This window comes from Lonchura striata, chromosome 12 (genome assembly GCF_050655825.1).
Source record: "Lonchura striata isolate lonStrDom1 chromosome 12, ASM5065582v1, whole genome shotgun sequence".
NCBI classification, from domain to species: Eukaryota; Metazoa; Chordata; class Aves; order Passeriformes; family Estrildidae; genus Lonchura; species Lonchura striata.
Genome location: NC_140714.1, coordinates 7,061,287 through 7,189,621, shown reverse-complemented (window position 1 = coordinate 7,189,621; position 128,335 = coordinate 7,061,287). Strand labels below are relative to the sequence as shown.

At 44.1% G+C, this 128,335-nt stretch overlaps 2 protein-coding genes across 3 annotated transcripts; both read left to right on the top strand.

Annotated features, from left to right (window-relative positions):
• The first annotated feature begins 15,255 nt into the window (after positions 1–15,255).
• SYNPR (synaptoporin) lies at positions 15,256–116,755 on the top strand. 2 transcript variants are annotated; one of them, XM_085590340.1, is made up of 8 exons: positions 15,256–15,370; positions 15,459–15,524; positions 64,961–65,034; positions 66,017–75,280; positions 88,997–89,121; positions 105,632–105,830; positions 113,776–113,967; positions 114,973–116,755. In XM_085590340.1, exons 4-8 carry the CDS (start codon positions 75,257–75,259, stop codon positions 115,237–115,239), a joined length of 807 nt encoding a protein of 268 aa, XP_085446466.1. In that variant the 5' UTR covers positions 15,256–15,370; positions 15,459–15,524; positions 64,961–65,034; positions 66,017–75,256; the 3' UTR covers positions 115,240–116,755. The 2 variants fall into 2 exon arrangements, with proteins under 2 accessions (XP_085446466.1, XP_021392924.2); XM_021537249.3 differs by lacking the exons at positions 64,961–65,034; positions 66,017–75,280.
• Positions 116,756–122,058: 5,303 nt separating this feature from the next.
• On the top strand, positions 122,059–125,504 carry SNTN (sentan, cilia apical structure protein). The gene is made up of 4 exons (XM_021537227.3): positions 122,059–122,279; positions 122,872–122,906; positions 123,664–123,803; positions 125,211–125,504. The coding sequence occupies exons 1-4, from the start codon at positions 122,074–122,076 to the stop codon at positions 125,367–125,369; spliced, it is 540 nt and encodes a 179-aa protein (XP_021392902.2). The 5' UTR covers positions 122,059–122,073; the 3' UTR covers positions 125,370–125,504.
• The last annotated feature ends 2,831 nt before the right edge of the window (positions 125,505–128,335 follow it).

Genomic DNA, 128,335 nt, shown 5'->3' with positions numbered 1-128,335 from the left:
TAACTCTTCCTACTGTGAGGTTACGAGATCAGGCTATTCTCTGGTGAACCAGGAGTGAGTTATTCCACCTCAGATTGTTAGCTATGAAAACTTCATTTTTGTAAGAGGCAAATGGAATAAAGAGGTGCAAAAGGACCTTTGAACAGCAGCCTGGGAATGCCTGTAAATGTACTGCACAGCCAAGCCACCTGCTACTGCCTAACACAGGACTGAGGATTCAGGAAACTTTACAGACTTCTTGGAATCACAGCTTTCCTGAACACAGATTGTAGACCAGTAATTACAGTGAAACCCCTAAGGCATCCAACTACCTAAGGGTAGCCAGCAGCGCCTTGGCACTAGGGAGTTTTAGGAAAAGATGCTGATGCATGGCAGCTCTGCTGCCCCTCAGCTGCTAGATCTGTGCACCCTCCCAGTGAAACTGATTTTCAAAAAGCATTTTTTTACTCGTGTACTTGTGTATTTTTATTTGGTGGTAACCACTGTAAATTCTGTAGCATGTGAGATTATCTGTTGGATACCAGTTATTGACTGTGGATATCCATCACTTTTTTTCATTCCTTTATTTCTTATAACAATCTGATACTGGTTTTGATTCTTTTTTACTGTAGTAAAAATGTCTTTGGATTGTGTTTTGAGTGAAGATAAGGAACTGAAGGCTGCAGAAGCTTTTTACCTCCTCTGACGGTTACACCCTGAGAAATATGAAGGATGTGGGTTGCAATTTTCCTCCTTTCTGCCCCACCTCCACATCTCAGAGCCCTTACTGCACCCCCTTAGGAACTCATTCCACCAGTTATCACCTGATTTTTTTTCCTGAAAGGCAAATCCAAACACCCAAACCATAGCTGGGGCTCCACAGCTTCAGATTTGGCAGTCAGATATTTCTGTCCCTCCTACCTCAGGTGAGCTGCTTTTCCTTGTGATGCTCCCGGGTATATTCACATGTACTATCAGTCCTCATTCTCAAATCCAGAGTACTAAAGCATCAGTCTATCTAAAGAATTATTTTTTGTCTGTGCTTGAAAACATGCCCTATAATGAGGAAGCACAAAGCATACACCCATCCAAATGAAGCCAGAGAGCCTGGACTGTGTGAGCTGTCTGGTATTCTGCCTTTTGATACCTCTTGTACGTTATCTGTGGTCATTATAATCACACCATTTATCTTGAACAAGGGATGATTGGGTTGTTGTTCATAGTTCCATGTCATGGCAAGCACGATCATTCCAAAGGAATGTGACTGGTGCAGTCTGACATTTCCATGGTGCAATGTCAGGGATGGAAATCTGCTGCAGCTCCCAGAACCAGCAGCACATTATCACATCAGATGAGATCTCATGCTGCTTCATCTACAAGCACAAGAGACAACATAGGTTGTCTCCTTCAGTGGCAGCTTGAGGATGAAATATCTGGCTTGAAATATGCAGGGAATCAGAGACCCAACCCTGCCCCCAGGAAATTCAGGGGACTCCTATTGCCACCAGCAATTGTTTCTGGAACTGCTCTCCCACTCCTACACCATCCAATACTCCATCTCTGCTGCAAACAGCAGCCACAGCTGCTCAGCTCACTCTGGTATGATGGGTGGGCTTCTGCCCACCCCTCACTCACTGCACAGCCCTGCTCCTGTGCAGAACCAGCTCCTGGAACTGCTCCAAGGTCCTGTGTGCCACGTACCCTGCACCACTGCTAATCCTATCAGTAGCAGTTTCCTCACTCAGGTGTCCAGTAATTGAAAGTACTGGGAATTTTGACTTGCATGCTGTGATATAGAAAAACATTATGGCAAGGCATTAAACTCCTGCTGTGAAATACAACTCATGCTGGAGGAGAGGGTCAGATTCCTGCTCCTTTGCCTATGAGGTAATGCACGATCAGGGTACTGCAAGGCTTGGAGAAACATGGGCAAAAGTTGCCCCTCTCAGGTGGCAAAACAGGTATGAACTTTCAGGGAAAAACTTGTGTCTCTCTGTCCCCAGACATAAACTCCAGCTATAGAGAAGAGCATACTCCTGTTATAAATAACTATGTAATTGTTGGCTTTCTCTATTATATATTGGCTTTTGCAAATTATTATTAATCACAATTATTTTGATATAGTACCATTTGTAATCACTTGTAACTGCTTTTGATATAGTATAATTTGTCAGCTTTTTGTGGCAAATGCCCTGGCCCCTCTGTATTTTATATTCTCAGAACATAATTTATAGATGATATTTTAGTTTGTAAACAGTGTGACAAACATATTATAGCTTTGGCTTTTCCAAAATATTAAAATGGATGCTATGTGTTATGCATTATAATGTTAATCCCTACAGAAGTAGCTGTAGTTGTGAAATAATTACTAGTGCTTTTATTTTTGTAACTAACTGACAATAATGAGAATAACTTAGATGTATTTGTGAAATAGCTAATGTTGATTTAAAGTACTTGTGGAAATAGCTAAAACTGTCTGCATGGTCAGATCAAATTTAAGACATAGATGTGATAAGGGCTTTTGCCATTGAACCTTTGACTATCAATTACTGTCACCTGCTGAAACCATGGGACAGGGGCTGTTGTAAAGAAGTGACACACGACTCTCAAAAAGACAATCCACGTTACTGCAGGTACTCTAAAAAGGTGGATCAGGGGTGAAACCAAGCTAAAGAATTCCCAAAATGTGCAAACGAGTTCAACAAAATGTTTGAATATGTATAATCTTTAGAAATATGTATTTGACCAATGCAATGAAACAAGTATATAAGAAGAGTTATGGTTAACCAGTGTGCCTCTGGCTATGGCTACACACCCAGTGCTGTTACTGTCCCTTTTGTCCCTTATTAAACTTCTAAAATTTTAAAGAGTGAAGCCCGTTTCTCACACTCCTCTGCTCCATTTTTGGAGCAGAGCAGCTCTCTGTTCAAAATTAAACTTGAGCTATGTAATGGAGCACAGATGTCTTCTCCATTTCTCTCTTCCCAAATTAGTCCACCTGCACAAAATAGCTCCAAAGAGAGCTTTTCATGTCACAGCTATCACATGTATTTGGGGAAGCATATGCATAGTGTCATTAAGGAATCTCCACAATGAAAAATTATGTCTGTTTTAGCCACTTGCTATCCTTGGTGTTATTTTGATGTCTTTCTATGCCTGAATCCAAAGCAATAGGAGTTCACTGGAATATGCGGGTGCTTTGCTCTTCTAAGCCTCCAAAAAACAGAGGTCTGGATGCTCTGCTGCAGGTTAGAGTGGGACCAGTGGTGCACAGATGATTTTCAATCTCCAAATCACCTTCTCTCTTTCAATTTCTTCACAATGATGCTCATGACAGGGTCTGACTGCACAGACGTTTGGGAAGAATCTTTTACCTGTACAAATTCAAGGTTTCCTTCACAAGCAAATGTATTCTGGTCTGTACAGAAGTCCTTACAGAACCATTTCTTCTCCTTCAGCAATAACACAATTACCTATGAAGAAAATCAAATTTCAAATCTGGATGGACCTGGTTTTCTTAGCAAAGCTTTCAAACAAAGTGTTTTTTTCTCCATTCCCAGAGATTCCAACACATGACCAAGAGGGTAAGTTACTCTCCAATACTCTACAAACCCTGTCTCTGCTTCACTCTGAGTTAAATGCAATGAACTTTGGAAATCATAAGCTCATCAGAACCAGGAAAAGTTTTTCTTCATTCTGAAAGAAAAGATGAATTGCACAGATAGCAGCTTTGGACAGTATGAAACTGGTTTACTCACATCCTCTGGGAGAAGCAGACACATGCCAGGAAAGAACCTGGGACTTCAGGAGGGTGGTTTGGTGCTGTTGAAGGCTCTGTTCAGTAGGAGAAAATAGTTTATGTGTGGCCATCACCAGAGCAAGGAATGAACAGGGAGATGAAAACCAATGATCATATTTGTTTGAGAGATTAGAAGGAGCTGCTCTGCATGCTCTGGTGATAACAGATATCATTATTTAATCATGAGCCTTGAAATACTTTGGAATATTTTAGATATGTGATCGCTTGAGGAACAGTTATTTTTTATGAAATGAAAGATTTCACCCCTAAGACTGTATAAACTATTGATCCCTGCATATCCTAAATTTGACTGTGATGATTCTAAGCTTTATTTTAGCAAAACGTTCTTTAAAGTGCCAGAACCTATGTTTAGGAACAACGAAAGTGAGCTCCTGAAAAAATAAGGTAGACAAAAAAAAATACATGCTAGCTGGCTCTCCTGGATCCTCATGCTGCAGCTGAGGTGAAGGCAAGAACAGCTTGGAAGGTGCAGAGCGTCCAACCCGCCCCGTGCCGCAGAAAGCGACATCTGGCCTGGGATAATCTGCCTTTCGTGCAGGGCTTTGTGCGAGGGAAGCGCCGCTGATCTCGGAGGACTTGTTCCCGATTTAGCTCCGTGTGGGATCAGAACGAGAGCGGCTGCAGGCTGCCGGCCCCGAAGGGCGGAGCGGCCCCGCGTGGGTGCTGCAGCATCCCCTGCGCCGGGGGGGATGCATCGGTGCTGCATCGGTGCTGCAGCAGTGCGGCGCTGGATGGCTTCGGTGCATCACGCTGTGCTGGAATGGATGCAGCCAGCAAAGGAATTCCTCATCCCCAGGCAGAATCTGGGTTTATCCCAACCTCTTGACATGCATCACAACCCTGCACAAACCGCACCGGGAATGGCCTGCGAGAAGAGGGGCAGGTTACCCGCCAGGAGCCGGGGCTCTTGTTAAAATTGTGGTTTCAAGATCCTTCTCTTCTGAGCTCACATCACTGATTTAATGCTTTTGGGTGAGAGCTTTCTCAGCCCAATCCTTTTATCAGTATCTGGACACTATTTTTGTTGTTTTTTGGTTTTGGAATTTTTAAAATTTGGTCTCTGCTGTCCCAAACCCACAAGAATTTGAAAACCAGAGGTGGATGAAAGCCTTCAGTGTCTCTCCCTTATCTGGTCTCCCTCAGGACAACAGCAGGATTGGGAAGAACAGGATTGGGGAGTAGAACGTGCTGGATGCCACACTCCAGTTTTCTCATGCACATGTTTGGGTTTTGAATTTCCAGGGATCCTGTGCTAAAATCAGGAGGAGAGGAAAGAGACTGTCCCACAGAGACTCACAAGGCTTTTTCTTTATTTATAGAGCATCCAAACCTAGAATATTAAATACTGCTGAGGAACAAGTCTGGGCACAAGAAGACAGATTTTGGGTATGTTCCTCTCCATCACACCAGGAAAAGATGTCAAAACACAACTGAGCTTTCAGTCTAAACAGTACCAGCACTATCAGATCCAGCCTCAAAGAGAAACCATAAAACAGCCTACATTTCAGCAGAGGATCCTAACACTCTCCCAAGGGTCCCTCCCTATCAGGAACCCATTCAGCCAGACTTGGTTTCAGGTTTGAACCAAAATCCCAGCACTAAACTCTCACTGCACAACCACCTTTTCACAAGGCTCTCTCTCACATCAGTGACAGCTGCTGGAGCGTCAGGAGAAAAAGAGCAGAGAAGAACCACATGGCAAGCTCCCTGTCTGAAAGTGCCAACATTTGCCCTTGAAGCCTGGATTTGTCCACTTTTTTTCTATCCTGACAGCTCCCACACCACGGCTCCTATCCAAGAATGTGTAGGGAGGCTTACACAGCCCCTTGGACCAGGGACCAGAGCAGACACGTGGGAATTGCTGCTCCTGGCCAGAGACACTGACCTTGAGACTTTGCCTTTTCATGGCCATATCACACCACTGACTCAAAGCTGTTATCCAACACATGAACAGCCAGCCCTGCCCTTCTAGTCACACTTGCTGAGCTCCATGCTTAAGCCAGAACAGCTGGATTTGGTAATTTGGTCACACATGACCCTTGTATGGCTTACTGTGCTATGGGGAAACACTGCCAGTGAGGTCACTGCTCCTTCTAAGGGCCAGGACTGTCACCACTAAAGTATGGGGTACAAATATACATCTCTCTCTGTGTGTATATATATATATTTATATATTTATATACACTTCCCCATCCCTGGAAGTGTCCAAGGCCACTTTGAGCAGTGTGGTCCAATGGAAGGTGTCCCTGCCCACGACAGGGGTGTCAGAACTGGATGGTTTTTAAGGTCACTTCCAATCCAAACCATTCTGTGATTCTCTGTGCACACATGGATCTCCAGCCTCTCCAGGAAGTTCGGGTATGCAGAGGTCATTGAAATAAACTCTGTGGCCTTCATAAAGATCAGACTGCTCTAGAAGTTGCTCCTGCCAGGGGAGATTTGGAGAAAAGCAGTGCAATATCACTACACTGCCTTTTGTTGACAATAGCCGGTGGGTATGAGAACTTTTTTTATTTCCTTCTCCAGCCTCCCATTCTCCTATAGGCCTAGCAAATGCTCTCAGACAGCCTGGGCTTACCATTTCTCCCAGATAAGTTATTTCACAGACTCAAGCCTGTGTTTGCCATCCCCCAGAATGACTCTGTGAGAGCTGCCATAGCCCCCAGCTCCTTCTGCACCTGAAGAGATGTCCTTGAAGGACTTCAAATATTTATGAAAACTGAAGCAGGAAATGTAGTCAAACGCCAGAGTGTGAGGAAGAGAGACAAGAGGTGATAACGTACAAGCAGGAGAACAGAAAGAAGATGCTGCACAATTCCCTTCTGCTACTACTTTTTTAAGGTCTCAAAACTTAGGATTTTTGCCATTTCTAAGAAAATGAAGGTGATTTCTAAGAAAATTTCTTTCTTCAGCAAGAAAAGAAAAATTTATGTCTCTTAGGAGGCACACAGCTAAAAAGGCAACCAAACAAGGAAACACTCAAGCAATTCTACCCAGACACAGGAGCAGCTCTGTGCACAACCCACTGCTGCCTTACACAAAGATCTATTTACTACTCTTATCTCCCCTCCAAAAAACTGGGAGTACTCCTGCTGGGGGACTACCCATAGCTTTTCCCACCCCTTGCTGATCCACTTCACAGGACCTTGGGAGGAGCAAACTCAATCCCTCTCTCCAGGACAGCGCTCTACCTCTGCTCAATAGCAGCTATTTGGGATTTTTGTGATGGGCTGTGTCTGCTTTCTTTTTAATTACTGTTTTGCTTATATCTCTGAGTTTTAAATTCCTTTTTGTTGTTTTTCCATCCATATTCTTCACATCATATTTCATGCTGCTTCTTCTGTTTGGTAACACCCTCTCACTGTGGGTTTTGTGTTAGTAGTGCCTGCCTACTCTCTGTCCTGCAGGGTCTCCTGATGTTTCTCTTTCCAACAAAGTAGTGGGGTCTGAGTTCTTCAAAACAAAACCAATAGTCACCTTCTCTGTAGCATCAGGGACTGATGGGTGGTTGGACAAAGGGTATTTCTAACCAGTTGGTAAAGCTAATTTCTCCTCATGAAAACTGGATGTTCCTTGGTAAGTAGGAATAATACCATGCCAGGCTCTCTGTGTTTTACAGCTCTTAAAGAATAATTTTAGGTGTATTAACCAAACTCTCTCAAATTGAGAGCAAGATCAATTACCCTTTCACACTGTCCTGGGGCAGAGGAGTGTCTGACCAGGGTCTGACTAATGGTGAGGATCCAGTTTCTGCTCCACCTTTGTGGGCACCTGTGAGGTTGTCGTGAAGTCCTTGGTGGGAAATCAGACTTCAGTGCAGCCCAATTTGGGCCCAGAAGAACTGGTTCTGTGCTGGGTGAGCTGCACCCCTCCCTGTGAGTGCCTTGAAAAGCAAAGCGAACTCAAAAGGTTGTTGGAATGACCAGGAAAAAGGGTGCACTATTTTTACACTTTTTTTGGTTTGGTTTTTTTTTTTTGAAAAAAGCCTTGATTTTTAATTTTTTTTTTTTATTAGTTCAAATTTGGTGAAACACAACTTTAAAAACACACCATCCTGGGAGCAGAGAATGAATTTCATTGTTCTCAACATTGTTACAAATAGTACATGAGAAACCAGCATGACTTGTACAACAGCTTTAGCCAGATTGCAAATCTGAAGATAATATTTAGCATGAGAAAGGGTTGTTATATTAATTTTTATGGAAAGGAAGGTCCCCAGATAATTTTTTAAATTGTTTATCATTCTAAAAAGTTTATTTTATGACATTATTAATCTCCTGTTTTGAGATGTTACCAATAATAACTTCAGCACATGCTGACTAATGGTTAGCAAAATTTCCAATTTGATGCAGAGAACACCTCATTAAAACCTGGAAGTTTACAGCCCTGCTTCTTGGTCAACCCCAGAGCCTGAGAAAGCACTTGGGAAACCTGTAGTCAGTGTGAGGAAAGCAAAGATAATGTGTGAATTGCCTGCAAGGAGGGCAAGAGTGGGGGCTGATGTTCAGGGATGTTATAGGCATTTTTCTGAGGGCTGGAGATTCTTGCTTTCTCATAATTTATACTTGTGTGGTTCATTTTATGTTTCCGATCCCCAAAAGCAGGATGTAGAGAACTGCTCATTTTCTAAAAGTTGTTTGAAATTCTACTGCAGATGACAGTACTGGTGCTGTGCTTGAAGCTCCTCTATCCACCCATCAAGTACTAATTAGGTGCCTTTGACAAGAACATCCAAGCAGGTCACTGTCATTAATGCCTTGCATGCCCAGGCTTTCAGCAGAGGAACCTGCTGAGTGCTTTGATCTGATCTGGAGCATCCCCTTTGCTGCTGTGACCTTGCCTGGGCTGCACACCAGATGATGCTTTGCCTCCCAGCCTGGCCTCATCTGCAGCCCTGTGCTTGGGGCACCCTCTGATATGGATGACATGAACTTGAATTTTTTCTGGTTGGAGAAGAGGCTGAATTTCCCTCTCATGGTTTGTATGAGAGCTCAGACCAGCAAGCAGCAGTTTTAAGGAGAAAGAGCTGTTGTTGTCTGAAGTGATGGAGCTCCTGACTCCAGGCTATGGCTGCACGGGGAGTTGGATGGGTATCCCTGGACAGTGATGGTGTTTGGGGTGTTTTCTGTCCTTTGCATTTTTCTTAGCTGCCTTACACAGCCAGCTGTGAAAAACACCTCCCAAGTTGCAGGACTGTGCTGGTGTGAATTTGGTGTTACTGGAGATTGGCACCTACCATGCTGTCAAAGCTTTAATCCAGACTGAAGGAGGTAAATAAATGCTCCCCTAGCAAGGAAAGGACAATGAGATACCTCCTGGGACACAGAGATGTGCATGCAGTATGCCTACCTCATCCCTCCTTAAGGATATATGTGCTGAATGTGCTTTATACCAGTATTGAGGAGCAAAGTTTGGGTTTGTGGTATTTCTCCTTCAATCCTGGAGCTGGCAAGGTGAGTCTTTCCCTCCACCTGGCTAGTCCTGACCCTCTAATTCCTTATCCTGAAAATAGTTTTTCTCATGCAAACCAGCAGCAAGGTGGGTTAGAGTTTTGTTTTTGCTCTTGTGCCCTAAATGGGGCTGGGACAGCTGAGGGCATCATCTCCATGCAGGGTGTGGTACAAGCCCCTTCCTCTGTGCTTAATCCAAAGCAGCTCTGGTGTCTGCAGCTCTTCCTTGAAGCCAGTGCACTGACATTTTCCCCTCTTCCTTTAAGGAAAAAAAAAATAGCATTTAAACATTTGCTTTGGTAAAGGATGAACTGGAAAAGTAGGTCAGATTTGAAGGATCTCAGCCCTGACAGTGTCCCTTCCAGAGCTCCAGGATTTTGGGGAGAGACTGAACATGATTGCAGCAGTGCTTCTCATGCTCAGTTGTGCTCTTCATGTTCCTGTGTATAAAATCACCCTCAAAATGCCCAGGACAAATTATGGCCAATGAATTTGCCAGTTGCCAGCGATACATTTATGAAATTAAGTCACCCCTGTTCAGCTCCTTTGAAACTTAGCTGGGTTTGACCATGAAGCAAGGTAATTTTTTTTTGCTTTTAAAGAGTCTAAGCTAAATTAGCTGGAACCTAATTACAGAATGCTTTTGATTGAAGCCAGACAATGTGCTCTGGAAGCTAGGATCAAAAATGACAAGACAGGATGGTAGTGAAAGATTAGGAAGGAAAAGAAAAATGACTGATTAGTTTTTAAAATCAAATCAGGATTGCTTTTTGTACATGGAACAAAGGTTGCAGCCAAGTCAGGCAAACCTTTTGGACTAAGGAAAACTTGATTTTCAATAATATAATTTTTAATTTTATTTCACAGGCATATAGCTGAAATAAAAAAAAAAACAACCAAAATATTATTTCTGCATCTATTCTTAGGGATCAGAAGATAAATAGTTGCAAGCCTTGTGTTAGTTCTAGAAACCTTACTAAAATAGTTTGACTTGTAGACATGATACTTTTGGTCAACATCAGCTGTGCAGCCAAACAGCTGGCTGCTCTTGCCTTAATCACTGAACCTTTAGAAAGTGCTCCATAATTATTTTCATGCCATACTCTGAAAATAACCCTGTTTAAAGAAATTGTGCACATTGCTAGAAAAACAAATGCTGATTCAACAAAGCTCCTTTCAAAAATACTTTTGTACCTTTAGCTTAATAATGAGCAATAGCCTCATTGCTCTGCTGATTTGAATCCTGAAGACTTTTTATTGTCTGGCAACACATTGAGATCTGCATTTTTTTTCCAAGCTATTTTGCTCTAAAACAAGCACATGTGGGTTTCTGTATGCAGAATTTATTCAGCTTCTGAGAATGGAATATTCTGCAGTCCTGAGACATTTCAAATTATTTACCTTAGTATACAGTAAGGGGGGATTGATGTCCATGCTTGGCCCAATCATCTGCACACAGGGAAAACTGAGAAATTAGTTTTCCTGAGAAATTAGATTTAATAAGGATTATTTATAGCCAGGGCTGTACACCTAGGATTCAAAAATGCAATGGGGAAGGGAGCTCATGTGTATTAGAAACTGTGTTATAGGACCTGGCTGGGACCTAAGAGTCTGGTCTCTCCCATGGATCACCATATGTGATTCCTGGCCACATGAAAAGCAATTCTTGGCTATCCCAACGCCTCATATTTTGTTGCTCTTCTGTTATTAAATTTCAGAGTGAACATACCAAAAAAAGTGAAGCCAAGCCATGAAATGACTGGCAATTGGCTTTGAGATGGGTGAGTGAACTCTGTGCCAGAAAAAGGTGAAAAGCTCCCTGGTGCAGAATACAATCCTGGGGGAAACTATTGAAACCTAATCAGATAACTGGGAGATTTAAAAACAACGGAAAGATCCAAGAGATGGCATCAAGCTCTCCTTTCTAGGAGATAATGTATTGCAAACAAATTTGATGGAGACCCCGAGAGGATGAAGTGACCCTCGACAGTGTGGATCTCGAGAAGAGTGACAGGTAGAGTGTGAGACTGAGGCCTGGCTGGAGCTGGGAAATCTGGTGTGCTAAGTGCCATATGGTCCTCCTAGCGCGTGTGCGAGACCTCATTTCCACACCCAACTGCTCACAAAAAAATTGCACTGGTGCTATCACCAGTTGCCTTAAATTCACTTCAAACTGGGTGACCCCACCATCTGGCCCTTGCTGCTGCAGTTTGGATGACCCATGGGTTGTAGGCTTTGTGCTCTGCCCCATGCAAGGAGAGATACTTTTCCTATTATTTACCCTTTGTGCACACACCTGTGTGCAGATACACCTGGCTTATATTTAATGTCCAGCCTAGGAGAACAAGAGATTACACTTATCCTTTCCATATCAGCAGGTGGAAGTAAGATTTAAATCAAAGACATCCCAAGGAAAACAAAGCTTCAGTGTCCTTTCCAGTCCCTCGAGGCTGGCATGGCTCTCACTGCTGCAGTCTTGGGCAGGGGCAGGAGCACTACCATCCCTTAAATTAGTCCCCATCCTGCTGTTTCTCCGTTCTCCATTCTCACAGTGAAAATTTGATCCAGAGCTACGTGCTGAGGAGTGGTGCTGGCACAGTCATCTTCCATGGATCTGCTGCTTTCCAGCCCCATGTGTTCTGCAGCCCATGGGTGCAGCAAACACCTGAATTCACTTGGTCTGGTGCTTAGACCACACTGCAGGAAATTATTTATGAGAACACAGGTTCAGGCAGCCTGGGAGAAGCCTATCACACATGTCTTGGCAGAGCCCTTTGAGAAAAACCTTTCCAAGGCAGAAGTGAGGGGTGATATTGATGCTTTTCCTATTGACACATAACATCTAACAGATGCAATTCTCACACTTGCCATTAATCAGGGAAGCTTCCCACCTCCTACCCAAATCAAAAATCAAGGTATGTGCTTCCTAGAAACAGGAAAGAAATTACTGCCTGTAGCAGGACAAAATGCTAATCCTGAAATTTTGACTTTAGCTTTTAAACTTGCCCTATTAGGACTTGGGCCAATTAAATTTATTTTTTTGATGAGTACTAAAGCTCCACCAGTGTCCTGGGGAAAACTTTGGCCCCCAGCAATGATGCAGGGCTGGCATGGCTGCTTCCCCTTAGAGCACTGCTGGGCTCTTTCCAAGGAAAGGAAAGGGCAGGAGCCTCCTGTGTGTGAGATTCTGTGCCTATGAAGTACTCTGAGTCTTTCCAGCCTATTTTTCATTCAGCATGGAGATTCATAACTGCAACCTCTCTGGTTTTTATTGATTCATGCATGTCAAGGCCAGTCACCCAGGTGTGAGAAGAGTGAATATAATGTGGTGTCCTGGGGTACAGCTTCTTGCTCTATCACCAGTAATTGCAGACTTATCATGGCTGCTAACCTGAACGTGCATTTCAGAGTGTGCATTATTATGTGGGACCAAAAAAGTGTGGAGCTTTAATGTAATTTTCAGAGCAGGGTTTGTAGTCAAGGACTGGGATGGAGGTGCTCTTACTTCTGAGCTGAGTGGGATAGTATTTAGAGAGAGCAGCTGTGAAAGCAGAGACACTGCCATATCCAAGACCAAATGCTAACAGCCTCTGGAAGAGTTAATAAGCCAAGAAGAGGCACTGAGGACTGGCTATAAACCCAAATTCCTGCCATGCTTCTGCAAGGATTTCCAGCCCGTGGGGGAGCTGAGGTGGGGATGGCCAAACCCTGAGGAGCACCAAGATGAAACACAGCTGGGATAGTGGAAAGGGAATGAGAAAAAGCTCCCAAAACAGCATGAGAGAGCTCCTGTATCTGCTGAAAACCCAAGTGTGCTGACCTAGAGAACAGTGGAGGAATCATCCCGGTTTGCAACCTGCCAGTAGTAAAGGTTTTAGGAGCATTTACTTTTGTTTTCCTTTCTTTGACAATTTTTGAAAACTGAAGTTCAAGTGCTACTAAAATATCAAGCTTATAATTGGAGGTAATTAATAAAGGATTAGTGAATTAGGCTTCCAGGTTTCTGTGGAAGTCAGGGGGGCAGATTTTTTTCCAGAATACACTACTGATAAAATTAGAGAAAAAAAATATTCTTCACATCTTTCCCAGTCTACTGCCAAGTTATGCCTTTACTAAATGTTTCAGCATTTTTTTTTTTAATCTCTCAGGAGGTTTTTGAACTGCTTCAATACATCCACAGCTGTAAGTCTCTCCATGAAAGAAACCTATTAAAGGAAACAGCACATGAGAGTCACAGTAAACAGCAAGTGATGAAACTTCCCACAGCCCAGGGCTTTGTTGGTGGGAATACCAGACACCAGAGCTGGAAATCGCTGCAGGAGGGAGAATGTTACCCTGCTACTCTTGGGGACCAGACTAATTCACACTCAATGATCCTTGTGGGTCGCTTCCAGCATGGGATATTCCATGATAATTTCTTCTTCAAGCATAAGAACTGAAGGCAGGTGGCTTGCAGTGACCTGGCTCTGCATCTCTGTACCAGTGGGAGAAATTCTGGCTGAAACTCAGATGGATGATTGTGCATCCCTGGCTCCTTGTGCTTCTTGGAGATTTATGGATGCTCTCTCCTTCTGCCTCTGTGAAGGGACTCTGCCTCCCACAGCACTGGGCCACCAGCAGGCAGTTCCTAGAATTGCTGAGAAGTGTTTCAATTTTCCTAGAGGATGTTATATAAATAAATAAATAAAAGCTTATTTGATAATATTTTGTAAGGAAAATTATCCATTTTCCTTTCTTTTTTTCTCTTAGGGGAGAAAGAAAGGAGCACAGAAAATACAAGATTTTTTAATTGAAAAAAAAAAAAGTCATTCTGACCCGAAAGCTGGTTTTTAATATGGTTTTTAAAAAAATATTTAAATTTTTAAAAATCTGGACCCAGTCCCACTGCTGCCAGATTTCAGCTGAGTTTGTTCCAGATCTGTGATTTTGACACAAAATCATCTGCCTCAAGTTCCAGTGAAAACTTCATAGATTCATCTTTTTCCGACTCCTACCCCCCCCATCTTGTTTACGCCAAGAGTGCATTTAGATTATTGTTGGGGTTTTTTTATAATAGAGATGTAGTTTGAGCAAAACTAATTGACTTATTTAACTTTTGCAGATGGCTGATTCCTTACAGGGAGTAAAAGCTCCAGGTATTTTTTAGGCACATCTCTGACCTACTTATGGCCGAAATCCTATTTGAGCACTGGTGTCCTTCTGGTGGCACAACTGGTTATCAGGGTGGCAGTGAAGTTGAATATGCAAATGTTTCCAGACTCGGGGTCTCAATCTAGAGGCTGTTGTGCTCATAAACGGGTTGATGGATTTGTGTCCTGAGCCTTTACTGGGGCAGGAATTTGCTCCATCGCAAAATCCTCCCAGCGCCGTTTAAATGTCACAAGGAGCTGGAGACGCGGTCGGTGAGCGCGGATGGACGCGGGGAACCTCCGCTCCTGCCGGGCTGTGCCACCCGGGATGCGTTCGAATTGTAAAGGCTCTGCTGGGAAACGAGGCCAGGACAGCAGCAAGGCAGAAAACGCTGTTCTGCTGTCAAGGAAATGCTCGAAAAAGCAGGAGGGAGCGAGGGCTGAGAGCACAGAGCTGCAGCCCTGCGGCCGCGGGGGAGCCGAGCGAGTTCGTCCCGGGAGGGGGCGAGGGGACGGAAAGAGCACAGGGCAGCGGGCACCACGCATTGAAATATTAATAGTTTATGTGCGTGCGGCGAGGAGGCAGTTTGTTTTATTTATTTTTATTTTTATTTGTTTTTTATTTTTATTTTTCTCGATGTCCTCCTTCTCCTTCCTGCCAGAAATAAAATTTAAAAAAAAGAAAACAACAACAACAACAACAAAAATAGAAAAGCAAATAAACAACAACAACAAAAAACCCCCACACCACTAATTTCAAGCGGCATAACGCCGCAGCACGGAGCGGCCGGGGCGCCCGGCGGGGGCAGCGGGCGGGGGCCGGGGCGGCTCCGCGGGGCGGCGCGGGGGGCGCGGGCCCCGCCCGGCTGCTCCGCCCGGCCTGCGCGGGGGCAGCGCCGCGCATCCCGGCTGCCGGGCGGGAGGCTCCGCTGGGCTCCGCGCCGCTCGGCTCCGCTCCGCGGGGCTGCGGCGCCATGGTGGCGGTGGACCAGGTACGCGGAGCCCCGCGGGCGGGGGGCGGGCTGTGCGCGGCGCGGAGCGCGGAGCGGGCGCGGTGCTGACCCCTCTCTCTGCCCGCAGCTCGCCTCCGCGGGCACTTTCCGCGTGGTGAAGGAGCCGCTGGCCTTCCTCAGGGTGCTCGAGTGGGTGAGTCCCGGGCTCGGTGGGGTTGCGGGGGGGCTGCCGCCAAAGTGCGCGCCCGGCGGAACAGGTGGGAGCTGGGCAGGGCTGGGGACGGGGACGCGGGGCTGGGGACGGGGACTCGCGTCCTACAGCGCTGTGGCCGGCGGGGCGGGCTGGGTTTGTTGGTGACCCCCCCCCCATTCGTGTGCTGACTGTAAACGAATTAAAAAAAAAAACAACCAACCAACACCGAGGAATATAAAATCCTCGTTATGCATTTAGCAAACTTGTCTCTGGGCCGAGCGGGGAAGGAGGCAGATAATTGGTGTGCGGAGCAATGTCACTGTGTGTCGCGCTGATGCTCATTCGTAGTGAAGTCTGCAGGTCAAATGACATCCATCGCCGGTAGGTCTGCGGGAGCAGAGAGCCTCTCTGAACGGAAAGTTCAGAACATGTCATGGAGGATTAATCACATTCCCCTAACGCCGACTGGCTGGGGAATTATGTAAGGCGTGTATTTTGGGGGGCGCATCCCTGTGCGGGTGTGTTTATCCACATGTTGGCACCTGCAACGTGCACCCTGGACCAGGCTGCCTCTTAGGGGGTGTTTCAGTGTCTGGGGGCAGCTGCTCGCCCCAGACTCTGTCCCTGCTCACCAGAAGCAGCTCCTCTTCCCTGCTGGGCACCTTGAAGCATCAGCTCTTGTGGAGTTGGGTGTTGGTGATGTGGTGGTGCCATGGCCTGGGACAGGGTGGCCCCAGAGCGGGTTCACCTGCACGCGGCAGTGGATGGACAAGGTCACTTGTGTTCTTTACCCAGAGCTCTACAAACCCACCCAACGCTGCTGCTCCTGCCTCAAGGAGAAGTCAGGACACCCAGGGGCTGAGCTCTGGGTGCTGGTCTGAAGGTGCCTCAGCCACTCTGCAGCGCTCACTGTGGGACAGAACAGGGAGCAAAGCTGTTCCCATGGCAAATAGCTGCTGGGAGCGTGGTCTTTTGGCTGTCTGCCTGATGAGGCAATGTCTGATGGAGCTTGGGAAGTGAGCCCTCTGGGAAGGACTCTGGGCTGATGAGCATGGGCTGTGCCACGGAGAAAATTGTTCCCGCCCCAGTCCGTGTGTTGGCATCCTTGGGACAGCGAGTGGGAACTCTTCTCTTGGCACTTTCCTGGGTCTGTAACTTCTTCCAGCAGCCAAATGTAAAAGCTGCCTTTGTCACGGTTGGAAGCCACAAGTAGAGAGTTCTTCTGGCTGCTGCAAGTGCACGTTGCCTGTGTGTGTACACAACATGCACACGCGGCTGTGTGTAAACGGAGCTCTTCTGACACGGCCGAAGTGGGCCAGCCCTTGGCAATAAAGGAGTACAGGAAAGGGGTGCAGAGTGTGTTTACCTTTAAGATGATCTGAGAAATTACTTACTGTCCATTTGACATGTATGTGTAAGTAGAAGGAAGCACAATTTAGTTTCTGATATTTCAGAGTGTGGAAGACATTTTTTTTTTTTATATATACTTGAAAGGCTTTTCGGATTACTCAAATTCCATCTCTATTCAATTAATCTTATTACTCCCATCTTCCTTCTCTTCTCACCATGCCTCCACACTGCTGTCCACCTCTCTCTACCATTTCCAGTCCCAACTAATTGTCCACCTCTCTCTCAGACTCCTTTTGTTGACCTAACCATAATTTTAAACCTTAAAAGAAGACCAAATGCTCCAGTCAATTCTGTGTCCTCTTTCCATGTCCCCCAGCAGCCTCACAGACCTTGTTGCACTTGATCAGAACAGTTAAATACACCCCTTAACACCTCCCACTTGAGTCCTAGATTGCATCTGCAAGGGAATAAAGTTCATAGCCCAGCTGGTGACGCAGTGATTCTGGGCGTTGGGTGGCTCTCGTGCCTGGGGGGAGGCTCTGTGGTGTTGCAGCACAGATGGCAGAGCTGTGGGAGTTCCTCAGAAAGGCTGGTAGGGTGGAGGTGGTGCAGGCTGAAAATGTCCTCAGCTTGTCCGTGCAGTCCAGCCTTGAATTCTCGCTCATTTTTTGGGTGGTTTGGGGTGGCTCATAGTGACTCTGCGGTCAGCACGTCTTCATTCTGAACCTCTGCTGCTGGAATTCTTGTGTTTGTGGGTGCACACATTTGCGGGTCTGGAGGCAACTGAAGTGGCTTTGGGTTTCTCAGATGTGAAACTGTGACTGTTGCAGAATTAATCTTTAGGTGTGTATATTCCAGTTTGCCTGTAGTCTGGCTCAGACGTGGACCTCTGTCTTGAGGAGCAGGAACCTTACCTGACCTTCTCAATTTCCTACTTTGATGATCACCTAACACCCAGAGAGAAGCTGTTGAGATAAGGCTGATTCTTCTCAATATTCATAGCACTGTAATATGTTTTCATTTGTATTTCCCATGTACATTGTAATCTTATTTTCAGACAAGAAATTGCATTTAGAAGCTATTAAGAAACAACATTGGCTCAGGCCTGGGAAAGGTTAAGAGAAAGAAAAGAAAACAAGAAATTGACTTGTAGCAATTTTGCAAGAGTTGCATTTTTTTGAATTCTACCTTGGCAATAAAGAATGTGGATCACAAATTCGAACTTGGAAAAATGCACACAGCTGCACTGGGTGAGGCATGGGTGTTTCCAGCTTTGAGTCAACTCATGGCATGTGCTGGGGGCAGGGAAGAGCTGTTTAAAAGCTGTTATTTGTTCTTGCTCATCTTTGGCCTCTCGGCTGTTACTCCACAGATCTTTGCATGAGAAGATTGTTCTTCTGAAGCTTATTTCTCAGATAATCCACTGTGGCACTACAACCAGTAGCAATGTCACAAACACTCCTACAACTTCATTTGAAAAATAACTCTCTAATACATGCACCTGACAATAATGAATAAGGAAGGAAGAAAGAGAAGAAATATGTTCATTCATCTCCCTGGATTAACTTCAGTCCTGTGACTCCCTGGATGTGTTTAGGCTGCTTTTACTGGGGTCTGCAAAAAGTGAGCAGGACAAGCAAGTTTGTCACTTTTGGTCTATTTGTTTTGCACTTGCTACCTCTCTGGAGCCCTAGAAGAGGAAATTAAGTGAAAAGCAAGGCTCTCCTCATGGAATGTGATGGGTATAGGAGCTACCTGCTGTACTTAGGCTGTTACTGGCAAAACTATTTTTGTAAAAATGGGAAGTTTGTATCCCTAGGCTGTGGGGGGCAGAGGGGGCATGGGTGGTAGTGGAGTGCATTAATTACATTGTGAATTGCAACAAAAAACTTTCCTTCTGCAAACCCAAATTACCTTAAACTTGTCCAGTTTCCTGTAAACTAACAAGAACTGCAGTGCAATCCATAATGTATTTCCCTGTATTCCTCCATAAATAGCAGGGATGCAGAAACTCCACTGTTGTGCCAGTCAGGAGATGCTGTGATTGCATTGATGGTTGTCTATAGGTTGGTGTTTTAAAATACCTTGCAGTGAGCTCCCATCTCCACCAACTTGCAGCTGTGTCTGGGCAGGGGGTATTTTTGGCACAAAGGCCATGCTGTAACTTTGTGTAAGCCAGTGCAGCTTTTATCAGGGCACTTGTGAATAATTTATGTTGCAGGACAAATCTTGTGGACACTATGGCTTTTCTTAATAGGACAACTTGGCAGTGAATGTTAGGATGTCCAGTGAACTCAAATGTGTCCGAGTTGTTTTATTTCTTGCCTTTATGCAAAGAAAAAATACATTGCAGGTCTTGCATGACTGGCTTTCATCACTGCTCATGAGCATCTCCATGGGATGTACCAAAGAGTTCCAAAGCATTGCAGGGCATTTGGACAACAAATCTCTGGGGGAAAGTGGATGAAGATTGTTTGAAAAATCTGTGTGTGGTGCACATGGACTGAGCTAACCTTGCTTTTCTTCCTTGGCTTCACACTGTGATCACTTGACTGGTGAGCCAGGAAAAAGGCCAGGTTGCTGCCTGCCTGGCGAGAGTCAAGCTTGATGCTTTGATGGTATAGATTCTGAAAGGGTTAGCACCTCTTGCCTTGCACACAGATGTGTGTTCAGAAGACTAAGGGAATCTGAATCTTGAAAGACTGATAATAAGTCTTGTCTTTTGTCCTAGTGCTGATTGCTCATCTGGCCGTGGAGCGCTTTAGTTGGATTATATTTGCATGCATATAAATGGACATAAGTAGCTGCGTGCTTTCAAGTGTGCCCTAGAAAAGCCTAGATATCTTGAGATGCTGAAAATAAATGGGAAAGAAATAAGAAGGTAATGCTTCCATGAAGCATGTGTGATTAGTAGTTTGCTCTGTCTAGTATATTATAGGCCTGAGATGTTTTATAGTTGCTTGAGACTCTTCATCACGTTTGCATATATGTGTTTGTTTTTTGCTTAACCAGAAGGCTGCTGACTACTCTGGTATGGGCAGATACTTTGTTGATGGAGAAGGGTTAGCTTGCTGAAGCTTACTGCTCCTCATGGATGCAGGGTGGAAGAGCTGAGTGTTTGATCTTCTTTACCCACATATTGAAAGAAAAGCCAAAAAGAAAAAAAAAAAAGTATTATTTCTTATTGCCTGGTGATTTTGCTTATACAATGCCAGGATTAGATGCTGAATTTAGTGCTGGGCCCATCCATCTTGATGTGTAAGAAGCACATACACATGTTAAAAGTGTATTGTCAAATCTTTTGATGTCTGCCTGGGGATGTAAGTACTTAGCTGTTCTTGTAAACTGAGTCCCAGTTGCTGCCTCAATGGTCTTGTATGTATAGTGTCAGGTCAGTAAAACATGTGTCACTAAATTAAAAAATGTAAATCCATTTCTATGGTATTTTAATATTAGGAAGGTAATTACCGTGTAACTAACCCTTCTCTGTAAGCTGTCATTAATTGGATGATTTCGTATAGGCAGCTTAGCATAATGCATGCAAAATACACTGCAGCTCTGGGCAGGCAAAAATTGCCACGATGAACCAACAAGATGTGAGCATCCAGGAGACCTGAGCCCTGGGAACAGGCTTCACTTGTCTTTGGCTTTGGGCCTGCAACTTCTAAGCACTTAATGGGGCAATCTGCAGGCAGGGAACTCTGTCAGACAAGTTATTTTTATTAGGAAGAACCCAGGAAGTGGATTTTGCTGTTAGACATCAGGCTCTGTGGCGTGCAATAGGGAGGATCTGAAAAGTTTTTGTAGTCTCACTGAAGGCAGGTGTGGAGGCCATTTGTCACTCTGCCAGTGGGACTGGCACAAAGGCAGCAGAAGCACTAGCAGTGCCTGTGTGGTGTTCTACCTTGTGGTCCTAAAGTCTCAACTTCTGTGAGTCTCACAATTCTGAGACCTCTGGCTTTGATAAAAGATACGGTTTTAGATCAAGGTAGCAGAATAAAGCTGGGAGCTCTACAGACTGAAAACCTAGAACACAACTGAAAGAACAGGAAATCTGCCTTGTGGTCACATGTTTTATGCAGTCTGCAGAGAGCTGACTGCTTTGCTGTTCACATCCATGATTATCTGCATGCATATCTGGTTGGAAACTGAGAACTGTGCTTATCAGCAAGTTGCTGTTAAAATGGTACAAATGCTGATACAGGGGAAGAGAAAAGGTCAGCAGTGCCTGACCACATTGCAAATAAATGACATCTTTCATCTGGAAAATGCTTACCATTTTCCATTTTAGGACCATGTTGTGATCATGGAAGAGCTGATTTTAAAATGTCACCTAATAGTTCATTTAAATCCTGATGTTTCTCAAGCAGCCCAGAGTGTGACCTGGTATAAAATAATTATGGTTGAGGGACAGGGCTCCAGGAGCAGGACTTTTTGGAGTTACATGCTGCTGCTGTGGAAGTTCCTGGGAGAAACTGGTAAAATCTCATGGCAAGCCATTTCAATGACTGCTCTTATCCAAGTGTGGCTGTTTGAAGCATCAGGAATAGAAGATGAAAAAAGAGACTCATTAATGCTAAATTTGATTATATATGCAAACCAGGTTTCTATGAAAAGAAGAACAAAAATGATCTGACTTTCAAACTAGCAATAAGATGTGTGGAGATAGAGGGTTCTGCTATTAGACAAACACAGTTAAAGTCTCCTTGACAATTTTTATGAGGGCGATGTTTCAGTCATCACTCCTGTAAATCAGCATCTGCATAATTGGAGCTCCCTGTGTGTTGACATCTCTGGATTCAGATGCTGCAGTTTGGAGAGGACTGGCTTGGAGATGCTTCTGATGAAACCCTTCTTATCATTTGGTTCCTCAGGTCCCTGGCTTAGTCTGTGTTCATGGCACTGTGTGTGGTCCCAAGGGGCAGGACGTGTTGCTTGGTGAAGTTCTCCACTCTGCTCCAGGGGAGAGGACCTTGTCCTGAGCAGGGAAAGAGGAGAGGCAGACAGCAGGTGACACTGGGCTCTGCACAGGGCTGGTGCTGGGAGACAAAGCTGCACCTCTGCAAGCCCAGCTTTCCCCTTGGGCACTGAATAAAAATGCTTCTTAGTATGGGCCTGGAGTGCAGTGTGGAAAACAGCACTTGGCTGGCTGGTTGTCTGTCCAGCACAGCAGCTGCCAGAGGGGTCTTCATGGATTTTACTCTCAGGGAGGTCTACAGAGTGCTGTTAAGAACATTATAGAAAGGAATATACAGTGTGGAGATGCTGTGTTTAAGGTGTTTGTTCAAAGTGGCATATGTGCTGCAAAGTGTGACATTGTTGCTAAGGTGACAGCTTGCTTGCTTTTTGGCAAAAGCAAAAGAATACTGAATATAGGCAAACTGTAAGCTTTTCCTTTAATCTGCACAGTTTTATCTTCTGGCCATGGTAGAGACTTCTCATGTTTGTGTTGGAAAGCATTGTTTTCCCATTCTGAATATTTCACTCAGATAAAAAAGATAATAGTGCTTCCCATTCTTAAGGAAAATCCTAAATCACATAAAGTGATGTGGATTCCAATTATTATAATTGTAGACATTATTTATGTCATTGAAAGGCTTTGATATATAACATTTATTTAAGTAAGGAAGTATTCTCTAGGAATATTTTATATAAACAAAAATATTAGGTGTTGTGTTATTAGCAGCCCATGGATGCAGGCACATCCAGGAGTGCATATTCCTGATTTTTGGATGGGGTGTTTGCACTCATTTGCAAGTGTTCAAATCTAAGCTGGAATGGATGGTGCAGGGAGAACTCCTGTGGGTCAGGCTCAGAGGTTGGTTGTGGTGGGGGGGAGGAGAGCCTTGTGTTGGACAGCTTGGGTTCTGTCATGGTGAAGTATTTTCATAATGCTGCCAGGGGAGAAGGATCAACAGAGGATTAGACTGGTGTGGCCCCTAAGGAGAGAGGGTTTTCCAGATGAGCAGCCATCTGTGGCATGAAGCAAATGTTATGGACCTCAGTGTTGAGAGCAAGAAAGAAAGGTCTCACAAGCTGAATGTCAACTTTGGCCCTTAAAGCAGCAGGGTAGGTGCATGACCCAGGAAAAAGGCTCAGGAAAGGCTGAAGTAATGTGCTCACTGCCCTTTATTTTTTACCTTTGCTTTTTTTTCTCCAATGTTCTAATGGATAGATAATTGAGTTTCTCTGAGCAAGCTGTTCTGTCTGTGCCTTTTCCAGAATGCCTTAGCATCTGGGAGAAGGCTGTTAGAAGCAGAGCCTGTGGGAGCTTCTGAGCAAATTCAGTGGGGAGTATGAAGTGGTGCAGTCTGAGGCTTGGGACAAACATTGTGAGGATCTCTGAGGGCTCCAGGTCCTGGAGAAGTGCTGGTGCAGATGTTCCAGCCCAGTTTGGCAGGGCCATTGCAAGGCAGAAGTTAGTGAGGATGTTTTCAGTGATCAGACTATGACACAGGGGCCTTTTGCTGAATTGGAGAAGCCACTTTGATAAGAAGACTCCATCCTAGTCACTTAAATGTGCAGGAGGGAGAGTGTTAAGGAAGCAGGAGAAAACCTGAAGCAGGAGGATTTCAATGAAGTGTTATACATTTTTAGAGGAGAGGTGTACGGTCTCAGACTTGCTGTCAGAAATAAATCTGATTTGACTCTCTTGCAAACGCCCCAACCTGTCAACTTGATCTTTATTCTATGAGAAATACCAGAGCCTGCTGTGAACAGCCTGACTGAATATTCACTAGGAGTTCTCAAAACTCTGAAGTATTGAATGTGAAATTCTGCCCAGAAAATTTCAAAATGAAATCATTGATACATCAGGAAGTAATAGTAACAACTCTACAGTAGCTCTTTGAAATTCAAAGAAAAGTTTACTGTGTTTGTCCTCAGTCTTCTCTTTTCCTGATGTTAATGCTCTACCCTCCTGTGCAATTTCTCAGGTGATGCAAATCCAAAGTATCTTTGGCTTGAAGTGATAAACCCCAGCTCAAATCCTTTGTCACGAGCATGTTGGGTGCTTGTATTGGGGCTCCATGTTTGACACTGCTTTTGACAATCTTCATATTAGATGAAAAGTCTCTCTGGCATCCCAAATACTGTTAAAGAAGTAGCAAAATCTTCCTTTCTAGGTTTCCAAAATTCAAGGAGACATCTGGCTTCTTGGTTCAGCCTCCCTGAGGTGTGCTGTATGTTCTATAGCTGCATTAAGCATTCATCCCAAAATACCCTAGGAAGCCAGGAAATATCTTACAGTTATTGAACAAGCAAAGTTGAGTATTGCTTGAACTGTTTTCAGAATAATCTTTTCCCTGTCTGTGTGCTGGAGGTATGCTCAAAGCAAAACCAAGCAAGACAAAGCCCCCATCTGCATGCAAGTCTAAAACCACATCAGGGTTTTACACAGGGCTGTGTACCCCTGCTGGTCCCCACACAGAGGTCATGTTGCCCACAAAACACCACTTCTTTGCATCAGTTTTTCACCCCATTTCAAGCAGCCTTTATATGGAGGGAAGGGTGTCTTGAAGTGGTTGAACATGGCAAGGTCACACCTCCCTTCTGGGACTGTAAGGGGGAATGATGCTCTTGGGTGTATCTTGTGCCCAGCCCAAGGGGCTTAGGTTTGATACTGGAAATTGGCTTATCACTGCAGTATATGTATATAGCAGTAATTATCCTTTGAAGCTGAGCAGTTTCTCTTAGGGTTTTTTTAGGGACTGTGCTTGAAAGCCAAAGCAAGAATGGGATTCCCCCACCGCCAAATCCAGCGGCTGATAAATCCAGCAGAGCTCTCCTGATTGCCATCTCCAAGGGCAGTCAGCATGCTGGAATGGAATTAGGACCCAGTTTGAACGAAGATGCCTGCCAAAAAATTAAACAATGGATGCCTTCTTGTTTAATTTTAACATTTTAATTAAATTCTTCACTGCTGTATGCCTTTGATCTTGGTGAGCTGATACACATGGAATGTGCTGTTGTGTCGTAGCAGCATTTTGTTCTAATCTTTCACGTAGATGCAAGGATACATTTGAGGGTGGATAAAAGTGCAAAAGCTGCTCACTGCCAAGTACTGAGTGCATTGCAAGCTGCCTTTTCCAACTGGTGACCCATGGGCATGTGGACAGAGGGATTACTCACAAGTATGGCTCAGCAGAGTTTCTCTCTAAACATATTCACTCCGTTTTAATCTTCTGTGAACGGTGTTACAAGAAGAGTTTCCTTGATGGAATTACTCGTTGAGAAGGCTGAGGCCAAGAGTGAAGATTTTATTGTGAAAGGGATTTAATTTCAAGTGGAATAATTAATAAACTTTGATTTTTCAGTCAGAGAGCAGAAGCAATGCTGTATGTTGTTGATTGGCATATCCATTGATTAATCCCAGCCAAGTGCCCAGTTTGGGAGCATTTGGCAGGCAGCTGGCTTTCCTTGCAGCCAGGCACAGAGCAGCAGAAAAGGTACTAGAAGGAGTTTCCTCATGGATTATAGGCTGGAGCAGGTGATTGAGGATTATGTGGAGTATTTGTCCTTTGTGATTTGGGTTGTACCTAAGATGTCAGGGAAGAAACTGTCATTGCTACATCAAAAGGAGTCATTGGTAGAGCGGCTTTGGGAAAAGAAATTTCATTTACTTGAGGGAAAAATAATTCTTAATCTCAATTTCCTTTGAAAACTGGCACTTTGGTGAGATCATGAATGGAGAAATATTTGTGACAGAAACTACAATATCTCAACACAAAATTTTTCTGTAAAGAGATATTCTCTACAGAAATGGTTGTATTCTTGTCCTCTGCACACCTCGCTGAGATGCCCCAGGCTCAGTCCTTCTGGAGGGGTCAGTGCTGGGACCCTTTTGCCCATTGGGATGGTTCAGTCTGGCTGTGGCAGCTGATTTCCAGAGCAGGCACAGCGTGAGGGGCCAACCCAAACCCACTGAAGGCACAGCAGTGGTCTTCCCAGGCTAGATGTTGCAAGCCCTTAGCACTGGCACTTAGAAAAGTCAAGATTTTTTTGAGAGATGAGAACTCTTTTGGGAAAAGACAAGTGAGTCTGAAATGCAGAAAATTATTTGGTTGAAAATTGTCATCTGACATGTAAGTCCATGAGTGCATGCTGGTGCTGTAGTCTATGCATATATTGTGTGCTTAGCCCTTTTTCTGGCCCACTGTGGCATTTTTCAGAGCTGTGCAGGGGCAGCACAGTCCACTCAGCAAGAATCAGCATTCCTAAGCCCCCGTGCTTTGCTGCCTTGGCTCCGTGGGCTGCTGTGGCAGCCTGTCACTCGTGGCAGGCAGCTCTGCAGGGAGGGCGCCTGTTCCAGCACAAAATCTGTGCCTGTCCAGATTGTGAGGCCCTGGCAGGCAGCAGGAGCTGGCTCCACGGCGGGCTGACATATGCAGGGGATGCTAGCTGTGCCACGGGGTATGAACCTCCTGCCACTGCTGCTTCCCAGGCAGGGATGATGCCATGGAAATTAGCTCCTTGCCCGTGGTCCTCCACAGCCCAGCGGTGGTCCCCAGTGTAGGGACCAAGTGCTGCCACTGCTTTTTTTCCCCCCTTCTCTTTTTTTCATCCTCTCCAAAGCAGAATGAGAGCAACAGGAGATGGAAATGGGGTTCAGGTCTCATGGCAGAACTGATCCAGCACAGCTTGTGTTGCTGAGAAATCAAATAGAAAAGCTCTTTACTGCCAAAGCTCACCATGGCATAGTTCACTCATTTCTAAAAATGGCTTCCCCTCTTCAAATTTATGTGCTCGTTAGTGCTGGCCACCCATGGGTGCAGCATTGTTTGTTCATGCATGCAGCTGGAGAGGCTCTGACAGAGCTCATAAATGTTCATTGTGCAGCTTAGTCCCCCAAAAGTAGTGACTCAGCAGTGATCAGACATCTCTCATGGGACAAACAGTTCCCAGCTATTCCCAAATTGCACTGAAACCCGTGTGTCACCGAGCTACCAAGAGGCAGGGCTTGAGTACCCCACATCTGTATTGCTTCTGCACAGAGAGATTGCTAAGCATGTCCTGGGTGTTAGGACAAGAGTACTCTTGCTTCATTTAAAAGAGAATTATTTTTTTTTCTGGGGATTTTTACACTCCACCCCATGATGCGCTTTGGGATGCATTCAGCTTTCTCTTCTGAATAGGGCTCCAGATGATGGAAATAAATTATCATAAATTAGAATAGATTGCACTCTTCAGCATCTCTACATCTGTCATTATGTTTCTTTAACAGTTCAGTTTAACATTTATACACACTCTGACAGCAGCTACTGGTGTGTATGCTATAAATATTGGCTTGCAGAAGACATTAATGGAGTTTAGGTAAACGTTTGATGCCTCTGAGATTCAGTTCCATATGGTGGTATGCAGAAAAATCAGATTCTACATGCCACATATAGTGGTCACGTATTCCCTATGGACTGGTCTCCTGGCATTGCAGCAGCTCACTAACCCACCAAGAAAGCACAGGTGCCTTCAAAGAGGGAGGTGAGATTCTTGCAGTCTATTCTGATTTTTACCACCTGTATTTGTTTGTGATATTTAAAGCCAATATGTAGCATGTAGAGATGGGAAGTGCTTATGAAAAAGAGACATCTCACAGAACTAGCAGTCAGGCAACAAGATGTGGGAATGCTGTGCGTTGAACACGTCTAAAGAAAACCCATGGGATTTTCTGGCCCAGGTGCCATTTTGGTAGTCAGTAATTGAGTGGCAGGGTGAAAACTTTGTGCATTGGAGTTGCTAAACCTGTAATTTTTGCTCTATCCCTGATCACCAAAACTACATGGGGGGAGCGTGTCATGAGGGTTTGAGGAGTCTGGCTTGCATCCCTCTGACTTGCAGGAGGACAAACAGCTGAGACCATCATGACAAGAGGCAGGAGGAAATATATTCTGGTTCCTCTAGTGTTCCTTCTGCAGTTCAACAGAATTTGGGTGTTTCCCACAGGTTTGGGATTTTTGCTTTGTTGACTTGGTGGTTTGTTATTGTTTTTTTTCTGTTTGGTTTGTTTTTTTGTTTTTTTTTTAATTTCTCTAATTGCAACGCTTTGATTAGTGTAGCCTGCTGATGTGGCTGTGTCCTCTGCAGTTCCTCTGATTTACCCCACTTTCAGACTAGAAGGAAGGCAAGAGGTCTGTGCCAGGCTCAGCACTGCAGAGGGACAGTTGAGGTAAAGCAGCCCAGCCCTGCTCCTGATGTGGGGCCCTGGAAAACATCTGGCTTGTGCTGGCCCTGGGGCACATCTGCTGCAGTGCCTGCTGCATTTGCCCCTGTGTAATGCAATGTAAGTAATGAGGTAACCATAGTGTACAAACTGACTCAAAGCAGGGCAATCTGAGGAGAAAGTGCTCTTCACACTGTAAATTGCTAAAGGTCTTTATGATGCCAGTGAATTAAAAATCTGAGAAGAAAAAACCCTCCAGTGCTGTAAGTTCAAGATGAATCTTTTAAAAGCTGCTGGTGGGGAGGGGAAGAGATAACTTATCTGAATGGAAATTTAAACTCTGTATCTTGTACAGTTTTGTGTTGCTGCTAAGCAAACAGTGTGTTCCCTGTCACTTGGAGAGCTGGAGACATTTTTGTATAGACTGAATAGGTTTCTGTGTTGATGTTACCCCTTTTGATCTTAATCATTAGTCAGGTTTTCAGTCCTTTGCAGGTTATTCCTTTTAAAAGGAGTTGCTTCAGATGTTTTGGTGATTCACTCTTGTTTATTCACACTGGCAGTACAGAGGAGCCTGGTGTGCTCCTGCATCCTGTGGGCATCTGCAGCCACCTTCCCCCTGACTGGGCAGAAACCCTTTTCTTACCTTTTAGTTTCTGGGTTTTATTGTTCTGACTTGCTTGTGTGGTTCTTCTGCCTCAGCTTTCCTCTGCTGTTTTGCTCCTGTGGAGGAAAAAAAAAAAAAGTTTCATGAAACCATTAGCAAAATCTTTCTGCCCAGAGCAAAATCTTGCCTGTGATTTTCCTTTGAACACTTACTTGTGTCTGAGCTCAAGGCTGACATTTAGGTCTCTTGAATGGTGTTTTAAAGGAACTAAACTGTACTTAAAGAAAGGCAGCATTTACATTGGCTGGATGCTAAAGACATTTTAGCCCAGCCAATGAAATTTTATGGTGAGCCTTGGTCCAGCAAGGAGCCCTTCAGCCTTCTCCAAGCTGAAAGAGAAGCTGAACTCTGGGAAGCAGTTTCAAAGCATTGAAACTCTTTTATCATTGCTTGTTGTGTTTGTTTTTTGCATCTTTTGATTCTTTGAGGACTGGACAATTTAGATCTGCACAGTCTGGGTGCAGCTAGGGCAGGCGTGGGTTTCTCCATAATGCCCTAATATAAGCATGCAGAATTTGAGAAGAAATGTGCAGTGAGAGGAAGTTAATGTAAACAATCTGCATTGCATTACTTGTCATGAGGATATCACTTTGAATTATGTATTTAATTAACTGCATTTTTTATAATTTTGCTCTCATCTATACTGTAAAGATACTTTTGGCTGGAGAGGAGAGAAAGGAGCCATTATTCTGGATGAGTTTTTCTGTTTGTTTTCAAATACACATTATGTTCTCATAGGAAAGAAGTCTGTCTACTTCTTTTTCATCAAACCTTTTAGCTTTCACATATGGCTGGCATTCATAAATTCTAAAGCTGTTCCTTTTAAGCTTTCTACCTCCATTATAAACCTGGAGATGATCTGCTCCCAGTTCCTGATGTCACCTGTCCCTGGCTGAAAGGCCCTTTGGGGTAGGACAGGAGAAAACTCACACTTTTTGCATTCCAATCAGTGCTAAATCTCAGAGTTTAAAAATATCACAAGTGAAAAACATGGATGTGAGTCATACAGAAAGCACCCTTCATTTCTCAGGAAGTAAAATATCAGAAAAACACATTCTTCAGATGTTTCCTCCTGTTGAGAGATAGCCACATCTAAGATTTCTGTGTGAAGTGTTGAATCATAAACATTGGTTCCCTGCTGTCACAGTGACCACTGGGGATAGGAGACGCCTATTAAACATTAACAGCTCATACTGTGCCAGAGCTGCATCAGTCACGAGGGTCTGGTGAGCTTTGCATGAAGAGCAAAATGTGGAGAAGGCTGAGATGTCATTTCTTGGGTCAAGATACTCCAGTGCTCAGTCCCTGTCTGCAGTAAATGCCCACTTCTGTGGGGAAAGTTCTGTGCTCACTTTGGACCTAAACACTCATCCACCTCTAACACGTGTGGTGTCATATTCCAGGGCAGCATATCTGCATGCTTCTGGGGGAGGAACGTCTTGATTTTTGGTCATTGTCTTTCCCCCTAAGGGGCTGGGAGACCATGGCTTTGTATCAGCTTGCTTTAGTGGTATTTGTGAAGCAAGCATGCTTTAATATGCATATGCATTTCCCTCTGTTTTTACAATATTAATATTTGAAAGGCTATTTAATACAAAAATGCCTAAAATTGTTTAAATCTGAGACATGCTGGAGAGATCAGAGAACTCTTATCAGCTGTTGAATTAGTAATGTTGAATTAGAAATGAGAAAATCCCTTTCAATTTAAGTGGCTTTTCTCTGAACTTTTTGCATGTTTAATATCTTCATTCATCCTTCTCATAATTGTTCCAATTTCAGCACTCCCTGAGTATCCATGTGGATGTGCACAATGCACACTGTTCAGGCCCTGATCCATTCAGCCAAGCTTTACATCCCTGAAGACCACCAGGAAGCCCCTAAACCTTTTGTCTGATGTTTTCCTCCTGTGGATGCAAAGATTGAGTCCTTCATGGATAATATCATACTTGAATTTGAAAAACCTGCTTGTGCTGCTCTTTGAGAGATTGGAGAGATCATGAGTGCTCTTCAGTGTAGACACTTTACCATTATCTTCCAAGAATCTTAAAAAAAGATTTGAACTGGAAATAACATTTGCGTAATATTTTCTAAGAACACTACCATGAGGCTCTTCAGTGGGAATTACAAGTATTACTTTTTTTTTGTTCTTCATAACTCTTGGAGGGGGTCAGCCTCTCTCCAGTCCCTCTTGATAACAAGCTGCTGTGAGAGCTTAGCAGAGCAATGTGTGTCCTGGTCACACCAGATGGATCTCATTTGTGTTGCTGTTCATAGTCATGAGAGGCAGCAAATGGAGTGCAGCCTGAGGCAGCACTTTGCTGCCTGAAGTTGATGCCTGATGAATTACAGAGATAAATAAGGCAAGAGTCTACCTTTGCTTTTCCCTTTGAGTGTGCACGTAAGTGTTAGGTGGCCCATGTTTGAGAAGACAAAGTGAAATGAGCTTTCAAATATTTCCTTGAAGTTGTCTTAATTATTTCACTATAATGGTAAGGAACAAAGCAGAGGAATCAATACGCCTAATTATTACATCTAAATGCAAGAGAAATTAGTCAGTGAACTCTCCCTTCTCTGGGGAGGATTAATCTTCCTTTGCTCTATTTCAAATGTCTTTCAGAAAAATGAAAGGCTTATCACCTAGGAAACACACGGCCCTAATCGCCCAGGTCTGGCTCTTGGATTTATAGATGGTGAGAGGACTCTTAGTTGATCTTCTGAAGCACAAAATTAGGTTGTTTTGCTTGTATTTAACCGTTGTGGTTGAGTTTTGCAGCTGGGTGGTTTGAATGACCAGTGCAGTTGGGGTATGTGCCTCCTGTCACCCCAGCAGCCCTTGGCTGGCTCTGGGTGAGCTGTAGGGACCAACCCAGCACCAGGCAGGGCCATGTGGAGGGGATGGGCTGGATCCCAGTGTGATGCTGTCAGTGGGGCAGTGCTAATTAGCTCAGGTTCTCAGTAATTAGTGCTGTCCTGATGGATCTCTCATACTTACAGAGCTGTCCCATTGCCTTTTTGATTGCTACGTGAGACTCCAAAACTGGCACGCAGCCACAAGATGATTACAGGTGATCCCAGCAGGACCTGATTCTTCACCCTTGAATTAGTCACTGGATTGAAATGGCAATAATGTTTCCTAAATAAAAGGGTTGTATGGCAATAAATTCTGTTCCTATCTCCTTGCTGTTGTCTTGCACCAAGCCAATAGCATTTTGTGATATTCTTTCTCCTAGGTTGATTATAAGAATTTCAAGCTGTGACACAGATGTAAGATGATTTCAGATGAAGTGTTACATTAATAAATGAATCTTCAGCCTCTGCCCTCCGTGAGATTTGACTTTCTTTAGATTTTGTCATTTGGAGTCATGTGTTGTGGTGGTGAAAATACAAGTCTGGAAGTACTAAGATGTGCTTCCCTAAAATAATCCCGGATTTTTGCATAGGCAGATCATACCCAGGAATAGAAGGCTTGGGTTTATTCCTTGCCTGCAAACCCAACTTAGTGTAAAGAAGACTCAGTAGCAGAAATATGAAGTCTAAACACAAGAAAAAAGGGCCTTTTCTTTGCATAATGCTGGAGAAATCAGCCTTACAGTTCACAAACTGAGATGACAGCTTGCTGTAGGGAAAACTTCAGTCCATCATTATTTTGCCTATTTGGGTTGCTTAACTCATGGCAGTTTATTAATTAGTTTCTATTTTGCACTCTTTCTTAAAAGAAAAAGATTCCAAGTCATTATGTATCACCCTTGTACCTTTCTTTCTTCCCAAATTACTCTGCATCATGGTTGGTTCCCACCTTCCCTGGCTGTTGAGTTGATTAACTGGGTGATGCTGACTGGAGGGCATGGGATGGGCCACTGATGCACCACCTGATTATGTGGTCATGGAAACCCCCGGAGGTAGGACCTCTGTTATCAAAATAAATTGGGATTTTCTGCCAAGTAATGGTCGGCAGAGCTTGCACCAGTGCTAGATTCTGATAGATGATGTGCTATGGAAGCCAATTAGCCTTTGCTGATAAGCTAGACTTTGATTAAGCTCTTCCAGGCTTTCTCATCACAAGAAACATGTACTACTCATTGAACATGCAAATGTATTTGCAGTGTGTAATTACAAAATTGTCTAAAGGAGTGACCTATTTTAAACAGGGCTTTTGTTTCACTCTTATTCCTTCGTTGCACTCACCAACTCAGTCACACAGGCTAATTCAGCAAAAATAATTGACTGGTTTTAGGAGTTAAAATATCCTGCTGTTGAATGTTTTTTGCTTCAAATATCAATTATAATGAATACCTCTGTGGTGGTTACGTAGCTCTGTGCAGCTGCTCTGAAAGACTTGCCCCTTGCAGTGAGCCTTTGGGATGCAGAGGGCTGGCCATGCTTGGATCTGCAGCCCCAGCCAATTTAAAAGTGATCTTGTCCCAGTAATGCTGAGAACAAACTCTTTCTGTAGCCATAGGCTGCTGAATGTGCAGCTCATTGCACTTGTTGGGAATTCAGTTATTGATCCAATTAGTTCCTGACCTGTTTACAGGGTGATTGTTATAATTAAAATTGATTGTAGTTGTGTATCGTGACTTTGATCTTTGGTACTGGGGATTTGAATATTTGGATATTATGGCCTGCCATTATGTAGCTGATAACAGATTGTGAAGAGCATCAAGGAGTTAATGTATCTTCTTCATACTCCTCAGGGATACATTTTCTGTGTTAGATTCTCCTTTGTGGTGCTGTTAACTGAATGACAATATCGCGTTGCTTACCCAAGCATACATATTTTGTTAGCTTTAGTCACTTTGTCTAAGAGATTGGGTGAGCTCCTGTACCTGCCTCTATCCATGCCACGGTGCTTTAGGAAAAAAAACTAGGAAGTTGACATTTCGTTTCCAGGTGTAATTCACAGTTGTAGTTCTGAACTGTACCAAGGGCATTCCTATGGCTATCTGCATTGTACCTCCTAGTTGTGGTGCCTTTAGTTTATTGCATGCCTAAGAGCATGAAAAACAGAGTTGTATTCTGTTGTACACTGATGGATCAAAGTTTGGCATAATTACCATCTTCTAATAGAAATGCTTTCACAAGTTCTCCAACCAGAGCAGGAGAAACACAGAGAAATGGGCAGTGCAATGCCCCATCTGCCCTTTCCCAGCTGTCCATCTCATCTCCTGTGGTGTGGCTGTGCACTCAGAAGGGAGGAGTGGAAGGAACAGAGCGGGTTCCAGATGCACCATCTCCTGTGATTTCTCCTCCAAACTCCCAGTGCTGCCCTGACACCCGAGGTTGGGGTATTGCTCTGTCAGGGCATATCCCTCCTGTCACAGACCCTCTGGGATGTGTGATTTTTGGGATGGAGAAAGCCAAGGATTCAACTGCTGCACAAACCTGTGGTTTGATCCGGAGAGAGTCCGATCCTGCAGGAATAATCTGTATGATGCAGGTTTTTGCTTTTTGCCCCTTTTGCAGACTGTGATTGATGACTTCACTTTATGATGCCTTAGCACTGTTCAAAAAATACTGGATACAAGGAGCATGGTCATTCTTCCCTTGTGAGGCTGTGCTCCCCCAGTCTCTGCCCTCTAGCTAAACCAGCTTCCTCTGCTCCTTACATGGATATTCCCAGGATTTCAGCTCACTCTAAAATCATGTGTCTATCCTCTTCCAAATTAGCATTTTTCAGATCTCCCACTGGACATGTGGCCTAAAATAGTCTGAACACTTCTACTGTTTTATGGTCGTCACCAGCTTTCATGACAGGCTCTGGTGAAGCCACAGTCTGAACACACACCATTGCAGCCTTTATTAAAATTAAATTCCACCTATGGTAGGAGTGTTGCAAGAGAAGGTTTCAGAACTGATGTCTGAGTATAAATATCTGAATTATCAATTAAATTCTGCAGCATTTTGGGTTAAGAATAATTTTTTATGAAATCTTGAGAATTGTCATTCTTTCCCATTCTATCAATAGTAACTGCAAGCTCGAGCATATGCTGCAAAAGGCATTGAGGTGAAGTATTCACTTAGAGAGAGAACACAAGTGCCTTTTTCATCTGAGGCAAATTAGCAGAAAAGGAGACAACTTCCAGCTAACTGTGGCTTCCAATCTACAAGCTGATAAAATCTGCATATTAGTCACAAGTTATTTTTCCAGATTTCTAGTTCATTATGTTTTCTGAATTAAAGATGCTGAAATTCCCTTTCAGTCTTTCAGTCTCTGTTTCATAACTAGTATACTTGGTGGGGAGGGGAGAAAACAAAATCATCACCACCACCATTGTTATAGCTCACATGTGGCAGGTTGTGATGGGTTTTTTTGGGAGTAAATCTAGAGGAGGAATGCAATCTTAATTGTGACCATGTTGTATAAAAATGGGATTTTTCTCAAAGAGAAGGTGTTGCCTTATGATAAAAACACCCCATCTGTTGGATTATTAAATCCAAACCCAGTTATTACAACTAAACCCTTTATTTCATGGGTTCAGCATCCCAGCACATCCGGTATTAGCACACTGGACTTTTTAAAATCTGAGGGGGGTGTGCACATTGTGTGCAAGTGTGAAAGCACAGAGCCATTCTGAATCTTTGCTGTGGTGAATGTGTGTCTGTCCAGGGCTTGCTCCATACAGAATTAATTGCTGTGAGGATTAATGATACTTCACTGATTTCACTTGCCCTCTCAAGGGGTTTAAGTGCCATGAGCTTTTCCCAATTGCAGGAGACATTCCTGGCTGGGAGAAGGGGTACTTCATCTGTTGCCTCATTTTGTAGCAGTGAAATCAAGGGCTTGGGGGAGGAAATGGTTCTGTATCAGAGAAGATGTCCCTTTTTTGAATAGCTGATTCATCAGAGAATCAGCTTTTCTGCCAGAACTAACAACCACTGGCTACAGCATGGGCATTGCTGCTTAGGATAATTTGTAAGAGTCTTTTGCCTGCAAAGCTTGGCTTTTTACAACTTTGTAGCATTACAGTGACTGGGGACATCTCTTGAGCTTCACTTCGGTCACAGAAGGTGTTTTCTGCACTGTTTTGGCATGTGCTAGTTTGTGTAAGAGTTGCTGAGCCTGAGTTTCTGCCACATCATGACCTCTGGAAGCGTATTGCTGTTCTCAGTGTTGCCTGTAGAGCAGCTGGCACAGTCCGAGCAAGTGCCATAAAATGAGTTGTCTTTCATGGTTTTTAATACTCCTCTAGTTTGGTGCCACCTTTGGTTAGTGTATGTAAATTTGTGATTGGCTTTTACTGTGTTTTGTATCCTAAATTTAAATTGTATTCATTTCTGTAGCATGAAAGGATGCACAAGGGGGAGGGTGCATCAAAGGTTATCAAAGAACATACACAGGATTTGCAGGCTTGGAATATTGATCTACAAGCAGAAGACAGCAAAGGGCAGTTTAATATGTACAGCCCATGGTTTCACTTTAATTGTGTTGGTTTGTGGCAGAATACTGTTCCACTCTCTTATGCATTATTTTTCTAGTCAAGAAATCATCTGCAGTTGTGCTTTCCACTGTCTTTTTCCACACGTTTCTTGTCCCATTTTCACTGCCCTCAGCCTGATCAGTGCCTAGAGATGTACATGCATTGGTCCATCACTCATGAGGAGCATTTTTTTGGTTGAAATAAGTCTTCCCAGGAGGGCTAACATAGAATATTTTATTCTTCCAATTCACTCTGATTGTGGTAAGAGTTGAAGTGAATCTGTACATTTAGATACAGCAAAGACTGTTTTTATCTCTGATGAAAAACTAAAATGCCATTAAAGCAGAATGTTTGCAGTAATTTTTCTGTGTATATATGCATAAAGGCCATAAGGAAAAGTGGACCTTATTAATTTGATGGCACTCATTATCCTAGAGCTATTTTTTCGCAGGATCCTTCTACCATAGTTCTACACTATTTTCCTCTTAAAATTTGCTCTGACATGTTTGTGTTTTGGAGGAATTTTCCCTCCACAAGATAAAACACCATCCTGTCATCTAACTTATTTCTTTGGTTTTTTACTTGTGGCAAATTCATGGAAGTTAAATGCTGAATTCATGGTGGGCTTGGGGGAATGCATGCTTGCATTAACCCTTATGCACTGTTGTATACTGAAAATGTCCTCTGTTTATTTTCTGTTCAGGCAAACTTATTGATTAAGCTTTGCAAGACTTTACATCTCCAGTGACATGCCATTAATAAAGATAATGTTTTCTAACATCTATATAGTTGTGGGGTTTTTTTTAATTATTATTATTATTTTCAATATGACCTTTATGTTGGTTCTGTGTGTCATTTGGTGGAGCAAATAACGATGTTCTGCAGGGTTAAAACATTCTCTAACACTGCTGGGGTATAAATTGTGACTGTTGTTGCATAGAGTATAGAGACAATGGGTGATTTCCATGTTTCCAAGATTCTGCTCTTCTGGAAGACCACTATATATGTAAAACATCTTGTGGCTGAAGGAGGATTTCAAGAAACAAACATGTTCTACAGAATCACCTATGCTGGAGGAGCTTGTCTAAACAAACAGGCTTAGCCAACACCTCGGTGTCTGCACCCACAAAATTCAGGTGGAAATCTTGCTGGGCCAGGTACCAGTTCTCTCTGAGTAATTCCTGCTAGGTGGCATCACCATGGTCATGATCCATCTCCCTGACTTTGCAGCAAATCTGCTATTGGCAATGGATAGGAATTTATTTTTCTCACGTTACAGTGGTAAGAGATTTACAGTCGTGGCTCTGGATGCATCCGAGGCAGAGAATGAGGGATGAGTGCGTGTGCCCAGCATGGAGCTGGGCTGGTACCCATCACCTGGGCAGGATCCATGCTGCTTTTTGGAGCAGTTGCAGCTGAGATACTGCTGTGCTGGAGCATTTTGATCTCTGGAAAAGATTTGGTTGCCATTCAGTTGGATTTCCTACAGAAATAACCCCAAAGCATTTTGGATGATGGGAGAAGCTTAAGGCATGGTTCATAGGGAAGCATCTCCTCTGGAACTGAGCAAAGAAGGTGAGACAACCTGATTTGGTGGTGATTTTTGGCATGTGCTTTTCCTCTGCATCTCCTGGAGTCAGGGAGGCTCCTGCTTGGGTGCTGGGATACAGGAAAGCCTGCAGGAAACCTTTCTTGTAAGCTAGGGAATTACTGTGCCCATTTAAAAATTAATCCATATATTCTTAATTTAAATTTATCTTACCTCTCACATGCTTAAAACTTCTCTACCTGAAATGTGCAATGGAGAACCATTCTGCAGGGATCTGTAGGTTAAAAAAATAAAAAGGTATTTCCATGAACACAATAATTTTTATTTTCTAAAATCAGAGACTGTGATTGGACTCTGTGTCCCCCAGGAACTTGTTTAGAACAGATATACTCTCTAAAGATTTAATGACCAGAAGCGTTTTCCTCTTGTTTCACAATTACTTTTTTTTTTTTTTAAAGTGAATACTCATAAAACATGGGCAAAATGTAAAGCTGAAAGGAAGAGAAGCCAGGAATACTAAAAAGAGAGAGAGAGTGCTTGCTTGAAAGTGTTGGCCAAGCAGCTGTTCATGCCTCCTATTTAGCATGAATGGAAGACATAGCCCTGATTAAAAATGGTAGGTAGCAGCTGCACAGCCTGGGCTAAGGATTACCAGATGGTTAACTCTGATTGACTCGTCTCCATGGAGCTCAGTGGGGAGGGAGGAATGGAATATCTGAAATGTGATGAACATGCTAGGTACACAATTTTTTTATAATGAATGTGCCAGATTTGTTTACATGCTTCTTGAATAAAATATGGCTGCTAGTTTGACTTAAGACAGACATCTTTAGTACATGCTATGTTGCAAAACCTTGCTCTTTTGATTGTAGGTGTGATGATTCCCCCTCATCTCTCCCCCCCACACCCCGGTGCTGTGATACAGCATAAAATAATTGGTTGACAGAATGTTGATTCTGCAGCACGGGGAGGATTTGCACAGATGGGAGTCAAAATATGTCTCCTTGCCTTATGCTAATGCCACCACAAAGGTTATGGAGAAGTTCAGAACTGAATGTGGAATCCTTGTGCTGCTTTAGCTGTTGCAAAGTGTTTAAAGTCAGTACCTGGAGGAAGAAGATCTGGATCCAAATGCTCTGTGTGTCTGTTCCCTCAGTTTTACAGCAAAAGGGTACCAGCACTTGCTACATATTCATCATATTATGGTGCCTGTGTGGCTGCTTTCCCTTGACATGTGCCCATGGTGGCCAAAGTGGGATTTCTTTCCTACCCTGGAAAGGAAGTTACAGATACCTCTAAAACTGTGGCAAGAGGATGACGCATCAGCATGAGTCCAAACAGCGTTTTCTTAAGGGGCTTGGTCACATTTCTCACAAATGCCAAACAATTGTCCTTTATTTAAACAACATGTTCTGCAGAGCTGTAGCCATGTGCAAGGTGGTGAATGCCTCATAAAACCTCCTTTTGGGGTGGTGGGAGAAAGTGGGAATTGGTCTGTCGAGGACCAGAATGGCTCACCCACCTCTTCTGGACAGTCCCTGGGGAGTAGCAGCCCCATGACTTGGTTTCCCTTCCTCTCCCTTTGATCTCAGCTCCCTTTGTTTGGGCAGCCACTCTCACATTGTGTTTTTGGAGAAGTCCTGGAGCTGTGGCACCCTCAAGGCCATGGGTTTCATGGGCAAACTCCCTCACAATTGCCCTGACTTGCACAGGAGGTGAAAAATTGCAGGTAACTAACAACAGAGGCCAGTAATTTGGGAAGTAATACTTTGGCATGTATTTAGGAAAAAAAATAGTAATAACAGTGAATAATTTAGAAATGCCAAGATAAATACCATGTTTGAGGGAATGTGTCACCTCCAGCTGTGGGGAGTGGGAGACGTTGATCGTGTGTTTCTTTATCCTCTGTGTTGAGCATTTTTGCTTTGTGTTTGCATTACTTTTTAAAAGCAAAGTACAAATATGTCAAGAAGATGGAGCTGTCAGTTGTGCCAACTCATTTCCTCACATTTGACTATGAATGGAATTGTGATGCCGATTTTTCTTCATAAATGCTTTTTACCTAGAAAACATTACTTCTGAACCTGTGACACTTAGTACTTTATTGTTGGTCTCACCTGAATGTTGTCATTGTATACAAACACAAATAAAATGCTAGTTCAAGCTATTGATATCGATAAGCAAATATGGGTTTTTTTATGTGGTTGATTTTTCTTTTTTTTTTTGGCAACATCAGAGTCTCCCTCCTTCTTCCCAAAATACAAAACCAAACCAAGATGCCATCTGATTTTTTGAAAGTGGCAGAGTCATAAATGCAATGATTTGAAATCTCATTATACTCAAACATTAGTGCCAAAGAGGGGAGGTTGGGCAGGGAATGGTGGCCACAACCTCTGCCTCTTTGTGGGATGAAATGTTCAGCTGTGGGTTTCATGATCCTAGTGTGAGGAGCATCCTGGCTCCAGAGGCACCACAGTATTTCAAGTGCAGAAGGAAAAGCTTATGAGGAAAATAAACTAATTTTTTCCAGGCAGAGCATGAAGACTGTGAAGTTTGTGGCAGGTTTTGTAAGGGCTTTTGGTGTCCCCTTGGGAATTGAGCCATTTGGATGCTGGAATGTGGTGGACACCCACGCCTGGCTCTCTCGAGATAGCAGAGTGGTTGTCAGGTGTCCTTGTATTTCCTTTCTCCTGCATGCTGCTAGAAGGCTGATTTGTGGGGAAAACTCATCTTCAGCATGGTCTGCTTCTCAATATACAACAAACTGGATTAATCTTAAGTGTCATAGGCCAGGTAATAGATGAAGGTGATACATCTGTTAGCAGGACACTGGAAAGGCTGAAATATTCTGCATTTGTGGAGGTTAAACACTATTTATAAAAATACACATTTATAGTTGGGCCACACCTTGCAAAAACAGCAAAAGAGGTGGCCAAGGAGAACTGTCCTGCCTGATGTTGGATTTTAAATTTTCTGATAGCAGGAAAAGGCATGGAAAAGTGCTGGTGTGATGAGAAACTACTGTACAAGAGGGAGACAAAAGAGGTTTTTCAGGTGTAATGGGCACACTTAAAAATAACTCTGCTGTTTAGAGGCATGAAGGGGAGAACAGCTGTTTGAGCTGATGAGCCAACTTGGTGTGGCTGCAGGCACCCTAGAGAGCTGCAGCCCTTGGGAGCACAAAGCTCCTCTGCCAGCATGCAGGGGAGAAGAGAAGCAAAGGAGCTTTGTGAGCAAAGGAAGGAATTGATGAGAGGTGCTGGTGCTGTGCTTCCTCTTGAGTCTTTGGTGACCCTCGTGCTGCTTCCAGCCCTCTGAGAGCCAGGAGGACACATGGGGAGGGAGGGGAGGTGGTCCTGGTGGCCAAAGCTGGCCATTTCCTTGTGTGGCCACCACCATGTTCTCAGGGTGTGGGGCATGGGAGGAGGAAAAAGGGAGGAGAAAAATCTGCCCTCTCCTCACACGTGAGGGTAGTTTCTGCCTCAGTAATGCTTGGCAAAGCCACGTGTGAAACAGCCTTCACGTCTCACTGAAAAAACGCAAGCCTGCCAAAATTTTGTCTGTTTTGAGTCAGGAAGGAATGTTTAAATCTTGAAAGTCTGTTTGCCTTGAAAAAGATACCAACACCCCAAAACTCAGATCTGGTCAACTGAAGTACTTTGATTTTGATGCGTTACGCTGTCTTTCTCATGTGTGTATAAATTTTGTAACACAGTATTTTTCAAGCAAAACTGTTCATTTTGAAAACTCAGAGCAAGGATTTTGACAATGTAATAAATTTCTGTAGAGAACATGTCATCCTTCCTGTCTACAATTATGTGGAACAAATCAAAGCTTTAAGGGAAGAACGCACATGCGCAATAATAGTTCTTTGGGGCTTTCCAGCTGCATCATTTAATACATTATTTCAATTTTAATAGAAAAGGAAAGGGCTAGTGATAGAGCAGGAAAGGGCTAGTAATAGACCAGTGTATTTTGAGAATCAATGGCAGTTCCTCTTGGGGCTCAGTCAGCTGGTCTCTTGGTGGGAGGGGAAAATGGACCTTCTGCTGTCCCAGCAGCATTTGGGGCAATTCTCAGGAGCATCTCCCACCACTAACCCCACTGACAGGAGCCTTCAGAATGGTGTGGCTGATGGCACTACTGTCACAGTCCCAGTGGGACATGTGGCTTTATCTGCTGGAGAGTGAAGAAATGTAGAGGCATTTGAATGCAAAGACAAAACTGAGGAGGCAGCAGCTCTGCAGCCTTGACTCTGTGCAGGTTCCTCATTGCAGTTGGAAAGGCAAGGAAGGGGCACAGGTCAGGCTGGCAGCTCTTGGGAAGAAATAGGGTTCACAAAGTGAACTTGGAAGAAATGCCAGGTCTTGGAGAGTCCAGGTTTGCACAGAGCCTCCTCATGGGTGCTGCTGTTTTCCTCCAGAAGCAGCAGGCACCTGTGTGTCAGCAGAGGGGACAGGAGTGAGAGCACCCTGCCAAAGGTGTGCTCCCAAATGGAATGGAGCCTCTTGTCCCTTGGGGATAACATGCCCACGTGCAGCACTGTGTTCAGTCCTAGTGTTAATGAGAGTATTAATGAGTATTAATGACAGAACATGCCTGGCCATCAGAAGGTGATCAGAGTGTGTGGGGAGGAGGGGCAGAGCTGCAAATGTTTCTGAAGCTGCCCTTGAAGATAAATGTTGGTGGTCATGGGCTTTTGTGTCATTTACTGCTGCATGTTGTAAATACCAATAAATGAGAAGTTTTAAACTGTGTTGGTCTGGCACAGTGTTGTGTTCTGGTGGTATAAGGATGCTTGATGAAGTCTCTGCGATAAAATATTTTAATTTTATCGAGCTGCACATCAATAACGGATTGATGGCAAACAAAAAAATATCTGACTGCTGCTTATGACTCCATGGTAAATGGAACAGATGCAAGTGGGTTTTCATTTTAGTGTTGTGTGCTGAGCTTCAGACTTCAGAAGAAGCAGTGCCATCCAAACCTTTTTGCATTCTGTATTTTGCCATTTACTCTCAGCAAAAACTTGTCGTCTCCATGTCATTCTATCACAGATAACTCATTGCTTGACATTTTCCCAGCAATATTTCTAAGGAAACGTTTTGTCCCCAGTAGCATAAACACTGTGAACTAGGATTTATGTGTTGTAAATCAAGGCCTGGTAATCTCTACTGAGAATATCATTTTGCCTTGAATTAAAGCTTGATGTCCACATATCAGGTGACTACAGCATCCTTCCCTCTGCACCACAGGATTTGTCTTGGAATGAGTGTGATGAATTAACTGTTTGGAACTCAGCTTTTACGTGTGTGGTTGTTTTATGAGTGCTTGGGTGACTCCCTAATACTCATGCAATGTAAATCAAATCTCTATTGCTGACTAAGTGGTACCTTGAATGTAGACAGTAACAGAATTTGTCTTTGTAGAAACTGCCTCGTTTATTAGCATAAACTGACTGTTAAGATGAATTGTTTGCATGGGTATAGAAAAATAGGACAATTGATCAGTTTAAGACAAGTAGACATTGATTTTTTTGTAAATCTAGTCCGTGTTTTGAGATTATAAAGCAATACAGAGTTAGCCAAAAAGAAATTGTGTCTTCAATGATTGTGCTTGCCTTAGCCATATTAAGTTAAAAAGTAAAATCTTGCCATTGCCCTGCTGCAATATAGAATACATCTATAAATAGATCCAGTGGCTGACATCCCTGCCCATGGAAGGGGGTTGGAACTAGAAGGTCTTTAAAGTGCTTTTCAACCCAAGCCCTTTGATGATAGGTTATATAATTTTTACATATATGCAGGGAGAAAATACTCATACACATGCATGCACACATACAGAAATTAAGTAGAGAATGCATGTGTAAGAATTACTTTGAAGTGTCTGGCTTTGAAGTGCCACCTCTGAGTTTGACATCTGAACCAAACCTTAATGTCATAAGATTTCACTCTGCTGCTGGTGTGTGGATGTGCCAGTAGTGGGCTGCATCAGATGAGGCTGCATGAATTCTCATCAGTGCTGTACAGGTCTTGAGCAATATGGGTTGGCCTTGGTTGCCCTCCGTGCCCACTATTCACATTTCCTTTTGCCTGGATGCTTCCTGGCATCCTTAAGAGTAAGCTTTGAATGGGAATCATCAAGACCCTTTGTGACCTGGCTATAGAGTGAGCCCTATCATGCACCATGGACATCTGCAGACATCCCAGCATTGCTGTCATCCATGATGTGTGTGATCCCTAAAGTTCTGTATTTAAATCCTGGGTAGCTCAGGGAAGCTGGGCAGAAGATTTTACGTGCATCTGTGCCTTTCATCCCTGCATTTTGTGAACAAAAGCAGCATTACCTCTGTGAAATGTTTCTGCAGCATGGACTGCAATACTGGTCCTGGGACTATGTGGAGCCACAAAGTATTCAGGGCCATTTGCAAATGTGCAGAGGTGCCTCAGCACCTTGCTCAAGGCCCAAATACATTGTCTCTTCTTGTGGTACAAAAATCTCATCACAGGGGATTAGAGTGTTTGGTTCTTTGTGTGGTTGAACCAGTTAAACTGCACTTGGTTTTTCCACATGCCCAGATATCCTAATGAATTCATCCTGCCCTACATCATGTGCACATTCTGCTGAAAGTTAGATTTATGTTTTTAAATTTCTGGGAAAAAAAATCCAAGTAAACAGAATTGAGCAATTCAGCTGGATTAATGGGACCAACTCTATTAGCCTAATACAACACTAATCTGATTCCAAACTGTTAACATATTAAAGCTGCTTAATTATATGTTTGTTTGACACAATGTGGTAATCCTGTATGATTTAGGGTATATTGTCACAGCTCTTGACTTGCAGTGCCTCACCATTGATAAAAACACAATTAAAACCCTTTAGTGTGAGTCAGGCACTAACTTCACTTCATCCTTTGCTGTATTGAAATGTGGCTTGTTGTAAGGGCTGCCAAGCATCCTCCCTGCTTTATAGAAATGCTCACCACCCCTGTTTCATGCATGAAAACCAGGGGCAGGAAAGGCTGCTGTTTGCTAGTGCAAGGAGTGGGTGTCTGAGCTGGAAATTTAATCCAGGGTTCCTGAGGAGGAGGTCTGGAATGACTTCTAGGTTAAATCAGCAGGTTAAGGGATAAGAGCATATAGCACTTTGATGTATTTGGGCAGTTCTCTGATATTCTGCAATATTTTCTATCTGCTCTGAATGCAGCAATGTTCCAAAAGGTGAAAAGCTGCCTCACATCTGCTCACTGTGAAGAGTGGGATAATGAGATGCAAAATCAAGGCAGAGCACAGCCTGCTTTGCTTGTTTGAGCCAGGCACTGTCAGAGGAGGAGCTCCCAGGAGAAAGGGCCTGATCCTGGGCTCGTGCACAAGCTGCTGCCCTGGTCCATGGTGGGAGCAGGACCAAACCTGGGACATTTCTGCCTCACTCACTTTGCATTTCTGTGGTGTTTTACGTTTTTCATAGCAAAATCCTTGTGCAGAATACAGCATCTCTGGGACTCTGAAGAGAACCAGAGAGAGGGGAGAGATTTGTGACTCCTGTGATAAATAAACTGAACACACCAAGATCTCACTAGAACAGTTCAGCTCATATGCCTGTGCTAAAACCAGAGGTAGCACCTCTGTTTTTCAGACTGTGAAAATCTCTGCTGTCCCAGATTAAAAGTTTTTTTTTGACGTCTTGTACAATACTCTTGAGATTTTTCATCGCTATTAGGCGAGGTTGGTCTGCAAATTTGGCATAACGTCATTGAAATCAATACAGATTGGAGGCATTTTTACTTACAGCTTTCCTTTGAATTGGAAATTCTCAGATTTTTAAATGCAATTGACAATCTTGAAGCATTTCTTGCAGCCTTGGTATGATGATTTTAACTTAAACTTGATACAGGGCTTTGCTGGGCATGCAAAGTGAAAATATTCCTGACACAGATGCCATGTAAAATGATCCCTTGAAAGCAGAGTAAAATATTTCTGGTATTGTGTGTCTCTTGAGTTCAGCATTGCAAGGCCTAATCTGGAAAAAAAAAATCAGATTCCAGGGATTAATTTATATGAAGATAAGGACAACATCCTCTGTGACCCTAATAGATAGTGTGTGCTGTGATGGTGCCTTCACTTAGCATTATAGTGACAATCTGAAATAATATGGTGATATAAGGACCTGCCAGATGGATGCTATGAGTTCTGAGGTGTTTGACAAGGCTCTGGCATTGGGATGGATAATTGGAGGGATAGAGAAAAGGAACAGAAAGTCCTGATTTTCATATGATTCTGAAAGTTTCAAGGCCACTAAATTTTTTCAGTCAGCAGAGCTTTGCTTGCTTCATGGAAGGACCTGGGGCTTATCGACCAGTAAAGAAGGTCTGTTCCCCGTTAGAGACATTTGCAAGCATGGCAGCTCAAATCAGAATAAATAGAGAGTTTTGAGTCCCTCCGGGAGTGTCTTTCATATGCTGAGGCAGTGTCCAGATGCTGCAAGAATATTTCCTCATTGATCATCTTCAAAGTGTGGCAGTGTCTGTAGGCACTGAGTACAGTGGCAGCATTCCCAGTGCTGGTGCTGGGTGCTGGTTTTGTGTGTCCCTGCTCCATGCATGACATTTCCCTGGGAGCCTGGGATAGATTGTCTCCCTTGAGAACACTTTTTTTTTTTTTTTTCCAAAAGTTCTGTAATGGTGCAGAAGTATTAATAACTCATGCTTTCTCTCTTATTCTTATATTGATTGTTAAATGTCATGCATATACATAAAGATATGAGACTGGAAAGATGATATTTCCCATCTGAGTAGGTTTTCTGTCTGTTGTTCCACTTTTTTGGCAGCACCATTTGCTTGGACATCAGGATAAACAATGGTGCTTTTTACGATTGTCACTTACCTTTTTCCACGATACTCTTTAACTTTCATGTCTTATATCTTATTTTACACATCTGGGAACTAACTGCTCTTCAGCAGAAATTGTGGGGTTGACCCAAACCATTTTCCCTCTGGAAATCTAGACCATAACTGCTCAGCGGGTTGTTTTCTGATAGTAAAGCAAATTGTGGAATAGTAGGTTTCGCTATGGGTTGGGGCAGACTTGGGTCTCCTTGCTCAGAGGCAGCACATGGCACCCTCAAGCCCCCACATCCTTCATGGGAACGGCGTTTAAACTTCACGGCTGGGTTGGGTTTTATTTGAGGCGACAGGCTGAGAGAGGGACTGAAAACACAGGGGAGTTGACCGGAGACACCCGAACGGGAACAGAGACCCGCAGCGCGCGGTTTGGAGGGCAAAGTGCCGTTCTTTTCGGGTCCCATGGGTGCTGCGTGTGCCGGGCATCCCGGCGGGTGACGAGCAGGCTGGCAGAAAGTGCCGTTCTTTTCGGGTGCCATGGGTGGTGCGTGTGCCGGGCATCCCGGCGAGTGACGAGCAGGCTGGCAGAAAGTGCCGTTCTTTTCGGGTGCCATGGGTGGTGCGTGTGCCGGGCATCCCGGCGGGTGACGAGCAGGCTGGCAGAAAGTGCCGTTCTTTTCGGGTCCCATGGGTGCTGCGTGTGCCGGGCATCCCGGCGGGTGACGAGCAGGCTGGCGGAAAGTGCCGTTCTTTAAGGGTGCCATGGGTGCTGCGTGTGCCGGGCATCCCGGCGGGTGACGAGCAGGCTGGCGGAAAGTGCCGTTCTTTTCGGGTGCCGTGGGTGGTGCGTGTGCCGGGCATCCCGGCGAGTGACGAGCAGGCTGGCGGAAAGTGCCGTTCTTTTCGGGTGCCGTGGGTGATGCGTGTGCCGGGCATCCCGGCGGGTGACGAGCAGGCTGGCAGAAAGTGCCGTTCTTTAAGGGTCCCATGGGTGGTGCGTGTGCCGGGCATCCCGGCGGGTGACGAGCAGGCTGGCGGAGCTTTGGGGCCGGATCCGCGTTGATCGAGGGGTTGGTGACACCTGGCGGCCAGCGCCGGCCAAACCCGGCTGCGCCGCCCGGCCCGGTCCCGGCTCTGCCCTTTCAATGCGCTGCTGCGGAACTGATGCTGGCAAGGGCAAAAAGTTTCTGTTTTCCGAGGTTTTTGCAGGGATAAAACCCTTTTGAGGTAGTTGCGTGCAGAGGCGGGAGCATCCTGACTCTGCCGTGGTTCAGGCAGGATCGTGTCCCTGACACTATCCATGCCTTTGCCTTGCTGATGGGGTTTAGCAGATCCCCTCGTCTCACATCACCTGGAGTGTGTTGTCTGTAAAGGATGAGAAATGAGCAGACTGTAGCAGAGATCAAGTACAGCTGGCTTCTCATCTGGAGAAAATTTCTACATATCAGAATTCTTAGGTTTTGTATCACTGGTGAGTATGTGGACCATCTTACACAGGGAACCGATTAAAAATAATACAATAGCATGCTTGCATTAATCCATACATGCTGTACTTGCCAGACTCTTAACTTGGAAGAAAACCTTCACCTGGTCAGGGGATTTTTGGAATCACTGACCCTTTTTGTTGTAACCTGCACCCAGATGGAGCCTGGCAGGATTATGGGGCAGTGGTTTGGGGTGTGCAGCCACCACTGGGCAGGATGGTGGTCACCGCTGCAGAGACAAGAGTGACTCAGCCAGGCTGCAGTCAGGATCCTTGTGCATCTCAAAGAGTAAAATGGACAGTCCCAAAACTCTCTAAAATGAAAACCAATTAAAAGATCCTTGAAGATTTCTTGAAAGTGACTTTTTATCCTTTATGGTCTCATCTTCAGAAGTATAGTGGCATTATATCAGAGAAACGACGTGAAAGGGTTCTAAGGAAGGTAATATTACTGCTATTCTTCCCCAGTGATAACTTGATCGGAAGAGATGAGTTATAAAACATGTTTCTTGGACAGCCTAAGATCCCAGTGTTTTAAAATCAGAGAAATGGAGACTTTTCCAAAATCCTGTCAGTTCAGTTGTACTAAGGTGTATTTTCAGACATGGTTTAATATTTTGGAAGACTTACATGCTCAGTTTAATTAGTTTCCTCCAACTGAATTTGGATTTTTCTTGTTGACTAAGTGATTCTTCCCCAAACTGCCTGAGGCATCAAGTTGATCTTGACAGAAATGCTGAAGTAAACATTATTATTTGGTAACTGTGACTGTTCAGAGCTTCACCACTGGTGCCAAACTGTTACTCGCTATGACAGCTCATTATCTCCCTGTTTCCCAATTCTTTACATATCTTTTTTGTTTATTCTGGTGGGCTGAAAATAGATGTGTGTCCATTTTTGTGTGCATTGCTGTTTTCTGTACAGCAGTGAAACCATGTTTATTAAATCCACAACACCTTGTGTAGTTTTAGTGATGCTGAGGCCAATGGGGAGGTATGAGCTTATTTAGTGAAGTCCAGGGTATTATTTATATATCTATATATATATATAAAAGCCATAAAGTATATGTTTTGGGGTTTTTTTTTTACATATATACACATTTATAATAGTGTGTGAACAGCTCAGCCTGTGCACGGATGAAGATGAACACTGGTTCCAGTCAGGGTCAAGTCTGTGTATAACTGCCAGAAAGAGTCAATAGAAAGCATTCCTGATCTAAACACTTAGAGATGTCTTTTTGAGCTCATGTGGCTTCTGGACAATAATATTTTCCACTCTAGTTGACTTTTTTAATAATACAGATACACTGACCAAGTGTATCTGCTGTAATCCACAACATTACATTGTTGGAATTGCTGTAAATTTTTGGGAACTGTTCTGAATATGTATTAGAGATTTCTTTTTAATGCTTCATCTCAATAAAGGTGAAAATACTAAGCACTAAAACTTGTTAGCACTGCAACTTGTTTCTATACAGTATTATTCAGATGGAATATGAAGATCTAAAAGCCCATGTTTAATTGGTGGTTTGTCCCAGTTTTGGTTTGGAAGATGGCCTTTCAGGCACACAGGTCAAGAAGATGGAGCAGAGGGCGAACTGTTATTTCCTTCTCTGGTTTGTGTTTCACTGTGCATTGCTGCAGCTGGGTCACCTTGGCAATTGATCTTATTTTGAATGGGAGTTTCCTGATTTTGCCCAGGTAGTTGTATTCATTTTGGATCCCATAAAATCTTGACAAAAGTAAACTATAAAGTGTTCGTTATTTCTTCTTACATATTTGGGGGAACAGTGATGGGATCATAATTGCAGAGACTTTTCCAGGTCATGTGATTATACCCCGTGGATGGAGGACTCCAAATATGGGATGTATTTTTCATAAAACATCTCTCAGCTTGAACAGCTCATACAGCATCACCAGGTTGATGAAAGTCAGAACTTTAATTAATTTAAAATATTTTTAAGGAAAGATGTTGTATTTTTATCTGTGACTTGGGACAACCTTGATTCTGATTTTTTAACCAAGCAAGTAGCTATTTTTATGTGTAAGCAGAGTCTGTAATCTGCATTACACAGATCAACAGATTATGGCATATTTGGAAAAAGAACCAAAGCAAACAAATTAAAAACCAGATATTTGACCTTATCTGGGCAACAAGCTGCCTTGCCACCCTCATGAGAAATGGGCCAGAGCCCCAGCGTGCTGCAGGTTTTTCCCTGCAGGTGTGGTTTAGAAACCATTTCAGAAAGCCACCGGCTGTGGCAGGTGATGCAAAATGCCACTGCAGGAGAAGGATGTGCTGCTCTCAGGCATCCAAATATCTCTGCCCTGAGCAGACTCCAGCTGCAGCAGGTTGCACTTGTGTACCAAGTTGATTAAAGGGATTCTGCCCCAACAAGGCACTGGGCTGAGCAGCTCCACAAAATCGTGAGCCCTGCCGGTGATGCCTTTTGAAGCAGTAATGTGATTTTATTTAGTCAGATAGGAAACCTTACTTATCTCAAAGCTCCAAGATAACAAATGCACAGCTTGATGTGCTATGGAAGTGTGTGATGGTGAATCAGGGCCTTGGAAAGCTTCCAAACAGTTTCAGTGCTGGTGGGCATGCACTACACGAGCTTGTGACAGAAGCCTGTTTTCCCTGCATGGCTTGATGGAGTGAGAATGGCAGAGAAAGTTTAAGGGGATGTCTGCAGGTTGTTAAGAAACTTATCTGCTGCTCCTTAGTTTATGTTCATTTGCAATAAATTTCACCAGTGAAGGAAACAATAAATAATTTTATGAAAATACTGACAGTCATTCCAGACTAGAATATTCTTTTCCTAAATCTGATTTTCTCAGAAGTGCTGGCTGTTTTCTTCAGTGAGCTGGAGTCATATTCTGTATGTATCCGTTGTCATAAAAATGCTGACAAAAGAATTTGCCAAAATAGCATTTGCTTGCATAAATTTAGCATATAAAAACCTACTTGTGATGAAGTTGAATACAAAGAAAAGCTATTTGCTATGAGGAGCACTGGCCTCCATTTGCAGTGCCATAGTTCTGGTATCAGAGTCAACTGAAGGTATTCCTGTGCATGGATCAGTGTATATCTATGTGTACTGTATGGCAAGAGTTAATGATATTTTAAATAGTGTGGAAGGGACCTGTGTTGCTGCAGTGAGACACTGAGACGCTGAGGAGGAAGGTCTGACTGCTAATCACCTCTCTTCTGGGATCCTGCTCCCTGCTGGGATCAAACTCCTGTGCTTGGCAGGGGCTGTGGAGTCATAAGGATTTTAGAAAGCCAAGATTTTGCATGGTTTTGTCCTGTAGTATCCAAGATAAGGCAAATGGTTCAGTCCCCATTCCTTTGCCTGTTCACTTATTGCCACAGTTTATTTGCCCATCCCCAAAGCACATGCTGTCCATGGTGTAAGAATATGGAAAAGGTAAAAAAAAACCAGCAAAAAACCCCAAACCCAAACTAAACCAACCAAACAAAACAAAAACCAAAAGAGAAATATGGGGAAGTTTAAAGGCACAGCCTTATATTGAACATGCACAGCTCTCAGACTCATTTCAGTCCTCTTGCTCCTGTCACAAGGGGAGCTGTGCATAGGGGATAATTCCATATGAAGAGAGTTTATGTTTATCTGGAGAACTTCAACCATCCTGATAATTAAAGACAGATACAAGGGGATCAATGCAGATGTTCAGAGGTGAGTGAGGAGGCAACCAGATCTTCTTTAGCAGCGAAGACTGATGGAAAACGAGCAACTGTGGGTAAAAAGCAGGATTGTGTCCAGCCATTCCTTAACACTGTGTATATTTGGAGTGATCATGCTCAAAGCCTGGCCCAGAGTGCACTGTCTTTAGGGATGGAGAGTACAGAAAGAAGAAACGTGTCTTTCCCTGATCCAATGCTGTTTTCTCAAAGAAATGGCTGTAACAGACTGAGCTGAGCTGCTGGAATGGCTGCTGCTGCTCGTGATGTAGGGACAGGTTAGAGAAAGTCAAGCTCCTCTGAACTGGCTTTGCCCCAGCGTGGCTCACAGCTTTGAGGGTGCTGATGTCCTGGGCAGAGCACGCAGGCAGTGCCTTTGCCTGAGAGCTGCTCCTCTTGGAACCACCCAAGAAGAACCAGGTGTGCAGGCAGCAGAGATGGAGGCTGGAGGATCACTCAGGAGTGGAAGTGACACAAGCAGTGTTTGCTGAGAGCTCTTTAATGAACTTCACTGACTCTCCTTCATGGGCTCTGCAGTGACTTCAGCTTTGTAACTCACTTAGGAGATTTTCCTTGCTTTTAATATACTTTCTTTCTGTGCTCCTTGGTGTTCCAAGCTATTCTATTACCCAGTTGTCTTCAGTGCTAGGGAAACTGAAAAATCAGCTGCTGTCAAGAGGTGAACACTGACAATTTTTGGGCACAGCAAATTATCCCACACCAAGCTATGTCTGTGTGCCAAAAGCACCTCATGCTGTGCACATTGTGAGAGTCAGAAAAGTCAGAAGTGAGTTAAAGAAGGTACTTCAGAAGCCCCCCTGGAGTCCATCACAAGGAAAGCATCATTCTGGTATTCCTCATTTGGTGCTCCATTTCCCAGCAGGTAAAAGAGGGGTGCAGGCAGGGATGGTACAGCATGCCTGGTCTGGCAGGTAGCATGACACCATATATATCCCAACTGCCTCAGGTTTGCTCTGCAAAACTCTCTGCCACTGTTTCATCTTCCTGGCCTTTTTATGGTAGGTGCCTCTCTGCATTGCCAGCTTTTCATAGCTGGACTGGCAAAGCAGTACCTGGGGAGATGCTCCCTGAAGTCAGACTGGTGCTGCACAAGCCCTGCCTGTAGTCACACACTCACACCTTGGGAAACTTGCCCCTCAATATTCTATATCTATTCAGGTTAAGGAAATTATACTTGAAAATATAATCCTTGTTACCTGTGTTTTGACATTGTTCTGTGTAGTTTCATTTCAGTCTTCACTTACAGTAGAATTTACAGCAAAGCATAAGTTTTCTGTTCCATGTGTGTTTAAACAACTGTGACAAACTCCCTGGCTTTTCAGGTGCATTCCCTTCTTTCCTGGAGTGTATCAAATGAGTTTTCTTCTCACTGCTGATGATCAAAAAACTCCTATTCCTCTCCCAAGTGCTGCAGTCCTTATCTTCCCTGTGAATCCTGCTGGTGCTGTCTGGCACCTGTGGGTTTATGTAGACTGAGGAGGTGTTAAGCTGAGCAGCCACCCCAGAGGTGAGGTGTGGCTTTGTGACACACTTCACTCTTCAATTCATATGCCACCCAGATAGTTACACAAAATAATGTGTGATAACAAATTCTGATTTGTAAAAGTAGAACAAAACTGCAAACTGATAAATGGGCAAAGCAGTACAGCAATTGTAAAGGATTTTTTTGCCCAGCATCACAAGTAACTTCAGTTCTTCCCTTTGGGTCAAGCTGGTACCTCCTTCCCTTAGTTTAAGATGAAGTTTCTTGCTTGTATTTTCTAGAAGTTGCAGCACCTACCTTCTTTTTCCATACAGAGATGGAAATGACCTGGAAAAAAAGCCAAGTCCCGCATCATCTCAGACAAGAGTGCAGCACTTGTACCTATTACAGAGTTTTTCCTGCATTTGTATATTGAACAGTCCTGGCTTCTCACCCTCCTCCCCTTTTCTTAAGTGTCACCTGACACAGCTCATCTCTGAGAGGGAAGAGCTTGGGATCATTCCATCATTGGGATGGAAGCTTGGGCAGACCCCATTTGCCCTGAGGAAGGTGCCCTTTGGTGAGTGCTGAGTGCTATGCCATGATTGTCATATTTCTCTCTGGGTTCCAGCACATTGCTGAGGTAGTGCAGAGCAGCGTGAGGCATGTGTGTGAGATTTATGAGATGAGACAAATTCCTCTTGACCTGGAGTGATACATTTCACAGACGCAGAGGAGTGTTTTCTTGATGAGGTAGATTTAATTTTCTTGTATGGGTTTGCACTGTCAGGGCATTTCTTCCAGCCTTCCTTTGATAGAGAGGATGTGTTCCTGATGCTGGGCTGCCTGTGAGAAATTTCAGTGCTCAGTTCTTGGCTGGGTCACAGACTTTGTGAGATGCTGGCAAGCAGTTCCTTCTTGTGCCTTGGCTGTGAATGAGAAGATCTTTTGTTCTTCTATCAGGAGCTCAAGGCTGTTCCTTTTAATAAAAGCCTTATTTACATCATAGCATCAATGCTATGATGTAAATAAGGCTTTCTTTTGCATATTTCTGTGCAGTAGTTTGATGCCTTAAGGAGCCTATAAATTAAACAACTCACACTTTCAAGATAATATTGGTATAGGAGGTAATACAAAGGTTGGAGGTCTCCAGGAGCAGATATGGAAAATGTCCACAAAAGCCCACCCACACAGGGTGAATACAATTTCTATAAATTTAGCAAATTAGCATAATTGACAAGAATTCCCAATTAGAAGCACAGGTGATGAGGTAATTCCCCCTTTGGGTTCAACCCTTTTCTGGAGCCCCCCTCCCCTTGGTAATGGCTATAGTTTTTTCATGAAAAAGTGTCTCAAAGAACAGTTCTCAGCCTTGGTAGCCAGGGAGAACCAAGATAGGATAGAGGCCCTTGGGATATGTTTTGTCTTTCTGCCTAGGGAAAGAACATGAAAAACTACTGGGAAAACTACCCAGTAATATAATAATAGGCCACAAATATATGTGTAAAGAATACAGAGCATATATAAAATAAAAAGTCAAAAATCAGCACAGCACAAGTTTGATCCATCAATTCTAACTATCTCCAGATTTTTCATTCTCTCTCTTTTTTTTTTTTTTTTTTTTAATGAGTATCATTATCCTGTCACATTTTCATTCTCCTTTGCCTAACAGTGATGAAGAAGAGATAGAGGTGGTGGTGAAGTACTTTCAGAGTGAGCTGGGGTGAAGAGCTTATCTGTTATAAATCTGCTCTCTTGTAATCCTTAAAGGTTAGTTGGAGCACTAAAAGGACTCTTTTGGAATGATATTGGAGGCAGTGTTCGGTTCATAAATATTTGTGTTTCATCACCATATCAATGAAAATCTGGAAGGCTGTTATATCCTGCTGGTTCTGTCCTCACTGACTGTAAAATTTTAATTGGTTTTACTTCTGGTGCTTGTTAACCCAAATGTAATGATGAGTTCTAGGGAAGATGAAATCCCTTCCAAAATTTTGGAAATAATTGTTTAAATAGAGGCATGGTTTTTGTGATTAATTTTTTCAAGACAAACTGTTTTCTGCTCTTTGCAGGGGGAAAGCCTCCCACTGCCTTTATCCATATCCTTAATTTAGCCAATGTGTTTACAAAGATTGAGCTTTAAAATCAAAGCACCATCAGGACTCAGCTGTAACTTTGCCTGCAATGACAAGATTGCTAAATAACTGTTGTGTTATTTGTGCTGTAAGCTCTGTGGAAGTGTCAGCCTTTGCTCTTTTTTTTTTTTTTTTTTTTTTTAATTCCCCCTGCTCTAAAACATGTGCCCCAGCTGACACATCCACCCTGATGTGGGAAGCTCAGGCTGGCTCTATCTCCACAAGCCCCAGACTGGGACCAGAATTAATGGGAAACCTAGGGAGAGCAAGGTGGATCTGCAGAAGAGGCAACTGATGAGCAAAAAAGGCTCTGGAGGAGACTGTAGCTCACTACAGGGTCAGAGTCATCTAATTTTGCAGTGCTGTGGTTATTTCAGAAATCATGTGCTAATGGTCCATTTTCCCCATCACCTCCCAGCACTTTGTGCATGTAAAACTGTGGGCAGCGTCTGACTTCCATTTGATTTCAATGCAATTGGTTTTAGTCATAAATCAGTGTTGATTCCCTGAAAGCTGAGTGGAAGCAATCATTTTGGCACACCTCAGTATCATTGTCTACAGAGCCGTGTTTAAACCTGTGTATGTTTGAAATTATGTACTGCAGAATATTACTCAATTTTGTCACTGATAGTCCCTGTATGGAGAAGCCATAAAACTGCAGTTAGAAACAATGGAAACAATTTTAAATAAAATAGTGTACTAATACTGTGGTTGGCTGAATTAAACATATAAACATGCTTTTTTTTCCTTATTTCTGACTCTTTGCTTCTCTGGGCACTGCAAGTTATTTGCAGTTTGAATTACCCCAGAACATGAGCCGTGGTGTCACCTATTGTGTGTTGATTTACTTTTTAAATTTGAACGTGTTTTGCCCTTAGAGTGTTTTTTCCCAGTCCTCATCTCAACTCATAAGCACTTTGTTGATTCTTTTTCCCTCTCCTCTGCCCAGCTGAGAGTAAGAAATGGTGAGCAAACATTTTTCATGGGTGCCTGGTGTTTGGCCGGTGTCAAACCATGACATACTGGAGGTGACCTGGTTCACAGAAACTTCTCTTACCCTAGCCCAAAATTGTCCAGTATGAGCAACAAGATGTGACCTCTAAACTGGTATTAAAATCACAGTTCAGGTAAGAGCCAGCAGTCTGTTTACAAGTGTAATTATTAGTCTTAACTGAAACTGGCAGGCTGGAAATGTAAAGATCTTTCCTGAATTAAAACCTCTTCAGGCAATGGTAGAACTTTGCAGAGCTCTATAAAACCTATTGTCTCTGATGAAGTCAGTCTCTTTGATCTCAGTTTTAGGTTTCTAGAACATTAAACAAAACTATGCAAATATTTTTAAAAATAATCAATATTTTAGATTACAAATAGAGCAACTTCTTTTTCTTTCATATAGAATGTGCTGTTTATTAAAGCTTGTATTTCTGTACTAAAAATACTTTCACAATAGAAGAAAATAGGTTTGTTAACTATCTGGATTTGCAGACACAAGGTGATTGTCAGCTAAAATGTCAGCTGATGAGAGAATTCTTTAAAAGTACTTGGAAGCCATGTGAGAAGAAGCGAGTTGCAGGTGAAAGGCAGAGGGATGATCAAGGGAGTGACCCAGGGGCACAGGGAGAAAAATCCATTGTCTGCCCAAAAAGATCTGCATCAGAGACCCCAAGCTGGATCCTTTTCCTCCCTACCATGGGAGGCAGCACTGCCTGCATCCACAGGTTCTGGGAGAGCCAGCTTTTATGGGCATGGGAAACATCCCATGAAATGGCACCTGCACGTCTCCCCAGCATCCTCCTGCATGGCCAGCTATGCCAAAATACCACATCAGCTTGTGTGAGTGGGTGGCAGAGGGCTTGGAGCTGGATGATCCTAAAGGTCCCTGCCAACCCAAACCAGTCTGTGATTCATTCTGTGATTCTGTAAATGTCATGTTTAATATGGTAGTATATAGTCAAATGCACATAGAGATTTGTCCTTTAGATTGTTTGAAGACTCTTGTTTACCACTATTGATTTGTGTCAGCCTTGCTCTTATTTTAAATCCATCCAGGCCTTGGTGTTCTTTGATAGCAATTTATGGGTTTCATTTATAATATCATGACAGGCCTTGTGTTCTGCAGTAACAAAAAGGCTGTTTTACACTTAAAATGATTAAATTGTCAGCTTCTGAGCACACATTGAAAAATTATCTATGTCATTTGTCTGTTCATGGTTTTCATGAGAATTTGCATATGCAAATCACTTATTTTGTTGCACAATCACATCTGAGTTGCTGTAAATGCATCCAGGCAGGTTTGGCAGGTATGTTTGGGCTAAAAAATTATGTTAAAAACCTAGAAAGTGGCTGAAACTAGGTTCAGATTTGGTCATTGACATTAAAAGGATGTTGATTTTTTAATGCTGCTTAAACTTTCTTTGGCTTAATTTCATTTTATGCAGGGGTGTTAGTATTTTGTGTTTTACTTGGTAGGGAACTAGTCCTTTTATGTGCTTCATATTGTTTCTGAATTACTACTCATATATATGTACTGTTTATCAGTTTCAATTTTCATAAGCTTTTTTTTTTCTTCATTCTGAGTGATCTGTACTTCAGAGACAGAATCTATGAAAGAATTAAGTATTGTTTTTTTCAGGCTGGTCACGAGACTTTGCAGCAGACCTCGGGGATGAAGTGTAAATTCAGTGAGCCCAGCACAGTGCTCCAACATGAGTGTACATGATGGTCACAGTCACAGTTAGAGAATGATCATGAAGCTTAAGAAAAAAATACCTCTAGTATTAGTATACTACTATAATTTGTTAGTAACTATTTGAAGAATAAGAACAGTGTGCATCTTAGTTCTTTGCCCAACTGTATTTAAAGACAATAACTACATGCTAAATTGTTAAGTGGACAGAGTAAAGATGTTTTATCTGCAAATCTAAATGTTGCTCAGGTTTCCCACAACCCAAGAGTTGCTCTGCACAGCCTCTTGGTGAGGCTAGCCAGTGTCCAGAGGAGGAGCAAGGGGCAGTGATTGATGGGCTGAGGAAGAGCCAGCCATGCCTGGGGTGCACTTGGGTTTGTGAGCATGGGCATAACCACCAAACTCACCATGTCTGAGGTCAGTGCAGGTGAACTGAGGTCAACCCAAGTGAAAATTTAAGAGGCCATCATTAATTACAGCTGCAGAATCACATACAGCCATTGCTTTTAAGGGATGGATGGGGAAGAAGCAGCAGTTTTGACCAAGTGGCTGGTGCAGGTGTGAGCTGGGCAGGTGACGTGCTCAGGTAAGCCAGACCTGCCTGTCCTTGCTGTTGTTTTGTCTACAATTCCTGTGTAGATCTGTGGGGCAGGACTGAAAACATGCACAAGATAAGTCAGTGAGAAAGGGGATCCCAAAGCATCTCTTGGGGAGGAACAGGGACAGTGTCACAAGTCCCTGGAATGGGACTCTGGAGGAAGGGGATTGGTGAGGACAGGGTGCTTCACAGACTAGAAGTAAGTTTTCTGCAAAGTGGCCAGGTTGTGGGGCCACAAGAAACTGGGAGAGCTGAGGGATGGGCAGGTGAGGCAATCTTTCCTGCCTTGCTCTGTGCTGGTTAGACTCTGGGAAACCATCACATTTCGGGCTTCATTCTAAAAGAAAGAGATAGTTGGGAAAACACAGTCAAGAAAGGGATACTAAAAATGAACTGAGAGTAGAGAACTGAGAATGGGGAGAACACTTGTGGGGTTCAGGCTATTTACTGTGGGGGGCAAAAATAGGTAACTGGAAGGAGGTGAGATATTTTTTGAGTTCTCCTGGGCTGCTACAGAGAGGAAGGGAATGGAATGGGCTGTTCTCTTGTCTGTGCTGGTTGGGAGGACAAGACGTGTTATTAAGGGTTATACAATTTTAAGAAGCAGATGGAGAAGCACTGGGGTAGTTTTGCCCCAGGAAGTTGCAGAGTTACAGTCACTGGGAGTCAGAAGTTAGATAAACATCTGCCAGAAAAGATAGAGCTGTCTGGCCTCTGCTCTGAGGGTCCTTTCAACCCTCTTTGCAATGATGACTTTGAAATCAAATTCTGCACAAAAACAAGACAATGCACTGCCTTTCCTCTGCAAAGCAGGAGATTCAGGGTGTGCCCAGGAGGAAGAGATGTGGAATAAAGTGGTTGTGGCAAGGGACAAAATGTGACTGAGACCTGAAACCAGTATTATTTCCTTCCTTCTCTTTAAATATTAATAGACCTCTTTTTCACGCTATTAAGATAGCCAACATTGTTCTGAGCTGTTGGCTAAGCCATTAATGTCTCTGCTCTGAGTTATATTTTGCAGGTATTTTCCTTCCCCTTTTGAGAGATTTTGTTATGGAGTACCCTCATGGGCAGCAGAGCTGGGAAATGATGCAAGGTGGTACTTCATGAACAAGTTCCTTAGACTCTGGAAGGAGCAGTGACTTCTGGGGCAAGACTCCTTTGCTTCCTTACTCAACAGTAAACAGGCCTGCAGGATGACTGATCTTGATAATAATAAAGAAAAGCACACTGTGTGCACTGAGGAAATAATAAGAAAAGGATTTATGAGTAATAAGGAGTGGGGTTCTTGGGGCCATAATCCTCATCCAAGGGAGCTCTCAGTACCAGGGATGCTGTGGAAAAGTCTGTTGAAGTTAGCAAATGCATACCATCCAAAAAACTTAGCATGTAACAGCACAAGAGTGTCAATTTTGAGAATCACAGTCTCTCCCACCACTCCTGAGCCAAGTGTAGTGAGCTGAGGTACAGGAGATGTAGTGGTGGATGCTGGAGGTGCTCTCTGGAATGTGAATCCTGTGGTTCATAGGGTAGATGTGCATTCAAGAACCCCTGCAGGGGTTCTCTCAACCTCTGGTCATCTGCTCAGAACAAAAGCTATAACCTTGAAGGTTTCACCTGCTTGGAAGCACTTTCCATCTGTTGAGATGCTTAGCAGCAAGCCTGGGCAGCAGTGTCAGCGTGGTCCATAATTTCTGGGCTCTGTGATCAAAGCTTCCTGATGAGTAAAGCCTTTTCATCTGCATCGGTGATGGGAAGAGAACAGGCTTTGTTACCCCCCACTGCTGTTGAGGGATCTGTGTTATTTGTATTACCCTGTGCACCCTGGAATGCAGAGAGGCAAGGCAAGCCCAGGGAGAGCTGCTGCTGCCTTGGCAGGAGGCTGTCACACACCTCCAGGTCTTCAGTCTTAGTAAAGACAGAGCAGGGAACTGCAGGCTCTCAGCTGGCTCGTTAATGCCTGTGCTTGTCACTCTGAGGGGAAGTATATTTGGTGGCTTTTGTGTATTAACGGGCTTTTGGTGTTGAACAAGACTGTGGAGAATTCAGAAACTGCCTGAAAGTCGTGGGTTTTTTCCCTTGTCTCATATGCTGAGGGTAAACAGCTCTGCCCTCTAGTGCCATTTGCCAGATCTGGTAAAAGCTGAACACCCAAGAACAGAGTCCTTTGGAGCACACTGCCTTGTGCTGGTCCTGGCTGCTCTGGGCATCCCCACGAGCAGCTGGAACCAGGGCAGGAGGGATTTAGCCCCATGCCAGGCAGGAAAGCATGGCATGTGTTGGCATACCTGCTGCACAGCACCCCCACGTTCATTTCTGTGCTCTCCCTCAAACAACCCCGCTTAGCCTGGTATTTGCTTTCCCATTATGTTTGTTATGCCTTTGGGAGACATGCAGAAGAGCTAAATGATTTCAGCAGCTTTGCTCTTTCAGCCCCATAAATAATGAATTCATCAGGGTGAGAAAACACATGCCCAGACAAACACATGCAGAGCCCTGCAGAGGAAAGGCAATAAAGACAGAAGCTTGAGATCCAAATGCAGAGCCCTGTGGCAGTGAACTGGGAACTGCTTTTTGAAGTGAGAAGGTGTCAGGGGGTGGGTATGGAGTTAATTGCCTCAAGAAGAGGCTAAAAGCTAGCTGAGGTTGGAAGTGATAAGTTGCTACCTGCTTGGCTTTTGGAGAGGGCTATTAGTTTGAAGATGTTTCTTTTGTCATCTGTAAGTCTTGTCTTCAAGCATCAGATGAAATAATTTGGTTGTGGCTGGCACCCTGCAACATGACATGGCGTACAAATTGTGAACCTGCTGGACAGCCTCAGCTTGATGGGGTAGGATAGTGGGGTTTCAAAGAATCTGAATTTCTGGAAGTTTTGTAAAAGTAAATTAAAAAAATAAATGGAACCTCCCAAGTCCCACACTGCCCCTGCTGAGAGTACTTGCAGTGGTAGTATATGTGCAACCAGACACCAGAGAATCCACCCATCCCTCCTCCTCTGCTGGGCCAGAACTTCTGGGCTTTGCAAGGGCTCTTTCCTTGCTGATGCTTTGAGTGCCTTTTCCAGGAGAAATAATGTGCAGCAGGAGGTGTGAGCCTGGCTGGCGTGGAGAGCCCAGCAGCTCAAAAACCAGGTGTCTGCAAATCTGGGCTTCACCAGGAAGGTAAATGAGATGCAAGAGGGAATTCACCTAGGGAATCTCAGCAATGTTCTGCTGGCTGGAAATCTTTGTGTTAACTCTGTTGAATTATTTTCTGGAAAAAAATGGCAAAAAAAAATACATTTGTGTGCAGTTAGTCCTTCAAACTTGAGTGCTTCTGGACAGGCAGGGGAGCACATGGGGAGCTTTTGAGTTTAGCAAATGCTGGGACTTCAATTCTCTGATCCATCTTAGCTTGATTTGCACTGATAAGAACTAGGGCATTTTCATAAAATTTGGTCCTCTGCCTCTAGCCATATCTCAAAAGTTTTATAGGTCAGCTGCCAAGATTAGGTTACCTTTTGTGGAATTGAAAATTTGTTTGGGGAAGTCTGGACAATTCAATTTGGAGGCACTTTACTGCTCAGGAGGTGATGAAGAGGGGAAAAATTTGTACACACAGCCTGAAGATACTGAATTTCTGACCTTAACTGTTATTTGTAGTTCTTACCTTGGTATCAAAACCATAACGACTTGACTATTGCATAAATAGCCTTCCAGTATGTATGCACTGATTTATTTTTTCCCTCAGGCTATTTCTGACAACTCTTAAGACCTTTCTTGATCTGCTGTATTTTTCTCCTTGGTCTCTGAAGCAAGTGACATCCACAAGAATGTGTTGGCTGAGCTCCTTCCTTCTCCCCACGGATTTTGAACGTTATTAACTTGCCTTACCCACTTTGACTGGGGGTGAACACTGTGTTACTGTGGGTTTTGTGAACCCAGCTGGCCGTGCTGAGCAGAGACCTCTTGGTGCCTTCAGAGATTCACCCTGGAGCTGACAAATTAAAGTGGGGGCGAAGGGAGAGGAAGAGGCGTTAGTAATTCCTGAGTTCAGGAGAAGTTCAGCCAAGAGCTTCCCCCAGTAACTGTCAGTTTTCTTCTCATCCCCCTTTATGTATTTAGTTGTAATGATGAAAGTTCAAATATGAATGCAATTACAAGATAATTTTGCAGATCATCATTCCTAGGAGTGCTACAATCATTACAGGCTGAAATAATACAAGTAGAAACATAATAGCAAAGAGAGAGAGAGGAGTGAGCAAAAAAGAAAATAAGTTTTTAGCTGAGTTTTGGAAGAAGACAGAGCTAATGAGTTGGAGCTCACCTAGATGGCAACAGAAGGCATTATTTTTCCTAACAAGAGGTGATGCATGTCTGAAAAATAGAAGTGAATTAAAAAGTTGCCTGATTAGTGATATGGGGGTGGAAAAGGCTAGGAGTAGACTGAAACAACTAAGGTATCATGAGATTTGCATGTACTTCGTTTTATTCTGAGTAACTGATACCAAGCAGTTCATAAAAGCAGGCTGCTATATCTGTGTAATCCCTAGCTGTCTTTATATTAAAATAGTATTTGGGTTGAGTTTTGTTCCTGTTGCTGCTACAGAGTGACCAAGGAAGGAGAACAAAGGTGGCAGCAGAGGGTTTTCTCCAGCCTGGAGACCAGCACCAGGATGTGCCAGGCTTTTGGACCACTGGTGTGCCCACCCTGACCCCATGCCCTTCTGGAAGACAGGTCCACAGCATCAAACCAGAGGCATGTGCATTTTACAGTCTCGTTTATCCTCTACCCCGTCCTACCAAACCCAGAGCACAAAGTCCCTTGGGGTGGCTGCAGCCTTTTGAAGCTCCTTTGCCTTTCTTTTTTTTAATTTTTCCTTTTTTCCTTTTTTTTTTTTTTTTTTCTTTTGAGAATCCTGATGAAGCAGGCTACCAGAGCCAGGGGCTGTGTAATTAAGGGGAGCAGATCCCCCTGTCTGCTTTGGGCAGTTGTTAGCAAGGCTGTTCCAGGCTGAGCTCACCAGGCTGTGCCAGACCGAGCCGTCGGTGGAAACAGGCACAGGTGGGCTGCTTAGTGAGATGGAAAATAATTAGGAGAGCATTAATTTTAGGTTGAAATAAATGGATTGTCCAGCTGTAGCTGCTGTAGAGAGGAAGCTGAATGTTAATTAGATGCCACCAGTAATTATGGTGATTATGTATTTTTTGAGTGGCTGTTGGGAATAGTTCAGTTCACTTCCACAGGGTAAAGTGGACAACATTTCTAATCGGTTTAAGGAAGGGGGAAGGTACTTTTTTTGATTTTATTGGTTTGGGGTTTTTTTAACAATGAAAATTGCAGTAAAACAAAGCTACTGGAGGGTGAAAAAAAATGTAAGTTGTTTGATATAACTGTTAAGAAAAAAATGATTGTTCGTTGAAGGAAGAGAAAATGCTTTGTGTTTGCTGCAAGAAATACATCCTACTTTTCTACAGAGAAGAATTCGGCCCTGGCAGAGACAGGACTTAAACTTGTTTTTCTATCTCATGGTGCATTTTCTTAGCTGTGAGACAAGCAGACCTCTTGAAAATAACTCTGAATTTATTTTGCTGGCTTTCAGGCCTGTTTGATGCTTCTCTCTCCTTTTTGCACAGATAAAGGTGATGCCAGTAAAATTAATTGAAACAGTGATTTTGTAAGAGACTATTACTTATATTACTTGCCAAGGGCCAATTTTAATATTTAGATTAGAAAACTTATTTTACAGGCTTGTCCATGCATGGGGCCTCTCTGAAGCAGTTGCTCCATACATATTTATGTAGGCATTGTGATAAATCAAGTGCCCACATGCGAATCTGTTCAGCAATATCTGTTGTGCTCTATATTCAATTTTTCTTTCAGTTTTTTCTTTCAGTTGTAGATCAAGCCTCTCGCTTATACCCACTAGTTAAGATGTGAACACATTAACATGCCACCCACTGTGTCTGATAACCTAACCAACACCTGTGATCTCAGACAGCCTCAGCCCAAATTCACTCTTAGCATTATTTGTCAAGATTATTTGTAGACTAGATTTGCATAAATTGCCAACAAGCATGTACTGAACACCCAGACTTCTGTGAAATACTTTAATGGAAATTACTGGTCTGAGAGAATATTGTCTTCCATGTAAACCAAGTGCTGCTCCTGGGGGGATTCTCATTTCAAGAAATAATAACAAATACTTGAATTGTACACACACAAAATGTGCAAAAGCCCAAGGACAGTGAGCTGCTTTGCACAGAAAGCCTCTGCTGTTTGGACAAGGACAGTCTTCTGCAATCCACAGGGAAGGTCAACCTGAAGCACTTGTGTGGCTGCCTAACGTGAAGCTTAAAAACTGCACCATTCGCCTTCGTTCACAGGGGAAATAAAGTACCTCAGCCCTGACCTTCCTGCAGCTGGAGTTTGGAAGAGCCTTGCTGATGATGATACTCAGGTAAGACATTGCCTGGTGTTTGCAATGGCTGTTACTTTCTGTTAGGGGTGTGACTGATTTTTCTGAGCATCGGGACAATACAAGATACCCTGATGACATGTCTGAGACAGAACTGGAGATGTCCCCAGCACAGCATCCTACACTTGCACTTTTGGGGACATCAGTTGGAGAGGTGTAACCTTTTCACATGGCCCAACCCTTGCTTTCCTTCAGCTTTGTTCTCCATGTGGAGTTTCTTCAGTGGTCCCTGGCTGTGTTACAAGGGACCACCAACTTCTTTAGGTGTGACAAGAAGTCCATCCACTGCAGGGTGCAAGTGTCCTGCAGCATGAGGTGGGCACACACAGGTGTCTCCTCTCCCCTCTGTGCTGGCACAGGGGCAGCTCTGTGGTGTGGTGTGCCCTTCTCAGAAGAGCTGTGTTTTGTTCCCATAATGGATGCAGTTATGAAGGGGGGAGGGATTTGCACATCCCGTGGAGCTGGAGCAGTGGGTGGGTTGCTTGCTGGAGCAGCAGGGTGCCCCACATCTGGGAACAAGCCTTGGGCTAACAGCTGGCTGAAAGCTTTTGGTGGGTTGGATGCATCTGGGAGCATATGATTTGCTGAGGGGAAGGCTCCTGTCTCCACTGCAAACACAACAACCTGTGCTCTCCTTAATTGCTTCCATCTAGGAAAGCTGATGACTTCTTTGATTCTATGTTTAATGAAAAATAGGTAGCAAGATGAATGCTTTGCTCTTGTATTTAAAATCCACTGATAATTAGAACTTATGGAAGCAGTAATGTACTTCCTTTTCATTTTTCTCTGACCAATGAGTCAATTGAAATACATTTTCATCTTTTTATCCACAGTACTTTAATTTGGGGAACACAGAGACCCTTGCACATGTTTTCTTGCATGCTTGGGTCACTGTGCAAATGGTGAAAATTGGGTTGGCCTTGATTTACCCACTGTTTACTCAGCTTGTGTTCTTCCCTTCCAGATACATCCTGGAGGATCCACTGCTGTTTGATGGGAATTCATCAAAAAACAATGTCACTTCATGAGGACAGCCTGGGACTCTCGTCCCTCTTCTTTGAGGATGAAGAGTTGACAATTTTAAATGGACACACCACAAGCAATATAGTCAAAAGGAGATGGAAGAACACTGGGAGCTTCTAGGTTTAGAATTTTTGAAGAATCAGACTCCAAGGATGTTGATTTTGATATTAAGGCCTGTGTTTATAAGAGTGATTGCTTTGCCATGTTCTCCTTGAGGACCTGGCTGAGCATCCAAAGAGGGGACATACACATTGTCACCTCCACTGAGGCTCATGCCACCAGATCTGTTTTGTTGCTTTGAGCTCCTCTGTGTGCTGTGCCATCACCAACAAGTGTAGGAACAAAAGATTCTGCTGCTCCTGTGCCTGGCAGCCTCAGTCTTCCTTGTTTGTCCTTTACTCTCCTCCTGTACTTGGACACAGGAGTAGTTCTTGGTGACTCTGGTGGGTTTAATTCAGCCCTGGTGTGTTGGTGCTTCCCTCCTCTGTCCTCACCATGCCAGGTACAGCTGAGGCTGTGGGCTTTGTTTGCTGGCAGGGTGGTGGCAGCTCACTGACAGTGCCACCACTAAGGTGACTTTGGCCATAACTTGCTTTCCCTGTGTCTTTGCAGCTTTCTGAGTAGGGAGGTCTGTCAGCCTGAGTGTTCATTTGCACATCACCTTGGGTGAGAAATCTAACACTGTTTAACCATGTTTATTTTAGATCTCAGGGCTGCTGAGAGCTCTGTCAGCCAAGGCAGTCCCCCAGCCCTTGGAAGCACCAGGGCTCTCCAGGCTGGATGTGCTGGGAGCTCTCCTAGTTTGCCTGGGAGCACCGTGGTGCTTCTTGGCAGCCCAAGCAATGGTAAAAATTATTTTTCCATCTTCTTGTCTTAATGTGGAGCAAGTTTAGTGATGGGGGAAGTACACAGTAATGCAGCTCAGGGAAGAGCTCTTTTCCCTGAGGGCTCGCCCAGTGCACACAAAGGATTTTTAATCCTGGAGTCCCTCTGGACTTCTGGTCAGGGTGTCTCAGGCTTGCATGGGAAGCATTAATTCCTGTGTGGCTGCAGAGCGTTGTGCTGGGAATGGTCCATCCCTGCTGTGGGGTGGGAGAAAGGATGAGCAATTTTTTTTTTTTAACACATTTTTTTAACTGGTGCTCTGTTTCTCTCCCTCCTGTGTTGGACACTGCTGTTTGTCCATCCCAAGGATGGCTCCAGGAGCAGGCTGAGTGAAGGTTGGGATGCTTTACCCTCTGTCTCTGGCTGTAGTAGGTGGGGTGGTGGTTCTCCCAGAAGGAAAAACACCTCAGATGAACCAGTCTGCCATGATTCCCACATGGACCTGGTGCAGCAGTGAGTGTGCTGATGTGCTCAGTGCTATTGTCTGTGTGTGTCAGCCCCAGCACAGGGAGGGGCTCTTCCAGGCAGGAGAGATGGCTCTGGAGCTGGTCCAGATGCACACAGAGCCCTGGCACTGGGTACCTCCTGGCATGGGCACCTTCCTCTGGGGCACCACTTTGGGAAATGTGTTTTTCCCATCTTTTCCTTGCCAGCTCTCAGCAGTTTCTGTGCGTGCCCACAAGAGAGCAACCCCAGCACAGGGTTGTTATCTCCAGAGAGACAGACTGTAGGGCTGAGTGTGAGGTCAAATCTGTCTTCCCTCACCCCTTCCAGCCTACCACCTCATCCCAAACCTGAGCTGAACAGTGAGTTTAGGCCCTCTGTGTCCTGGGCAAGAGGGGTATCCCACAGGGAAGGAAGGACATGCTGGAGGAGAGAGCAGGAGACCCTGGCTGTATCTTCTACAGCAAATCCAGTGCCATCTCCAGGAAATGACCATGCCATGAATTAGCAAGGGGCATCAATCCAGGATGTGCAGGAAACAAGGCTTCAGACAGAGCTTAACTATTTGGATGGCTGAAAATCTGGTGCTTTTTGCAGTTTCCTGTAAGTGCATAGACAAATTGTACTCATCTTGGAGAAGCACGGAATCATTTAGTCTGGAAAAGATCTTTAAGATCCTGGAGCCCAACAGACATCTCAGTGGGTATCTCTGATGCTTGAACAGGTAGCTGGGTGTCTTGGTGGGGTTTTTTATGTGAGACTCTGTCCCAGTGTTTGGGGAAGGAGCAAACCTGTGTTTTTCATGTTTCCTCAGGTTTTGTGAGTGTCAGCTCAACCTCAGGGCTGGGAGGAAGTCCCAGGGCAGGCAGTCACAGCTGGGCTTGGAGGTGGGGTTCAACTGTGCAGCATCAAATACCTGAATTGAGTTGCCTGAGTCAGGAGGGAGAGATGGGCAGGATTGGCCTTTCCTGGGATGGAGACAGCACAAGGGACTGAATCTCCTGCTGGAAGGACCTGTTTGTGTTCCTTTGAGTTGTAGGAGCAGCATTCACAGGCCAGAGGTGGCAGCCTGGCAAGTGCAGCCCCAGTGCCTGCAGAAATGGGCTTTGAAGGAAAGCTAAGGGAAGAAACAATCCCTTGCTATTTTTAGCCTTGCACCAGCCCCCAGGGACTTCAATTGACAGGATTAGTTATGAAGCCAATATTATGAGTTTAACTATGAGTGAAATAACACAACTTCTGTGGGAAGCAGAGTAAAAGAGGCAATTATACAGTAGTTTAATAACAGCGCGCTGCTGGCTGGGTAGCTGAAAACTTGCAGTTGACAGTAATTAGATTTTTCCATTCTTTCTGTTAAATAGCTATAAAAATTACAACAGAAAATAATCCGATTCTCTTTTATTTCGTGCTGTTTTTATCATCCAGTTGGTATCCATTTGGCCTTCTGCTTGTTCTTTATATGGTTATAGTATCTGGTATTTAAGACATGCGGAAATGGGAAAATGTTTTAAAAATGCAGAAAGCACTAGGAATTAGGGAAAGGCAGAAGCAATCTTCTGAGCATGAGAAATCCAGGGGATGCTTGAGTGGACAGTGAGGGCTTTCCAAATTGACTAACTCTGAATAACAGTTGGACTTCTAACCACGGGAGTTATTCCAAATCGTTTGCAATTACAGTAAAAAATGAGATGTTGGGAATTAAATCCCCATTTACCTGTCTGTTACTATAATGTGCCAGGTGTAGATAAGCAGGAGGGATAGAGGGAGGTGTTATGGCACATCAGTCTGCATTGGTTGCTCGCTGCCATCATTTCCCTGCTGGGATAGGAGTCCATGCTGTGATGTGATTCTGGGCTTTGCTCCTGCCTTGGGCTCCGTGCTGGGATGGCAGAGTGTGTAGTGGGGGTGTTTGCTGGCTGGCAAAGAGCTGGACTTGGACAAAAACCTGTGAGGTTCTCAGATCTGCAGGGCATCTTCTCTTCCCAGTCTTTGCTGCTCTTCCACAGCCCTGCAGTGCTGGGATTTGTGCCCTGCAGGGCTGGGGCTGTGCAGGCATCTCATGTTCCTGTTGTTCACATCCCAAGTGGTGCTTCCTTGTCTGCTGCCCTCCTTTCAAGCACTGTCCTTTTTTTTTTTTTTTTTCCTCTGTGTCTAGACAGCAGTAAGTTTTCTATTATGGCATAAAAACTTGAATTACTTTAGAAATACACAGTTGTTAAACTTGCAGGGTGAAACTTAATGAGCCAACAAATGTGTAGCATTTTGCTGCTCATGATCATAGCTTGAAAGTGCAGCATAGCACAAAGGGAGGAATTCTCAGGTTTGCTTTCACCACTGAAAGCTCAGGATGGGACATTTGCTTGGAGATTAAAAGTATTCTTCATTTTGCTCTCCTTTACTTTGTCATGTAAAAGATCCAGGTATGATAAATGCTATCCTGCTTGGGATGTTGTGCAGGGAATTTAATGTGAGATGGTGTTTTGCAGCTCTGGTGCCTGCTGGGATCTGTGACACACAATAAATATGTTCTGTGGCAGCACACCCAACCTCACAGCACAGCATGTCTCTGATTTTATTGCTTTTACTCTGTCATGGCAGGAGCATCACAGTTCAACTTCACACATGTGTTTCAGTTTTAAAGCACTGTAGAGGTACCCAGAGCTGATAGCAGGGCAAAGGCCACCTCCAGGTTTGCCTCTACCCCATTTGGCTCTCCTAGCCAAAGAAATGTGCCCTGCTTTTGGCAGATGCAAGTGCTCCAGATGGTACAGGGAAAAGTGCAAATGAAAGATTTGATTTCGGCCCTTCCTCACTTTAATAAAATCCTGTTCATCTCTCCAGTAGGGGCCTTTTTTTTAGGGGCTTTTAAAAATGTATCCCCTCTCTTTTTTTGTTTTCTAACCCTGCCTCTGAGCCTGTGACTTTCAGCTCATCCCTGTGTCACTGGGAGTTGTTCTGCTGGTTGTTGCAGTCTCCATCCAAAGTGGGTACCTTCCAGCATGTTTTTCTGGTGCTAGTCTTTAAAAAGTGGATATAATCCATTAATCAGTGTCTGACTTTCTGTGCTGGGGCCTGTTGCCAGGTTGAGGCAGGTGGACAAGGTCAGGAGTAGTGTGTGGGGTCTTGACACCTGGACATGTGCTGGTGATGTGCAAACTTTTAGTGTGTGCTGAAACAAATATTCCTGTGTGTTCTGGGTTCCTGCTGGCCCTGTGAGGGACAGAGGCAGCTCAAAACAGCTGGTGCTGCTCTTGGACTGTGTCTGCTGCTCCCATAGGCATCATTCTGCAGAGTTCTGGTGGAAGAGCAGGAGGCTGGAAGGAGTCACCTTCTGGGGCTGGTCCAACCCGTGGGCCAGTACCTGGACCTAATTTTGGCTTGGGGGGATGAAGGAGAGGAGAGCTGTCATCTCCCCCCCTCAGTTCCATCTGGAATGGTATTTGTGCTCCCAGGCGTGTACTGTGCTGATGCTCACACAGTGCCCGAGTCACCACCATGTATTAGCTTATTCCAGCACATTTCCTTGCTACAAAATTAGATCCATTTTGCAAATTGCTGCTGCACTAGTAATTGAATTGAAGGGGTATTTTTGTTCATTTTCTTTCTCTTCTCCCACCCTCACCTTTTTTTTTTCCACTGGAGTAAATCAGGAATAAGTCAACAGAATCAAGCCCTCAGTGCTTTCAGAAACATGCTCATTTAAATTGGATGCAAGAGGGTGTCTGTGTTTACATTTGGCCTGCCAAGAATCTCTGTTTCAGAAACTGGCTTACATAATATGTCAAAATTGGTTTACTCATTAGCATTGCAAACTGCGTGAAACAAGGCGCAGATTGATAAACTCGCAGCAATATTTGCATCCGGATCTGAGTGGCACAGGGGGAGGGGAAGTTCATTAGGAAATGTTCCATTTCCACAAGAAAAACAAATGGTTTCCAGTTATAGAGCTCAGACTTTGTTAGTTTTCTGTCTTCCCAAATTTAAATAAAGATTGAGAGGGAAATGTGAAAATCTCTGCTGGCAAACAGGCAGCCTATCTTAATATTCCCTGTGCTGGAGGGTTGTTTACAGCAGCAGCTCCAGGTAGGCTGACTATCCTCTGCCAACCCTCTTGGACACCACTGCTGCCTTGATTGATGCTTTCCCTGCAGCACAGGTGGGATGGACACTTTAATATTATTAATTAACTTTTCCAAATGTGGAGTGGCCACCACAGCAGTAGCATGGTCCAAAGGGCTTTTGGTGGTGCTGCCTGTTCCTGGCTTTACCTGGGCAGGGCAGGAGTGTAATCCAGCCTTGGGCAGAGCTGAGGACCCTGATGTGGAAAAGCTCCAGCTCAGGTGCTCCATGACTAGACTGATGAAACTCCATCTCCACAGTGCAGTGTGTGATTTTAGATGTGTCTGTAAATCTGCACACACACAGAGAGGAGCAGGAATGAAAAGGGATTCTGGGGCAATGTGAACAAGCATGAATAAAGAATAAAGAATAAAGCAGTGGAGCAATGAGAGGGTCTAAGGGTAGTTAGTGCCTTTGGGCTTCTGCTGTGTGGGTGCTGGATACTCCGTGGTGGGTTTGGGGCATGGTAGGAAGAGACAGCAATGAGTGGTCGGGAGCCAGATATCAGGAAAGGCTTATTCACTGAAAGGGTAGCCAAACATTGGAATAGGCTGCCCAGGGAGGTGGTGGAACCTCTGCCCCTGGAAGTGTTAAAACAGTGTGTGTGTGCTGCTTTGGGATGTGGTTTAGTGGTGGACTTGGCAGTGCTGCATTAAGCTGGACTCAGTGATCTCAGGGGTCTTTTCCAACTTTTGTAATTCTCGCCTGTCCTCATGCAGATGCCTCCTGAGTCCTGCTGTATCCAGGGTCAAATCTCTCCCCAGGCTGCTGCCTGTCCTGTTGCTGATGTCACTGCATCCCTTTCAGCAGCACTGGCCATGAACCTTGCACAAAGTTGATGCAAATCTGTTAGATGTATATTGCTTCCCAGTAGTACCTAAAGTAGTTTTGGACTTAAATCCCAGAATGTTTTTTAGTTTGCTTTGAAACTCCCAACTCAAAAATCAGAAGTAAAAAGCTCTGATACAGCACAGAGACATGGCACAGCAGTGCTGGTGTTGGCAGCAGCTCTGCTTGTGATTGGTGATGCTGAGTGCCCCATTCAGTGTTTCAGATGAATTTTTGAAAAGGAATCTAATAAAGCTGGAGAAAGGACCAGGCTGCAGTGCTGCAGGGTCTGCTGCAGCCTGACAAGTGTTTTGCCTTGTCAGCAAACACCTGCACATTCACTTTCAGGAGTGTTAGAACTGATCCACAGCATTCATGATGTGTTACCAGTTAGGGAAAAAAGCAGCCCTTGGTTTCTGTGTCCTGTGGAGTCTGTGTTACAGTGTTGTTTGGAGGAGGTGTGTGACAGGACAGTGACTTGTGTGCTGTAACCCATTGTACTAAATCTGCATCTCTAAATCACACACAGGTGCCCAGGTGCACACATATTTTAGAGGGTTGAGATGTGGCAGCTCTCAGCTCAGCAAAACTCTCTTAATGTATGTTTTTCAAAGTTTTCAGAAGACTTTAGTGAATTTAAGTAAGCAGTTGCTAGCTGTGGGAAGGGAAAATAAGTTTTCTCACTGGAAAAGGAAATGAGAGGTGTTTGCATTTCACTTGCTCTCACACCTTGCAGCAAGAGGCTGCTCACCATGAGATACAGCACATTTGAGTGCCAGCTGGAGAACTGAATGCAGTGAAGAAGGCCAGGAGCAGTCAGCTGCATCAGCTGGGGAGCTGAGGCAAGCTGAGTATCCTCCTGCCATCCCCCACCAGTGTGCACCCACAGGCTGGAGAAGAGCTCCCAGGGCTGAGGGAAAGCCAGCAACACTCTTTGTGCTGATGCAGTGGTAAATTTTGTGTGGTCCTTGGTCACCTTTTGACCACGTGGAGTGTGAATGTGACTGCAGCGTGCAGCTCCTGCCTGCATCTGTAAGGCATCAAAGGGCTGCTCGCAGTGCAGGGAGAGGCAAATGCTGCCCAGCTCTGCAGACCAGAGTCACTGTGGTGTTTAATCTTTGTGTCTGGGACTCAGGCAGTGTGCAGGTAGCTGGTGAATGGTTTTGTGTATGTTAAAATGCAGCACGCAACAGAGCAGTGCTTCAGCCTGAAGAACCCGGTGAGCATCACAGCATCTCCTCATTACAGCATCCAGCAGCATCAGGCTGTGTCTGCTGGAAAGGCAGGGCCACATCGACAGCAGTGACATCTGTCAGCCTGGCTGTGCAGCTCCTGCTTGTGGGAAAGGGGCCTGGAGTGCTATGCTCATAAAGGGCTGTCAGAGCCTCCTCTGTGCCTGGATTGTGCTAGCAGTGCCAGACCCCCACTGATAAACTCTATTATCAGATGAATTCAGCCTCCTTCCTTTTTTGTTTTCAGGGTTTTCCCTGTGAATTCCAGCATTTACTGTAAATCCCAAGCCGCTGGGGAAAAGTAATTGTGCTCCAATTCTGCAGTGCAGAGAACTGCTGTCACCCCACAGATGTATCTGTATACCAGCATGTAACTTCTGTCTCCTAATAAAAGGGAAATCTGCCTTATGTCACACCTGTTTGTAAATGTTTGATGCTGTGGGTAGAAAAGAGAGTAAAACATTGATGTGCTCAGCACTGATCAATAAACAGCACAGTATGGTTTGGTCTTGGTTATACCAGGTGGTGTTGAGGCACTGGTAAGTGCAGAGCCAGCACCTTTCCAAGAGGGATCTGTGGATCCCTTCCTGCTCTTAACGTGCTGATGTCCTGAACACAGAGCAGGGAGATGTGGGACTGGCCTGAAGCTCCTCTTGTGAGGAAGTTTACTGTGACAAGGTGTGGGGTTTGTGTCTGAGTGTAGCTGCTGTGGGGAGCAAATGTGGCACCTTCCCAAAGAAGTGATGTTTGGCTGCCACTGATGCATCCGGCTCACAAACAGGTGCCTGAGCTCATGCCTGATACATCCTCTTGCTCCCAACACATGGGCACAGCAAAGGTTTTGTTTGGGTGTATTAATAGCACAAATTTTTTCCCTCTTGGTGCAAGGCAACCCATAGGTTCCCCTCTGGTTTTCTCTGATACACAAAGTGGGACAAAAGCACAAATTCCAGGAGAATTTGGAGATCTCTTTGGAGACCTGCTCCTGTGCAAGCAGAGGGTGAGCTCAGCACACATGAAGATATGGGAAACTTGAGAAGTCTCCAGTTTTCCCCTTTCTGCATGGGCTCCTTGCTGCAGCTGCAGGGCAGCTGTCTGAGGTGCAGTGAAAGGCATCTCAAAATGGAACAGAGTCCAAACAGCCCCCAAACCCCACAGTGAAGCACTGCTCCAATGACAGTTTGGAGGATCTTCAAGCTTTTTTCAACTTCAGCCCAGAATTGTGGGCTGATTCTTTGCCATGGAGCACACACGAGGGCTGCACTAGCAGTGGGTGGGAAGGGGCTGCATCTCCCAGCCCACCGTGCTGGTACCTGCACCACCACAAAGCCATCAGCCCCTCGCCAAGGGGAAACTGTTCCTCCACTCAGGCTGTGTGTAGTCAGTGTCTAATAATATGAGCATTTTGCCATCCCTCTGCAAACAAGTCTGAGGCTGCTGCCTGATTGGTATATCATCTCACTTTCTCTCAGCATTGATTTTCTTGCTCTCCTTATTTGCTTCATAAAAAGCGAGGCAAGGAGCTGATGCTCGCTTGCTCCCTCTCCCTCCCTCCCTCCCTCCCTCTCTCTCTCTCTCTCCTGTGAGAAGCTTTTGGGAGCCTTTATTTTTAGTATGAGACAAACCTTGCTTTATTTCAGGAGACGCAAGTTGGATTATAAATCCTTTTGTAAATGTGTATGGTGATATTTGCTCCGGTAAGTTATATGCATCTCTATTTATTTGTGTAACTGTACTGGCTGGGGGAGAAGTGGGGTATTTCAGGAATTGTGAAGCCCACAAAATTGTGTTTAGTCTTGGTTTCTTTGTAGTCTCATGCTGAGCCAAACTGTTCTGTGATTTTTAGATACGTTGAAATATTTTCAGTTTGTATTTGGCGTTGCAGAGAGGGATGCCTGCTTTGAAAACTTGTTTTGCACTTCATTTTACTGCAGAAACATGAACAATGATGATTAAAGGGAAAAGGAATTCTCATTTATTGTGTTCCTTCTGGCATTTTAAATCAAAGGTGCTTCCAAAATAATGCTGCAATATTTGATAGGAAAAAAATCAGCAAGAGCTATTTAATATTGATCAAGCTGAAGTATGAAATCTGACTGCCTATTACCTTAGATCAATCTCAAGTATGACAGCTTGGCAACAACATGCTCCTCATCAAAATATGCTAATGAAATAAAGAAAATCTTTAATTAAGAAAATAGCTTGCTTTTCAGAGTGTAACATCATTAGTACAGGTCAATAGACTGTTGCTCTGACTTTCTGCTCCCTGCCTTGGCTTTTACAGCTCAGCAGCCTCATTCCTCAGCCCTCCTGGTTAACTTGGAGACCTCCTTGTTACCTGTGAATAACAACGAGGTGCAGTCATTTCTCTCTTCCCATCACAGCTCCTGGTGAGATTTCCAGGCAGCACAAGTCAGAGACTGTAACAGCAGGCTGAGGAAAACAACATTTATAGCTTTAATAGTTTCAGACTACCTAATACTTGAGTTTGCAGCATTATACTGATTAATTTAATGACACTTTCATTCTCTCATACTTGAATCGTATCCATGGGAATCAATAGCTTTGGTGCTCTAGAAGTATTTAAGAACTCCAGCTGTAGCACAAGTTGGAGCTGCTATGAGAGCATGTTTGAGTATGTATCTGCTCAGAAAATCAACAGATTAAACCTAGAATAGTCTGCTACTCTCATGATACCAGGGTATGCTAATAGATGTATGAAGTGTACTTTAATAAGATGTTAGAAGGCTGTAACTGAGTTTATTAAACCCACAGGAAAAGGTAAGGATGTTGTGCAAGCCCAAGCTAAACTCTTCTAAAATCAGAGAGAAATTTCAGATTGGCAATAACTGCTTAGTCATTTAAAGCTGCTTTTGGACAGCTTTAATTATTCATCCCTCCCCCCACCCCCCACCACCTTTTTTTTTTTTTTTAATGTAATAGTTCATGTGCCTTCTCTGCTTGAAGAGCAGCTGATGGGAATATTTGGTGGTGTTGCCCCCCAGCAGTGGCTCATGGGCTGTGCCCTGGCTGAGCTGATGCTGGTACACAGCATCCCATAGGCAGCCAGGGCATTCCACAGGCGAGCCCGTGTGCTTTGTTCCTGAAAATGTAGTTAACAGACACTCAGTTCAGAGGCTTTCTGGTGTTTTTGTGATTGCTATTTCACAAGGACCATGTATATTTAGAGCAGCTCTATAGCTTGAATGTTTGTGCTTGGCACAGAAAACATGGTACATAAAATGTGCCATGTGCCACCACGTTAGAGAGCAAGGTACATAAAAATACATAATTGTCTTCCTCACAGTCTTTTAGCTCCTCAGGTGTGGAGGGTATGGGTGTCTGAGCAATGCACATCTCACACACTTTCTAAACATAATGCTGCTTGCCTGAGAACAGCATTGGGCATTTCTAACTTTGCTCAGCCCTGGTATCTGGCTCAGTGCAGTCCTTGAGGTGAGCAGGGCGATGGTCAGAGAACATGTTTGAGTGACCCATGAGGGGAGGGGGCTGAAAAGCACAGTTCCTGGTCCTAGCCTGCAAAACTAAAGGCCTGGTTTTTCTGTGCCATATAACTCATCATAGCAGGGGTGCCAGACTGTCCTGAAGCCAGGTTGTGGTTTATTAAGGAAGGCAGTTGATCTCATCCTAATAGGTTTGAAGCAGGAAAAGTGGCTTGAAATGGTTGGTTTGACTGCAGGCAGGGGCAAGTCTCATCCCTGTCCCTGAGGGCAGGTTGCCAGCAGCCCAGGGATTTAAGGCACAAAGTAAAAATGTGGTTAAGTATTTTGCTGCAAGACTTTCTCTTGGCAGAGGAGCTTTTGGCTGAGCAGAAATGATGCCATCAGCCCTACATCTCTACAGGGTATGGCTGACACTAACTCAGGGGGACAGGAGAGCTTGCCCTGCTTATCATGTCATACATACAGAAATCTTCAGTGTCCATGGGGTTTTGTCTCTGTCCTTTTGCCCATCCTCGTGCTGCAATGTGTGGTGATCCTTCATCTCCAGCTAATTGGTGGTAGCAGGTCTGGGGGCAGCTGCTCCCCAGCCCAGTACCACCAACCACCCCTGAGCTCTCAGACCTTGGAGCAGCCTCCATCACCTCCCCAGGAGGGTGATACCCACTCTAAAAGATGACTTCAGGCTGATGTAAAAACTAGGCTTGGTGCAACTGCAGGGACAGGTTCACAGCATGGTGCTTTGCAAGCCTTGGGGCTGAAAATTTGAGGTTTGTGCCAGTGGGATGCAGACATCACTGTCCCCTGCTAGGAGGTGCGTCAGGGTTTGAAACGTTATTTTAGGAGTATTCGGATCCCAGGAGCTTCATTTCCTTTGAGACCTGTCTTCCTGGCTGCTCCTCTAGTAGCTCAAACAATTCCTAGAGAAATTCCATAAAGCCTTTATAAATTGATTTCTTAAATATCTATCTCCTTCTGAATGTCTGGTACTCTTTTCTTAGTTGAGTCCTTGGATATAATGAGTACTTTCCTCACCTCTGTTGATCCTGTTCAGATCAATAGAAACTCTGCAGGGGGAAAGGTATTTGTATTGATATTGGGTGGCAGCTGCTTGTCAGTGCTGGTGATTGCAGGTGGTACTTTATTTTTCATGTTACTCTTGATTAAGAGTTCCTGTAGAATTATATGACCATTTTTTTCCAGAGAATTTTTCTGTGAACACAGGATAGTAGATGACAATCTAACCTGGAGTTTGGTTTTTCCTGATTTTGCTTGTGGGCTCTCTTTCAATTAGCAAGCTGAGAACTAGTAGTTTCAAATATTGTGAATTTGACTTGTTTCTGCAAAGTGGGCTGGAGACTCAGCCCAGCTGCTCTGAGCAGAGCTGAGGTCTCCGAGTCTCTCCTGAGCTTGAGGTACCACTGTGGGATGCCCACATTTGGGGGCTGTGCCATGGATTGGGAGCAGGGAAGGGCCACGTTTCTGCTCAGTGCATCCTTGCTCCTTCACCCAGAGCCGAGCAGGCAGCCTGCTGTGAGCTGAAGAGATGAAGCTGCTGCCTGCCAGCGCTGCAGCCGCGTGTGCCCGCACAGGAGGCAGGATTGCTGGGGAGCCCCGGGGACACGGAGCTCCTCACTGTGCCTCTGGTGGCACAGCGCCAGCCCTGAAGAGCTGGAAGGGCCCATGGCTGTGTCTGGGCTGCAGGTGAGGTTGGGGCTGGGGACACACTCCCCTGCAGAACCGTGGAGCTTGCTCAAACTTTATTTATTTCAGCGTCCAGTGCAGATGGAGGGTCTGGCTCTGCCTGTCCTCAGTTTGCACATATGACCAAAGGTTGCAAATAGCCCTTGCACCTGCAGTGAAACTCTTTGGTAACTGATCTCTGGGGTCAGAGATGTGACAGTACTGTGAAACTCTTCAGCAGTCCTTCCCTGTGATGTGCCATCTCTTATTTTGGAGGGAAAAAAAAATAAAAAAAGGCGAGGAAAGAAAAGAAAACGAGAGAGATGTGCTAAGCTCATCTGTAGAGACAGAGACAGGTGATCAGCATGGGGTATCTGCAGTGCTGTGCCTGCCCTCTCCTCTCTTTTCCAAACTGCTGTGTGTGTGTCAGGGCTGTCTGTCCATCTGTCTGTGCACAGGCTGGGTGGTGGGAGAGCCCTGTGCCACCTGAGGGCTGTGCAGTGCCTCATCTGTCACCGAAACTCCCCAGCGCCGTGGTGAAGCAAATATGCTGCAGCAGGCTGTAAAGCTGTAAACATATGGGCACTAACAGATAAAGTGAGTGATTTAATCTAAGGGGCTTGGTAGATTACCATAAAATGTATCTTAATTAGAAAAGCAATCAAAGTTGCACGGAGTCAATGAGGATGAAACGTCTCTGTTGGCAACAGTGAGCGTTCTGTCCCCCATTCCAGGGGATGTGGATGGCAGTGGATGCAGCTCATGCCCACTTTGGGGGGTTTCCTGGCGTTTTCCCTCTTCAGCTCAGAGTGCAGGCTGTCTTCATGCTGAATTATTTGTTCTTTGACCGATGAGACCATCCTGTGAGCTGCTCAGAATGAGTCTGATGAGACTCAGGTTCCTTTAAAAGCATTTTTTAAACCAGAAACTGCTGAAGGCAAAGGAAGAGAGCATTTGCCCATTTTCCTTAAAACTCTGTACAAGTATCCGAAGATACATCTAAGTGTTTGCAGCGTATAGTACAGCTAGTCTCAGATAAAGGATTGGGGCTTCTAAGTGCTACCATAACACAAATAATTAATAAGTCTATCTCCCTCACTGTGTCCTTATCTTTTCAGTGGGCATGGCCATAATTAGCTTTCACCTGATTCTAAGTTTATAGCATGTTCAATTGCTTTTTCCATTCTGCTTGTGTTTTCTCTGCTTCCTTATTTTAGTAGTCCTGGCTTTATTCCACAGGCCAGTGTCTATAAATTAAAAAAAGCTGGATATTCATCTCCAGCAGTGCAGATATAAAGATTGCAACAGCCAAAAACATATTGATGCATTATTGGTTTTGTGCAAATGTCTGTTTCTTTTCTGGGGTCTGGGAGGATTTGAAGTACATTGGGAAGTGGCACAGAAAATTTACAGCAGCTGCTGGCAGCTGAGAAAAAGGGAAGGATGACTGGTTGTCTCAGAATTAAATATTCTGAGCCATGAAGAAAATGGAGAACATTCAAGCAAGATTTTTGAAAAGTTTTTTCTCTTTGTGTTTGGAAGCAGGTATGGGTACAGATCTCATGGAACATGAATTATGGGGTGGAATAAAAAGGAGACAGGCAAGAGGTGTGAAGCAGCATAGGAACAGGACAACTTAACTTGTTCAGATGAAGTGTTTCAGAGCTAGTGTGATAAGGACAATGTTGTTAACATTTCCTAAATATGTTGTGTTTAGGTGTTGCTTTTTATGATTTAAGTGTGGGAAGGAGAGCAATACCATCTCTGGGGACAGAGTATGAGAGGAGTGGCAGAAAAGAAGAGGAGAGGGAGGTTTTCATTTTAAAAATGTTTCTTGCTCAAAATGTTCCCTGTGAATTCCCAGAGCTCAGAAAAGCAAATGTTCCTTTATAGCCCATCATCTTAATTATTAAAAAATAAATTATTTTTACCATGTGGGCTGATATTTAGCCAGGAGCAAATTCTTATTCCAGCCTTTTGCACAGAGGTGGGTGTTGAGGTCAAAGCCAGCTCCAGTGGATTTTTCCATCCAAAACTGGATTAAGATAAGGCAATGGGCCTCATGTTTGGAGACAGAGCCAGGGCAGGCGTGTAGGACAGCAGGTGACAGGCAGCAGATGACACCAGATAGTTACACCCGAGCCTAGGGAGCTGAGAGGAAGCTACTAATGGCCTCTGATCAGCATGGACGTGATAATAATGAGGTTAATGCCCTTTCATTCACCCAGAAACATCTTCAGGAATGTATAATCCCTGCTAGTCAATGGGCAATCATTAGGTCATAAATAATACAGCGTGATTGAAGGACAAGAGCCTTTCCTGTAATAATCCTTTTCCATCAGTGCTGGCCCGGGGAGGGTTTGCTTGCAGCCCCCTCGCTGTGCCACGCTGGGGACCCAGCTGCCAGAGCATTTCTGCTCAGAGCAGTGCTCCAGCCTCTCAGTTCTGCTGTGTGCATCTGTCACCAGAGCAGGAAAATTCTCCTCAGGAGCCCAGGTCCACGGAGCAGTGCTGGGAAAGGAGCTGAAGCTAATGGGAAGTACAAAGGCACAAATTAGGTGAGGAAGCAGTTCCAGGAGCCATCAGGGAATGCTGCCAAGGGACAGTGGTGCCTGGTGGTGATGCTGGGAGAGCTGGGAATTGGGCTGGGCTCCCTGGCTGGGAGAGGTGCCTTGTCCCAGCCCCAGGGCAGATGTTGTACAGATGTTGTGCACACTGTGTACAACGCTGCCTCTGCAAGCTGGGTCTGTGGTCCCTGCCACCCAGTGCTGCAGTGTGGTGTAGCCTTGGCTGTGGCTGAGTCCCTGTGCCTGTATTGGCCAGCCAGGCTTTAAAGACATTAAGTTCAGGGGCACTTTCCCTTCACAGAGTGCTTCCCATGTGTGCATGTCACTCAGCCATAATGTAAATCCCTGTGGTTATTAGAGAGAGTAAATCCTACTCAGTAATAACTTGGATCATGCTCTGTATGCATTTTATTACATTATGGGCCATTTTAAGCCCAGATGCTTTTGAACCCACCAAGCAAAAGAGGAAATGAGCAGCCATCAACTTTATTTTATAATGTTTACTTGTTACACAATAAATCCCATATAACCAGGCTGTAAAGTCTGCACAAAATCTGTTGTTTTCTGGAGGGAGCAGAAACAGTTATATTTATGCATTAACCTGAGTGTTTGCTGGGTTGTTGCACATTACCTGTTAGTAAAATGAGAATTTACTTGACCTATTAGAAAGCTCTCTTGTACCTCACTGTGGCTTTCCATGGTTTTGCCTGTGGTGATCATATGTGGTTGGTGCCAAAGCAGCTGATGAGACAAGAGGAGGGGGACACAGAGTGGGAGTGGCTTCTCTCTGGGCACTTGGGATGCTCTGGGCACTGTCACAATGTGGATCCTAGTAGAGGCTGCCACGGTTGTTTGTTTTTTATTTTTGCTGGAAGTCTAGGACTAGAAAAGCTCTCAAGCCCAAAAAGGAGCACGTCTCTGCTGCAGTGGCATATGTCACAGCGTGAGTCATTCAGGGATTATATGTACAAATGCAAACATGTCTGTCCAACTTGTGCTCCCGTGTCATTAAATGAAAAGGGCACAAAGGGGAAGCTGTGGAGGCTGCAGAGGAAGAGCCATGACTTCCAGGCTGTTCTACAGCCAGAGGGGAAAAGAGCTGCAGGTATGTCTGTGGTACATCCCAAATGAAGCCATGTACACCCAGTAATTACCCCAGGTACTCCTAAGGCTGTTTGCAGCACCTGTTGGTGTCTTTTGTTCCATGGAAGACATGTCACCAATGTGTCAATGTCCATGTGCTGGAAGCAATTTATACAATAAATTTTAAAAACCCTCAGGACCTAGTTAATGCTTACCTCAAACCTTTGACTAATGGCTAGAGGTGCTTGTGTAGGTTACTTGTGTAAGTACCTCTGTACTTCAAGGCTTTCCACTGAGTCCAAGAAGAGATGTTCTATATATGACTCTTTTCTGCCTGTTAACTCTTCCATGCATGCTGCCAGCCTCAGCATTAGCTTTCAACTTTGTGGCTGACCCATTAAATACTGGATGAAACAGCTTGCATTATATTTTCAATTTAATAAATAGGAAAGGCATTACACAGATTCTGTCTGGCTATCTAGAGGAACAGTGTTCTTTACTCCAACGAATGGCTATCTAATTCTCTCATATACAGTTGGGCTTTATTCTATTAAAATATAATGAGAAAAGACTATCATACCATTATTTGGTGAAGCTAAATGGGATTTTTAGAATACTCAATGGAAGATGAATGAAAAAGATAAAGGTTTTCTTCGAAGCAAAAGATAGAAAATTGTCTCCTTGAGATGAAAGTATTGTATAACCAAGTTATTATAAAATGATCTTTACTCACTAAAAATATCCCAATTTAATTTCCATAAATCTTTCCATTAAGAATCAAATCAAGTTGTTGGGTTTTTTTTAATTAAAAAAATGCTAAGCATTAAATGTGCTTCAAACAGAGGATGCTGTGGGGTTCTTGCCTGCTCTGGCATCAGATCTTTCCATCCAGCTGGTGGCATCAAGGGCTGCTCTTTGTGGGTGCTCTAAAAAAATGCCAGACAGAGGTTTACTCTGTAGATGGCCTCATGAACACCCCACAGCCCTGTGGGGAAGTCATGGAGCACATTGGTCTCCTCCAGGTGGGTAACAGTGACATATGTGGTTCTTCATGCCCAAACTTCAAGCTGCTCCCTCATCTCTGGGGTTTTCACTCCACACAGACCAAGGCTGGGCTGACACCGGAGCTTCTTAGCAGTGCTGCTGTTTATTTATTAGGTGGGGACACAAAAATCCCAGCAATCAGTGAACTGTGGCTTTAGGGTTTGTTTCTCAGCAGGAGCAGAATATATTTCAGCTTTCTTCCTGTGTAGTTGTTGAAGGAAAATGACTCCAGCTAGTTGTCACCCCCCCCCACCAGTACTGCGTTGGCTGCACTGCTATCCACCTCCAATTCATCAGCTAGTCAAGTTGATATAATTAGGAATCCCAAAGTCAATAATCTGATAATCTCCAGTGCACAAAGGCTTGTATGTAGGAGAAGTGATTCCAGGAAGTCTGCAGCTCAGATCCGTGCAGGAAAAATGCCAGATTTTAAAAAAGAAACAGGCAGAGACCCAGAGGAGAGAGTGCTTCCTAATCCTTCACTGGTGACATATTTTGGGCCATCAGTTCTGCAGTAAATGTTTCCCGTACAGTCATTTAGTGCCTTCAAACCTTCCCTTTACAGCCTTAATAATAATGTTCAATGAGTGGTCCTGCCCTATAAATAAATAATCTCAGTTTAACGAGGTGCTCTGCTGGGTGAGCGCCGCCGGCTGCGGGGGGACAATGTGCTCCCTCCTCGCTCCACACACGCTCCTGGCCACAGTGGGAAATGTGAGGCAATGGAACATTTGGCAAAGGTTTTGCAGTCTCTCTCTTATGGTGGTATGGAGAAAGGGAGGTCTCAGATCCAGAAACAATGCCAGAAAAATAGGTCTGCTTTTAAAACACTCCGAACATGTAAAATGACTAATCATAGTGCAGGAGTTTTGAATTATTTCAGGTTGCTCTTTCGAAGTGTCAGGAGTTCCCCTTGGCTTTCCAGTGCTAGGGCAGGAGTAGGGGACTGGGGGGACAACTTTGGGAAAGCATCCAGCAGGTTCATTCCCATTTTCCTTCCTTGGTGCCAAGAGAAGGCATTGGAGACCAAACCACATAGTGAGGTGCATCCCTCACAGCCTGTTTTTGACCACCACAGCTCCAGGCAAGACTAACACTTTCTTTTTAAGATCTTGGCCTCCTGGAGGACCCACCAAGGAGTCCTCAGGCAGAGTGGCTCCTCTCCTTTGCAGCAGGATAGTTTTGGGGTGCATCCCCAGCAGGGCTTCATCCTGTCAGCCAGCAAGTTGCCCCAGGCTTCTGCACAGGGCAGACGTGCTCCTGCAAAAAGCAAGTGGTTTGTATGGAAGTTTCATCAGTTTTAAATGACACTGTTGTCATCCTCTTCCTACTGGGATGTTTCAGCTGTAACATGCACCACGCAAGCCTTTTCACTCACTTTGTCAGGAATTCTTCTGCCTTCTTTTGGTGGGCAGAGTGAGCCTGTTGCTCAGCAGGCATTGAGAGGAATTGTCACAAAGCCAAACAGGGAGAAGGGATAGGAAATCATCCTATTTTTCCTTTCCACGGTGGGGATGAGTGATGTCCAGGGTCACATGCTGAGGCACTACCAACTGTTTCATTCACAGCTGGGACCTGGGCTCCCTCAGGGCATCACACACCCCAAGTTCCTGGCTGCTGGGTTGGGAAACAAAGGAACCAGCCTTGAGCCTGGATAAATGACAGCTCCTGAATCCTGAATTACAGGATTCACTTGCCATTGCATTGAAACCTGGCACTGGAAGAAGAGAGGTGGTCCCATAAATCATATGATGAACCTTTCCCTGCCCTGTGCTGCTATGAGAAGCAGTGTTGTGCTCTGCTGGGTATTACATTGCTATTTTTTCTCAAAGTGCTAAGGAACCAATTGGTCTTTAAAACATGCTTGTCTGATTTGACAGGGAAGGCTGGTTCATTGTTGCATAGTACCATAATAAATACAATTTCTGTTGGTTAATTTATATTGTGGCATTATACTTCTTTACAAAAATATACGTATAGTCCAGGGCAAAGGTGGAGGTCAAAGAGGAAATATCATCATAACAGGCTCGGGGATTGGTGTTAAATCACTTTACAGAAACTCATTGCCTTGTCAGCGTTGTGTCTGAGACAGAAGCATGAGGAAGAAGGATGATCTTCCAGCCAGGCTAGACTGGACATGTGAGATGTGCATTGCTTCAGTCTGTGCTGGGAAGCACAGATAATGGTCCTTCCTCTCCCTCCCTCCTTGTGGCCTCATTGGGTGGGTTGGTAACTGCTTCCACAGCACACACAGAATTCATGGGATGCTTGGTGTGTCATCCCACATGGAATGTGGACCACTGATCCAGGCTGGGGACAGGCATTTTCCATTTCCCTGCAAGGGTCTGGGCACATGTGAAAGCAGCAGCCTCCCCACTGTGTAACATTGGCAGGGCAATAGCTGCAGCTGCAGGAGGGGTGGGAGCACAGGAGAAAGCAAGGTTTGCCCTGCTCCCTCTCCTGTGGGCAGGAGTAGCCTGGCACAGGCAGGGCAGCAAGGATTTGTTGCCTCGCTGGCAGCACGTTTCTCCCATTCCTGCTGCAGGCAAGCACAGGACTGGCTGTCAGGCGTGAGCCTTGGCAGGCAGCAGCCATGGGATAACCACGGGGAGATTTATCTCATGCCAAGGGCAGAAGCAGGATGTGTGCACACTTGCAGATAGGCCTGGTGCTGAGTGTGGATTTATAGGCAAAGAGTAAATAGGAACATGGGGAAACACTTTCCCTTTCTCCATAAACTTTTCAATTTCAGAGAAGCCTGATTCAATAAAATTATCTCACAGATGGAGGTTTTATTGAGTCTGGCCCATAAAGCTCCCATTATGGGGTTTACAACTGCCTTTTACACAAATCCTGCTCTAATAAAATACAGTGGTGTTTACAGTATTCCTGAAATGGCCGCAGAATTACTGTGTGCACAAAAAACCAGCTAATAATTCTTGGCTTATTGCTCTGGGCACTCCTCTGACAACATAAAGCAGCACAACTTGGAGTGGGGGGGAAGGGGAAATGCAGAAGTAGGAGGAGAAGAATTATGCTGCTGCTTGGCCACGATACCCCAGGGAAATACTGTTGATTTACAGCCCTCACTCTGCATTCCCTCGATGGAAACTGTAAATAGGCTTCCTAAAGGTCCTCAGCATGCAGCTGTGGGGACTGGCTGGGCATTACTGGCAGCTGGGTGATCCCAGCCACCATCTGATCAGCCACAGCAGGGAGCCAGGCTTCAGCTGGCTGAGGCATTGCTGGAGTTTGGTAGAGTCTGCAGCATGGTCCTTTTTCTCTTCCCACCTGCCTTGTGGGTGCTGCCTGGTGCTTGGAGCAGAGTTTGTGCTGGGTAAGGCTGGGAGCTGGTGGTTCTGCCTGGAGGGGTTTGCTGGAAAGCTTCTGGTTAAGAGCTGGTTGTGGGGCTAAAGTAAAGGCTGGATGCTCTCAATAGGGGAGAGGAAAAACTGGGAATTCTGAAGGAGATACTTCCTGGGAAGGAATAGCCTGAGCTCTGTTTTTGGGCATGACTCTGTGCCCCGGTGCAAAAACGTGATGACATCCATTATGGTGATTTCTAATTCATGGTTAAGGGAGATGCATTTCAGTTGCACCTCTTTCCTCTGCTTGTCCCCTTGCTGACAGTGTTAGCTGAGAGGTGATGGCTCTTCCTTTATGGCAGGTCTCACACTGCAGGCTTTCAACTTCCCTCTTTATTTACCACTGTTAATCTTTGTGCCTATGTACCTGCAAAACATTTGCATTTGCAACTCTCTTAATCAGGCCAGAAAGCAGGTCAGTGTTCTCTCATGTTCTCCTTAATATATTGTCTTCTCCCTAATATATTTGTTTTCACAAATTGGCCTGAGGTGATTAATGCTGATTATCAGTGCTGTGCTAGATATAAGGGCAGAAACTTCTGGTGTGTACAGAGGAAGTGTCTCATTTAGGATGAATGAGCACTATTTAAGTTGCAATGAAAACATTTCTTTTGTGGCACATATTTAACAAGTCAATTCATAGTGAAGTTGAGCTTTCTTCTTTGCAGTGAGGTCAGCAAGAAGGATTGATCCAATCAAAGTTTTTATTAACTTTTCCTGTCATTAGGTACCTAAATACCTTTGCAAATCTATCCTCCGTGTAGGATATGCCCTGATCACTTTGGAAGTGAGTGGCAGCGTGGAAACTTGCATCAGTCTCCTGTTATTCCCTGTGCTCCATCATGCTCAGCACATCACTGCACCCAGGGAGGTTCTCCCTGCCCCAGTGCCCAGGTGTCACCCTTATAATCTGTCACTCTCTGGGGAGAAGGTGAACATGCAAAGCTGAATTCCAAGGAGGCTGGTGAAACTTGGGGCTTTGTTTATGCTGCAAATTGGGAGAACAAAGATTAATGGCATGTTTTACAAAACCTTGTGCAGCAAGAAAAGATCTAGTTTTTCTATTTATTATATTTTCAGTTTGTTATTTTGCCATTACATCTGCTTGTTGCATAATTTTTCAGTGTCCAAAAACATGGTTTCTTTCCCAGATACGAACACTTCATTTCTTCTGGGTTGCTGATTTTAGCTTATTTAATTGTGGCTGGGATTGGGCATTTGCTTGGCATTTGCCTGATCTGCCCTTCTGTAGATCTGACATAACTCTGTTAAAACTAATGGAGTACTTCAAGGCTATAGTGCTGCAATCAACGAAATCTAACCTGTCCTTTAATTTACATTACAACTGCATAAATAAACTGTCCCCACTTCTACTTAGGATCTTCCAAGGAAGCCTACATCAGCAATGTTTGAAGATACTTATGCCTGCTTCCAATTCCTTTCTTTGAACCCTTGATATAAAAGCTGATGTGTCTCTGCCCTGCATACTCCCTCCTTCATTATTTTTCTCCTGGAAGATTACAATGTGTTATAGGTTTGCATCAGAACCACACAAGCTCTTTTTTCTTTTCCAGTTTGCCTGATTCCAGGCAAAGTCTGGAATTCTTTTCTGCTTTGCAGTCAGTTTACTTCACCTCTATGTCCACTTTAGATTATGGTAGTAATTTAGGAAGAGTAATTGAAACAAACGCTGTGGTTTTTTTCTAAGTCGTACATGAAGTGGGAGAGGGGCAGCTCAAGTCTGTGTTTTGCCACAAAATGTGATGGTGGCTGTGTGAACTGTCTGGGTCTGCTATTGCTACTTCTGGTTGCACCTTTTAAATATTCCTGCCATGTTTGGTTTGGGTTAAAAATGACTCATTATGTTCAGTCAATATCCATCCTTCTCTTCTTGTCCAATCTCACCTGTCAGTGGGGCGGTTTAAATAACTGCTTGGGTTGTGAATCCCAAATAGGGTTCAAGACAGGAGGGGAGATGTGAGATGGACAAATGGGGATGTGTCTGTCTGTCTGTGGCAACAGAGCTTCATGTGTCACGGTTCTTTGCTTTTGGGAAGGGTGCAGGAATAATGTATGACCATGCTTTAAATGCGAGGAGTGATGGATAACCTGACCCGAGGGGGGGCCGGTGCTGCAGCTAGAGCTACATGGATCTGCTCGTGGTGGTCGCTGAAACGAAATAAAATCCAAATCTTGTTTGTTTTTGACAGCTTTTTGCAATCTTTGCATTTGCAACATGCGGCGGGTACTCTGGAGAGCTGCGCCTCAGTGTGGACTGTGCAAACAAGTCCGAGAGTGACCTCAGCATTGACATAGCCTTTGCCTACCCCTTCAGGTGAGCGGCCCGCGCGCGCTTCGTCCCGCGGCTGCCCGGTGCGCCGGGGCCCCTCCACCATTACCTTAACCTGGAAATTCAAGAGGTTTCCCATCCATTGCACTGGCAATCTGAAATAGCTGCTCCAAGGGAACGGGAAGCAAAACGCCAAAATGAGCTGGAATCATAATTTTGAAATGCTTTTGGGAAATTGTATTAATTGCCTGTTTGCATCTCTGGTGATTTAGGAAAATAGTTTTTGTAGGGTTTTTAGATTTTTTAAGTCCATCTGAAAGCTGTAGTGTAGTTATACATATATATATATCATGTTCATGCCATTTATGATCCTGCTTCAAAAGAGCATCCACAGGCTTTTTTTCAGCTATGTCAAGTCCACTGCAGAAACCGTTCACTTTTGTATAAGTGACTTCTTCAAGGAATTGAGATGATTAAGAAAAGAATGCATAATTTAATCTCAAGTCTAGTACACTATGACTCTAAAATAATTTTTCTTCCTTGGGAAATCACATGTTGTTTTGCTTATGATTGCTAAGCACAAACCAGTCTTGAAAGCATCTATTTCTTTAACATGTTCTAAGATACAGCAACTTCTAAACAGTGGGAACTGAATTTGATTCCTTGAAATGTTGTTCTTGCTTGACATATATTTATTACTGTAAAAAGTCACATTTCCTGGTATTACAAATGTTTGGTTTTTGGCTTGAATATGTCCACATTTTCTTTCATTTCTGCTTAGTATGCATAGGAGAGATCCTGAAAATTGACTTATGTGAGTTTGTAATTTGATTCACTTCCAAATAGGTCATTTTTCCAACATTCATTACAAATACACCCTGTAGTGAAGTGCTTTTAGTTTGCATGATTATAAAATAGTATTTTATTTTAGAAGTTAATAAAACAGAGCGAAGTAGCCTTCAAGTGTCTCCTGGTGTTTCACCAGGCACACTGACCATTGTTTCTAAAAGGAAGTGGCTGGATCTCCAACTTCCCACAGTGTTACTTATTAGAAAGATGGAAGTAATTGATGGGTAATGTAACATTCCAGCATGTTGCAGAGATGATGCAAAACAGGTTTTATTTGCAGGAGGGATCCAGCTGAGGCTGTAGCTGGCCCTTGAACTCAGCATGCACAGATGGGATGGATGACACGTACAGTGGGGTGGTTGGCTACGTGGTACAAATACACCTGAAATGTGCAGGTGAGGAGGGAGATGACACTTAGCTGCTGTTTTAGGAGAAGCATGGATATACTCAGATTTAGTGCAATTTGGGATTTTGTTTGCAAACATGAGGCACATGCAAAAAGTGTCCAGAGATATGCTGATTACATGAGGCAGCAGATGTATGCCTGGAAAATCTGCTGCTTTTGAACCTGGTGTCATCTCAGGGTTTTATGTTAATATTCCTGTGACTTTCTCATGTGTTTGCTATATTTTGCTTTTCTCCATTGCTCCTTCCACAGAATGGAGATGGGGTGCTCTAAAAACAGAGGTGAGATTTGTTGGGGAAGGTAACATCTCAGAGCAGTGAATAAGCTTGGAAAAAGCAGCTCAGAAAAGTTCAGTCTCTAATCAAGACTGTGCTCCTCGGGCTGAGGCTGATCTCCCTGCATGGGCTTGTAGGCATTGTTAGGTAGAATGAATTTCCCACTAGTTGTCTTGCATTCAGGTCCATCTTCCCATGGCATTTTCCTTTCAAATGCCTTCACAGTCCTGATTATTGGCTGTCAGCCGGGGGAGGTGTAGGTGGAAGGAGAGAAGCTGCTGAGCATCTGACACCCTGCTGCTGTTGGGGCTGTCAGCAGTGACACTGAAGCAGTCAAAATACCTGAGTGCTGCTTTTTTATGAGCTGCACCTTCCAGCATGACTTGAAACAAAGAGAGTCGTGCTACCAGCTGCTTTCATTTCTGTTGCTGGGAATTTGAGGCTTTATTTTCTTCTCCCAAAAGATGAACTGCTAGACCTTGGCTAGTGGATGACAAGTGTCAAGAGCTTTCAGCTGGTAAACAAAGTGGTAAGGCTGATCAGGACAGCTTGGAAAAGCAGGAAGGCTTGGATGTTTTGGAAATGAGATTGAAGGAACCTGAAAATGTTCCTATTAAAGCAAGATCAGAATGGGGAGAGAGTTTTCCAGACTGAAAGGATGGGCATTGCACTTGTGACCCCATGCTTCTGAGGCCAATCACCTGAGCTAAAGAAAAGGAGGATGCAGGAAAACAAAACCAGTGCTGGTGGGGTGTGGGTGTGATTCCTGTGGCCCCAGACCAGTATTGAATGCACAGAAGCAGCACTGCACTCCACAGCTGGTAGCTCCAGATGGTCCCAAAACAAAGAAGCATCTTCACACCTGCTTATTGAGATTTTTCTCAGCCCCAACCTACAAATTGCAAAAGTCTCCAGCGAGAAATAAAAATGAGCCCAAGAGAAATAATTAGTACAATTAGACGGGAAGTTTTGAAACATGTCTTTAAACTAATGTTAATTCTTTCTTGATTTTTTTAAAAGTTATGGCTACATGGAAGTTATGTTTGGCTCCCGTGTTGCCTTGCTGCTGTTGCAACTCTAGTAGCAGGAACTTGTGGAGCACCAAAAGGAAAATCCAAAGAAATCTTTCTCACAAGGTGGCTGCTTCTCATTTCTGCTGGCATCACTTTCTTCGTTAGTTCTGGACCTGGATTAATTTGTCCTTTGAAAAGGGGGAAGTGAGGAAAAGCATAGAAGTGTACTAATCACTGGCCATTACCAGAGTGATCTGGTGCAGAGGTGCTTTTGCACTGCTGGGAGAAAGCAAAAGCTTTCATGTGCTGGTGCCTGTGCAGGGTGGTTGTGTCAGGAGCAGGAGGAGGCTGAGCCATCCCCATCTGAGCTGCTGCTCTGAGCTTTTCTACTGGGGTGCACTAACCACTAAAGAGTGCCCCCAGTATTGACATAATTGACCCCAAATCTGGCTCCACCATCTCTCCTAGAACAGCAGATGAGATGGATGCTTTTCTATCCACAATTACACTGATTCCTTTAAGCTTCCTGCAGCCCACGTCCATGACTGTGTAGTCACCCTGCAGTGTGGAAATTACCCTGAAGTCTAAACCCTAATGTCCTCCAACAGCATCTCCTGGAGCTCTGCCACACTCTTCTACAGATCTTGCCAGACTCTTCCATGCCTAATCTGATATTTATAAAGATATTTTAAATATTCACCTGAGGTTTTTTTTCTCTCATTTCGGCCTAATTCTAGTTGTATCACAAAACATTTCTTCCTTCCTCGTGTTTTAAAGCACAAATCAGCTGTTCTTCTGGATACCTGTATATGCATTTTGGAAGTTTTTACAAGTTCAAATGGAATCAATTTCTCTGGCCCTACAGTAGCTGTTTTGCTCTAGCATTAGGATCTGTGCTTGACACAAATATGCTTGTTGCATATTTGGCACACATTGGGATGTTCATTAGCTTGACCCTCACCCAGGCAATGATTCTTTGAGGGGTGGAAAAAAATTCAGCATCTTGGGATTATTTGTTGCTCTCACAGTCCATCACCCTTTCAGAATGGATTTGTCACTTATCCAAGTGCCCTGAAGCAATATGTTTTGTCTGTAATAAGAGTCCTAGTGAAGGTCCTATTTGTTTATTATTTTCTGTGATCCCAGAAACATTTTTATCATGTACTTGGTTTTTCCTTGGGCTTACTTTGATAATAAGTGATTGAATAGTACACCTACTGGATATATATTCCTTACTGGTATTCACTATTTTAAGATACTTTTTCACCAGTCCTCCTAAAAGGAAGTATTTTTGTTTGCTTAACTTAAATCTGTACTGAAGCTTTTTTGCTAGTTCATTATTCATATCACAGACTTGATGTTTTACTTGCAGCTGGCATAGTTGCACTGAAACATTTGGGCTTCTTCAACTGGTGATTTAAATGAACCTTTGCATCTCAGGCGTGCTCTTATGAAGGTGTGCTAGGAGAGGTACCCTGAGCTGAGGCCATCACCTGCTCTCTGTGGTTCTGCCCTGGCCAAGGGAGGAATGCTGTGCCAGAGCCTGGCTGGGGGTGATGCTGTGGGGTCTGTGGCTCATGGGGGTCCCAGGAGCAGAGCTCTTCTGCTGGATGGGCCTGCAGGGCAATGAGAAGGGAGAACCATCTCAATACAGGCACCTAAGTTAAGTCTTGAGGCAGACCCTGGACTAAAATCTCTTTGCCTGTAGCTTTTGGAGATGCTTTAACCCGAGCCTACTCCTTGGGGAGTATATCCCCAAGTTTAATGCTGCATGGGAGTTAATTTGGAGCATCTCTTGTCTTTTCTCAGGGCATTCATCCTGAAAACTACTTGAAAAATATTGACCTGGAGGATGACATTGTTAAATTTTAAACACTCTCACCTAAGTCAGTGGTTAGGTGAAGTGTGTGCAGAGGTGTTAGGAGCACTGAGCCACAGTTACCAGAAGGACAGAGTAGGATTTCCTGGTGGTGCTAATGTGAGACCCTGATGAAAAAATGTCTTTGCACATCTTCGTATCACAGCAGTGAGCAAAACAAATGTTTTCCATTTTATTCTAAATCACCTATTAGTGTCTTTTCAGTGTGCTAGTAAAGCTGTCTCTTCAAGTGGTTCTTCCTTCTGAAGGAAAAGGAAATTGTGTTTTATGGGAGCTTTTCATTCACTTTAAGCATCTCATTTGAATAAAGACATTCCCATTGAGCACCCTTGAAAGTGTTCACCTCATCTGCATGCAATGAGCAGTCTAGTCTTCCATTTGAAATATGACAGCCAGATCTAAATTGCCTACTTAGAAGCTACAAATTATAATTAAGGAGGAAACATCTAACTTTTTGAGCTTTGCATCTATCTTTCTTTGGAAAAGGCCTCTGCTAATGTTAGTACATTTCTGTGCCAGTTTGTAGTATCCTTCTATTTTTTTTCATCCATTTGTAAATCTTGCTTCAGAATTCAGTGAAAAACATTCTGGCTGAAAGATTATGGATGTCTGTAATGGCTGGGAGACTGAGAGCTGCTGATAAATAGAAAATCTTTCAACTAAGTAGTTGCCTGCAGTGCTGACTTTCAGGTAGCTGTGGTGGGCTCTGCTCCCAGACTTTTTGGGAGGTTTGGGATAGGAAAGAATAAAGTCACAGAGTCAGCTGAACTCCTTCAGGTTTGTGTTTTATTTTGGATGTCTTCACCTCACAGAAGATGCCCCTTCTGCAAAACCAAATTGTGGTCTCCTAAAGCTCCTGTGCATAGACAGGAGCAAAGCAAGCCAGCAGGAGCTGTGCACTGGCTTCAGGTGTAACCTGTGCCAAAATGTAGATGCCCCAGTTGCCAGGAGGGTTTGGCAGAGCTCCTGGGAAAGTGAGAGGTGCTGGTTAAACTCTGCAAGACCCATTCCAGCTTAATGAAGGGATAAATCTCCATCATGGAACTTCTTAGAACGAAACTTGGTGCTTCTGAGAAGCAGATTTTTGCACAAGTTGCAGGGACGACTGGATGGAGTTCAGAAGACCACGAGCTGTGCCACAGTGGTCCCTTCTGGATCTGCAATAGGCTGGTCTGGGAAAGCTGCATTAGCTTAGGTCCTTTTCTTGCCAAACTGTGACTGCCTCATCTAGCACTACAGATCTGGGGTTAACAGCTGAACTAATGAGGAAAAATGTTCAGTAATACATCAGCTAAGCTGGAGATTTTCACCAATATCCCTGTTATATAAACTGGCTGTGTAGGATGGGCACTGAGGGCTCAGTCATGGCTTTAATTATTGTCCACAACTATTTCAAACTCTGATCTCAGCAGTGCTTTTTATACCTAATTTTGACCTCTTAATGAATAATTTGCCTAACTAGAACTTCTGCTGTTAGTGGAAAGAGGAAATTGTGTGAATGAGGAAGATAATAATGTTGCATCCTGCTGGATAAAATTTAGCAAATCTTCAGGTTACAAATATCTATGATTTTGACACCTTCATAAAGTATCTTCCTATTTAATATGACTTCATGATGCAAACTGAAGCATTAAGATATATTTGTAGCTAGGAAATAGACCTTTTTTCTCAGTTGTGATTTTTACATTCTGGTAATTTATAGGACTATCCAGAAAATTGCAGCTCAATTTTTCAAAATCATTTATCTTTCTTTTTTTCCCCCCCGATGGAAAGCCAGTTAAAAGATTTTTTGCCATTCTGACGTGAATGCAAGACCTTTGTGAGCTATTTAAAGTATGGCCCCAGCATTTCCCTGTCAGTGAAGGCAACAGAGACCTTGGTCAAGTCTCTGTCCTGAAGCAAGTCTGGAAGCAACCTGAACAAGGAGCTTAGAAAGCCAATCTGAACACTGATCAATGGTTTAGTTAGAGCTGTTTGCTCTTAGATTGTCTCCTGAGCTGTGGAAAAGGTGATCCAGGTCTGCAAAATGAGTACTTTTCTCTTCAGCTTTGAATGAACATAGTTTGTAATAGGAAAGAATATTTCACATTTTTATAGCTGGCTCTAGTAATTAGAGTGCATTCCATAGTTCAGAGCCCTGATGTGATTTTTGCTTGCTTGTGCATGGCTACAGACTACTGAAGTAAATGAAAACTGCAAATCAGTGTTCTTCAATTTCTACAAGTCTTCAAGGACCACACTGACTGTGAAAATGCTGTCTTTAGATAAAGAGAACAGTGGAATGGGAGAAAATGGGCTTTTTTACTTGGACAGCTGTGGTCTGCAGTAGCAGCTGTCCATGAGTACAATGTACAGTGTAATTCCTATTGGCAGAGTTTGATTGAACTACTGCTGGTTCGATTAAAACAGATAAAAATATGGATGACTTTGTGACTTTCCTAGTTTTGAGGGCTTCCTCCTGACCCCAGTTACAGTCTTCAACAGCCACTTTGTAGAAATCTTCAAGATTGGCAAAGAATGGTCATTACTGCCAGTTTGCACTTTTGGAACTGTGAATAAAGGCAAGTCCCCTTTTCTCACAAGTGAGGGACCAGAGATGCTTCGAATCACCTGTGTCTGCATGAGATCTATAGAAAACCACCAGAAATCTGATAAAACCACATCTTCAGCTTCTCTTTGAGGCTGACCCTGTGCACGTGTCCTCATCATGGCTGTGTTGTAGAAGCAAGAGACCACCCACCACCCCCACAATTTCATGGCTTGGCTTCTGGCTCAAGCTATTTTGCAAACAGCCAAGAAGCTGCAGCCCAAGGGTGGCAAAGCCTCTGCTCATTCCTGCTGCTGCTGTGTTGGGCTATCAGCAGGGACTCACTGCTTGAGGAGGTCAGAGGAGGAAGATTTGTAAAACCATGAAGTCTCCAGTTAACTGCAAGGACAATTGTTAACCAAGGACAGGCTGATGGGTCCAGGCAGTATTTCTGTGATGGGGCTTCAGCTCTGCAGACACTCTCCAGATATTGAGGTCATCTCAGTTGCTGCTGTCATCAGTGTTCTGCTTCTCCTCTGTAGCTTTTAATCCCTTAAAACTCGAAACAAACACAACTGGTTGAACTGGGGTCATAGAGAAGGCTTGTCTTGGTTCACAGCTTTTCAGACTGCTCAGTTCTTGTCTTGTCCATGTACAAACTTTGCAAGAACACAGAGCTCATGGGCACACAGCTGGAGGGGGAAGGAAAGTGGTAGGAAATTTCTAGAGATGGTGTCTGCTGCAGATAAGAGAGAACACTTTCTTAAAACTTTGTAAATTGTAGAGCTTTTCTTTTGGCACTCAAAAGTTGAATTTTTCCTGAATTTGGATGGTCCAAACTGGCTGGTTTTTCTTCATAGAGGCTATATTTTATGCTTAACACTGTTCTAGTGCCAGAAAAATTATTCATTAATTCTTTAGGCCAAATTTGTTCTTTAAGTGGAAGTTGATTTTGGATTTGTTGCAGCTTTTTCACCATTTGAATTTTTAATTTATATTCATGAATAGTCTCTGCAGTATAGTGCAGTGATGGTGTTTTATCTGTGCCTGCCACAAAGGCTTTTCCTAAAAGTCAGACTTTAGGCAACTTCCCTTGTAAATTTATTTTTTGCACATTTTCATACTGTCAGTACAGAAGCAACCAAAGCAGCAAACCCTTTGGCTTTGCTTTGTTTGATATTTGATCCCATACCCTGCATGGCACATGGTGACCCAGCTGGGGGACAGTCAAACATGTGCCTCTCCCCTTTTCTCTGCTCCAAAATGTGCATTTGCACATTTTGCAGGGGCCCTGAAGATTTCTCCAGGACTGCAGGGGATGAGATGCATGGGATGTATTTGGTCTCGTCGCACACCTGGATTCTATGTTAATTTATTTTCCAGGAGGTAAATGCAATAATTTTCATTCAGTAGACTCTGGAGAGAATGTGCATCCAAGCCCATGCAGCACAGCTCCACTCAGTGCCTGTCCTCTCAGGATTCACAGCTCCTGGGCTGTTCAAGGTGTGAAGGTGCTGGCAGTCTGTCTGCAGGTCCATCACAGCCCCACAAGTGTGCTTGGCTCTTGCCCAGTGCACTGCTCAGCTTGTGCTGCAGCCCACCAGCTCCCTGTGGAAAGGATTTGTCATATCCTCCCAAATGTACACACTGTGACTGGGAATTTCACTGGAGTCATCCCATAAAACTCTACAGAGAACCTAACTTGATTGCTTTAGGTACATTAGGACAATATACTTGAGAAAAATTACAGTTAAATACAAAGTAATATTGAAGTACAACACAAAGGAGTAAATGTTGCTGCATCATCTGCGACTGCTCTTGTATTTCTGCCAGTTGGTCTGGGGGGAGAAATTGCTGCTTGCAGGGTTGATGAAAATGTGTGTGAACACTGCTTGTCACAGGGTGAAGCATTTGTGCTGTCAGGTGGTTCTGGCTGAACACCAGGTGATGCCAAATAATTTGGAATACATTTGCATGGAGCTCATAGCCCATTTGATGGAGGAAGGGAAGGTGAACTGGAGGTGGTGAGAGCAGCTGCAGGATGTGCTGGGCTGCAGGAATGGCAGAGCAGCAGTCCCACACTGCTCCATGCAGGAACACTCACCAGGGATTTGATACATCCACTCCTCAGAAATGGTCTTATTATATTCAGTGACTTTTTAAGACCTTTTCTTTACTTCTACTGCTCGTGTTTCATCTGTAGATGTTTAGATTTCTGTAGATCTTTCTCCAAATGGAAGCTTTTGTTTGGCTCTGTGAGGAGCTTCTTAGTTTGGAACCTGTTTCCTGTGTCTGTCCAGAGGAAAGGGCAGCAGGAGGGATATGAGAACCATGGGTTCAGCCAGAATATCATGAGGAGACCAGGAAACACTGGATAGTTATTTATGTGGTGATGTAAATGTATGCCAGTGGCATTTCCAGGTCCTATAATTTGCCTCAATCATGGAACAAGATGACTTTAAAAAAGCATAATTAAGGGTTACCTTCCTTCAGAGATAGCAGCAAAGTTTCCTAGAGACTAGAAAGAAGTTTGTCCCAAGAAAATAGCTCAGTGAAGGGAAATCAAAGTATATTGCCACTAGTCTGCACCACAAAGAAGTGCCCAATCTGAGAAGGTATCTGGGCTGTAAAGACTGGGGGAGCATGTCTTTGAGCACTGTGCTCTGCTTGCACAGCATGTGTTCCTGAGAAGAGCTGTGAAATTCTCTTGGGAGATAAATCTGGGTCTTGGATAAGGCTTGGAAATGGGGTTGGGATCACCCACTCAGCTCTGCGAGCACTCCCAGCAGCGGGTGTTCTATAAAGAGCCGTTTTTGTTGGCTTTTTGGTGCTACGATGGAGTAGTAGGGTTTGCACTCCTGCTACACTCTGGGGAGGCTCGTTCCCACGGCTGGCACCACTCCAGATGTTTCTTCCCCCAGGAGTGTTGTGCAGGCTGTTTCCCAAGAGCTTTGTGCACACAGTCACTGGGAGCAGGTCCTGCAGGGGGATCTCACGCTGAGGATGTGACACCACTGCCTTCTCCTCACCACCAGTGCTGTCCCTGTTCCAGTGCCTTCAGAACCCAGCCTCAAAGAGGTGTGTAGCTTCTCTTCCTGGAGGCCTGAGCAGCTCAGGGGCTCTCAGACTCACTGTCTGAACAGGAGAAATTAAAGTGGGGTAGAGGGATGGAGCAGAGAGACCCATGGGATGCCCAGCTCTGGGTAGGGGTCGTGGTGAACCTGCTCTGCCTGCCTGTGCTGGGGGAATTGCCCCTGTCCCACAGTGTGTGACAGCTGTGCCTGGCAGTTTGTCCTGATAAACCAGTACTATAGGAAAATCACAGAATCACAGAATAGTGAGGTTGGAAGAGACCTCTAAGATCATCAAGTCCAACCTATGCCCTAGCACAACTAGACTATAGCACCAAGTGCCAAGTCCAATCTTTTTTTAAACATATCCAGAGATGGTGATTCCACCACCTCCCTAGGAAGACAATTCCAGTATTTTATTATTCTTTCAGTGAATTTTTTTTTCCTAATTTCCAACCTAAACCTTCCCTGACGTAGCTTGAGGCTGTGTCCTCTTGTTCTGCCAGTTGCTGCCTGGTGGAAGAGACTGACACCCACCTGTCTGCAACCTCCCTTCAGGAGTTGTAGAGAGCAATGAGGTCACCTCTAAGCTTCCTCTTCTCCAGGCTAAACAACCCCAACTCCCTCAAATGTTCCTCACAGGGTTTGTGTTCCAAGCCCCTCACCAGCCTTGGTGCCTCCTCTGGATGCACTCAAGCATCTCAACATCCTTCCTGAACTGGGGGGCCCAGAACTGGACACAGCACTCAAGGTGTGGCCTCACTAGCACCAAGTATAGGGGAAGAATAACCTCCCTACTCCTGCTGGCCAAACATCTGCAGCACAGCTGTGTGCTAGAGAAGGCTGGGAACCTGGCAAGCTAGGAAATTTAAAGTATTAGGAGGGAAATATTTTTTCTTATTTGGACTGAACATAAAACAGAAAAGAGTGTAGGTTGCTACAGCTTTCCTGGTTAGCTTCCCAGCAGCACCTTCTGGGTTGTTTGGTTTTTTTTGGTCATGCTGCTCTGGACATGGATTTGGATGGGTATAAGTTACTAAAGTCAGCTGTGACAAAGGGGAGATCTTTAGGATGTTCAAATGTCCAGGATAGGAGCTAAGAATAAATACTTGCAAGATGATATATGTATTTGTGTGAAATGCCTGGTGGTGTTGAATAATTCTAGAGTGATGTGGGCTTTGGAATTCATTTTTTGGTAATAAATGGAGAGGTTTTATTGAGCAGACAGAAGTTCAAAGTGAAGTATTTTCAAATACTCTTTGATCAGCCAACTCTATTCCTTCTTTCTCTAGAAAGGAAAGAAACAAAAGACCAGACTTGGATTGCTGAGTCAGAGAATTTTAATTTTGATCTCTGATAAAAATGAACAGATTTTTTTTAGGGGCAGGTGTGTGGTGGAAATGAATGTGCTGCTCTTTAGGGGAGGAGGGTACTGAAGGCACCTTTGGGTGCTGGGAAGTCTGGAAGGATGTTGTTTTTTGGGGCAGCTGGTAGAGTGAGGTGTGGAAAACTACTGGGATAGTTAGAAAGGATGGATAAACATCTCAGTTTTGAAAGGCTGTGGTGTGTGCAGGCAGCACTGAGATGTTTGTCATGGCAGATGGGCAATGTAAAGGTAAGGAATGGGAATACTTGAGTAAGCATAATTTCTTCATCTTGGGAAAAGAGCTGTTGGAGAGCAGTTTGGGGTGAGAAACAGTCTTGTCATTGTTAGCAAAAGGGTAAAAACCTCTGATTTTACCAGAATAGCACAAGGTGCAAAGGAGCCAGGGAGCAGTCACCTCCATGGTAGCTGCTGTCCTGCTGAGGGGCAAACCCCATCTCATGTCCAGAGCTTGAATAACATCTCAGCTATTTGACTTTGAAGGGCTGGAGAGAACTTCAGCGTTAATGGCTTCAAGGTGTTCAAATGTGGCATTAACAGGCTCTCTGCCTGAGACCAACTTCAGCAGCTCCTGGGTGGAAAGATTGAGATGCTATGGGAATTGCTGGGTGATGGTTTTGATGCTGCAGGGTTCCCCACTCAGAAGTTTGTCCCTGCAGAGCAGATCTGGGGGGAGGAGGAGATGCAGAGCTCAGTCCATCCATCCTCCTGAAGCCTGGAAGAAGTCTGTTCCTTGCTGTGTGAGCAGCCTTGCAGACAGCCAGGATTTTAACACCAAACATCCAGGAATGCCCAGCACTTGGGAAAGTGTTCTTTGCAGTGAGAAATGCAGGCTGGAAATAGTGTTGGAAGAGTCAGTGGACCCCAGTTACCATAAAGAAAAAACTTTTCATTTGCAGGCAGACTTCTGTTTTGACCTGACTATCAGAGATAACTTTCAAAGTGTTTTTCTTAATGTAGGTAATATCTCCTGAGAAGTTTTACAGGAATGATGAGCTCTGTTGTGTGAGGAATGGCTCCCATTTATTTGTATTCTTCCAGTAAACCTACAAAAAATCCATATTTGGCATGTGAAAAAGGTACATTTGCCCAGGGACTGGCTGGCTGGAGGCACCAGTGTCAAAGCATACCAGCATAATCCTCTGAAATGAGGGAACTCCAGTATTTTCAGGGCTAACTAAAAGAAATGCCTTCACTCGGTGTCCCAGAGAAAGGAAGATGTAAACCTTTGTCACGTTTTTGTGCCTCAACAGAGCAGTTTGACTTGCTGAGGGGCTCTGTGCATGTCAGCATTTCACTACTGTATTTTGAAATTTAATTTTCCCCTCATTTTGGAGATTATCAGCCAAGATACACATTTCCCAAGAAACCCCTCCACAAGCACTACTGCAATAACTCATTTCTAGCAATGTATTTCTCTCAGGGATTTGCAGACAGTAAAGACAATTGACAGTGTCAGTACCAGAAACAAGTTGGGGGAAATACAGCCCAATGAAAAGATAATGGATCTCTGGGTTTTTTGCAAGCACTCGTGTGGGTGTTGCAGATTTTATTCCAGCATGTTGTAGACAAGTTGGAGGGTGGATTACAAGATGCTATTTTCAGAAAATAGGACAACCTGCCAAAACAGAGCACTTTTTTTTTTGCCTGTTTTTCACTAGATCCTACTAAAGGAATTGAGAAACACTAACCCCCATTGAGAATTTTTGGAGGCAGAATTTTATCAGTTATTTATTAATCCACACACTGATCAAAGCCCAGGAGAGGAAATCTATGCTGGTTCATCAATAACATTTGAGCACGTTCTTGTGTTGTGTGTTCTGTTGGTTTCAAGTCTAAGCCCTGTGTGCATTGTTGAAGGGGGTGAATCAGACAATATTAGATCACTCACCCTTCTGCTTGGGCTCTTCTGTGTCTGCTGGTGGAGTGAGACAGTCTCTGGGGAAGTTGGCTCATGACTATTTTCATGCTCAAGGATCATCAGGGGAATTAAGCTGCTCCAAAAAAATGGAGGGATATGATTAAAAGAAAGCTGTGGCTTCAATATTGTACTGAGGAAGTTGAGGAAGAAAAGGGAACTTCACATTCACATGGAGAGAGCACAGCTTTTGCTCCCCCATGCACATGTAACAGCTGTAGCTTTGTTCAGTGTGTCTGGCTTCATGTATTCTTTTCAGAGCAAGGGTAATTAGCATCTTAAAATGGAACTGCTCTTCACTACTGTGCAACAATGTAAAAATCCCCTTTTTCACTGTAAAACATTCCTGCCCTCTTTTGATCTTGTCAAGCTAGACAATACAGCTGTCTTGTCATCATATTTCCCACGGCAATGGAAAGTTTGCTTGTGGTGGAAGAAAGCTCAGAAGCCCTTAATTACTGTGACTTCATCAGTGAAACTTGACTGCCTTTGGTGGACTTACTTCAGACTGAAGTGAGTTTGAGGGAATTCAGGCCTGGATGGCTTGGCCATGGCAGCTGCTGTTAACAAAGGGGATGGTGCTGGTAACAATGGGCAGTGAGGATGACCTTAGTGCAGCTCTGCTGAGTGTGGGATGCAAGGTCACATTCCAAAGTCAGGAGCTTTATTTCTGAGTTAATAGCAATACTTAGTGCAGTACAAGGCAAAAAAAAAAAAAAAAAAAAAAAAAAAACCTGGAGGAACTTACAGAGGGAAAGGTTTCCCTAATTAAGTAAATTCATTACTGTTGTGCTCCTTATTTGCATTGCCCATCAATCAGTGAAAATCATTCCTGTTCATGCAGCCTAACAAATGTTAACAAAGTGCAAAGGCTGTGATTGCAAAGGGTCATTCCTGGGGCTCCTGATTGTGTTTAGCAAATGGAGAGTCAAAGATGGAATGGAGGGGTGGTGCTGGAAATTGGAAAAGCAGTAGGAGGACACTGGCCAAGGGTGACTTGAAGGAAAAGAGGGGGTGTAAACAAAGAGAGATAAGAGAAGATGAAAGAAGAGTAAGTCAGAGGAAGTAAGAGACAGAACAGGTAGAATGAGATCAAAAGTGAGAGGCGGAGGCAATTAATGTTTTGTGAGTCATCACCAAACCATCCTGCCCCCAGAAAGGCTGACTCAGCAACATCAGTGAAAAGAAATCAGTTTTCTCTTGGCAATGCCATTCCAGATCAAAAAGGTTTTGGTTAGTGAAACTAGATTTTCTGTCACAAATCCTCCCCTGCCTTAAAGAAACTTTTCAGATGTATCATGTAAAGTCAGCATCCACCCTAACCAGCACAGGGCTTGGCTCCCTCACTTCTCTTCCCTGTCACAGCTCCTCTTCCCAGGTCTGAATCATGGTCTATTTTAGGGCCCTTTGCACAACAAAGTTGTTTTGGCAGAGGTGAGGTGGCCACAAGAGGCACCAATTACTGCACATCCTCTTAGAAACCAAAGAAATCTAAAAGTAAAAGCAAGTGAATAAAAAGAACTTGATGGAAGAAGGTTTCTGTGATCTCGTATCCCTCACAGGTGCCTGGCCACTAAAGCACTGCTGGGAAGGTACAAGTGGGGTGTTAACATATGAACATTTTTTTCTGGCTTATGATTCAGAACAAAGGTGCAGTCAGGAAAACAGAGAATAGAAAGGAAACTGGTCTCAGTTGCTTTACCATGTTTTGTAAAGGTTGGTGGTTGTTGATGGTGAGACTGGGCTGTGTTAACAGTGGACAGTCAGAGAGGTAGGGGTGGGCAGACTCCAAATCTGAATCTTGGTAGAAATATTCCCTAAGTTATTTCCTCTTTGGTATAAACAGGAGTTTGAACTGCTACATGCAGCACCACATGTTGTCCAGTCTGTGTTTCAGACTGGGGAGGGGGAGAAAACTCCTTTACAAAGTCAGGAAACTGATCACTGGCATTAGGGTCTCTCTCATGTGTTCAGATTTCATCAGGCTTTGCTGGCTTTACGCTGGAAAGGTGATTCAGCCACTGCTCATCTCTGCAATCTGGGCAGACTTGGTTTTTGTTTTCATCCCACCACTACTACAATGACAGGGAATAAAATCTCTGAGGCAAATAACTGGCATTATTCACCAACCGCTGATGAAAAGGTTCTGCCTACATGTTTGGGTACATTTAATCAGAATCAGCAAAAGCAAAAAGTCATCCAGTCCTCCAATGTCCATTAATCCATCTTCTGTGATTTTCTGCTGTGGGTACTTTGTTTTTGTCTGGGGAATTAACTTTTTATTTAGCCAAATATAGTTATGGCTGCTGCTCCCATTGGTTTGCTGTTGCACACATTAATTGCCCTTGAGCAGAGGAATGTCTCCCAGGAGGCCTAATACTTTCTCAGCACCAAATCATCAGTTCTTTAATTGCTGCTGGCTTCATCCCCTTCACTCAGCCTGTGCAGAGCAGAACAACATGCTCCCTCATTGGGCTCCATGTCCCCACTGATATGATTCTGGGCCATGCAACAGGACCTGCCAAAGTGACCCCTCCATGTATCCTCTTTCTTTTTCTGAATCAGAAATTGAAATTATTACAGAAAAAAAGTCTGTCACAGGAGCTTCCAGACAGAATTATAAATCTATTAGCTCAGTTACTGATAAACAGTGTGTGAGTATAAAGTTTGGGCTTAGGTTGCTTAAACCAGAGCATGCAGACTTTTTCTTTGATCCAAGTTGTGTATTTCTGCTGCAGCTTGCTTTTAAAAGCCTTCAATGTAGAAGCACTATGTGGCTTGCAGCCCTATGGGCTAATAGCCACAGGTAGTTCTACACCAGACAATTTGATGCAAGGAATTTGTGAACGCCCAAACACAGGTATCCCATGGGCTTAGTCCTGAGGATAAGACCTGTTTTCTGCTGCCTGGATTGTCAGAATTCAAGAATCAAATTGTTTCTTGTGTTGTCCTTTTTCAGTTGTTGCCATGGCAAAACCCCAGAGAGCAAGGGAAGGGTTGTACCAAACCACTGGAACATAAACTTTTCTCTGGGATTGATTAAAAGATGTGTTTGTGTGCTCAGTCTCACCTTGGCACTCGCAGGGCTCTGAGGAGCACAGCCCACAGCTGCCAGTTATTCACAAGGGATCAATGTGCACCGGGAATGAGGCAGAGGAAATGTATTCATCTTGATTCAGATAACAGTTCCCATTTTCTGTGCTTCACCTGCTGCTCTATGGGATGTTTTCCAGGTTGCATCAAGTGAATTTTGAGGCTCCCACTTGCGAAGGCAAGCGCCGGGAAACGCTGGCCTTGATAGGGGACTTCTCCTCTTCGGCAGAATTCTTCGTCACCATCGCCGTCTTCGCCTTCCTCTACTCGCTGGCTGCCACTGTGGTTTATATCTTCTTCCAGAACAAGTACCGTGAAAACAACAGAGGGCCTTTAATTGTAAGTGTTTGCAGCATTTGTAGTGTTTGCAGGTGTAGGTCTTCACCTCTTGCTTTTTCAGATGTGGAGGTTTTGGCATGGTCTGGGAGATCCAGGCGTCCTGCTGCCCAAAGCATCTCTGCATTCACCTGCTTTTTTATCTTAATGGTGATGTAGTATTTTAACACCAAAGGTAATGGAGGCAGGTATGCAGGAGGAGGTTAGTACTCTATGTACTTGTGAAATTCTGTGCTTCTCTCCCTCTGCCCACAGTGATGATGATCACACAAATAATGAACATGTAGCTGAGTGGTAGCAGGATTGGGATCTCAGCCCTGTGTCTGTGATAGCAGAGCTTCATTGGTGGGGAAAAAAGGAGAGAGGAAATCATCAGAGATTGGCTCTGTTGGATATGGTGGAAGGTGCCAGCAGCTTCTCACAGAAGCTACCCCTGTGGCCCTCTCCTGCTACCAAAAAACAGGCTGTGCCAAACCAACATTGGGACCTTTCCAGTCCTAGAAAATGCTGAGGAAATGTAAAGAAATCCTCACAGAGGAGACAAAGAACAGGCAAAATAAAGGGGTCCCTGCAGAAAGAGTAAATAAAGTGCCTAGCTTCATCTTGGTATCAAGACAGATCTCATTTCAAACAGTCTTATCAAAGGATTTGTTACAGAATTCTTCCATCTTAATTTACTTGTGGAAAATAATGCTTACTTTTGACCAACCACATTATCCTCTGTAGCAATAGAAAAAGGAAAGAGAAACAATGGTGTTAATATGTCACTTTATTATGTGGCCACTTGCCTTTGTCCAGGACTTTACTGAAACAGCTGTTGCAGTCGTGTCTGTCACAGGATGCATGGCACAATCTGCTACAGCATTAACATCACATTGACTTAATTTGTTCTGTGTAATGGATTGTAATTGAATCTACAGGTTAAATTTAACCAGTGTCTGTTACCAAAGCCTCTGTTTGCAATTTCACAGTATTTAAACCAAGGCTGTATGACCTTATTTTTTCAGAATATAAAGATGCTTTTGAGTTTGTCCTACAGCAAAAGCAGCTCCTGCTGGTGAGTGGTTCTTGGAATGGCTGAGGGTTATGGTCAGGTTATGCCTGACAAGAGGAGAGTCCCATCTTCCCCAGCCAAATGCTCCTGCAGTCCTGTGCACTGCAAGCTCTCTTGTATCTGGCATTTTTAGAAAAAAATAACCTTTTTTCCTGGAGCACATCCTTGCTGGTGTTCCTGGACACTGTCCAGTGCAATGATTGCAGCACCACAGCCTGGCTGAGGACAGGTGTGAGTCCCACTGTGCAGTGGAATTGTAGAGAAAATGCAGAGCCCCAGCCAGAGAAAAGGCTGGCAGCTGTAGCCAGGAGGAATTCAGCAGTCAAGGAAAAAGAAAACTTGGAGTGAAAAGCAGCTTTTCAAGGCTGCAGTGCTCACCTAAGGGATGTCACATGCTCTGTGAAGGAGGCAGGCAATGTATCCTCCAGCTCCAGGCAGATGCTGCTCTGAACTGACGTGTATCAGATCAGATGTGTGAGTGTGTCTCATCTCTGAGATTGTTCCTTCCAAAGAAAAGTGCTGCAGAAATCTGTGGTGCAGCACGTGTTGGTACAGGAGGCAGGCAGCCCTTGTTCTGGTTCATCACCAGCAGGATCAGTGAATCAGGCACCTTATCCAGACTACCAGTTTTTCTCTTTTAGTGAAGAGTTTGAAGATGATAGTTTCATCCATCCTTGCTTCTGCTGCAGTGCCTGATCTCAATTTCATAGTTAAAACCATTCCTGTTTTAAGCCTTGTACTTCCTCTTGGCTTCATATTTTCTCAGTCTGGGATGACATCTGCCTTTAAGCAGCACCCTCTCAGAGCTGCCTTTTCTCCTGACAAATTTTCAGGATTTGAAAAATGAGTATGACAGGAGAAGTCGAGAGAGTAAAAAACCCCTTTCACTTGAAATTTCGTAATAGTTTTTCAAAAGGCCCCTGCACAGGCAGTCAGAACACCATCAATGCATTACCAAATTGCAGAAGCCTGACTGGGAGCAGAAGATACCATTATAAGGAATTTAATGACCATTAAGTCAGAAGAAACTTGCAAGGAAAACTTCAGTCACTGTTTCAAGTTTACTTTGTTCATACAGATACAGGGAAATGAATTGCATGTGCTGAGATCTCAGCAAAGCATCACTTTAACTGTGGAAAAAATATTTTAGCATTCAGTGTGGAGTGAGGCATGATAGCAAGGAAATATTTCCAGTGGGAGAAGCAGATAACTCTTCCCTGTCTGTTTGTATGGCAGTGGTGTGTTTATTCACTATGCAGTAACCCATTTCTATTGCTAATGTTGTCTGTCAGGTTTTGGGGATAAAAGTCTTCCTTTTGGTCACACAGAGCTCAGGGCTCTGCTTGTGTTACTCATCCATTCCCACTATACACCCTCTGCTTCCCTTGCTGGCTCCCTGAGGGATCCTCTCAGGGAGTTCATACAGATAGATGAACCTCAGAGAGGGCCTTGGATTCCCAGTTTCTGAAGGAACAAGGAGCAGGCTACCAGGGATTCAGTGCCTCATAGAAACATGCTGTGTGCTTCTGAGCTCTGCAAAGCACAGCTGTGATTTTCGTTCCATGGTGAACTCCCACAAGGTGCACGTGTGCAGCGAGGAGCTGGGGTCTCACCTTGGTGGGTACAACAAGGGCAAGGCAGCTTCTCAAGTGACTGATTAGTGCTCAAGAGCCAGAAGCTTTTAAAAGAAATTAATTGGATGTGGTGACTTAGATTTTAAAGAATGCAATGTTTGCAATGCCACCAGTTTTCAGTACATCCCCATCTCTCAGAGCAAACCAACCTAAGCTGGTTTCCACTTGTTTCACAGCACATACCTGGGGAGGCACTGCTGGTTTGTGATGGGAGCAGAGATGAGCTGCACGCTGGGACTGCCAGCCCAGGCCCCTGTGTTGATGCTTTGCTTCAGGCCTGTCCATTTGGAGCTTCTTGCAAGCAGAGAGTAACCAACACTGCTGAAATTGTAGGGGATCAGGGATAGGATGCTTCCATATGTCTCTCAGAAAAGAAAGAATAGTCACAGTCAATGTGTATCAGTCCCCATCACTCAGGCTTCTTACTTTTCCTATGGTTTCTTTGCCCCATATGTGTTCCATTTAAAATCCACATGCTGACAATCCTATGTGCCTTCAGGTTTGTGTCTGGGAAGTTATAACTTGGCCATGAGGAACCACATGCATTAATGTATAAATGTAAATCACTTTATTAATATTCCAGTTAATTAATATAAAAGCATAAAATTATTCAGCCAAGAAAGGTGACTGACATAGCCCTGAAAAGAGATATTTCATTTTTATAGTGATTACTTGATAATCTTATTCTTATGGTGCATAAGGATACTTATATCTTAAGAAGATTAGATCTTCCATTTGCATCTGGACTCCTATGAATAATCACATTATGCAGAAAGGCATTTGGTTCCTTATATATGTTGCAGATTGAGTTAAGTACACACAGGTGTTCTCTTTGGACACCTCTATGTACATGTTGTACTTCCTCACCAGTGTCCAGATGTCTAAAAAATAGACAGGAAAAGAATAAAGAGCCATCCTTAAAAACAAAGACCAAATCCTTTACAGCTGAAAAATGAATTTAGGAAGAACCTGACTATTTCTTTGCATTTCAAAGAGCTCTTTCAGCCTGCTCTTGTCATCTTCTTTTAAAGCACAATCCAGGGTGACCTTGCTGTACATGCTGGTACCTCCCGAAAGGCTCTGCACTTCCCTGCCAGAAGCAAGCTTGCAGGGCCTTACACCGTTGCAAAAAGTGTGTAATTCTTTCAAAGCTTCATTCGGCAGAAAATCTGGGGTGGGACCTGGTTCAAAGCAGCAAAGAGCTAAAATGCCACTGTGGGAGGGCGTTTGCTGCCTGCAGCAATCTGCTGCTGGCCGCTTTCCCGGCTGGGACCGGGGCCGTGCCTCTTGCTGGGGTAGTTCTTGCAATTTTGTGAAAGCAAATCCTCTGAGTGCTTTGCCTCTTCTGGGTAAAGAAATCTCCCTCTGCTGCTGCGTGGCTGGCCATGAAACCTGTTGGCAGTGCTAGACAGGCTCTGACTAGGAGGGTTTATGGACCGCAGCATCTGAGGAGTTGCTCTCTTGGAGGCTGTAAATGTGTGAGAGGGTTTTCACAAATGGAAAGGTTTTATAGCATGAGCCCTTCATGGAAGTCAGTAACAAGGCAGCAGCTGCAGCTCTGTGAGGGAGGAGGGATGCCAGGAGCACTCTGGCCAGGCCAGAGCTGAGGTTTTGCTTGTTTCCAGCCATGACAGCCCAAGACCATCCTGCCAGACTTGGCTGGGAGGGAGAGCAGGGCACGGGGTGCATGCAGGGACATGTGTGTCACAGCCTTCAGGGGCTGAGGAAGCCACTGGCCAGCTTGGAGCAGATGAAACATGTCCCTTTCTGAGTGAACAAGCAGCTTCTCAGAGGCTCTTGGCTGGGTGAGGTGGTGCCAGATGCTGGGCAATCCAAAACTCTGCTCAGGAGGCTTAAGTGACTGTAAGTGACTGTCCCTTTCAAAGATTGCCCCTTTTTTCATTTTGCAAAAAGCAGTAAGTAACTTGATAGCAAGGAGGAATATTTCAATTATTATAAAAAGAAAAGGCATTCACAGTTCTATTCTAAAATGTGCAATATATAAAATTGTTCCAAGTAGGCATTTTTGGCAAACTCAGTAATAACAAGTTTCAACTTAAAAAGGCAGTAAGAATTTTTTTTTGCACCTACTTCAGGATCTTAAAAAGTCCCTCCTTGTATATTCAGAGTATTTTAAATTTCAGTTTTTGCCTTTCTTTACATGTTCGTGTTTTCCTTCTTTCCCAGAGGCATCTGTAGGCAGAGCAAAGTATCTCAGCTGAGATGTGGAAGAGAAACTTGGTAATTAGGAGTGTAGTGTAATTGTACAACAATACACACTCAAGAGATCTGGACACCACTTTAAGAGAGCAACTACAAAAATTACTTTGTTCTAAAGGAAAAAAAGACTCACCCATGCTATAGGGATATTAAACATTGAAATGCAAGATTTGTTTTAGTATGTTTTAGTATGCAGGCACTCTGGCCTTAATTACCAAGGAGAAATTCCCCAGATAGACATTAAGCCACAGAACAGCTTAGCTTGAAATTCACTTTTATTTTCAGCATGTCATTATCTTGTAACTCTGTTCCACCCAGAGCTGTGAAAATGTTCAGCCAGAAATGCAAACCCACTTGAAAACAAGAGAGGTTCAAGTTCCAGCCAAAGCTGAAGGTTCACAGAGATTCAACATAAATAGGAAGATGTGAGTTCACTCTAGAATCCTACATTTTGCTCCTTGCATTGTACAGAGGAGGCAGAAACAATCCTCTGAGAGCCTGAGTCTGGCCATGTAGCCCTGATGAGAGCACCTAGTGAAAAAATCCCAGTGTTCCATTAGCCTTCCTGTGCTGTCTCCTTGGCCAGCTGCTGGCCAGGCTGCATGGTTTCCTCTTTGAGTCCCACTATGCCATCTCTCACTTCTGGTTCAGTGTGTTCCTTGCACCCAGCCAGGCTTTACAGTTTTTGGAGTTCCTCTATACAAGAGCTGATCCTGATACCCCAGGAGCAAGAACCCTTTCCCCAAGGCTCTGACCTGCTCTGAAATAGGGGAGTTTATAGCACAGAGGGCAGGGGTTTAGACCTTGTGAACACCCTGGCACAGGGGAGCAGAGGACGTCAGGAGGAGGATGGAACATGGAGTGTGAAGGGGAAGACAAGACCTGAGAAATAACATGAACTACTTAATGCCTTTAGGGCCATCCCCTCAACTGCACAGTGCCATGGGATCTTCTGGAAGGACTTACAGCCCAGGACAGGGGCTATACCAGCAGTCAGACTGCATCATGCAGATGCAGTAATTTGTGCAATGAGCCTCTCCAACATGGGATCAGGGCCTGTAAGCTCAGCAGCAGGTCTATGCCCCCGCTGCTGTCACCTGCTTCAAGAACTTTGCTCATTTTTAATATTTCTCTATTTTTAGCAAGTTTGATCTCCTGTGTTGCATTAGTTTTAGTCAGTTTGTCTCTGTTTGCATCAAATTTCTCCCTGCTGTTACGAATTTTTTTAATTGACACTACCAGTGCACTGATTACAGAGCTGGGTTTAGTTTGCTTCAGGTGTGGTGGCATTGGGAGAAGGTTGCTTGTCATTTGGAAAATACATTCCCCAAAACTCTGCTGTGTCCCCATCGCTTGTGTCAGTCTGAAACTGCATGGGGGCTTGGCATCTGGGTTGATAGCATGTCAAACCTCACATCGTCATCCACAGCTCAGCAGGCATCTCGTGTTTCTACCAGCTGGAATTTTTAGGGAATGTTTGCAATTGAACCGTTGCCTCTAGGAATCTATTTCTCATTCACTGCTAAGACATACGAGATACAATAATTTCTTTTGCTGGAAATCTCCCTGAGAAGAAGAATTACTCTGGGCTATATGCCTCTGCCCACACGGAGTGGCTTTGGGTGTTAAGGGAGTTGTCAGCTCCTGGGCTTCACGCTCTTCAAGAGAGCCCATTTGGGCAGCATGAAGGAGGCCACAGGAACTCAGAGCTCGGTGGCAGACATAGGCCTGCAGAAAACAAATTGTTAAAAGAGGAGGATGTATCCTTTGGGAAAGCATCCAAGCACAGTTAATTTAATCCCATCTGCGTCAGTGGAGACGTCCTTTGTTCATGGCTCCCTTTATCGACTCATCTGTCGTGACAGGGGCTCGCGCCCTCCACCCCTGGGGTACCACAGAGACCTTCCCCAAATGTCAGGCGTGCTTGTAGATGAGAATGGTGTTTCCTAGGGATTGCTTATTTCTTTGAGAAGCAACCTGAAACACTGGGTTCTTAATGAGTGTTTTCCCTTCCTTCCATGCACACCTTTATTTTGCAAGGGGGAAGGGGAAGCAGCCCCATGGGAGGTGGGATATCAAGACGCAGCGATGCAGTTAGTGGTATGTTAGACTTTGGCACCTCTGCCATCTGTTGTGGGCTGACAGATGGGATGAAATATGACAGCAGAAAGGCTCTTCTGTTTTAGCAAGACACAAGAAAGCTTGAAAAATCACACCTCCTCCCTCCTTTCCCCCCAAACCCACACAACAACAGTGTCACTTGGCCACTTGTTCTGGCTAAGACAAGGAGAAGTTTATGCCTGTGCATGCTCCTGAGAGTCTTTCAAGGGGAAAGTGAGCAGAGTGGATCAGAGCAGAGCTGCTGGAACCTGGAGGGACCACAGCACCTTCTCCCCTCTTTTCATATGGATGGGAATTAGGAACCAGTGCTCTACCAGGCCAGGAAGGAATCTCTGCTTGGCAAGTCTTGCTGTTTACATGCTCACTCATGGTAATTAGTGGCTGCATGGCTTATGCAGCAGGGACATTTGGCCTTACCTGTAGCTGGTGAGAAGACTCCTCATCTGGTACCTGAGGATTAGCCAATTTCAGGTTTTCCCTAAAACAGAAACACTTCCTATTGGAAACCCACCCCAACTGTCTGTAGGAGTACCCAGGGCAAGACCCAGCCCTCAGGAGGGCCCAGCTTCTTGACAGGCATGTGTATTTTGTAATTCATCCCAGTGCATCAGCCTGGTGCTGTGAACAGCCACATTTTCAAGGCAGCTCAACATCCTGGGTACCAGCCACGTGTTTGTGGGAATCTTGTCTCATGGCCAGAGGTGCAAATGTCAGCCAAGGGGCTCTGCTCCATTAGGCGTGTCAAGCACTTCTGAAAATTAGCTCTGTGGGTGATGACAGAACACAACCTTCCACTAAGTAACAAGCTCTTGGTATTTCTCTCCTCTGACACAAGCTTTCCGTTTTCTGGTGATTTTTAATATTTTTTCCTTTCCAATGGACACACCAGTATAATGCTTCTAACTAATTTGTCTTTTAGGATTTCATTGTGACAGTGGTCTTCTCATTCTTGTGGCTAGTGAGCTCATCTGCTTGGGCTAAAGGACTGTCAGATGTAAAGGTTGCAACTGACCCTGATGAAGTGCTGCTGCTGATGTCTGCCTGCAAACAGCAGTCCAACAAATGCTTGCCTGTTCGCAGCCCTGTTATGTCGAGCCTCAACACTTCGGTTGTAAGTGACTTTGATTGCTGCTCTTCACCCTTACCTTGCAATGTATTTTCATCTTTTACCCGTGTATTGACCTAAATTGACTGGTGTAAACCAGTTAGCTGACATGATTTAATTGGAATGCAGTCTTGCTGCAGGGGAAGGCAGGCTGTGACTCACAGCAGCTCTGCCATGGAAGCAGCAGCAGGGTGAGTGTGCAGGGTTGGGATGGGGAAAAGGCAACGTGTCTGTCCAAGAGCATTGGTCACCCCTCTGCTTTTAACTTACTCACTGCAACTCTTTTGCAAAGGGGTCTGTGTGCTCCTTTAGAAGTAAATGTTTGTGCCTTACAAATTCTTCTAAAAATCCTCAAAAAACAACATAAAATTGGACTTCAGCACATTAAAAAAAAATAAACACAAAAAAATCCCTCTAGGCCACCTGACCAATTAAGAGCTCTCTTTTTAATTAGTTTCTTTCAATTTTATCTTTCCACAATTTCTTTAAACTAGATTATGTTTTCAAACAAAAAAAATCGCTCTAAAAACGCAACCTTTTTTTGGAAACAAAAAGCAAAGCAGACACCTTGTGAGCTACAGCTAAGGGAGGTGAATTTGGGAATTTGCTTCAAAGCTGATAAAGTTTTCCAGCGGGTTTTGGGAGAATCACAGGATCATTTAGGTTGGAACAGATCTCTTAAGATTATGGAGTCCAGCCACTAAGCCAGCGCTGCCAAGTCCAGCACTAAACCATATCCCCAAGTGCCACATCTCCACTTACCCCACAGATGGTGACCCCACCACTTCCCTGGGCACCTGTTCAGTGCTTGACAATAGTTTCAGTGAAGAGATTTTTTTCTAATAACCAATCTGAGCCTCGTCTTGCACAACCTGAGGCCCTTTCCTCTTGTCCTTGGGAAGGAGGGGTTGGGAGCAGCTTTGCCTTCCCCGGGACCATGTGGGGTCCATACATTAGGTTGATCTGTGAGACCGTGGCTGCTGGTGACGAGCTCCTCTTCTTCCCACCCAGGTCTTTGGCTACTTGAACTTTATCCTCTGGGCAGGCAACATTTGGTTTGTGTTTAAGGAGACGGGCTGGCATTCCTCAGGCCAGCGGCACCCTGCGGACACCATGGAGAAGCAGCCCGGTGGCTACAACCAAGGTGGCTACAACCAAGACAGCTATGGGCCAGCTGGTGGCTACAACCAGCCAGGCTCCTATGGCCAGGTGGGTGAATATGGCCAGTCCCAGAGCTATGGGCAGAGCGGGCCGACCTCCTTCGCTAATCAAATTTAGGGTTCACGCAACGCAAGCTCTTGCATCCCTCGCAAGTAGAGAGTTTAGCAGGTCTCAAGTTTCAGTGGCACCAGATTTTTAAGGGTTCTACATAAATTAATACTACAACACAGTGTTTAATGTCCATTGAAGGTCTAAGCCCACCTCCTTTGGCAGATGGGAGGTGACCAGCGGGCTGGAGTTGGCCTTTCTTTCCCTGACTAGCCAGACACAGGGGATGTGCTCCTCGCCGGTGACCTGGAGTTGCTGTTGTAGTACGTACTGTAGAGATAACTTTATGGTAGTTTTGTATGTGTTAAGATGGTAGAAGCTTTTTGTAGCCTCAAGTCAGTAGTATTTAATATGCATAATATAATTGAATTTCCTTCTGCATTTTGGTGAAAAACGGAAGTGTTTTACTATGATTTCTACAGATTATTCTGTATATCCATGCATGTGACATTGCACCTAAATTTTCAGAACTGCCTGTCTGTGACTCTTCAGAGAGTTTGTTTTGGTTATACCTTTTTGTTTCAGAAGATTTTACTATTATTTCAGTTAACTGAGTCATCCATCTGTAATTTAGTGCATGGATAAGCAGTTTCATACTACCAAATGTCTGGACTGTGTAAATGGAACTTCTCGACTTCTGCCACTACATTTTGTTAAATGTCTGTTTAAAAGAAGTATGCATCTTTTATATATTTTGCAGAGTTGAATATATGGCTTACCCAAGTTCTGAATGCTTTGTAACTAAACTGTTTTTCCTTGAAATGGCATTCAGTAGTATTTATGGTACCTGACCAATGTTTATTCCATTTAACTCAGCTAAGTATTCCTTCTATAAATCACTATTTCTATGGATGTTTTGTGAATCTTTTAACGTGAGCTGTGGAGAATAAGGACCAAGTAACTGTGTTATATGTTTACAAAGGTATTTATTTAACTAAGATAACAGAGGTGCAGATATCAGTATACAAAATCATGTGGAAACGCCCTGTTGCTTGATACAGCAACACGAAAACCCGCACGTATTGTTGTGACCTTACAAAGCATAAATATTCCTTTATGCCCTTTGATGAGAAGAAAACCTTTCTGTCCGTGCTGTTTCAAGATTGTTAGATATCCCTCTGTTAGACTGCTGCTCTGAGCACTAGCTTGGTGCTAATGGAGAATGTAACTGGATTGACCAAATAACCCAGGCTCAGAGGAACTCGTCCTAAAAAGAGCCAGAGCCAGACTTGTAGCCTGTTTGAATTCCTCCCTGGGAAATTCAACCCTCCCTCACTACAGCATATGGGATGCATTGACACAAACAAAAGCCTGAAGCACAATGTACTAATCAAAACTGATCATCTGCATTTCTAGATCAAAGTGTATCAGTATATAATCTTATTGTATGAGCTATAATGTTGAAAGCATCTTAGCTTAAAACAGCTTAGTCTCTTCTATGATTGTTGTAACCAATTTATGGCTACTCAGTGGATGAATCTATATTGTGATATCTATTTGACCCTAATAAAGTTATTGCATACAATGCATGTTTTCAGAGTATGTTACTATTGAAATGGCACTGCCAAATAATGAAGATAGCTATTAAAGAAAAATAACTATTCCTGTGCCTGACCTTATTGGTCATATTCTTACTGTTTTCCAACACTTTAATGGGGACTGTTTTTAATGTACAATAGAGTACGACACTTCTGCAGACACCTGTCATTAAAGGTCAGTATCACAAGTTTTTTAAAAAAATTAAAAGTGTGCAGTTTAATACCTCCCTGCCTCTTTACCTCTCTTTCCACTGTCAGTAGGACTAGCCCAGTACTGTGCTAACCATCCCAGTTCTGAGTATTGCTGGAAACCTATGTGTGAGTTGTAGAGAAAACAAACTGGAATATCTAAATGTTCTCCTATTCCAAATGAGGGCAAAATACAATTTTCTGGGTTAACGAAAAATGTTATTTTGGCTCTTGGTTAATTTGTTTGGGGTTTTTTTTATTTGGGTTGGTTTTTGGGGTTGTTTGTCTGTTTGTTTATTTTGGATTTTGATTGTTTGTTTGGGGAGGTGGTTGCTTTGGTTGGTTGGTTTGTTTTTCTTCTTTTAAGTTTGGAAAAATGTTAGACATCGGCAAGTCAGTAGAAAGTGAAATCTGTGTGTGTGGCAAGGGCTGTGATGGGATGTGTGCTCTTTGTACCCTCTCCCACATATTCCTGCTTCTACTTTTTTTTTTTTTTTTTGTCATTGTTGTTCTTTTAAATTTCCTTTCTATTAGTTGATGAGGAATATCCCAAACTAAGCTCCCATGTCTAAGCTTCTCTACTAGAAATAGTATTTGTATCAACTAGCTTTCTCTTTATTAACTGTTCCACCCAAATCAGCAGGGTCCCATTCCTAAACTTTTCTATCCAATGCTGAGGGATGGAAATGAGTTTTGCTTTGGTTTATTCCTGCATTTCAAACCAGATGAAATTCTTGTGTAACCACGTGAGTACGGGACTGCAGCTTTCTTGAGTTCACACCCCTGGAGAAAGGGCAGTTTCTGATACAAGGCTCGGAAGAGAATTACGTTTATGTCATATTTTGGGTACTATTTGTGTAACTCCAGGTCTAAGGTTTTCTCATGAAGGGCAGGACTGGTAGAAGGGTTAACAAAATAGTAGGCACATACTTTCATGGAAGACTTGCCCTTGCTCTACCCAGCTGGCCAGACCTTTACAGGTACCTCAGCTCCTTGCTGCTGTACAGAACAGTTGAACCAGTTGTTACCCTTTGGGGACTGTAATCTTCACTCTGAATTAGAAGGGAAGAAAAATCTCTTTATCTATAGCTTCTCAGATTAATAAAGTATAGCAGCAACAAAAGTGAAAACAAAAATGATGCATGCACTTGTCTGTGTTATGTAAGAAAATGTATTTAAATGTTTCCTCTGTCTTCCTCTAGATTTGAGTCTTATCACTTCCTTTTACAGTTGCTGAGAAATAGAAAGTTTATTTCAGCTGGTGGCTGCATAGCCAAGGGTTGAGCAGTTTATGAAAGACTCTATTTGATGTTACCTGGATTTAAGACAAGTAGCAAAGTACACTTGAGGATCCTTTGTGAAACTGCTGCTGGCAGCCTCGTTGCTTTCTTGCTTCATCATTAGAGTATCTCTGCCAGTTAGTTAAATAACTAGGTCAGCCTGGGAGAGAAAAAACATGTTCCTTGATCTTTGTGCTGTCCCTCCTGTTTTCCCATGTGTTTCTCTTTATAGCCCATTTCTCAGCTACCCAAGTTAGGAGCGTGTTTGCATTTTCAAGTGTGAAGCTATGGGGGAGAGGCAGGTACATCTGGTGAGTGTGGTGGGGAGGGAGAAGCACAGAACTTTCTCTCCAGGTGCCTCAGAGACCAAAGAAGGGGCATGTTCACCTGCTGGTTTTGGGTTTCCCCCATGGCTTGGGAGGGGATGCACTTGCAGAGCTGGAGCATCAATGCCCTCCATGGGAAGGTGCTGAAGAGGGCAGGGAGGGTAATTCTGGGTACCACTGGCTCTGCAGCCTGCTTCACTTCCCACCCAGCACATCAAGGGGACAAGGATGAGTTGAGATGCAAACACAGCCCACGGGGCTCTGCCATGGCTAGATGGGATTGGGGTTTTTGTGTGTGATATTTTTCCTGATGACCAAATCTCCTTCAGTGTGGCCATTGAGCTGCACATAACGGAGCTTCAGTGACTCTGAGACTCTCTAAGACTTGGAGAAAGTTTGTGCTCTTGTTGCATGAATTCATGTTACAATTGCCTGACCCAATTAGGTTAATTATTTGCAATCTTTATATGCTCTCAGATTGGAAGAGCAATCCAGGCTGTAGCCCTGAATCAATCTTGGCTGAAACTGTGATGTGCTGATACAAGAGGCAGTGGCATCAACATGCATTGCGCCTCCCTGTAGTCTGTTCCTGACAATATTTCCAGAGTTTCACAGTTAATATGACAGATTAAGAACTACTGATTAAAAACTGCCATGTATTATTTGTTTTCTGAAAAAGTTCTTCTCATTATGCCATATCATGTCACAAGCATTTAGTCCTTTGTCCACTAGTTTTAAGACAGATTTGAGTCAAAATTCCTTATGTGTGTGAATAGATGGTCTACTTAGCTAATGCTCTCCCTAACTTCAATATTTTCTTTTAGGATTTCTTTTTATTCCCTACTTCTGCTAAACCCAGGAGCTTTTCCTTTTGGAATTCTCTAACATCGGCAATAATTTGTATTTTTCTATTAATATATCTGGTGCTGATTATCCCATCATTTGTCAATTACATCTATGCTTATTATGAAGACCTTATCATTTCAATATGAAACGTTAATAGTTCAGTGGGGAGGCATGCTGTTTGTTGCATTTAGTTTCTTTCCTTACATTTTTATTGTTGTGTCCCCCATTAACGAGATTCTAGTTTTTTTAAGAATATAGCTGCCTTTCTGAAGTCTAAAATATTTCTCAGAGGAAAAATTAGCTGGCAAGAGTATTTTCAGGATTAAAGTTGATCTGGTTGCATCCCCCCTGCCATGGCCAGGGACACCTTCCACTATCCCAGGTTGCTCCAAGCCCTGTCCAACCTGGCCTTCAACACTTCCAGGGATGGGACAACCACAGCTTCTCTGGGTGCAAGTTGGCAGCTCTTCTCCTGCAGCTGCTGCAGGGTTTGCTGCTGAAATGCAACCTGAGAGGCCGGGAGGTGTGAGTGCATCTCCTGTTTCAGGTCTTCCCTTGTGCCTGGGTCCCTGGGATCCTGCCCTGCCTCACCCAGGGTCATCTCTAAGGGAGTCAGGGCTCTGCCACACACACACGTTTCACAACATCAGCCTTCTGAAATGCAAAAAGCATTTCCTTGAAAAAGGAGGGGGAAACTCAGGGAAAATACCAAAAGTGAAGCAGAGGCTGTGGCTTTTTGCAGTGGCAATTATTTTAAGTGAACTGCCTGTAAAGATTTTGCAGTTTGAAGTGGCAGGTTGCGTATTTTGCACAGACAGGATTGTTAACGTGTGAAACATACTAAAAATTGACCAATAAAGGCACCTGGATATTTCAAACATAAATAGTGTGTACCAAAATAGCTACAGAGCAGATGGCCTGGCTCCACACACACCTTGCTTGACCAGAATACTCGAGCAACACACACAGCCAAAATTTCAGTCTTCAAAGCTGATCATCTGCAAAGGCAAGGGTTATCCTCATGCTACCCTTTATCTGTCAGGCACAAACGCTCCTGCACACGTTAATTGGTGTATCCTAGAGGGATAATGAACCCCAGGTTTGTCTGAACTTGCTACTACCCCAGCAAAGCAAATCACCTGTTCTAGAGCTCAGGCTCTCAAAAGTCGGTGAGATTAAAACAACTGTGAGCTGAAATCTGATCTACAGTGGAAAGATCCCAAAGCACAGAGGGCTGGGTCTGCCAGCCCGCTCTCAGTACTGCCTGCCACTGATAAACAGGCAACTGAGTCTGTTCCTCACTCTCATTTTTTACATTGGATGCTAAGACCAAACATCTCCATTCCACGTATTAACCGGGATGTTACAATTTTCATGCCTCTTTGTATGGTTCAACAGATGTGAAAAGGAATTATCACTTCAACATGATATCAAGACTTTTTTTTTTTTTTAGCTGATGGCAGATTACTAAGCCTGAATTCTTGTTTAATTTTAGTGTGTTAATTGATGGAATAATGAGCATTGATTATATGTGTTTTGGCTTCGTCATTGCAATTATAGGCTCTGTTTTATTCATGAGCCAGTCCTAAAGAATGCACTAGAGATCTAAGACAGCTTAAACCTCTCAGAAAAAGGCTCTGAATTGTTTGAGTAATGACACTCTTAGATGGAAAATTAAAGGTTTTCTTTTCCCATGCTTTTTAAGATAATTAAAATCTAGGAACGGTAAGGTGGTGAACATCCTTATTCATTAGCCTTCAGTAATTTAGCTTCTACTAAATGAGGAAAACATTTTAATTCTCTAGGCCATCTGTTGCAGTCTCCTTTGTGTGTCCCATTACATAAAGTCTCATCATGGATAGTTTTAACATCAGTATTTTATCCTTTCACCAGGAATGATGAGCTGGATGAGGCAGTTGAAGTCACCACCTATTAACAGACCACCCTGGAATTAAAGTGGCTGCTTTGTCTTTTAAGTTGAAGTTATCCTGTCTAGACACTTCTAGGCAAAGGATCCGCAGAGAGGAGCCCGTGCATGGAGATAGGCAGTGTGACAAGCTGTGTTTTCTAATAGCAACATCCATGCCAATAAATAACAAAGTTCATTGGAGCCCTTCCAGTTCCACTAATGTGCGACTGCTCTGCCATATGGCTCCGTGCTGCTCTGGGGAGCAGCTCTCTGCTTGGCTGGGAACCACAGCCCAGGCCCCTGCTGGGCACTGCTCTGGAAGTGGTTTGGAGGCAGAGCAGGTCTCTTTGCACCGGGACAGGGAAATAGAATAAATATTAAAGTGTGCTCACCTAGGATAAAAGCTGGATGAGGAACTAGGAAACGCTTGGATCCCGACTCTGGCTGCAGGAATAACTCACTTCATAGCTTGGGGCAAGTGACATTATCCCACACTGGGAAAGTTTCTCATTAAAATTATAATTTGTATAGATGAATGGCTGCAGTGTCAAAGTTATTCCTGATGCAAAGTTACATCCCTACGGATCTAAGAGGATCCAGGTTCCATTATGAGTTGGGTTTGTTTCTGTCAAATTCCCCTGTAAAGTACATGCCCCACTACTTGCCAGCCCAGCAGTGCCTTCCAGAGGCTGCTGTAGACTGGTGTGTTTAACTGGCTCCAGGATTCCCAGGTAGTGTTTACATTATTGATAGGCATGGCTACAAGCAGGCTGCTTCCACGGGGCAGAGCTTCCATCCACCTGTTTGCTATTACTCAGTTGCTTGGAGATCACAAACACCCTGGCCTGGAGATGTGTGGCTGCAGAACAAGTGTTCCCAGTGGGAAGCAGAACTCAGTCAGTCAGCCAGCTCCTGCTTCCACCAAAAAAGGTACTCCAGCTGCTGCAGGCATGCCCAAGGGGTAAGTCATTGCTTGGTTATGGCAGCTGGGTGATCTACCATTTGTGTTGAAACTCATTATCTGGGTGTGTTGGTCTCTATCACATGCTCTGTAATTAGTTTCTAGCAATTCAGCACAAGGTAAGCAGGTTTTAGGTTCTGATTGAAAGCAGGGGGAGTGATTCTCATGAATGTGAGTCCTGCTGCAAATAAAAGCTGTGTGCCTGTTCCAAACTGAGCATTGCTGTGGCTGACCCCTCTCTATTTTCCTGGGAATGGGTATAAAACTGAGAAATCTCTGGGACCTCTTTCATGTTCATGAAGAAATTATATGAAGTGTGTTGCAATGTCCCCCACTTAAAATGAATAATCAACTTTAGTAACAACTCCAGGCTACTCACTTAAGTGAGGAATTAGAAGCTGTGTGATGTTCTTGTGCTTCTTGTAGAAGCCATTTTCCTTTCCACTCTGAAGGAAAGACACTGTCCCTTGGGGAGCCCTGAGTTCCTGGGTGATTAAATAAAACAGAAATGAGCAAGCTCATTCTTGGAGAAATTCAATACCAAACACAATTTACAAGTTATAATTGTGCCTCTCTGCTTTCTCACCACCAGTGTACCCGTAGCCAAGCAGCTGGCATCAATAAAAGGTAAGGGGAGCCCTTCACTGCCCCTTCAGGGTTCAGGTCCTTCCCAGCCCACGTGCAGAAAGTTCTGCCAATGTCACAGGGCTTGCAGAGGCTGTGCAGATCCTCAGCTGATGTAAGTCAAGAGGGTCTCATGGGTCCCTGTGCCATGTACTCCTGTGTTTGCATCTCCTCTTGTGCTTGCCATTTCATAAAAAATCACAGCATAAATCATCTGTGTAACCTCTGCTAACAGAGGCTTGTCAGCGTGCAGTATTTCAGAGTCATGCATGTGGGGGAGAATGGATCCAGCCCAGATCCCAAGGATGCCACGATGCTGAAGTGCAGCACTGCTGCAGCCAGGCTTCCAAGTGGGCTGTGTTTTCCCAGATGCAGGTCTCTGGGAGTCCAGGTGCATCCAGGAGATGGCCACCATGGCCTGTCCCCATGGTGTGGCAGGTCCTTGCTGGATGCCCAGGGTCAGGATAGGCCAGATGGGTCTCAAGCCCCATGCTGTGAAGGAAAGCTTCCTTCAGGCTGTGATTGCATGGGATATGAGGCATGTTGCTGGCCCATTCCAAATGAAATCTGGGCCAGATCCTCTGTGGGTATAAACAGTTTCGGTCTCATTAACTTTAATGAAACTACACAGATTTCCACCCACCCAGGATGATTTTAACAGATTCCTTTCAATTACATCTCAAAACTTTTTTTTTTTTTTTTTTTTTTTTTTTTTTTTTTTTTTTTTGGCGGTGGGGGAATAAACTTTTCCTCCCTCCAGCTCTAAGGAAAGGCTCAGACCTTGAAAAGGCTTTTGCTACAGCAGCTTTGGTTTATAACAACTATGCTGATCCTGAGAGCAAGCTCAGCAAATCTGAAACCAAGAGCTTACTGCAGTCCCAGTTCTGGCATTTCATACAGGTGAGGGGGTCTGCTGGGTGGGTGCCACTGGGGCAGCCCTGGCTGGGCACTTGGGGTGCAGGAATGGCAGCTCAGGCTCTCTCCTGCAGCTTGGAAAGCATCAGTCCATGGAGTAATTCCAAGTGAGACTTCAGGGATTTGGTACAAACATTTTGTGATTTAGTTGCTTTATGTTGAGCCTGTGTCAACACAGGGCCAAAGGAGGGGGACAGCAACAAACCATGGCTGATGCCTCCTTGAATTTCTTTAATGAAAACAGGGCAATTGCAAAAAAAAAAAAAAACAACCCAACCAACCAAATGAAAACCCTTGGATGATGACAAGAGGTGGTTTTATGAAGAGAAGAAACTCATGGCATTTAATGAGGTGTTTGGTGGTTTGCCAGAGCACAGAACCAGCACTGGGAGCCAGCCTTGTGCCACAGAGCTGTGTGCACTGCAGTCACTGCTGGGGTTCCTGGCAGAGAGGGACAGAAAGCCCTCACCCACCTGGCTGGGTATGATGAAAAACCATCATAGCAGCACTTGTGGCTGTAAACTTCCTGCAGGGCTTTTTGTCCCCTCCCTAAATGTAAAAAAAAAAAAAAAAAAAAAAATGTGCTAGGAAAAGCTATATAGGACTAATAAAAAAGAGTTCAAATAAGTAAATGAGAGAGGTAATACTTTTACTTCCAAAAATAACAAAATCACATGACTGGTTGGGGAGGGGAAATTGGCACCAAATTAGAAATCTTGTTGGAAAAGAATTGAAAATATTACTGGAAGTAATTAAGCTTGGAATCCTGAGATGGTTTGGAAATTATTAAGCTAAAATCTACCCTGAAACTCTAGCAAGGTTTTTTCATTAGGAAATATAAATAATAGATATGTTACAGAATTTTAATAATCCATTCCAGCAGGAATGCCCAAGAGGACCAAGAGTAGCAGTACTAAAGTTATGCCTGTAAAGTCAACAGTTTCTGAGACCTTCACAATATGTAATTGTATATATTTGAATATTAAATTTAAGATGGTTGGTGTGTTGGTTGGTTATTTTATCCTCCCAGTTTTATCAAGACACAGGACTCCCTTTTTTCCCTAGCAGTTAACAGCTAGATTCATCATCATTGTTAGATTTTCAGTCATGATTAGGTGTGTTTTAGACATAAAGATATATTCTGGATTCTGATGGAAACTTTGAGGACTGGTTGTTTTCCTTTCTGACTGCAATAATGTTTCTGTTTGAATTGCTTTGGATATCTTTTGAAAGACTAATATGAATGTAGACATAACAACCTGAATGGGAAAATAAAAAATACATTAATATTTACATAGGTAGATGTCTTTTTTTTTTTCCTAATGATGCAATTAAAAAGGAACTTCATGCTTTTTTTTTTTTTTTTCCTTTTCTGTTTAAAATCCTCCATAGGGCCAAGAAAACAAACCAAAATACCAGGAAATCATTTCTTCCTTGGATGAAGAGTCAGAGAACAAAATTAATTTTGAAGATTTCATGATCATGTTAGTCAGTCTCACTCTAATGTCTGACCTGCTGCAGGAGATCAAAAATGTGAAAACCACAAAATGATCTGTGATTTTAAAGAAGAAATGGCCTGGCACCATATGAGGAAAGCATGAGTGAGGTACACACAGAGATACCACTGTGTGCCTGGATACCCAGTGCTGGTCCCTTTTAAATGGAATAAAGTTGTGTCCAAACCTGGCTGAACTTACTCCTCTCTTGAGCCACGCATGGCATTGGTGCTCAGGGCTTTGTGCCCACTACATTTGTGCTTTGGAGAGTGAGAGACTGGCTCCTGCTGGTCCAAGAGCAGTGAACAGCTGGGGGCAGCCCCCAGCCCAGTTTAATGCCAGGGAAAGGCAGCCCAGGCTCTCCCAGACATCTCCATCCTCTCCCTGTGGTAGTGTGGGAGATGATGGAGAGACAGCTGCCCAGATGTGCAGCTGCCCAGATGTGCAGCTGTCCAAATGTGCAGTTTCCCTGGAGTCAGGGCTGCCCAGCTCCCCGGGCTCTCCCAGTCACCCCAGGGGGCTTCAGCCCTGAGCAGGGCATTACCAGTGGTGGCTTTCATGATGGACAATGGCCACAAAATCTCCTGCTGTCTCAGGTAAAGGTTGATTTTAGCCTGTGTGGTTTCCACACAACCATTAACCCTGCTGAAGGGAGCATTTGTTTACTTTTATTTCCTCCTCCAACTGCTTTCTTCATTTAGAGATCACAATAGAAGGAATTTCCAAGGAATTTTCAAGGAATTTCAAGGAATTCTCTGGCAGTGCTGTGCTTGTATGACCAGGGGAATGACCCAAAAATGCCAGCCAGCTGAATCTGCTGTTCCATGAAAATGTGAAAAGTAGAAACCAGATAAGAGGTGGTCCAGACCAGGGATGGTGGGGAAAAAGAATAGCTAATAAATTGTTTGTATTGTAACTGAGTGATATTGGTTAGGGCCAGTGCCTCAGCATTAAATGCTCATCATCCTAACATTTGGTTTGATTCCTACCTACGAAGCAGTGGCTCAGAGCCAACATCCCACTGTGACATCCTTTTGGGACACAAAACAGTCTCACATCCTAGGAACAGAACAGCCTCTGTAAGGATTTATAAGAATCTACCAAGATGAGTGAGCCAGCAAAATGTTGGAGCCTTTTTAATTTTTTCTTCTTCCTTGTCTGGAAAGGGGAAGACAAGAATGATTTAGCTTTGGTGCATGAATTTTTAACAGGAAGGGATCAAACCCTCTAGTGTTAAAAGAGGGAAATTAATGCCTGCTGAGTAATGAGATTTAACTCTTGGACATAAAAAGGCTCTTAGTGTTTTCAGGAGCTAAGACGTTTTGTGATGGATTCTGATGTGAAGGAAAGACTACAGTAGAAGTCCAGCAGCCAATTGTTTGGAGAAAGAAGGTCTCTGTGCAGTGTGGGATGGAGCTAAAAGAAGAAATGCAAATGGATATGGTGGGTTTTGAAATGAAGCTCAGCAGGTAAGGTGCTGGGTTTGGACCTCAGCCAGGACAGGCCCAGTCTGAAGGCTAAACATTCTCAACTGGTCCTGCTACAAATCAAACCTCATATTAGCAAAGCCCCTGCTGTGATGGTGGGTAGCAAGAACAGGCAGCATCCAGCCTGTGCAAGAAGTGACAAAGCCAGCACACAGCATTTCTGCCTGTTCTGTTTGTGTGGCTGCTGGGGACACGTCCCTCCAGGGCATCCCCCTGCTGGGGGACTGGTGCTGTGAGGATGGCTGCTCCCATGGGGTGCCCAGCAAGCCTCCCAGGGGTGGGATCACCCACGTTGGTATCACAGTTTAACACTGATACTGTGCCCCTGCTGTTACACATTCACTTTGCTTGTCCCCTTGTTTTTTGCCAGGTAGATTTGTGAAAGCCTAAAATATCAGCTGATGCTCTTTTCCTGGGGTAGGAAGATGGACTGAATGTGAGTCTCTAGGCAGGATTCCCATTATTCAGACAAAGAAGACACAGCACAGCCCTGGAAAGATTGTTTGGGAGCCACTGGTGATGCTGGAAGCATACATTTCCTAATATCCCTCTGTCACAAAATAAAATAAAAAATTGCTGAAAGGAAAAAATATTGTGAAGCCAATTAAGAAAAAGTTATTTGAAATTTCTAAGGCTCTAACAGAGTTTTTGTTGTTGCTGAAATGTTTCTAGATCTTGCATAACTTGAATTAATGACTTAAGAGCCTTTTATCAGCCTTATTCACTCTGTCATCTCATCATTTGCAAGCCCTTTTTATCCTATTTTGGTGTGTTGTGAGCAACATCCTGAATCCCTGGCTTGGATCAAAAGCCCCTTGTGCTAAGCACAGTGAAAATTCAAAGAAGCAATTCCTGAACAACTCAATAGCAAAGCTATTCAAATGGCAGGGAAGGAATCAGAGGCACAGGAAAACCAAGTGCCTTGTGAGCACAGGTAGCAGAGCTGGATTCCAGCCTGCTCTGGGCTCCTCTGGGAGAGTTTCTGAACAAGGTGACTGGGCTCGATCTGCATCAGTCCTTGAAAGTCCCACCTGATGCTCAAAAGCAGAAGGACGTGCTTGGAACAGCCCCAGCATCTTCTTTCAGTTAGGAGTGGGCAGCAGTTTGCAGTGTGGCTGTGGAAGATGCTCTTTTATTCACTCAGACTGTGCCCTGAGCACTCTCAGCTGTTGGCTTTGAAGCTGATCTGGTGCAGACAGCATGTCTGGCTGCATCCTCGGGGAGCAGGCTGTAAGCTTGCTTTAAAAGCTACTGTTGTGCTTTATTTTTTGCTCCTAGCTCACTCCCAGCAAGGGCAAAGGACTTGAGCAGCAGCTGAGTTGATGAAATCTGCAGGTTCCTCTGCCTCAGCAAGTGGGAACATCCTGTCAGTGTCTGATACCCTGAGAAGTGAAAGTGGAGTGGAGAGTGGCCAGTCAAGAGCTGACCTCTGTGTGCTTGGGGTTACGTTGGGATTTGTGCCATGTTCAGCTGTGAACCTTGGGAGGTTCTGCAGACTTTGGATCTGAGCCTTAAGTTCTGTTCTGAAAAGTCT

Excerpts from the sequence above, each read along its gene's own strand:
- SNTN (XM_021537227.3), top strand. The coding sequence starts at position 122,074 with ATGGCTACAAGCAGGCTGCTTCCACGGGGCAGAGCTTCCATCCACCTG. Across the intron at positions 122,907-123,663 it reads GCAGCTGGCATCAATAAAAG|CTCTAAGGAAAGGCTCAGAC; the intron begins GTAAGGGGAGCC and ends TCCTCCCTCCAG. Across the intron at positions 123,804-125,210 it reads AGTTCTGGCATTTCATACAG|GGCCAAGAAAACAAACCAAA; the intron begins GTGAGGGGGTCT and ends AATCCTCCATAG.
- SYNPR (XM_021537249.3), top strand. Across the intron at positions 105,831-113,775 it reads ACAACAGAGGGCCTTTAATT|GATTTCATTGTGACAGTGGT; the intron begins GTAAGTGTTTGC and ends TTTGTCTTTTAG. Across the intron at positions 113,968-114,972 it reads CGAGCCTCAACACTTCGGTT|GTCTTTGGCTACTTGAACTT; the intron begins GTAAGTGACTTT and ends CTTCCCACCCAG.